Raw genomic sequence first — 144,179 nt, 5'->3', positions numbered from 1 at the left:
TGCAAGCGAAGGCGTATACGCGCTGACATGTCCCTTCACAAAATCTATAACCTATGGCAATATAAAAAATAAAGCATTCTGATTCAAATAAAAATTGTGAAGGGCCGCTGAAATCGTTAAAGAGTTTTAATTATTTTTTATCATGAACAAGTTTTATCTCACCTGTTCTTCAGCATCTTTCTCACCGATTCTACTTTGTGTCACCTTCTCAGACAACCCTAATGTACAAATTGGCATGTAAATTTAGGACTTAATAGTTTTGGTTACTTGAACCAAAAAAGTACATACACGATAGGTGACAATTTTGACCTGTTTACTTATAAAAGGGTTGGAATTGGGTCGTGGTCTATCTCAAAGTAGTCACAGAAAGAAAAGAAGAAAAAAAAGAGCTAAAGGTCAAGTGAACTGGAATTCGTTTGAAGTCTATTTTTAATGTGTTTCGACCCGTTCTTACAGATGACTTGTTTTGACCGGTTACTCAGCCTACTCATATTGCCGCCTCTAACATATATAAATCATATATGTCCTCCCAATACAGTCGTAGTTGATAATTAAATTAAAAATAATGCATGAGCTAATGGCTAGCCTTACCACTTGCTGCACGATGATCTTGGCACCGTTCTCTAACTTTATCCAGAAAATCTTTCGTTTGATGAATTACCAAATCAGGACCCTAAGCAAAAAAGAGCCTATTTTAGTTCCTGTAACACTAACAGATTGCCTGGTACAGTTGGAAGCATAACGAATTTGTGAAAATACTTAAATCGTTCACTGGAGTTGGAAAATGGGCGGTTGGTATGGGTTTGGTAATGTGTCCAAATGGGTTCGTGTCAAAGCATGTAACTTTTTGTATGAATGGGGTAACGTGTTCGAATGGTTTCGGTTCAAAGCATGTAACATATGGTACAGCTGGAGTAACGGGCCCAAATGGTTTCGGGTCAAAGTATGTAGCTTTTGTACAACTGGAGTAACGGGTCCAAATAGTTTCAGGTCAAAGCATGTGCGGGCGGGGTTAGGGGTGAACTAGAAACAACTTTTGTCGAAAACCTTTTATGAATATTAGTGTGCCAAATAGTATCACGAAAGAAATATATTATTTCTGCAGTAAGCCAGTAGTATTCTAATTTATTTAATACAGAGATTTGGAATGTTTTACGCATAACCCGTCTGACTGTTTCCTTTTTAGTTTTTTCGTGTTACCAAAATTAAAAATTAAGGATCAAACATAACCCAAATGGATCCGTTTATAAGTAAACGGGTCAAAATTTCCACATCTATGGCTCACAGTTACGGGTCAAAAAGACAGACAACCCATCACCTTACCTCTACCGATCTCCTTAATTTACCATCTGTAATGACGCAAGCAATCGCCAGTATTCTGTCCACTTCAGCATTCAAACCTGCACAGATGTTATAAAGCATCCATCTTGTATAACAGTAAAACATTCATATCTACTGCAAGAATAAACATCATAAGTAAATGATTACCAGTCAGTTTTAATTTAATCCATGCAAGTGGCAACTTGTAGTATGTCTTGACCATGTGTGCTTTTCTCTAGCAATAAAACTCTGATGTTAACCATCATATAATACAATTTCAACTCAAATTCCAAAATTACTTTTCTTTTGACAGTCTTTATGATAACAGTTGTTTTATCAAAATTTTAATGACTTCTTTTATGTTATAAAAAAGAGCAGTGTTTACAGTTGACATAGAAATAAGCAAATCAAAGTGGCGAGGGTTTATCCGTTCATAAATCACTAGCAAATTTAATGAAGCAGAGAGGAAGAGAGTACCTTCAAACAGGAATTGGGTGGGAAATTAGGAGCTTCCCAACCGTTGATTTTGGGCCAATTTGCTGCAAAATGATCAAATCTTTAATGGCTTGGTTATACAAACAACTGGAAATGGGAAGGTTATTCAAACACCATGACATCGTATAGGAGCGGAGTCAATCATTTTCGGTAAGGAGTAGGAGTGTTAGGTTTTGCTCATTTGAACTGTATAGCCCCGGACTATAGGACTCGTATAAAGTCTGTTTGACTAGTATAGGTGTTTTTTTGATTTTTTTTACTTTAAGATTACTTTAATACTATAAAATATTAAAAATAACAACTGAGTTGGTTATAAAACAGAAACACGTAATTTAAAAATAAATATTTTGCTCCATACATAACAACCTACCAACAACATGAACGTTTCGGGGTAACGGCGTTTTAAATGTGGTCATGCGATCCATTTTGGTTGACACCTATATGAGTTATCTAAGCTTTTGAAATACAATTGCTATAAAAATAATTTCATTGTTGATGTAGATGTTTTGACTCGTGTTAACTCATCTTTTGAAATATAGCCTTTATAAAATTATAATCGTTCAATGTCTTATTTAAAGATTTTATCTTGAGTTTTTTACTATAAATAATGACGCTTGTAAAAGAAAAACTTCTTAAACATAAATAAGGAAAGTTACAATAAATATACGCAATAATCAACTAAACAACCAAACAAACATGTAATCATAAGGACCAAAACATAATATAGAAAACATAAGGTCCACATAAGGTCCAAAGCATAAAGTCCAAAATACATCAACATCTAAACACTCGATAATAAAATAACGACTATTGTGGTGGGGGCTCCTATGCCTCTTGCGACGGTGAACCAAGTATGCCCGACTGTGTTGGAACTATACGACCCTCCTCCCTCGCCCGCGTAATCATCCACTTCATCATCCACGCGACCCTAGCATATGTAAGGCGAGTGGTAGCAACAAGCTCACGTAACGTATCATTCAAACGTATTGGGATCGACGGCACTGGTCTAATCATATGATGGCGTGGCGCCGGGTGCTCGAGCTCTGGCTCTCGCACCGCAATGAAACAAATCTGCCTCCCAACCTTCTTAGTGATCTTCATCATCCCACATGTCCGCTTACCGGTCAGATTCTGCTCGTATTTCTTTGTCATCGAACACTTGATGCGATTCTGAAAACAATCGAGCCCATAGCAAGGGTCGTGAAATAGGCGATGCATGCAATCGAGGACTCCTCCCTAAACTGGTATATGGTAGCAAAGTATGAGGCAATGCAATGCGCTAGGTTGCACCTAGCAGGTGCAAGCAGATAATGCAAGAAGAACATATCAGTCTGCGTGACCCACTTTTGGCCACCCCCTGGCAACCATATACGCAATAACCTTATGGAGATATCGGTACATCGGGCCTTTTAAAGCACTAGCCCTATCCTTATTACCGAAAGCCTTTGAACCATATTCCCCATTACCAATATGATGCCACCAACCTGGCAACTCTTCTTGGGTAGCCTCTGTACGAGCATACAAGAATAAATCAGTCATCGTCTCCTCTTCGGTGTAGAACCCAAGTGTAACCGCAAATCGTGGTAGAGTAAGGTCAAACACTCTACCACACAACTAAAAGTATACAACAACATCGGTATGAATCGACTCGATCGGTGCTGGATTGAAGTTGAAAGTTGATAAGAACTCTAGTGTAATTTCGCGATACCCGATTGTGTTACTGGCATCAAACATGCTCCTCCAAGGAGTGTCTACCCCGATAAGAGCCTCAACATGGTCTCTTTGAGCTACTTCCTCCAAGAAAAGCCACTCAATAGTGCGTAGATCAACAAAAGACATACGAAGAAACCTAAAAGGTCGATCACGTGCTTCGGTGTTATGGGGAACTAGAGAAAACATGACTATCCAGAAAGTCAGGTAGATCTTTCGGGTAATATCACACGTGGCATCATACACTTGTGTAGCATCGACTTAAGCCTCGTTAGCACCCATGTAAAGTTATCCTCCTTCTCTTTCGATATAAAAGACAACGCAATCGTAGTCGTCTTGCCGGTCGAAGTTACACCAGCGATTTGTACAAGCGAAAACTTGTATTCGTTTTAGTTGTACATCGTGTCAATAATCAACATGTGAGGAAAGCACGAAACATCATGTAGGACGTTGGATGCATAAAGAATAAATCCTCCATGGCATTGGTGGATGAATTTTTGCGAAAATCGTGGGTATAACATTTTTCACCCAAAAGTCGTAAAAGAACCTCGATGTTACTTTCGCCTTGGAAGATCTCCTTACGTACCTTATATGTTTCATTATGCACGGTTCGGAGCGAGGACACATTTGTCTCGTCCTCCCCCTGTATAAAATTTAAAATGTCATGCGGCACCAATTTATTTCGATACATGTTTATCACCATAGTTTTCTGATCATCAGTCAACCTCATAGCGTATGGATGACCCTCCATATGTTGAGCGAGTTCATGGTTGTGGTGACCATGGCTCACCCGTAATGTCCAACCGTTGTATTCATTCTGGTATTTGCCAGCTAACTGAAACGGACAATTAGTTTTTCTTGTACCTGAACGTCTAACTTTCGTAGTTGACTTGTATACTCTACCGCGATCACACTTAAGAAATATTTTTATCGCATCCCCCGCGGTTTTGTTCTTTGTTCTTTCGATGACTACGACGACACCGTTCTCCCGACCTATTTTTTGAGCCCAGTTTTTCAATTCATCAAAAGATATAAATATCTATAATGAAAATTATTTGTTATCAAAGGTAGTGTATACGATTGAAAAAATAGTTAGATAATAATACTTTATGATTTTACCTTATCGGTTGAAAAAATGGATATGTTGCTTGAATTTTCACCACCGGTAACTTCATAATTTCACAATCGATAACTCCATAATTTTCGCCACCGGTAGCTTCACAATTTTCATCACCGGCAACTTCATAATTTTCACCACCGGCAACTCCATAATTTCTACTAAAATTACTTTTCTTGATAATTATTGTCAAAGATCGTTGTGAAAAACTCCATTTGTTTAAAACTTACAAAACTAAAACATGATCTAGATAGTATGAGAAAAGAGACTAAGAAAGAACAAGAATGATAAAAATTGAAAAACTTAAAACACGTATTTATATTATTTTCACTAGATTCTTAAATCACACTATTACAATTAGTCAAACAACTTTTTATAGAAAATCATAAATCATCATGCAAATCTATCATGTTTTAGACTTATATCTCACTACTACAATCAGCCAAACAAATTTTGGTATAATCTTACAAAGCAACACACAAACCTTACACGGTTAGAGCAAGAAAAGTTGATACCTGGTCTGTACGGGTCATATACCATCTATATGGCTCGTATAGACCAGAAATTATTCTAAATATCTGGTCTAAGTACAGGCTGACATGCTGTTCATATGAGTCGTATAGACCCTATATGGCTCGTATAGGTCAGACGAGTTAAGCGGGCTATACAAGCTAGAAAATCTATGTGGCGCGTATAGGGTCAATACGGCTCGTATAGACTGCAAAAAGTTGCCACACTGTCAACTCCGTATGCATGTCAATAAATTAGGGCTATACGACTCACATAGGCCCTATACGAGCCGCACATATTTATTTACACACCAGGGGGCTGGTGTTTGAATATAACTACCCATCTTTAATATGGATATATATTTTTTCAAATATATGTTATATAATGATTTTTTATATAAAAATTAAACTTATGTAAGAAAATGTCACACATATAATAAAGTTTTTTTATAAACTAATTTTTTTTAAAAACATTTTTATAACCAAAATTCATGTAAGTATTAGAAAAAAATATCAAATTAGATCACCTTTAATCATTTTATAACCAAATTTACGTAAATTGTTTGTTATATCATTTTAAAATTTTCAGATTTATGTAGAGTTTTAAATCAATTCAATTAAGTAAGTTTACAATTTAACATACTAATGGTTCAGTTTGGTTCGGTCTAAGAGTTCAACGGTTTGATTTTCGTTTACGAAAATCAAAAACCGTTACTAACAGTTTGGTTCTCGGTTTGATTAAAAAATCGCAAAAGCCGGACCGTGAACACCCCTACCCCTAATGGACTCTCCTACTCATGTAACTTTTTCTTTATAATGTATATCAGAAGTTACTTCTATTGACCACTAATACGTGTATTTTGTATGATTGAGACATCGACTTCTTAGATTGAAATAAGACGTCTTACCACCATGATATCATTTTGGGACCTAAGATTAGATTACAGGGGGCTAATCAAGCAACTATAACGTTAAATTTATACTTAATTTCGATTATGTTCTTTACCTGCTAATGTGTCTTTTTATTGATAAGAGTAACCCACATTTATGGTTGTTTCACCTAATTCTCCATTGCATACATGGGTAAATACTACATACCCGCCCTCCAATTTTCTATTATTACTATATATATGTGTAGTAAAACTATCTTTTCGCAATGTCTAATTTCTCACAAAGAGTTCTTTACACACTAAATAGCACTGTATTTAGGATAGATGATCATTAAACGCATTTAATACTGATAAAGACAATAACAAGCAAAAATTAGCCAAAAAAAGGTTTAAAATAGATTTTTGGTTGTGATTCTCTATTTAAAAAAAACCGTATAAGATATTATAATAATGAGTATGCTATACACCTCACATATTCAAAATGAATGTAGAGATTAAAATATAACCCTAGGCCAAACTTGACTTATAAATCCGTCAAGTTCGCCTTACATAAGACTGGCTAACATTGCTAAGTTCGCAAGCTAATATGTTTGCTCAAGCCCATTTCAATCTCAAACCCAAACTAAACGTAAATGACACAAACACAATGTATGAATTTTAGGCCCGATTACAAACAATCAACTATTAAACCATTGTCACTGAGATGCACAACAGTCCCTAACTCTAGTCTTCGTTTACTCGTTGTGGTTTCCGTTTGTTCATTTGAAAAATGCCGTTTCTGTTTTTAGTATGTTGGGCTAGCAGCGAATGGTGAGTTTTTTTTTACCTGAACGAAGTTATCTGAAACTCGTAGGATAATTAATAGGCGAGCCTGTTATTCTAGTCTTCATTTACTAGTTGTGGTTTCCATATGCTTGTTTGAAATGTGTCGCCTCCGTTTTCACCGAAGGGAGCTAATCACAACTAGTGGCATTTTTTTTCACTGAACGGAGCTATCAGGAACTCGTGAGATGATTAAGAAGTTGAGTCACTCATTCTAGTATACTTTTACTCGTTATGGTTTCCATTTGTTTATTTGTCCTTTCATTTGTTCATTTGAATATCGCTTCTATTTTCACTGAACGGAGCGAGCAACAACTGGTGGGCTTTTGTTTTCACTGAACGAGGCTATCAGGGACTCGTGAGATGATTAAAGAGATGAGTCCCTCATTCTAGTATACTTTTACTCGTGGTTTCCTTTTGTTCGTTTGGCCTTCCATTGGTTTGTTTGAAAAGTGTTGCTTCCGTAACCGCTTCACTAAATGGGGATATCCTCGTTCAGTGAAAAAAGAAGCGACAATCTTTAAACGAACAAATGGAAAACCATACCATAGCGAACCGCACCACCCATAACCTAATTTGGCTTAATAATAATATCTAAACGGCTGAGCCGATAGTAAGCCGACTTTTGTTTGCAAGGGTTTTGTAAAGAAAGTGGTACAAGTAGAGGTGCACAAATCGGTTTTTTTAAAAAAACCGGTTCGGTTATTAACCGGACCGGTTTTTTTTTGCCCGGAAAAAAACCGGTTCGGTTAATAACCGGTTTTTGTATGTCAAAACCCTAACCGGTCTAACCGGTTAGAACCGGTTAATAAATCGGTTTTTTTATTAACCGGTTTTTTAATAACCGGTTTTTAGGTTAACCGGTTTTTTTTTTTTTTTTTAAATAACCATTATTTTTTCACAGTATAAACAAACCGGTAACTACAAGGCAAACCGGTAACTACAAGGCAAAACGGACTGACCGAAGCCATTCTTTGCTTTCGTTGTTAGGGTTCTTTGCTTAGAAGATTAAAAACACATAACTTTCATTTATAGTTTTTACATTAAAAATACAAACATTAAATCGTTATCGCATATTCGTAACTCAAAAATACAAACATTAAAGAATGCTTAGACACGATTACATGAACAACTTGCTGTTTCTTACTCATTATTTGCCTCCATGTTTGCTGTTTCTTTAACTAATTTTCTTCGCTACCCGATCCCGAGCTATTCCTTAGGTAATCGTAGTACGCGGCTTCTTCATCGGTCATTGGTTGAGTGTGTCCTTGATTGACCTCGTCTTCATACAAGCCCGCCTCATACTCCATTTCCCCCTCGAGTGAGCGTTGATGTTGTGCCCTATCTAAAGAGTCCAAGTAATCCTTGTAGCAAATCGACATCTCTATAGCTGGTGGAGTGAGTCGAGTCCTCCTAATCGATATAACCCTGCCAGAAACAGAAAAAGCAGACTCCGAAGCTACCGTGGAAGCTTGGACCGTTAGTAAATCTTTGGCCATGGCGGCGAGGATCGGAAACTCATCCTCCTTACATCTCCAACAAGCCAGCAAATCAAGACTTCTAAATTCATCCGGAGTCATGTGTTTCACAAAGTTGGTACCACCATACCTTCCAAGTTCACTGCTTGGGGTGTTTACCTTTTGACGTTTACCGGCGTCTTCCCAAATCATGTAGTACATCCCCATTTCAAGGTCGGTTTGGGATTGGGATTGGGCAACAGCTCTTAACGAGTCATGAATTTGGGAAGACGACCCGTATTTTGTAAGGTAAACATCATACATGTTTGACAAGGTGGTGTTGAAAGCATTCTTTAAAGTTTGGCTATAATAGGGGTTTTGATCGTCGTTTAACTCTAGCTCATCACAAATTTTTTCTATTAAAGCTTCAACACCACCAACATTGATGCAAGGGTTTAACGCAGCAGCACATGTCAAAACAGCGGGTAGTTCTTGAAAATATTTTCTAAATTTTTCTTTCATTTTTACACCCATATCAAAATAAGGTGCACCCCTACAATGAAGTTCACTCAACTTTGTGCACATGACAGCAATTTTTGGTAAAGCAATGGGGCTTGTTGGATAGTAAACCCCGGATAAACTAGTTGTGCAAGATTTAAAAATTTGAAGGACCTCCATAACGATCTCAATCAATAACCAGTTTCTAGGATCGTACGGTGCACATTTACCCCTACTTGACAAAATTTGATGAAACGCAATTAATGATTCTTTTTGTTGGATGGCTTTCTCAAACATATCACAAGTCGAGTTCCATCTTGTTGGACAATCCCAATTTGGCCCCAACCATTGACAATTAGCTTCTACACAAAATTTTTTGTATCTTGAAAATGTTTTATTGTTGCTAAAAACATCTCGTAACATTCTTTTAAAATTGTTTCTTTGCGTTTCGATCACGTTTAACCCATCTTGCACGGCCAAGTTGATAATATGTGCAATGCATCGGCTATGAAAAAACGCTCCATCACAAATAGGTTTATACTTTAATTTTAAATGGCCAACCGCGGCCGTATTGTTGGACGCGTTATCAAACGAAATTGAAAAGATTTTATGTTCAATCTTGTATTGTCGAATGACTTTATCCAAGAGTTTAAAAATATTTCTACCCGTGTGCGGGTAATCAAACAATTGAAACGCAACGGTTCGTTTCATCATTTGCCACGACTCGGGGTCAACCCAATGAGCCGTCACACAAATGTATGAGTCGGGCGAACCATGAGGTACCGACCACACATCCGTTGTTAAGTTTACACCAGTTTGTAAGTTTGAAAAGTATGAAATTAGTTCGGATTTAGCGTTTTTCCATGCTTTAAGACAATCTCTTCTAAGGGTCGAACGACTTACGTGTTGGTAGCGTGGTTGAACATACTTTTGCATCATCTCCGTGAATTGAGGGTTGTCGAAGTGGTTGAAAGGAAGTGTTTGTTGAATCACAAAGTTTGAAAACTTTTGACGTACCGCTTCAAGGTCGTACGTAAACACCGCTCCTTGATTCGTCATCTCCGGCTGCGAACTACTTCCCGATTCGTCCTTCAAGGCCTTGCAAAAGGGCCTTTGTACATGCGCTTTTAAAGTGGAGTTTGCATCTTTGCCATAAAACTTCAAACAATGTTTGCATCGAGCTTTTTGGCTACCGTTAGACATTTCGCATAGGTCGAAATGTTGCCAAACATCTTGGTTTCGTTTCATGGGGATGACCCGAACGACTGTTTCTCCCGTGTTCGAGGCACCCATGTTGACGAATGAAGCAGCACTTTGGGAGGCCATGATAATCGACTATGAAATAAGAGCGTATGGAGTGGTAATGTGGTATAATTGAGCGTGAGATAACAAAATAATCGCGTATGAAATAAACGTTTAGAGCGTTTGGAGTTGTATAATCGAGTGTGATCTAACCAATACCCAACCTAAACTATATATAGATGTTTGTGGGGGTAAAATGGTAAAAAAAAAAAAACGGTCAAAAAAAAAACGGCCATATAGCCGTTATACAACGGTAAAAAACCGGTTTTTAACCGGTTAACCGGTTATGGAAAAATCGGTTAACCGGTTTTTTCACAACGGTCAAAAACCGGTTTATAAAAAAACCGGTTATTAAAAAAAACCGGTTTTTTCATTAACCGGTTTGTTAACCGGTTTTGGCTCTAAAACTTGTAACCGAAATACGAACCGGCGGTTTGTAAACCGGTCAAACCGGTTTTTAAAAAACCGGTTTTCGTAAAAACCGGTTTCCGGTTTAAACCGGCAAACCGGTTCCCCAACCGGTTTTTTTGACCATCTCTAGGTACAAGGAGGCGCCTCATCACAAAACCCTTACATCATCACATCAATAGAATACAAGACAAGACAAGACAACACAACACACAGATTATTAAGCTTTCACTCTTGATTACCATAGCAAGCAATGGCAACACATATTCCTCCACCTGCACCGGCGGCGGCTGAACCTACCAAGACGGAGAAAGTCGATTACATGGACCTCCCGTGCCCTATTCCCTACGAAGAAATCCACCGCGAAGCCATGAGTCAGTATCTCCACTATTTTATTTGATTTTGACCTAATTTTTCACTTGTTTGACTTTGTGGCGGCCTCAATTTCTTAAACCCTAGCTCAAAAATGTTATTATTATTATTATGTTATGTAGTAGTGTTTGCTGTGAATGTGGAGTTTCTATTGCGTGATTCATTTAGGGTTATTGTTAGCCGTTTAATTTGCGTATTCAAGAGCAGATCTTATAAACAGCCAGATTCATAATTTGTATTGGAATATTTCGTTTTTATGTTATAAGTTGTTGTGTTGTGACAATTAAAGGTGAGATATAATTGAGAGTTAAAATATGCAGAAAACATGATATTGTTTTGAAGATATACATAAATTATGAAATGCGTATTAGCATTGTTTTTATTGTTATCAGCTTTGTTGTTGACGGTATGATTTTGATTCTGTACATTAATTACCCGTAAAGTAAAATTATAAATCAATTGTTCTGATATATAGTTTTATCTTAATGTTAATTATCTTATATAATCCAAAGCTATTGACGTGTGACAATTAATGTGATATGCTATTGAGAATTAAATCTGCAGAAAACATGATATTCATTACAGGATTTGAAGATACATATGTATTGGCATTGGTTTTATTGTTGTTGACAGTATGATTTTGAGTTAATTTAGACATTATCACAGGATTTGAAGATACATAAGTGATTAATTGTGTATTAGCATTGTGTTTATTGTTATCAGCTTTGTTGTTGACAGTTTGATTTTGACAATAATCTTATATATTAGCATACGTAACATTTGCAGTGTCCTTGAAACCTGAACATTTTGAGGGTATGCGTGTTGATTTTACCAAGGGTCTAAATCAAAAGTTCTCTCTAAGTCACAGGTACACATTGAACTTGTTTTTGAGTTTGTATGAAAATATAAGTATATCTATTTCTTTAATTTAATGATCATGTGTTTTTTTTTCCATTTACCAGTATTGTTATGGGACCTACTGAAGTTCCTTCTCAATCTGCTGAAACAATTAAAATTCCTACTGCAAACTATGAGTTTGGTGCTAACTTTATCGACCCAAAGGTCTGCCTTTAAATATTTACTACTATTGTAATAATTTTTTAAATACTTTTTTTTACTAAAAACTTTCTTTTGTTTGTCAAAGGTGATGCTTTTTGGAAGAATCTTGACTGATGGGCGGTTAAGTGCTCGAGTGAAATGTGACCTGTCTGAGAATCTTACTATGAAGGCTAATGCTCAGGTTTAGTAGTGAATGATATGTAATTGCTAATTAAGTGTTTGTTTTCAAAGTTAATTATACTAAATCTAGCTTGATATTGTTTTCAGCTTACAAATGAGCCTCAGATGTCACATGGAATGTTCAACTTTGACTATAAGGTGCCTTATTTATCTTATTTGACTTTATTTTCTTTATGGTCTAACTTTTTTCTTGATTTAGGGTTCGGATTACAGGACTCAGTTACAGCTAGGAAATGGTGGTTTGATTGGAGCTAGTTACATTCAGGTAAAAGATTTGTACGTCTGTTGTATAGCAGCAGAAATTTAATTACTATAAACTTCAGGTGCTTATAAGGGTGATATATTGTATTTCCAGAGTGTGACACCTCACCTGTCGTTAGGTGGGGAAGTATTTTGGGCTGGTCAGCATAGGAAATCTGGTCTCGGTTATGCTGCTAGATACAACACTGACAAAATGGTAAATTGTGATTTGATCTCTTTACCGTTTTATATCATATTCTTTTGCTTAATATTAATTGGATTTTTTTTCTTGCAGGTTGCATCTGGACAAGTTGCTAGCACTGGAATGGTGGTTCTTGGATATGTTCAGAAAGTGTCTGAAAAGGTAGCCAACTAACTTTTTAATAATTTATCAACCATTGTTAAGTAGGCTTGTTATTCTAATTTTGTTTATCATAGGTTTCTCTGGCAACCGATATGATGTATAATTACATGTCACGAGATGTAACTGCTAGCTTTGGCTATGATTATATACTCCGTCAGGTAATTCAACAAACTTGCGTTGAAATTTAATTTATTATTTTTAACCTTTTTGTAATAATTTTTTTTGTTAAATTGTTTTTATATTTACAGTGTCGTCTTAGAGGAAAGATCGACTCAAATGGTTGCACATCTGCGTTTCTTGAAGAAAGGTTGAATATGGGTCTAAATTTCATTCTGTCTGCTGAGGTTAGTACGTTTGAAGTTTTATTCTAAATTTCATTTTATAAAAATGAGATACGGTATCTAATAGCTAACAAGAATAACAGCCACAATCTTAAATCTAAACAATTTTTGGGACAATTGAAGTTTTATGACACTTTGTTTTGGAATATGTTATGCAGATTGATCACAAGAAGAAAGACTACAAGTTTGGGTTTGGGTTGACTGTTGGAGAATAGATCAAAAAAATATGAGCTCGGATGCAAGGTTTTAGGATTTGAATTTATTTTTGAGTGGCGGTCTGTCATAGCAACTGTGATCTTTATATTTTGTTTTATGATGAATTGATGGACGGTGTTGGTTTTGTACTCGGTTTGAGCAGCATTATTTGTGGCGGATATTTCAGCTGTGCAAACGGCTAAGAGCATTACATAATAGTTGGTTGTCAAAATTTGCAGCTTGGATTTGTAATTCAGTTTGAATTAACAATATAAGTTCAATGTTGTTGAGCTTATATTGTTATAGTCTGATAAAGTTGACAGGCTGACATGATTTTAACTCAATATCAACCTGGCTGTTTTATAAACAGATGAACAAGTAAATCGAACACAGGTCACGTGTTAGGCTGGCTGAGCCTAAGTTTCTCTACTTTTGTGCCGGTTGTTAGTTTTACAAATTGAAAATCATTGCTTCGACGTTCGTAAGTTTTTGCTCAAAATCGGCTCGTTATTTGTGCTGTCTATTATCCAATGATTTAAGCTTACTCCCATATGTCAGAATAACTTAGGTGGAGAAAATAAGCAAACATTGTCAGTGCCTCATTGTTAACCATGCAAGTGGTGGCATGTCATCGTTTTTAGCTAGGCGATAATCAACATCATGTCACAACCCGTCTAGATTTTAGATTTTTAGTTGAAGTTGTTGCATTCAAAATATTTAAGACTGCGCCACAAGGGGCTGATCCGATCATTTGAATATTCGAACAATCCAAACTCGTAACTTGTGAGCTCCCAGTTGTAATTTCTCTTTTAAGCTAATAAAGCTTACTTTAATTTTACAGTCTTGGGTTTTAGCTATAGTCCTTTCAAATCTAATCATTGCTAACGATGGATTAACGGGCTGACTAAGGAGCATCCATGCCATTTTTATAAAAGGACATAATTTTGTGATCAATATAAAACCACTTTTGTAAACAAATAAATAGGAAAAGACAGTATTGTAAATGAAGTTTATTTTTTTCTTTCAAATGACAATTATCAATATTATCCCCTTAAGGCGGTAATGATTTTCATTGTTTACAAAGTTTAAGATATCTAAATTTACGCACATTCATTTTGGAGCGTGTTTCTGTGGTGTAGTGGTTATCACGTTTGCTTTACTCACAAAAGGTCTCCGGTTCGAACCCGGGCAGAAATATGAGCATTTTAATTTTTTAGCTTTTTATCATGTGTTTAGAAGAAGGAAACGAGGTTGTAAATTTGTTTCTGTCGGGTAGTGTACACACAAAAGTCCTTTTTTTATACTTTTCATATTTTTTCTTACCTGTTTGATAAAAGTAAATAACTATGTTATCTTAGCCTCTAAGAGAAAGCATCAAATAAAAAGTGTTATGTTGATAAGAAATATAAGAAACAATTAAAATTGAGCAAATAAAATTTAATAATTAAATAAAAAAGAACAATATTATAAAATATGATCTATTCAATTCTTATATTCATGCACCATAAGTTGCAACATCAAATGCACACCAATATATCTTAAGTCACAGAAATTACCAGTCCATAGTAACGCTCACCCGACCACTTATAAATTCCACACAACTTAGAAAATATGTTACTAACAAAACATACTTTAAAAACCATGAAGAAGCACTAACAGAACCCAGGGCAGATTATAGATAATCTGGGGGTTAAGTAATGTTTCCCACGAGGATGAGGTCTAGCAGGGAAGGTTGTTCTTCAGGGGACCTGCAAAACAGACACCGTAAGCTCGTCACTGAGAAGGGGGGGTTCCTCCTTGTGACCACCCTCCGGCGTGAGAATCAGACTAGATTGCTCTGAATATAAGTGTATATTAAGAGATTGCTAGATAAGATTGAGATATCAGATGATGTCCTTACCATTCCAAGGTGTTGGAGTATTTATAGCCGAAGGTAGGTTTCCTAGAAGGTACAGCCGGCTGAATAGTATTCCTGTTCCACCAACAGTGGACTACGCACAGGCCATGCTGGTTAGTGGATAGGCTATGGCCAACAGTAAAGGTCGGCTGTATACTGTTCCTTTACTGCCGGCTACGCACTGTTCCACCAACTGTAGGCTGCGCACGTCCCATCGTAAGGGTTGGTGAGTAGGCAGCGGCTAATAGTGACAAACAGTACTAGAGGGTGCTCCTCCTCGTATTGTTGTCGGTGAGCTGTCACCCTGTGATTGGTTCATGGGCTGCTCTGGTCAATTTGTCTGTTCCGCCCATACCTTAGTAGGTATAGTACGAAAGACCTTCCAGAAGCATACGGACTGGCTCATTTAGGCGGGAGTATTCCCGCCTTGCTCATTCCTTCATGTGACTACTGAAGTAGCTAATGCCTTGTGCGTGTAGCCTTGCTGTTAGTGCGGGTAGCCTTCCCTGATGGCTTGTATCCGCAGCTGCGGGAACAGGCGGGGTACTTCACCATTGGGAGGCTTTCCCTGCGGGTACAGCTGGCGTACCGCGCGTAAGGTTCTTTGAGCATGGTGGGTCCTGCTGGAGCAGTTGGTCATTGCGCAGACGTCCCTGTTCAAGGTGAGTCTTGCGGGTCCAACTGGGCTCTGCTGGGACCTACCTCTTCAAGTCCCCCCAGTCCAATGTTCTTCTCATGAATTATTAATAAGTGAGGTGAACTTTTGGACTTAGCAAGGGGTTTTGAAAAGGGTTTAGTTTTTAGGTTTTCCGTGGTGATTCTTCCCGCGGTTTTCCTGATGTCACGCAGAAATTCCCGACTTTTCTGCTTGATCTTTGGGTGTGAAGCGGGTAGGTTTGTAACCTCCTCGCACGTCAGGAGCGTTGAGTCCCACTTGTGTGGATTCTCCATGGGGTCTTGGTAGTTTTCAACATAGTGATCAATTATGCTAAAACCACCAATTCCATCTTGGAGTTTCAAACAATATAGTTCTCGACGTTCCCGTCATGCGGGGATGTTATTCCCGTTTCCGCAAGCATGGCCCAGAAGATCCTTCTTGGTTTGAATTCCCTGCAGAGTGCTAAGTATGTGAAGGGTTTTGCCTTGACACTGTACCCGCACTTGTCTTACGGTTACTTTACTTCCAAGGTATTCCTGGCGTCCATTCCCTGCGGGTGCTAAGTATGTGAAGGGTTTTGCCTTTACACTGTACCCGCACCCGTCTTATGGTTACTTGGTTGCCAAGGTAAGGGGTATTTTCCCGCTTACTTTTGAATCTTTTTGAATTTTGAATTTCGAAATTCGAAGAGTTGGTGGAAAGATAAGAACAGTCCAAACATCTGAAACGTCGTGCGACGGTTTCTTCTGACTGTGTCAGGACGTGCAGGAAGTTATGGTGACGTGACAGTACATGGTCATTCCAGACGCTTTTTCAGGCGCGTGGGCGCGATTTTTCGGGCGCGTGGCCGCGAAATTAATGGTATGCGTCCTGTCAACAGCTGTTGCCAGCTTGCTTTTCGCCACGTGTCATAGTTTCATTGCACCTTCGATTTCTCTCTCCTCCGCATTAAATTCATCGCATTAATTGCGATTAGTATATAAAGGGGGAGAGGGTCCTTTGTAATCCACACTTTCACTCTTCTCTTCATCTTTTAAGCGATTTCCGGCGAATACTCCCCTTTTCAGGCAAGCATTCTCTCGAAATCGCTTTCTTCTTTCCTTTGCAAGATGTCGTCTCGTGATCTTGATTCTACAGCCGATGACAAGAGTACTGCTGGCGAGTGCCAGTGTGCTCTGCCTGGCGATCTGTATCGGTACGTCGTCAGGAAGTTCATGCTCGAGTCTCTCGAGCCTGAGTTTCCTGAACCCCATCAGACGGTGTACGATGCCCCCAGAAGCAAGATCGGGGTTTATGCTGCATTCTTTGTTTATGGGAATCTTAGGTTCCCATTGACAAAGTTTGTTTACCGTGTCCTTGAGAGGCACGGTGTTCATTTAACCGAGTTGCACCCCATGGCGATCGCCAAGATTCGCCACTTTGAGTGGGTGTGCCGGATTTTGGGCATTGAGCCCTATGTTGACCGCCTGATGACCTTCTACACTTGGAGGTGCATCCAGGGGTGGTACACGTTGATAACCCGGGTTAAGGGTTTGAAGATTTGCGCAACCGAGCGCAGTCTTCGCGCGTGGAAGCGGGAGTTCTTCTTTATATCCGCTCGCGCCATCCCCCTTGCCATGAAGTTTAAGAACGTGCAAGCTCTTCCCAGCCTTCACGCCTCCAACTACGAGGAGGCGGAATGGTTTTCGAGGATATCCCGATTCCAATCTCCGGTTTACCGGTTTGCGGAGTCCGGGATGGTGATGCTGGGGATGAGCCGGGTGTGGAAGGCTGCTGATGCGCAAAAGATCCCAATCGTCCTCGAATACGGTTCGAACTCTGTTCCTTACGGTATGCTTTGTTTGTTTTTGTTGATTCTGAATTTCTTCTAACTTTTTTCCTGTTTATTTCAGAGGGGAACGACCTGCAGTCGCTCCTTAACCCGCGGGAGGCTGACGGTCCCGCTCGGATGGGTACTCGTGCTCTAGACGAGAACGAGTTGCCCATCCTAGAACAAACTGCGGATCGGTTCGTGGAGGTCTACCCGCTAGGCCATGAGATCCTGAGCGCCAGGCGGCCAGGTAAGGCGCTATTCAACCCTCGACCCCTCAATGTTGAAACCTCTGCTGGAATTCCTCTAATCGTATGTTCTGATGAGGAATCCGCAGATAGTCCTCCGTTGGTGCGGAAGAAGAAGGCTGCCGGCGGGAAGGAAAAGGAGAAGGTGGCCTCCACTGCCGATCCGGCGCCTCGGTCTGATTCGGAAACCGAGAGCGAAGAGGTGGCGGGGAATCCCGGTGGTGATAAGACCACCGCTCCGGAGGCTGCGACTGTCACCTCCGGAGAGCCCAAGAAGACGACGGTGACCGGCGCAAAGAGGCCGGCTCCATCGGGTTCGTCCCCGCCTGTCCGTACCTTCAGGCTCAAGAAAACCCGTAAGTACAAACTTCGTCTTTTAACTTTATAGCTTTATCATTAACACTTTTCTTCTTTACGCAGGCGTGGATGTTGACGCATTCCAGGGTGGAGCGCAGAGGAGTACCTCTCCGCCAATGACGGTAGGCTTGGTCAGCCTACCTGAGGCGACGACCCAGGCGCCTGCGCCTGCCTCCGCTGGTTCAGTTGCTCACTCCTTTGAGCCGACTATTCCAGCTGAGATGACGTCACCGCCGGCTGTGAGTGCAATTTTTACAGCATCTTTCACCGAGCCGGCGGTTACGCTTGCTGCGGATTCCGCGGCGGCGACCGCGGCGGCTGCTACCATGCCCCCGTCATCGGCAACGACGGTCGATCCATCAGGTACGCATGGGGCTTCTCGCCAATTTCTGCCACCTTCCCATCTGCCTGACCTCTTGGATGGATTTCCCTTGGGTTCAGGTGATGGGTTCGGCGGCTATCGGCCTGTTATTGACCCTACAGGTGCGTAGGGTTCTTTTGGCCCATTTTTTATATATATTATTATTATTATTTTTTTATCATCTTTTCCTAACTGCTTTATGTTTTTTGCAGTGTCGGATTCCAATGAAGTGTATGTTCCACGATGGAACATTCGCCGAGGAACAACCCTTCGCACCCCTGTAGAGTGCGTGGAATGGGCTCGTCACGCTGCTCCCAGTGGTGCGTTGGGGGAAGCCATGGCTAGCTACCAGGAGGGTAGGCTAACCAATGAGCTTTGGGTTCTCCTGGCCCGGATACAGCCGCGCGTCGAGCTGCTTTGTCGTGAAAACGACAAGTTAAAAGCAGCTCGCCTTAAAGAAGTGGCTCAGGCGCGGGCTGTCCGGGAGGAGAACCAAAGGCTTTCCGCAGTGGCTGCGGAAAAGGAGAAGGCCTTCAAGGCCCTCGAGGTTGAAGTTCAGGCTCGACTCGAGGCCCGTTCCAAGGCTGCCCAAGCTGTTAATGAACAGCTTCGGCTGGCTAAGGAGACTGCGAGGAACGCAACCGAGAGGGCCACCAAGGCTGAAGCTGTTGCTGAGCCTCTACGCGTGGAGAATGAAGAGCTTAAAGCCAAATTAGAGGCTCTCCAGCAGGCTCATGATGCCTTGGCGATGGAAGACGCCAAAAAGCTCCAGGAGATCTTGGACCAGAGGGGGGTGCTTGACCATACTGAGCGGAAGCTAAAGGGCGTCGAAGAGGCTGCGGCTAAAGAAGTGTTGATTGCCAACCTCAACAAGAGTGAAGCCGAACGCGCCCGTAACGAAGCTCAAGCTGCCCTCCAAGAAGCTCTGGTTGCCAAGGAATGGCTTCTTCGAGAAGCGTTGTCTCAGGTATGTTTAGCTTTATGTCTTCACGCTTTTCTTTGTAAAATAGAAAAGGTTCTGATACTTGTATTTTTTCTTTGTAGGTTGTGCATCGGGTCTTCTCAGAGACGTCTTATGACGATGCTATGAGCGCAGCCCTCAACGCTTCTCATGAGGATGGGGAAAAGGCCGGCTTCCTGCTTGGTCTAGGGTTCGTTGAGAAAGGCATCCCGCCTTCCAACTTCCCTTTGTTTGATGTGGATACTGAAGCTGTTTATGACCAAGCAGTGAACCAGTATGCCGCCTTCCCGCATCCGGTGGTGGAGAAGGTGAACGAAGTCGCTGCTGCTGATGATGGGCTGGCTATTCTTAAAGCCTTCCTTGAACCACCACGCTCTACTGATGGAGCGGGTCCAAGTGGAGGTGGTCCTGAAGCTTGATTCTGAAGATCCCTTTCCACCATTAGCGTAGATTTTTGCTTTTGTATAGCTTTGTAATATTTGAATTTGATGAAATAAAGATTGTGTTAGTTCTTTGCCTTGTTTATTTTACGCATGTTTTGATCTAACTTAGCAATTTCTTTAGTACTTAGATAAGTTAACTTTTTAACGTGGTAAATTATAAGTTTGTTTCGCTTCCTCTGTCATGATTGTGCGGGTATGACCGTCACTTACACTTAGTAGGATGGCTCAACTTTACTTATATCTGACCTGCGTGGAAGTTTTCCTCATCTTTTCCTTTGAAATTTTCCAAGTGTTCAGAATAAGTTAACCTTTGAACGTGGTAGATGATAGGTTGAAGTTTTGCTTCCTTGTTTGTGATTGTACGGGTAAGACCGTCACTTGCACTTACAAGGATGGCTAAACTTTACTTACATCTGACCTGCGTGTAGGTTTTCCTTAAAACTTGAGATTTTTAGCGTTGTGTTTATGCGGGTTTTGCCGCCTTCCACACGTAACGACTTACTTCTTCCCCCATTTATGCGGTGAATACCGGCACCAGTGTGGGAAGTTCATAAGTATAAAGGTAAGGCTATCAACACATTGTGAAAGGAGAATCATTTCCATTAGAAGTGGCTCTAGGCCTTTTCTTTACAAATTTGGAATTGATCTACATATAACATTTGCGTAATTGAGCTCCATTCCATGTTCTTGGGATGGGAGTGCCATCGAGCCTTTCGAGCCGGTATGCGCCCTTTCCCAGGACTTCTTTGATAATGTATGGCCCTTCCCAGACCGGGGCCAGCTTTCCCGGGCGTTCTTGGTTCGAAGCCTCGTTGTTACGCAGTATGTAGTCTCCTATATTGAAGTTGCAGAGTTTTACCCGCGTGTTGTAGTACTTTTGCATTTGTCGCTTGTAGTTTTCTTCACGCACTGCGGCTAAGTCTCTGCGTTCCTAGGTTAGCATAAGGTCTAACCGTCTTTCCGCATCATTGTCTTCTGGCTGAATCAAGACCCTTGGTGAGGGTAAACCAATTTCGACCGGGACCATGGCTTCAGTGCCATAAGTGAGACTGAACGGGGTTTCTCCCGTACTGGCCTTCTTCAGCGTTCTGTTTGCCCAAAGGACGTGCGGAAGCTCGTCCACCCAGCCGGATCTGTGTTCCAAGAGTCTTTTCTTTATGCCTTCGACGATGCTCTTATTTGCTCTTTCCACCTCACCATTACCTTGCGGGTGTGCCACTAAGGTAAAGGTGTGGGTGATTTGAAGTTCTTTCAGCCACTGTTGTAGCTTCTTGTCAGCAAAGTTGGTGCCGTTATCGCTCACCAAATTCTGTGGAAGTCCAAAACGACAAATAATAAATTCCCAAATAAATTTTTTGATATGTTTTGCGGTTGTTTGGGCTAAGGGTTTTGCTTCTATCCACTTGGTGAAATAGTCGATGGCCACCACTAAGAACTGAACATTTCCTGCTGCTGTAGGAAATGGGCCTGTCCCACGGATGGCGCCAATGAAGAAGCACTAACAGAACCCAGGGCAGATTATAGATAATCTGGGGGTTAAGTAATGTTTCCCACGAGGATGAGGTCTAGCAGTGAAGGTTGTTCTTCAGGGGACCTGCAAAACAGACACCGTAAGCTCGTCACTGAGAAGGGGGGGGGGGGTTCCTCCTTGTGACCACCCTCCGGCGTGAGAATCAGACTAGATTGCTCTGAATATAAGTGTATATTAAGAGATTGCTAGATAAGATTGAGATATCAGATGATGTCCTTACCATTCCAAGGTGTTGGAGTATTTATAGCCGAAGGTAGGTTTCCTAGAAGGTACAGCCGGCTGAATAGTATTCCTGTTCCACCAACAGTGGACTACGCACAGGCCATGCTGGTTAGTGGATAGGCTATGGCCAACAGTAAAGGTCGGCTGTATACTGTTCCTTTACTGCCGGCTACGCACTGTTCCACCAACTGTAGGCTGCGCACGTCCCATCGTAAGGGTTGGTGAGTAGGCAGCGGCTAATAGTGACAAACAGTACTAGAGGGTGCTCCTCCTCGTATTGTTGTCGGTGAGCTGTCACCCTGTGATTGGTTCATGGGCTGCTCTGGTCAATTTGTCTGTTCCGCCCATACCTTAGTAGGTATAGTACGAAAGACCTTCCAGAAGCATACGGACTGGCTCATTTAGGCGGGAGTATTCCCGCCTTGCTCATTCCTTCATGTGACTACTGAAGTAGCTAATGCCTTGTGCGTGTAGCCTTGCTGTTAGTGCGGGTAGCCTTCCCTGATGGCTTGTATCCGCAGCTGCGGGAACAGGCGGGGTACTTCACCATTGGGAGGCTTTCCCTGCGGGTACAGCTGGCGTACTGCGCGTAAGGTTCTTTGAGCATGGTGGGTCCTGCTGGAGCAGTTGGTCATTGCGCAGACGTCCCTGTTCAAGGTGAGTCTTGCGGGTCCAACTGGGCTCTGCTGGGACCTACCTCTTCAAACCAACACATCATAAAAACCAACGGTAGGTTCCTAAATCCTAAAAAATACATACAACCAACACGCCATAACTATTTAATACCAACACCAACATAACAACACACCATAACTATCAAATACCAACACCACTTAACAACACGTTCTTAAACAACCAACAACAGGTTCTTAGATCCTTAAAGAACGCATATGAAACAAACATAATTTTAACACATCTCTTATTAACAACACCACATATATTATTAGGACTAACACCAACACAAATTGCTATATTCGAGGATAGTGACATTGAAACCATCGTCGTTGCGAACACTCAGAAAAAAAAAATTTAACATACGAACTGCTTACTATATTAACATATGAAATTTTTGCAATTCAACTATGATTTTCATTAATAATCCACAAATCCAAGGGGATTTTCACATCCATGGGCACGGATTTCGGATTTAACCGTAAAAGACATGACAACAAAATCAGAGCAAAACACAATTAGGTTTTTTTTACCCACATCATTCTAATTAACACCAATATGAGATACTTACTAGTTGTAATCCCATCCAGAATCTTCAATCGCCTCATCTTTATCTTTAATTTGTTAGTCGGAGTATCGTGGGGAATTTCATCGTTGAAAATGAATGACCGGCCTCATATTAAGCAATTCTCATTATTAAAAAACCCCCAAGTTTACCTTTTTGCACTTTTAGAAACATTTAAACAGTATAAATAAACATTGTATTACTTCACACAATCTAATTCATTAGATCTAAAAATATATGGCCAGAATTGTTTCTTACTATTTCTACACAACACATGATTTCTACCATATCCAAACGCTAGCCTCTAAAGCCACAAATTCGTTCACTTAAAAGAGAGCTTGATTTCGAACTCAATGTCATCTAATGGAAAAAACTTTTGGTTTAAGTTTCACTTGTTTATTATTTATTACTTAATAATTACTTAATTTATATAAATATATAGTTCTTTACTTGCATGGATAAATCAGTGCATATAATTTATAGTTTTTCCCGAATAATTTTTGTAAAAGATTAATAAAGCAAATAAAACTGAAAATCATCCCAATTAGAAGATACTCCATAGAAACCAATATTGCTTCTGCTTCTAATTAGGACCGTTAACGAACCAAGCATTCAGTAAAAATCGTTTGGTGAGAAGTGCGTTTATGTTTGTTTATTTAATAAACGAACGAGCATGAACAAAAAAGTTGTGTTCATTTACTCAAACGCACAAACATGTTTCATTCATTCATTTATGCTTGTTTACATATTAAATTATTAATATGAAATAATTCATTATTCGTATTTTACGAATTGTATCACCCTAATACCTAATATCTAATAAAATGTTATTTGTTCGTTTGTGTTCATTTAAGTTTGTTTATTTTTGCGTGTTTGTGTCCATTTATGTTTGTTCAAATATGATCATGACCTGCTCCTTTAGAGTTTAAACGAACATGAACACATTTATTTTTTAAACCAACGAACACAAAGATAAATACTTGTCTGGTTAACTATTCGTGTTCATGTTAGTTTAAGTTAAATGAACGAACAAGAACATGCTCTTATTTGTGTTCGGTTCGTTTGCAAATCTACTTATAACTATTGTTCAGCATTTCAATCTCGGTTTCAAATTTTGCTTCATGCTATTTCATTTCTTATGATTTATAAAGATTAATTCTGATTTTTGGGATCTTTTATGAAAATTTTCTGTTGATTGTTAATACGAATTTCATATTTACGTTCCGTGTCACGTGAATTTTTCACGCTTCGTAGTCGAGAAGATGTTGTCCTTGAAACACAACCCACAAAACGACAACCCAAATCATCAAGCAATTGACCATCGCAATTCCCACCATGACAAACCAAGATTCATTACTAACCACAACAATACATTCAAACCTCAAAGCTATGCCTAAGTCAAACCCAACATAACTCTTGGATATTAAAACCTAACCCAACAAAGATATTTACACGAGAACTTATCCTTATGTGTAACACGTACCATTCCACCACTGCTACCGCGATGTCGAAGTACTTCAAGCTGTGATAATTTTGGCCACCTCATCAACTCTTGCCAAGAAACTATACGCTACACATTTATTCCCACGAGCGGTTACCCAACCATTCATACAAAACCTTCTTCCTTACCTTATGCTCGTATTTCAAACCTACTATTATTGTAGAAACTCGAGCACACACACAAGACCCTGAAAAACTTAACTTGTTTCCGCTATGCGATAACTTACCCTGCGTTCCTTGTCATCTTAAAAATTTATTCGTTTTCGGCATTAATATTTAATCTTTTCAAATTCATCAACCACGCTTAAATTTTAAATAACTAAATTTCCCACGTTTATTTCTCTTATAAACACCTTTTTACGTAAAATTTCAAATCCTGATTATTTTAAATAGTCAATTAACATATATATATATATATATTCATATATTCATATATTCACACATTATTTCGTTATACGAAGTATAATCAAGTTATTTTTTTATCTAAAGAAATTTCATGAATTATTACCAATATTACTATTATTATTAGTATTATTAACAATATTATTATTATTATTATTATTATTAGTAGTAGTAGTAGTACTATTACTACTATGATTAATATTACTGCCATTTTTGCTACTATTATTCTTATTAATATTACTATTGATATTCTTATTAATATTATTGTTATTCCAAAGAGATCTTTAAAATAAAATAAATCAAGATCTTTCTATTTAAACAAGTTATTTTACTTGACGATCCTTCATGAAGTTTTCATAGGGCGCCGCCCAACAGAAAAGAAAATTTTCTACATTAAAAGTTTTCAAAGTTTTCTAAGCTCTAACGCCAGCTAAGATTTTTTTTATATATGCAAATTATTATTATAACTTTCTTTGAGTTATACAATCAATTTTATAACAAAATTGAACGAATCCCAACAGTCATTCTTTCCCTCATTTTTCAACGCCAATGAGTTTCAACTAAGAAATCATGGCACCGCCTCTATAACAACTTTCATACCGCAATCCATCTCCGAGAAGACAAGCGTTGCAAGATATCTTTTGTTATCCTTTTCTTTTTTACTTTGTGTGTGTGTGTGTATGTATATATATTATCTTGTCTGGACATTTTTATCGATTTCTTTCGAAGATTGTTTACAAAATTAATATTGAGTTTGGTTATTCGTTGATTAGTGAATTATTTTTCATTCAAATTTGCATTTTGAATCAGTTTACTTTGTTATTTCAATCTCACGGTCTATGACCGATTTCCCATGAATGTAATCGTTTGGTGGAAGTTGGGACTATGCACATGTGGTTGTGTACATAACTAAGTTATCTAATAAAAACCGTATTCCTACCTTTGGCTATCTAGTACCGGTTACCTCTAAAGAGATTAGCTTATTTATAACCAGGACTATGATTATAGCTATTGAGTCGAAGTTAAGTGTTCATTTTATATTTACTTTACATGAATTGTTTTGATTATTTAGCTCTATTTTCACTCAATGTTTTATTCGAATTATTTTGTTATTCTTGATTTCAATGTTTCATCAATTTGATCAATATTTTGATCTCGAAGTTTCAATTATTTATTTTATGAGTCTTAATCTCAATGTGCCCTTATTCACATTGATATTTTATTAAAAATTTTTATTTGTTTAACGAGTCAATATTGACTCTAGAGACTTACTCTATTATGTTGTTAAAGTGTCATTTACTATTCTTAAACCCAATGCTTCACCAACTTACGTGTTTATATTTTGTTAACTCAATGCTACATTCACTTGCTATGTTATTCTCAACCTCATTATTTCATTTATGGAGATGCTCATGACTTCAATTATTTTCATTCGTTATTCTAATTATTTGGTGTTACTTAAGAGTTCCTCTCATTTCGTCATAAGTTTGATAACACCGTTTATATCATTTAAAATTTCAACGAAATTAGTTATTTTGACCAAATATTTTCACTTATCGTTGACCTCAAGGATTTGTTATTATCAATTTTGATTCGTATAATTCATCATCCTTGATTTCTAAAGATTTCACGTAAGGACTTAGTGTATTTATTGTGTATGTTTTAAAACCCAAACAACGGGACAGATTACGTGGACCATCCGACGATAAAGATAATTATGGGTCAACACGTAATTATCCAAGTCCTCGCATGGAAGACATAATAAGTCCTGTTGTGTGCAATAACTCAAAACCTGGAATAATTTTGAAAGACAGGACAAATGTAGTATGATAAGGCATGGTGGATACGCCGCTGGTACATCCTATATGTATGTGTCCTTACCATGTTCCCATTTGTGGCGTCTTTCGATTTATTTAAAGATTGATGTTATTGTTTTTATTTAATTATGTATTTGCAAAATTATTAAAACCTTTTAAACAACTCCCTTGTATTAGTTGTTTTCTTTTAATTTTATTTTTATTTTTAATTTCGGGACGAAATTTCTAAAAGTTGTGAATTCTGTAACATTCGTTACTTTTAGAACCCGAAACCCGACATGATATTTTTTTTAGAATTATAAACTTTAATGTAATTAATTATTGAAATCGTTATGCGGTGTAAGAAGTTTATTTATTGAATTGATAGTGGTTTAATAAAATTTGTAACATGTATATATATAGTTTTATGAGTTTGAAAATTGTTGCAAAGTTGTCTAAAGCTTAGGGGGGCTAAGTGTAATATTTTCAAAACACCTTTTACTTCCAGTTCATAATCAAGACTTGACGACTAAAAATCCGGCGACTTCCTTGTTTATTTCTGGCGAACTTTCAGCACCCAAATAACAACCGAAACATTAAATTGATTGCACCGTTGGAATCGTGCCAATAATTATGCAATTAATATTATGTGTTGTACGTAGTCAAAAACCTTCTAATCTGAGTCCCAAATCCCGACCAGAAATCACGGAGCTACCAAATCTCGAGTGCACGCTGTTAATACTTTATAAACCGACCCGCGTACTCATTTACGGACGCACCTTAATCACAAATCTATCTATCCCTTCACCCGAACTGAACCGGTTCCCCTTAATATCTATCCCTTCAGTCAAATCTATCTATCCCTTCAGTCAAAAACCTTAATCACCTTAATAACAAATCTATCTATCCCTTCACCTTAATCACCTTAATCACCGGTTCCCCTTAATATCTTCCAAACCGGTTTTAAAACCGAACCGGCTTGAGGAAAACCGGTTTAAAACTAGTTAAATTGGTTTATAAACCGGACTGAACCGACGTGACCAGGTCGGCCTATCTTGCTTCTAAACCGGTTTATGAACCGAACCGGTTTTGACCAGCCGTTTGACCAAACCGGTTGGGTTTGGGTTTAAAACCGGTTTTGTACACCTCTAATCAATAGATTAAGTTTCCTTATGAATTGGGATTTCTTATTTTACCTCTTTATAATTTTTCATTAAGTTAATAAGTTATAACATTATAAGTTATGAAACTTTTTTTGACAATATAAGCAAATCCCAAACACCCCCTTAGTTTGTTGGCTTAATTCTTATTTTATTTGATAACCAATCAATCAATCCCTTGAGGTGTTTCTTAAAAATCTGTGAAATTTCGTCCGCACCTCATCACAAAACCACCACTCCCTCATCTCCAGTTACAAACAAAGATAACAACCCTAATTTTATATAAAAAAAATTCAACCCGGTGATAGACAGGAGTCGTAGCGTTTATCATGGCTGGAACCACCCAGGGTTGTATCAAACCTACACATCTAATATCGAGCTAAAGCACCTTGAAATGAGTTAGGGCTGAACCATTCAACCAAAATTTTTGGTTTGGTTCGACCAGTATTCTCTCTTTTATGATATTTACCTGTTACTCAATGAGCACCAATAAGGTGAATGAGCTTGCATGTATAAACAAACACATACAACAAACTTATTCATTTAAACAGATATCACATCATTAACATCAACCTTAAAACTCCACAAAACAATCCAAATAAATATCTTCCTTTGCCTTAAGTTACAGCATCCCTTTTCAAACAGAAACACAGTTTCCAATCATAACCGAAAACATTAAAAAAACTTACCTCGGGTTACTCGTTTTCTCCTTCGCCTTTTCAATCAACGGTCTCAACTGCTTCTTCTCCGCCAGAATCTTCAAAAAATTAAACAGAAACGGAATATAATTATGTTTCCTCCTAATATTCTCAGTCCTCCATTTCTTAAACTTCTCTTCCTCCACCAATATCTTCTCTGTCGCGCCTTCAATCCCTGCATTCACTTCACAAAGCGACTTGTTTAAAGCCTCCACATTTCCGCCATCCACCACCTGCTGCGCCTGCAACGCCGCCAGCTGCTGCAACAACCGCTCCCGTCGCCTCTGCAGTTCCTTAAGCTCAGCAGTGTACATCTCCTTCCGGTTCTTGATAACCGCCATGAGATTGAACCGTATCTCACTTTGCGAATACTTCTCGATTCGTTCTTGGATAACGGGCTGGACAACTTTGAGCCAGTCCGTGTCAGTACACGGACCCAAACTAATGGGCCCCTCTTTCAGCCCGTCAAGCTCATATAGAACACCATCTACCGGTATGTAGCTTATGAAATGGTACACATCATCATCTTTTCCAGCTGCTTTTTGCTCATCGGGAATAAACGGTTCTGGCCTCGCGAAACTGTTGTGAGCAGTGCGGATCGCGTCGCTGTTGTTGATGGCTAACCCTTTGAGTTCGGGTGGGAAGTTTTTGGAGAATTCTCTTAGGGCTGATAACTCAGGCCCGATATCAACTTCGGGACAGTTCATGAGGATCGAGAGGATGGCTTGAGTGGCACATGCATTGTTAATGACCTGAAATTTCGACCTGTTTAATAATTAAACCGTTTAAGGCGATTAAATTGTAATTGTATAAACTAACCTGGCTAGCGAAAAACAAATTAGGGTTTGAGTCTTTGATTACAAGGCGGTCGTCTTTTTCACCAGCGCGCCATTTAAATAGAAATATTAACCCGTAAACAGGCCTGTCAATTCAAGAAACAATATTAATATGGCATATTGAAGTAACGTTATTACGCTATGTCATTATGAGCATGAAAGATTAACGATTTACCTAAGATTGTTTAGTGAATCAATATCCAAAGAGTATAACTCCTCAACCTGCATAACCAATTCATGTTAAAAAATTTTCATGTATATATACAGATGGGTTTGGATCAAATACAAATGACTTTCATCGTGAGAAGTGCACAAATAACTAGAGTAATTATGCTAACATTAGAGTAATTATTATTACACTATAATTTTTTAACTAGAGTAATTATTATTACACTATTTTATTTTTTATAACATAATTACTCTAGTTCAAAACTGTAATTACTCTAGTTATTTGTATGTTTAGTATGTTAATTTTATTTGTATCGGAGATCTCACCCCTATACAGATATTCACCATTATCATTAGACATAATATAATCAAGAAACATCCTAACTAACACTTCTGTTTCTCCAAAATCCACAAAAAAGAGAGTGCGTTTTTCATTTATAAGTTACAACTACAAGAAACATTGCAAACAAAAAGTAATCTACAAATATAGAGACATGACATTTAATGTTTGATTTAAAACTCTAGAACAAATTAGGGCCCTTACTAGGCTTGTAAACAAACACAATCAGAGGATGTTCGTGCTTGCTAATTTAGCTTAACCGAACAAATGATCAAACACAAACGATTAAACAAACAGAGTTTTCATGTTTGAGCTCGGTTCATTAAAAAAATGAACATGTTCGTGCCCGTTTGTTAACTGTATAGACAGACGGTTCACAAGCAAACATAACTGAACACAGATGAACGAATATAACTAAGCTAAAAATAGTCAAAAGTAATGTGAAGAACAGCGTGTTGGGCCTAAAAAGTTATTAAAACTATACTAAGTTGTAATGGGCCAAAAAAATTCAAATGACTGTATTAACAAGGGAACTTGGATAACGTAAACCAACAAGCACAAACAAATGTAAACGGGTAAACATAAAGAAATTTAAATAAACAAACGCTCATGAACATAAATGAACAAACGAGACATATGTTCATGTTCGATCATTATAAAATAAACGCACTTCCTGCCAAATGGTTCATAAGTGTTCATTGAATGTTCAATTCGTTTACAGGCCTGTGCCCATTGGTGAGGAATGGAGAGAATATAAAAAAGATAGAACAAGAATATACTTCAAGTAAACAATACCTGCACTCCTTTTACTTGCATTTGTTGTATAAGTTCGGTAAAAACACCTGGAAAATAAGGCGATTGGTTCAGTTAATATCAGCTAATTCAAATTAGATCAATAATATATTTACTAACAATTCTCATGATCTATGTTTGCTCTATTTTATCGCACTCAAAACTATCAAACAATTCAGAACTTAGATTCTCAAACAAGAAAAACATACCGGGATCAGATTCAATGGTGCACCAAGACATGATGACAAGTTAAACTGCTGGAAAAAAAAATCAAATAATCAATTAACTTGCATTTAGTAAAATTTAACCATATATGCATGACCATATTATTTCACTACCATCTAATAGCTGCCATGTTGTACATTCATACATATTGTAATTTTGTAAAAGTAGGCTTACAAGGCCGAGTCCTCGCTACAAGGTATGTTGCCGAGGCGTGTTTCTTTCACTCCGCCTAGTTATTAAGAATCGATCAAGGTGGTCAACCAAAGACAAAATCACATCTAGTTGGTAAACTTGTGCCGATTTTGACTAAATAAAACCTAATTTATATTTCTTTAATATTAAAGAACAAATATCATTTTTTAATTAACGATTAGCAATCTTTAGAATAATTTATTATTTAAAAATGTATTTCTCTTGTTTATATTGATATTCACATATTTTGTTATAAGGTTTATTGGATTTTAAAAATCCCAATTGACTGGTATTGGCCGATAATTATCCCAATTCATTTTATCACCGCTGGCGGTCCCAAATTTTAAAAAGTTGGCCCCCAATGGTCCCCTGTTAAAAATGACTTAACGGCGTTATACTTTTTTTCGAATTTCAAACTACTGTTTTAGGGTTTTTGATCGGAAGGATGATACAAATCGATTGATGTAAAGCTTCGTTCGAAACGGTGCTCCAAAACGAAGAAACAATGCTTCAATTCGGTTGTTTGAACTTACAATTAACAAAAATCAAGTCGTTTGGATAACTGTTTCGAGCTAAGATTTACATCAATCGACTCATATCTTATTTCCGAACAAAAGCCCTAAAACAATAGTTCGAAATTCGGAAAAAAGTATAACTCCGTTAAGTCATTTTTAACGGGGGACCATTGGGAGCCAACTTTTTTAAATTTGGGACCGCCAACGGTGATAAAATGAATAGGGATTATTATAGGCCAATACCAGTTAATAAGGATTATTAAAATCCAACAAACCTTGTTATAAATATTATTAAACTAATATACTTGACATATATATAATATCCAAAAAAATATTTTCATTATATTTACCATGCGCGAGTACCACACCCAACTCCCCAGTTGGCCGCCGGGGCCCACCTAGCGACTTTTGCAACCTTAATATATACACATAAGCAAATCTATATGTGATCACTAACTTTAAGTCATTATTAATGGAAAAAGAGTCTGATACACAACTAAAAATAAATTAGGTACCAAAAAAAAAAACACTTATTTTGCAGTTTTCACATTAATAAGTCAGTAAGTAATAGTAATATGATCCATTTGACCTAGAGTATGCATAAAATATGGAACCCTAAAATAAAAATCAAGCAAGTCACTAAGATACATATAACTAACTACAAATAACAAGCTTCATAACTGTAATGTAACCAAACAATTAATTGGAAATAAATAATATTAGTGTTTTGACATAAATAAAGGCGAGAAGCCCTAGAAATCAAAATGGGATGTATCTGTACGGAGTAAAGGCAGAACGTATTGAGATGAATGGATAATTAATTTGTAAACATAAATATAGAAACCTGTGTTGTGTGTTGTACGGAGGTGTAGACAGACGACAATGGAAGGGAAGATGAGATTAGCAGAACAAGAAAGAGTTAAAAAGGGTGAAGATGGAGGAGGAGATTGGATCCGAATAACATGGGTCGGGTTTTCTTGTAGGATACTCCATTTACAAAACATTTTCTTATTTTTTTTATAAATAATCATTTAAAGTTGATATGCGTCAAATTTAACTCATTAAATAGTTTTCTTTTTTTTTTAATGGTCAACATACTGAGAATTGCCTAAGTGTTTCGTACGTGGTGATCCAATAGTAAAAAGCCACCGTCAGCTGGCCCAACCCAGCTATACGAAGCCCTTAAGCGCCTCCAAGTTATCTCCAGTAAAGACTTACCCGCTCGAAGGCTCACTGGTGGTAAAACCAGAACACCCTCAGGATTGGATCGGAGACCACAAAGATCTAGGTTTTCCGTCATTGAGCCACCTATGCCCTTTCTAAAGTGTTGACTGTGTGAATCGAACCTGGATCTCCATTGAAGAACCCAGGCTTCCTACTGTACAAAATAGACTAGCAACTAGCAAGAGGGTTGATTATAAACAACTTACATTCGACGTTGATTTTAAATTAATAACACTTGTTTTGCTTCTTTAAAGTATAGGGTAAATTTTCCTATCCTTGAGGGACGTAGTGTGGTACTGGTGATAACATGCATCCTCTTTATCATGGAATTCGAAGGTTTAAATCATGAATGTATACGTGGTTTTAAGGAACATGTAGAAGTATGTTGGTTTGTTGTTAAGAAATAATTACATGCATCCTCTGTATCATGGAATTCGAAGGTTTAAATCATGAATGTATACGTGGTTTTAAGGAACATGTAGAAGTATGTTGGTTTGTTGTTAAGAAATAATTACATGAATTGACGAAGATAGAAGCGTGTTCATTAAAAGATTTAGTTTTAGTAATAACTAGTCATTTCTCGTGCGCGTTGCGCCGCGAATTCTGTCGATAAAACATGAAGCGTTGCAGCGAAACGCTAGAGTGAACTATATAAGTGCGAGCTACGTTCTTTACGTTACTGGAACTAAAACTAAAACTAAAACACAAATTCTTCAAATTAATATATTTTAAACAAAAAACCAAAAAAAATGTAGCTGCACTCATATATCTTAATATATAAAAATTTAATAAATTTAAAACAACGATTTTTCAGTTGGTAAACCTGAGCGTTGCAACGGTGACTCGACTTGTATTAAGCCAGCATCGGTTACGTTTTACAGTACTATAACTACAAAACAAAAGATAAGTTCGTCAAATTAACATATAAAATAACTATTAGCATATACATATAGCAGAAATTAAATATATAAAGTCACGTTTATTCGGTCGGTAAAACCCGATTGTTAACCAGAGCGTTGTCAGTGAAACCCGAACGTTGGTAAAACTCGAGCTTTAAAACACGAGCGTTGGTAAAACCAAGCGTTAGACGGTAAAAAGACGCAAATATGGTTGGTATCTTTTACATTTGTTTCGGTATAAGCATACTTTAAAAAAATAAACAAACTAAAAAACATATACATATGTTGAAAAAACCAAAAAATAATAATAAAATAATCAAAAATTCATCTTGTGGCAACATGTCTCATTTACTCTGTATAGAAAATAAAATAATACTTGTATAATTAAGTATAAAAATAAATAAATTAATTAATAGATAATTAAAAAAGATAGCAATAGTTTGTGGTGGCACAACGAAAGTCAAGTGTCAGCCAGCGGTATGGTTTTTTAGGGGAACGTCTAAGCCAAACACTAAAGCCAGCGTGGACCCGATTAAGACAGCATAGTCTGGTCAGAGTGGGACCGACTCCCAAATTAAAGAGTGCGATGACCTAAACACAAAAAAATCATCCTAAAAAAAATAATAAAAACAATAGAAAAGATGCTAAATATAGAGGAACATAAAGTGGAATGACTCAAATCCTAAGCCTCTCCTAACGGTACGCAGGCTAACAAGAATGAGGTGTTTAAGGTAAGATTTCAAAATAAAAGATTAATAGCTACATTTTAACAATTCAGATTTAAAGTCATATCTTTACTATTAAGAAGTTATGAACTATTAAAAGGTTAGCTCTTAATGACCATTAGACTACCAAACAGTCCATAATAACGAGTAAACTCGAGACCTAACGTTTGAGAGTGAGCACACCTAACTAGTTGCGTTGGCTCCTCTAAATAGGAGGTGGTGGCAACAAATTAGTTAAGTGGACATTGTTGACGTTGCTAATTGTAGTATGCACATCCAACTAGTTGTGTCGGCTCCCCTAAACAAGACATGGCGATTACTAATTGGTTAAGTGACATTATAGACATTGCTAATTGTAGTATAACTAGTGGTTGACCCCGCGCGTTACCCCGGGCTTGGATATGTGGTTACGATATAGACAATTAAGTACTATCATTGGTGTTATAATAAGTAGTGTTTAACATACATACTAGTCTTTATAAGCATTACATATTGAGTTCAATAAATTACATGCTTAATATATGTGTACACGTGGTTCTTCTTTGCAAGAGACACCTGCATGCGGTGTGTTCCGCTTCTTTTGTTGGCAAAACGTCACTTGATGTGCTAAAAGTAGTTATAAAATTATTAACTAAAATTATGCTAATCTAGACATTAAGTAATAATTCTAGACTCTTAACTTAACTAAAACTACTAACCGACAAGTGAACCGGTCGACTCTAGTACAGCTAAGTAAGTCCAGATATCGAACCTACGAGACTCTTTAAATTATGTGACTAGCTAAATTAGACTCAACTACAAACACCAATATTTGCTTTATTATTATTTTGAGGGTTTTTTTTACTAAAATACTAATTTTAAAATAATTAAAACTAATTAATAAAACTAAAGACGACTCGACCTAGAACTTAGAATTAATTCAGATGATGATGGAAAAACCACCTAAGCTAGAATTCCCAAAGTTTTAGCTATTAATTAATTGGAAAAGGCTTTGTTATAGAACTGGGATAATAAAATAGTCACTTAAAAAAACCCGAATAGGACCCATGACCCTTCTCAAGAATAGACCTATGGATTTTTCTATTAAGTTTTTACAAACACCAGTTTTAATATTAGACTTGCTTACGGTTATCTAATTAATTATGAATAAGTACCTTTAAAGGAAATCCTACCTTACAGAGCAAAAATCAAAGGTAGTTTAATAAATTCATTTAACATTGATAGACAAAGCTGAAAAATCAAACATAGACGGACTCCTTAGGAAGAACTTACAAATGGAGAAATTAAAAAGGATTGTTCGAACGAAGGATAACTTACAAATATAAATAATTACATAATAATAAGAACGAATAGTAAAGAACTAATATAATAATAATTATAAATACGATAATGATAAATGACGTTAAGACGTAAACTAATAAAGACGGTTCATTAATAAGATTATGACAAGTATATTAAATTAATAGAAACGGTTTAAGAAGGTTATATGTCGGTTCGATTAACTTAAAGGTTAAACCCGTTATTTTTAAAGAGTAAAGATCAAACAAATATAGAGTTTAATACGTGTATGTTATTAACAGTTAGTCGGACGCAGTTGAAGAAGGGAATTACTATTAACGGTGAACATAACAGAATCCAGGTGAGTTCTAGCCCCCTTTCTCTGTGACGTTTTTTTGAGGCTGTGTGCATACTCCCATGTGATAGTTAATACATTTATCCTAAGTGATAAGTGTATGATTATTTATTGAATGTTAATATTGAATGTTGTATGAATGTGCGTATATAAATATAATTATTATATACGCGATTGAAAGATGTGTAGTATGCACGTATGATAGAAAACGTATGAAGTAAACGTATGGACGACTGATGGGACATGTATGGTTGTATGGTTAAACGAGACAAGGGACCAGACCCTAATAATATCTGAGATGGTAGGGATCAGACCCTTGTAATATCTGAGATTGTGATAGAGGGATCAGACCCTAATAATATCTGAGATAGTAGGGATTAGACCCTTATAATATCTGAGATTAGAGGGACCAGACCCTATTAATATATGGGATAGAAGAGACTAGACCCTTGAAAAATATCTGAGATTGAGGGACCAGACCCTAATAATATCCGAGATAGTAGACATAGGATAGTTACGGTATGCCATAGGAAAGTAGAAAGGAAAGTGTGTGAATACGTATGCATGCATGTAAAGTATATATGAATGAGCAATAGCAACTAACGTATGAAATACGTACCTTCGGACGCTTATAAGTATGGACGTGAACGTATTGTATGTTAATTGATTAACTAGAACTCACTCAGCGTAGCTGACTTTTAGTATGCACGCAGGTGAGTAGGATGAGACAGGTGGCTTGAGGGAGACACGTGGCGAATAAAGGAAGACTGGCATTGAAGCAAAGAAGAGTCACGTGTTATTTATATTTAATGTTTAAGACTTATGTTATTTCCGTTTAAGACAGAGTATTTAAGTTATGTAAGAATGGTTGACTTTTATTCCGCGAAATGTTTTAATTAACTCCGATTTTCCAAATTATGTGAATGAGTAAATCCAACCAGCACGAAAATAGGGTTCCCGAGAACGGGGCCCTACAAATAATTCAGCCAAAAAGTAATAGGAATTAGACCTAACACGATTCCAAAAAGAAAAACTTAAAGCATTTCGTTTTATTTGAAAGGGGAAAAAAGAAATATAGGGTTCAAAACCTAAATAAACATCCGAATCGCCCATGAATCTCACTGACCAAGAATTGGCAATTGACGTGGGAACGAACTATTTAATACATGGAATCTTACAGAAAGATTCATCTGTTACATCTACTTATCCCACGATTCCAAATCAACAGACCCCGTTATCGAGATAAGGCAACTCTTTTTGAAAGTCGTAGTAAAAAGAACGGTGTCGTCTAACTTCTTTCACAAAGAAATGGTGTAAGCGGAAGGGAAGGCGTGAACCCTCGATCCTAGCTAGTTTGATCTGTCGAAATAAGGTTTCCGGTTGGCTTTGTATGAAGAAGTCTATCTTTCTAGCCCTAAGTGAGCCATAGATTGTGAGTGAGCTTTCGAGGAGTAGAGAGCGAGCGTAGAATACCAGTGGAAAAATTCTTTCTTTTTTCAATTTTTTGAAAGGGAAGAGACGCTTCTCGCAAGCAGCAACCATCTATATAGTGAGAGAGATTCCTTGTCTTTGTCGCCTACCTATGTATAGAATAGCACGATACAAGCCCTAATTTATAGCAAGAAGATTATGATTTGGGGGGGGGGGGGCTAGCTTATGATGCTATTAAAGGTCAGTAAACAAACGTTCTTGGGACCTAAAATGAGGAAACTAATAATTGATTGCACATAATAATTATTATTGAACGCCGATAATGAATGAAGTGAAGACATGGCCGGAAGGTTAGAATGCATCTAATATACCGGGGTCTCACTGGAAAAATGTTAATTACCATTTTATCCTTCTTTCATGTTTATAGATAATATAGAATATAGAATATAGATATAGATATAAATGAAGGGAGATATTCACGACTGTCACACTCTAGGAATTTCAAATGTGTGAATTAGTTATACCATCTATGAAAAAATACAAGAATCATGATTTTAACGTTATTTATGAACAAACCAAATATGAAACAGAAAGATCAAGCAATGAGTGATACAAAATACCAATTTAAAATAATAATTATAATAGATAAAACCTTTAAAAAATGTTTTCAATGTATATATATACTAAAAAAAAGTACCAATTTAAAATAAAAAATATAATAGATAAAACCTTTAAAAAATGTTTTCAATGTATATATATACTAAAAAAAATAATAAATGATTAGAAAAAGAACTAAGGTAGCGTTTGGTATGCAGAAATAACAGTATGAATGGAATGATTCATTACGTGGGAATGAAAAATGTGTTTTTTGGTTGCTCAATGGAATGGAATCATCCATTACACATGGAATTTCATTTCATCAAAACCATTCCTTCCCACCTCCCTTCTTTTTTTTCATTTCATTCCCCTTTCACCCTACTTTCTCACCACCACCACCACCTAACAACCACCACCACCACTACCATCGACACCACCACCAACTCCGTCGACACCACCGCCACCGCCACCACCATTTTCGTCACCGGAGTTACCACCGTCGCCAATGTAAGTTTTTTTTTGGTTAAAAAGTATTTTGAGATATGAGTGCTTTTATTGTTTCTATTGGATACCAAACAATAAAAATGAATAATTGATTTCATTCCCATAGGTTAACCAAACAAGGAAACGAAATTGTAATTATCCATTTCATTCCTTGTCCATTCCATTCCTCTCTCATTCTATTACCTCCAACCAAACATACCCTAAGAGATAACCGCCTTTACAAATGAGAAAATTTTAGATTATGTCCAAAGTGTTTTAAAAAAAGACATAAGCCTTCATTTGTAAATTATCAGACTATAGTCATAAAATATTAATTTAGTTGACAAGAACATTTAAAACACCATGGAATTAAGATAATAGAGATATTTGGTTCAAGTCTCTCATATAACACAAGCTCATCTTTAAGAAAAAAGGCACGGACTTAAATAAAATAGAATCGCAAATATTAATTTGGATCAAAATAATCAAAAATCTTATTCAAGCTCTTCCACACAATGATTTATTTTGTGAAGCCGATGCCATTTATTCATTTTTTTTCTTTTCAAATTACTAATGATCCACATACAAATCAACCATAAGAGAATAACAACTTATATTGTTGTTTTTTTTATTAAGTTGTTATAAATCTTGTCCAAGTTAAGCAGCAAAGAACAAATTAAGTCATTGTTGAGAGGTTGAAGGAAACAAGATAACTAGAATTCCCTCATGTACAAGGCATGTGTAAATTGTAGTAGTTGTTTTACGGTAAACACGTTAAGGGGGTGTTTGGTACAGAGAAAAAAAATGAGAAGAAATGGAAATGGAAATAGGAGAGAAATGGAATTGGAAAGAAATGGAAATAGGTGGAGAATTGAAAATCATTTCCTTTGTTTGGTAGAATAGAGAAAAGAAGTGAAAATCATTCTCCTTCTCTCAACCTAACTCTTCCAGCTGCCACCAACTCCACCTTCTCCTCTCTCTCTCCGGCGACCGTTCTTCCTCCTCTATCTTCTTCTAATCCACCACGGCCACCAACCACTAAAACCACAGCTGCCGCCAACCACTCCGCCGCGATTTAGGGTTGCTAGTTGCGAACGGACGGACGCCGGTCGGAGTAGGACGCGACGGAGTAGGGTTCCGCCAGTCGGAGTAGGACACGAACGGATGTTTTTGCCTACATCATCGCCGGAGTTGCTAGTTGCAACGCGACGGAGTAGGGTTCCGCCGTGCCGGACATCATCGCCGGTCGGAGCAATGGAAATAATACCATACACACTTTTTGCCTACACCGAGAAGACAGATGAGTAGAGCAGAGAAGCGATGGTGGCTCACAGAGAATTCCATTTCTCTTCAAAATGGAGAGAATTGGATTTCTCAATTTTTTGCCTACACCCAATTCCCAGAGAAATCCAATTCTCCCCCCAATTCTCTACCTAATTCTCCCAAACAATGGAAATCCAATTCTCCACCCTCTTTTCTCTCTACCAAACACCCCCTAATAGTCGTTAAAAAGGTCCAAAAGGAGAGAAGTTCAATCACGTTAAACATAGAAATTAATAATAATAATAATAATAATAATAATAATAATAATTATAACTATTTTTAAAGAAAAGAACCTTTGTTGCAAATTTGCCAAATTAAGTTATCATTGATAGTTTAATACTTAATTATTGTAAAATTAACCATGCACTTAAATAATATCTTAATCTTGAAAGTATAATAATATAAGTTAAGTTATTATATATATTAAGGATGATGATTGATGACAAAATAAAAGAATGAAAACGAAACCCAAATCCAAACGCAAGGGAATGGAATTATGCAAAGGATGATCAAACGTCGCCTACATAATAATAATATTGTTGTCGTTATTCCTATCCCATAATAATAATATCTCCGACTCCAACAAACAAACACCCTTATCCGCCGTTATTCCATCCATAATCTTATTATTATTTCAATCAAGGGGTTCTTGTTTCATCAATTTCCAATATTTTGATTTTGTTTCATAAAATCATATAAAACCCAGTGTATGTAACGTTTTATTATTATTATTATTATTATTATTAGTAGCATAATATTTCGACGTTGAATTTTTGTGTTTCTGATTTTTTTCTTCTTTGTTTTGATTACTGAAGAATCATGGGTTTGGACTATACTATCCTTGGATTGGATATAACTGATTATTATTCTAGTTTAAGTACCCAAACACGATGGTTGGTTTCGGCTTTCGGTGGCATCATCATCCGCAAATTTGTAAGTTTGTGTGTCCGGTTTTGCATTCATGCAGTGAATTTGTGTTTTTTTTGAATAATCATTAAGTTGTCTGACATGTTACATTTTCTTTTTTTGTAGTCTTATGAATTTACAGGAGTAGTTACACCTTTTATCTTCAAAGGCTTTAGCAAACTTAACAAGTAACAGAAACTTGAATGGAAAAACAGGTTATTTACCGTTTTGCCCTTACTGATGATTATTATCTATGTTGTAATGATCAGATGTTAATGCGTGTGATTAACTTAGAGGCTTTTCCACCTTCCATGCACTTTATGTGGCCATTGCTTTTCTTTACTTTTTTCTGATTTCGGATCTTTTTGATGAGAGTGTTCATGACGAGTTGATCGTTTACAGAAAGTCTACCTTGTCAGAGGCCATACTCGGGGTATTTATCCAAGTCATAACTCATAAATGTCCTTTTGAGTCATATGATGTGAACCAATCTATAGTTATGTCAGGTGTTAAATGTGTTATGATAGGGTTAGGCAACATGTCTTGTTGACCAGCCACATGTAGCCTTCCCATTGGTTTCCCAAAAACTGTAAAGTTGATTGCTATTTTGTTTTAAACGTTTTGCGGGTCCCATTTACTTGATGCAGTGGATGCAGAAAATGAAGTAGCAAGAGTCAAGAAAATTAGTATAATCAATTTTTTAAATTCCCTCATGTGACTGTTTCCTAGTTGTACTGAGATTAAAACAATTTTTTTATGTGTTTGTGGTGGTTTATGACCAATCCTGTGAGGATAAAACATTTTTATGTCACTTTAGTGTCTTTTAACATTTGTTGTGTTACAAAATATGCTCCTTAAATATCCACTAACTTGTTTTTATTCATTGTATGATTGCAGATGTCTTCTGGATATTTTTTGTCTGATATGGTCATGATCATCTGGACTTATCCAACTTTAGGGGGTCTTGAATATGTAAGAAACATCTTTTGTCACATAGTTAAATAATTCAGATTTATTTCATATCATTTTTCTTCTCTAAATCTGAATGTTTTTAGCCCTAAAGTTTCCAACTTTTATAATTAAAAAACTGTATTTTAAAAGTCAACTCTTTGCTTTGACCCAAAAAGTCAACACTTTGACCAACTTGTGTTCATTTTTCTTAGGTATTGCACCATGGGCTATCAACTTTTGCAATCATGCAATCCATTTTAACTGGTGAAGCCGAGTATTACATCTTCATGGTTCTTTTCACCGAAAGTACAACACCGTTTGTCAATTTAAGATGGTAACCAAAGTGCTTAAATCTTTTTTTTTTTACATTCATAGGCTGCAAATTTATTAGGCACGTGATTGCAGGTACCTTGATGTTGCTGGTATGAAGTCTTCAGTGTTTTATGTTTGGAACGGTGTTGCAATGTTCTTAGGGTGGCTGGTGCGCGTTACATACATTATTATAAATTATTTTTTCTATGGTTTTTGTAGTAAAATGTTAAAATTGTTGACATGAAATTGAGTGTTTTGTTCAGGTTGCAAGAATTGTGTTGTTTGGCTTCTTTTTTCACCACATGTATTACCACGTTGATCAGGTAAATTGTGTACTATTAGGACTGTTTGGATGTGTGTTTTCCAAATGATTGTTGCAAGTTGCAACTTTAAGAACCAAAATTACATTACCAAATAATTATTTGATTTAAGGTTAAATGGGACAAATCATGTTTTGGACTTTTGGTTGTCATATCTAATGTGTTTAATAAGCAGGTCATGTTCAGGTAATCAGTTTGATCTGTTTAATTAAATAGGCCTTCTTCTGATTGATCTGTTTGACCTATTTAATTAAACATGCCAACTCGCCAATCCGTTTAACCCATTTATTACAACCCACTATCCCATTTAACACATACCGCTTGATTAAAACCTGCCAGCTCGTCAGCCTAATTGACTCGTTTAGATAAATGTGATCAATGGGTCATGTTCAAGTTGGCATGTTTAATTAAATGGCCTTGTTTGGGTTGAGCTATTTAACCCGTTTTAAATCAAGCAGGCCGACCTGCCAACCTGTTTATGATATGTTTAACCCCATTTATTACAATCCACCATTCCTTTTAACCCATTGACTCTTTTAGATAAATGGATTACACGGGCATGTTCAGATGCATCATTTTAAAAATGTCCATGTCAGGGTTGATATCTTTGACACGACTAAACATATGAGCGCGTTTGGTTTGAATAACTCAACCTGTCAACCCGACCCGATTGACACCCTTCTTTTTTGGGGCATGGTTATTTTGACCCAAAAAATAGAAAGCTACAATTTGTCCTTGGTATGGCATTGGATAACTGTTTTTTTTCCCAGGTAAGACAACTTCATATGGTCACCTTTTACACGTTGCATATGATTCCACCGGTGTTGGCGATCATGAATTTGTTGTGGTTCTTTAAAATCACCAGAGGAATGGTAAGAACACTCATGAAAAAGACTCACACCAGCTGATTTCTAACGGAAGGGCAATTATGTAATCATTCTAACGGAAGTAGTGAATGATTCTCATATTTAAGCCAACTTTTTTATTTTGGCTCACAGAGTTGCTATATGTATTAACTTTGTTTATATTTTAAAATTGGAATGTTCATTTCAATGCAAGTATTGTACTTTTTGAAACAATCATTCACTACTTGCGTGTCGTTTCATTGTTGCTTTGCAGCAGATACTTTGAATAACAAAGCAAAACTAAAAATATAATTCAACACATTCAAAGATACAAGTACAGTACGTTAGTTATCGTTCAAAGGTACATCAGGTTATGCATTTTACATTTTCTTTTCTTATTATTTACTTTTTAGAAGCACATAACTTGATTAAGATCCAGTAAAGAGGTAGATACATGCAGGTGATCAAACATGTAAGGTTGAACATTAAGTAACCAAGTGGTGACGGTTCTTGTGCATATTAGAAAGAAAAGAACTTTCTGTATTCTGCCGCTTCTCGAGCCCTTTCCTCCATGCTTCTATCTTTCCTTTCCTTGTCCATATCTACTTTTTCCTTTAATTTCTTCACCTTCTCATCAATCTACAAATATATAATAACAAAGACTAATCAAATCGCGCTTTTCTTAAGAAGCGTTGTGTTTTTTAATGATTATGTTTTACAAAAAGCATCAAGTGTATGAACATTGAACAAACTTACAGCATCATAGATCTCATCATTGTATTCAAAATCACCATCTTTTCGAGGGACAATATGGATGTGAGCATGAGGAACTGTTTGTCCCGCCTGCGGCCCATCCTGCAATATTGCGTGTGATTATATAAGGCATACGAATGAACAAACAAAAAATTGAATTGAAATATGTAGTGAGCTTACTTAGATGGTAAATGTAAGTGAAGAAGCTTTGTGGTAGTTCTCGAGCTGTTTACCGATTTTTTGGGCTGAAATCCACAAGTCAGTAGCCTCCTCAGCGGTCAGGTCAACGAAACGTTTGACTTCACGCTTTGGGACGACAAGCACATGTGGTTCATTGTCAAGTCAACCAAAGAGATAACTTATTAGAAAACAAAAACCAAATAGTGTGATGAACTAAGCGGGTTGGATAATGAGCTGACCCGACCTGACTCACAAATAGTTTTATATTTAGTTGTATGGAGAATGAATGCATAAAATATGGTTAAGAAACTATAATTTACAATGATGTATATTTTGTAATAAAAACTAGCTCATATTGACCTTCATTTGAATACTCAAAATACAGAATTGCAAATAGAAAACAGAAAATGTTAATGTAAAGCAACTTATAAGTTATTTAAACAGTATAAGCTATATGTGTATGCATAAAAGGAATGCACATGAATGCATCATCAGTATTAGCCTATAAGTATAATCACAAGGAAAAAAGATGTATAGAAATATTTCTGATCATAATATTGCAGTAATACACCAAGTGCATGTTATTCAAGGATATGGCCTGCCAAAGAAAATTAAAGCAAATCAAAATCCTACTTTTTGAAATTAATCGTATCACATTAACATGTCTAAAACAGAAACGAAACCATAGAACAATAAACAACAATCCGGATTACTGAATGAATACCAGGAAGAACAGGGCGGAGATTGACAAAAGCATATGAAAGATCAGTAGAGTAAAACGCTTCCTTTTGATAGATCGTATACGGTCCAAACGTATAATGTTCTGGCTCCATCTGCACCCGTCATTTCTCAATGAACGTCAAATTAGTAAGTTGAAATAAAAAGAAAACAGAAAACAAGATAATGAGATGTTAATGGATGCAAGTATGTTAAAAACTACCTGTTTTGATGAAGATGATGCTAGCAGACTTTTTGTTCATGTATTTAAATATATGTAGTGGGAAGGAAACGATTCTAACAAACTTTTGTACGACGTCGTTTCATGCTGCGTATAATATGTTATGACAAATGATTGCATACGAACCATGACAAACCTTGGGCACCTACTATGCCTTTTATTATATGTTTGTTAAGGTATAGACAATTTGTTCATTAGATTTTGACTAGATCACACAGTGGCTGCTGATTCTGACTTGAAAAACCAAGAGTCTCTTTCAATGGTTTTCAAAATTATACAACTTTTAATCAAGTTGAGCTTTTTTACCCTCAGAATGGGTTCTTTAAGATGAAGTGTAAAATCAGATGGAAAGTTGAAAGCCTTAAATTATTTGGATGAAGTTGATATGAGAAATGAGATATGAATCTCCATAGAAATCATGTTTGAAACCTTTAGAACCGATAATTTGTTTTAGTATATTAAGTATAAATCTTATAAATAACTATATCTTAAAATGAAATAAAACTATATTATTCTAACTTTTTAAATAAAACTGTTCAGTACATTTAACTGTATTTACTCGACCCATTCATATTTTATTACCAACTGGTTAGTATAGTCAGGGTGCTTCAGTCGTGTTTTCGACACCGCACTTCGAACTTGTTAGATCTATATGACATCCAAAAAAGATGAATGTCACATGTACAGAATAGTAATGTTGCATAGGCAATTGGTCCTTCATGATTAACTAGTTTCAAAATCTCTACGTAAAATTTGTTGTCGATCAAATAACCAGCTCTCACACTTTAATCTTTTTAAAATGTTAAACAGATTGCTAGATGTTTGTCATTTAAATGGCAACAGAACACGAACTTAGAAGAAAAGCTTTCTGTATTCCGCTGCTTCTTGGGCCATTTCGTCTATGCTTCTATCTGTCCTTTCCTTGTCCAAGTCAAATATTTTCTTCAGTTCCTTCTCCTTCTCATCAATCTACAAATATATAAACATATCATGATTCCATTTTTATGTTATTAATCAATTTAGATAAAGATTATATTTTATCTTCTTTTGGTAACCCGCAAGAACCCATTGACAAAAAGCTCACAAGACCCTTCAATACCAAGTGCTAACCTAACAGATACCAATGCATCACCGACTCACCCAATTGAAAACTTTATAGACTTTATCTTAAGAAAAGTAAAAGGAGTATGAACGAACTTACAGCTTCATAGATCTCGTCATTGTTCTCAAAATCCCTGCCTTTTCGAGGGAGAATATGGATGTGAACATGAGGAACTGTTTGTCCTGCGTGGGGACCGTCCTGTAACAAGATTTACATAAAACTTAAAGCACATGTTAAAGATTATCATGATATAGCATGCCAGTTATACATATATATAGAAGCTCACTTGGATGGTAAATGTAAGTGAAGAAGCTTTGTGGTAGTTCTCAAGCTGTTTCCCGATTTTTTGGGCCGAAATCCACAAGTCGTTAGTCTCCTCGGTTGTAAGGTCAACAAAGCGTTTGACTTCACGCCTCGGGCAAACAAGCACATGTGATTCGTTGTCAAGTACCCCAAAGAAATAAAGTTAGGAAGGTTGGTTATTGGTAATGAGCCTATATCAGCTACGAAGTTAGGTCAAATAGAGCCAACCCACAAAAACTTATTCTTGAGTTCTACAAGTTGTTAGTGTGTTATATATGGTTAAAGAAACTATATACTTACAAAAGATTGAAATGAAACCGTAGATTTTATGCACTGTAAATACACTTTGGCTGAAAATCTATGTGACTGATTCAACTTGTTTTCAAAATGATGTAATCTATTTAGTTCACTCATTTGACAACAGAGCTGTTAGACTTAGAGCCAATGCGTAAGTGTATAACTTTACTCAGGTTGGCATTGACTTGTTTATCCATAACTAGGTCTAATCATTTGCAACCTTTACGAAGGCCATTAACATGTATGTTAGTTAACCAAGATTTATTTACTGTTGTTATAAGATTCCAATCCAATCTATTCTATCAATCATTCAATTGAATACCCGAAACGCAAAACTGGAAATGTAAAACAGTAACGGTTCATGTAAGACAAACCCTTAAAGCCATTTAAGCATTTATAATAATGCAATGCACATCATCATAATCAGTTAATAGCATGCATAAAATATTTAAAAAAAAAATCATAATATTATTGCTGTATATGCATAGGTTGTTCAAGGATATGACCTGCAAAGAAAGAAAAATAAAAACAAGTCATAATCCTATTTTTTAAACAAATTAACCCTATGACATTATTCACATGTTAAACATTAGGTTTAAATTGGTAAGAAATGAAACCCTAGAACAAGCAATTACCAGGAAGAACAGGGCGGAGATTGACCAGGGCATACGAAAGATGAGTAGAGTAAAACACTTCCTTTGGATCGATTTTGTACGCTCCAAATTTGTAATCCATCTATAAACATCGAATTAGTAATCTGAAGGAAGGTTAAAGTAATGAGATGTGAATATGTTACCTGAGTAGATGATGATGATGATGCTGCCTTTGCGATTTGTAACCGGGCGGAGTACGACGGAGGAACAACGGACAGAAGATGACAACGGCCAAAGTAACGACGGCATCCTTTCCATTCTGAAATTTAATAATGCTTTTAGTAAGCACATATACGATACGATGTCGTTTATGTTAGCTAGCCGAGCGACGTTCACAGACTGAGCTGAGCTGATCGGCTCATTTACTAACCGAGCTAAAATCGAACGAGCTTTTCTGAGCTTTGCTTAGCTCGTTTCTAAACCTAGGCAAAATTGAATGAGCATTTTTCTATGAAGCTTTTAGCATTAATTATCTCTTTTTCACTTTATAAATTTATACAAAAAACACGTTTTAATTTGATATATACAATACTAGATTTTATCCCTCGTATTACGGGGGTTGTTGTACATTATTCGTTTTTAATATTTATATATGTATATTTAGATTTTAATTTTATTTATTGTAAGAAAGTTAATAATTAATATACTTGAGGTTTGATGATGAAATTGTTTCACAAATAAATGATATGTTATAATCCGGTTTTAAAGTTATCTGGGTTTGGTGATACCCATTATCTGTTTATTTTCTTTATTATAAAATTGATTCTTAATTATAAATAATATATTTTTTAAATAAAATAGGATATTAATTTTTAGTATATCCCTATTTTATAGGATTTTCATATCAAATATTTGATTAGATTAATTTTTAATATAATGAGATGTTATAACCCGTTTAAGAGCTATCTGGGTTTGGTGAGACCTTTACCTATGAATTCGGGTTAAATGCGTGAAAAGCCTTCATTTACAAATAAAGCAATATGATGGCTTGGGAGAATGGTTATTTTACATTTTTTGTTTTTTAATATTTATTTTTTGGATTTTAATTTTCTTTATTATAAGGAAGTTAATAATATACTTAAGGTTTGATGATGAAAATGTTTCATAAATAAATGATATGTTATAACCCGTTTAAAAGCTATCTGGATTTGGTAACCCATGACCAGCTTATGTTTTTTACTATAAAATTGTTTATTAATTATAAATAATATCTTCTTTTTAAATTGGATATTAAATTTTAATATATCCCTATTTTATAGGATTTTCACGTCAAATAATTGGTAAGATTAATTTTTAATTTAATGAGATGTTATAACCTGTTTAAGAGCTATCTGGTTTTGTTAAGACCCATACCCATGAATTTGGGTTAAATCAATGAGAGGTCTCTATTTAAAAATCAAGCAATCTAGTGGCTTCCATAAAAGAGGGGAGCGACTACTTCGCGACACGTAGGATTTTAGGGTTTTCGTTTATATATATTATAGATAACGTAAAAACAAGTTAGTAACTTTTAGACAAACTTCTATAAATTGTAAATTCTATTAACAACAAGTTTAAAGTTTGATTGAATGCATCTTAAAACAAAGACAAAAGTTTTTACACACATATATAAATAAAATAAATTAAAAAATAATTCAAAACAGCTAAATCGTACATACCTTTGCTCATGCTTAGCTCGTTTACAGATCAAATCAAGCTAATCGGCTCGTTTACAAACCGAGCCAAAATCAAACAAGGATTTTCTGAACAATTTTCGAGCAAGCATCAAGTAGTTTGTACAGTCCCAAGTATGATTACATATAAAGTGTGAATGTATTAAAAGGGCACGTTTCGTTAATGTTATAGCCATAAACAACCACATGGACTTTACTCATGTGTGAATACGTTTCGATTTGTGTATTATTTACACTTTATGAAGAAATTTTTAGGAATAAACTATGTATGCTGCTAGCACTTCAAAGGAACGCTGAAGATATTGAGAATGCAATTGGGATGAATAATTCAACAAAGCTGCAATCACAAAAGTTTAGATCGAGTGTTGTTATCAACTTTTAAAAGTGAAAAAATATTGCACATGAATAGGTTTATATCAACTCAAAAAATCAAGGACAAAAGGACTAGCATCACCATTCGCCAATATTTCGAGTTCAAGTGTTTCAACATGTTGTTAGATATGCATACTGGGATCTGTATAAACGAGTGGTCCTTTAGTCCATACCAAAGTGTAGCAAATAGTGATGCTACCCGTGATGTGCGACAACTAAACGAGGACGTTCATGTTTTAATTGTGAAAAAATGTGACACCCCACACGTTTGATTATCACATATACTCGTTTTGTGATGAAATGCTTGTGTTTACTAGTTGCTTTTATAATTCTTCTGAGCGATGGAAAGTGATAACTTTGAGTCAATACGAAACTTCAAAATTTTCTTATATCTACATGACGTCCAAGAACACTAAGTTATATTCCTCAAACTATTAATTTGTTTCGAAATCTCTATATTAAATTTGTTGCCGCTCAATATTCATAAGGATGTTTTAAAAACAAAATACGAAATTGTAGCACCAAAGTTATAATTGAAAGATATAAATACAATATAAGCATGAAAGTATAATCCAATGCTAGATTTTGTTAGAGATACTACCTGATCGCAGCACATAACAACAATCAGGTTAATATAAATAAAGACTCACAGAGTCACAGTTTCATCTAATAATGTTTATTACATTTTTCCTTTATTACTTATTTACATTTTAAAAGCACATAATTTTATTTAGATTCAGTAAAAGGGTAAGGGTAATTATAAGTGTTCAAATGTGTGAATTTGTAGATTAAGTACCAAGGTGGAGACATTTATTGTGTATTTTAAATGAAAAGCTTTCTGTATTCAGCTGCTTCTTGAGCCATTTCATCCATGTTTCTATCTTTCCTTTGCTTGTCCAAGTCGTGTCGTTTCTTACGTTCTTTCTCCTCCTCATTAATCTACAAATGTTCAATTACGTCAAGTAATCACAATGTTATAAAGCATACCATGAAAAAGCATTGTTTTTAAAAGATTATATTTTAGCAAGTGTATAAAATATAACCACTGACACAATATACAGACAATACTGACATGGATACAGGCTATATGTTTTATACAAGTTGTATGTAGTCAAAGTATACTGAGCGTATGATGTTGTACATGGATAAAAAAATGATTGACTTGACCATTAACAAAGCCGTACGGCCCATAATAAAATTTTCGCCTTGTATGATGTCAACTGTGTCTGTAGCATCACTAGTGCATCTATAGCCTCGTATAAGTAGCAGCCTCAATATTTTAAGGAAAGTAAAAGGTGTACGAACTTACATCATCATTGATCTCATCATTATTCTCAAAACCCTCGCCTTTTCGAGGGGCAATTGTAACATCCCTAAAGTTTAGGTCCAAATTTATGAAGATGGAGGACCAAAATAATTATGAGATAGGTAATGAGAAGAAATAAGATAAAGAAAACAAAAGCATATTATGATAAGGAAATAAGGAAATTCCATCTCACACAGAAAGTGAGAAAGAAATAAAAGCACTTTATAAGGAAGGAGTTTTTCATGGTAATGTTCTTATGTAGCTAACCACTCTCACTAGTCTTAACGGAGGGTGCGAAGCACCCGACGCGCACGGGCACTAGCTCGGGCACGGGCGATGGGCGCAATGTGGCGCTTTGATGGTGCACTTTGCACGCTCGCATCGCCGCGTGTCACACCCGGCTTCATGGGCCTAGGCGTGTGACCATAGTTGGTACCTGTTTTGAAAATACATCAAAGTATATGTTGCGTAGCAGAAGTCTTTTCTTGATTAAAATATTCATTTATAGAAAACCCAGAAATTAAACACCGGTATTGTCTTACAAAACATTAAAAGTGATAAAACGTTAATTTACATCTTTTACATAATTAAAACCAAACTGAGCCATCAGATGCGTCTAATGGCTATATCTTCCATCTTCTACTACACATTTCTACTGATTACCTGTAAAATAGTTTTATAAAATACGTCAGCGACAATTGCTGGTGAACACGCTGACACTAAATCATTTATATAAACCTTTAGCTTCACTCGTAACAACTCAACGGCCCTATAGACCGACGTACCAAATATATCACATAGTCAAGCCCTAACGGCCTTATAGACCGGCTCAATGAGCAGGGACATGATGCTAAGCGTGGCGGGGTATGCCTACCCTCTGACCACATATGAATGGATCCAGACACACGCATATCTAGCCCGAGAGCCAGCAACTACTAAAGTTTTAGGGATCTATAATCCCATGTAAACTGTGACACGTTGAAATGACTCGATTAAAGAGTTTAAAAATAGAGTTGGGAGCGTATTCACCTTTTGATGAGTTGCTCAATTAACAACTTCCCTGTATTTAATGAATGATTACCTCGAACCTATAGTTCGAGAATAATAGTTTAATAGTTTATCTAGATCAAATGATCTAGCTTCAGACCTTTATTCTGGTTAAGTAGCTTTAAACCTTGATTGAATATCTTCTTGTTAAAATATTACTTTATACCTTTAGTCTATAAAATCATACATTTTGATATTGACGTTTCTTCCTATAAAAGAAATCATTTAAATTTCACTTTCTTCCTTTAGAAGAAACTGCGTTTATAAAACTACTATGTTTCCTCTTTTAGAATAAACATTATTTATTCAAAATGATTACTTTGTTTACTTAAAACCATTTTGGTTCGTATGATGTTTTGTGTAGCATGCTTTGGCCTAATAAGTTTGAACACTCTCATCAAGCTCTCCAGGAAAGCAAACAGGTCTCGCGGTTGATTGGATTTAAAAGAATTACTTTCCATAGATAAGAGACTCGACTACCGGTGTTATCACCCTTCCAGTTACTACATGCCCGTCATATTTTTCTGTTTAATTATTTATAAGCATCGTTTATAAAAGAAATTAACGTTTCTTCCTTCAGAAGGACGTTAATTGTTCTTCCTTCAGAAGGACGTTAATTAACAATAACCTTTGTATGCAAAACTTTATGCTTCTTAATAATAAAGAAACGTCTATTTTTGTAAACCTTTATAAATAAAAAGCTTAAATATATCTATAAACTTTCCAAGGTTAAGGCTATACCCTCGACTACGATCTAAGCTATCAGTTGAAATATCTTAAACATAACTCTTACCTTAAAACGGGTATAGCAGTTAAGGAAGAACAAGCAGTACTTTGACTATACGTAGGGTGTCAGGGTGAGCATCGAACTCTAGAGCGGCGTCGGGACTCTAACTCGGTGGCATGAACTTCGAGACATTGGGAGTGGTTTGGTGGTTTGGATGCCACAAATTAGGAGCCCATGCTCACTATTTATAGCCATCCCCGGTCGGACCGTCACCACCATGCGACATGTATCATTCTTGATGATGAGTCATGTCATAAGGTGGTGACATGTGGCATTCAAATTGATTAGTCATTAGCCACGTGTCAATTTGTGAGGGCACGAGTTGTTATGCGTTGACATGTGTCTTTTTGTGTTGCCACTATGTGACATGTGTCATTTCATGGTGATGAGTCATCGGACACGTGTCGCTTTCATATATCTTTAGCTAAATGACTAACTGGTCCCTTAACTTTCTAATTTGTCAAAATTTATATGGAACTTGGTAGGGTGTTACACCGCGAGCCGCATAATAGCCGCTTTAGTATTTTTGAACTGTGGAAGAGAGATCGAGATATGACGAGCTACCATAGACCAGGTATTGAAAATGAAAATTTAGTTCCTTCGCGCGACACAAAGAAAACAGGTAAGGAAACTTCGCGCGACGCGAAGTAGCGATGAAGTAACCTTGCCTGGTTCTGACACGTGTCACCACGTGGCAAGTCTAGTGGGTTGACTCAGCAAACCTATTGGTGTACTTTGCACGATGTGAAAGAATAAATTAATAAGAGTAAAGTGCCAAAATCGTCTCTGAGGTTTGGTCAATACTACGAATTTCGTCCAAAAAATTTATTTTTCGCATATAGGCCATAAAGGTTTAACACATGTTGCCAATTACGTCCAAATCACTAACTCCGTTAGTTTCTAAGCGTTAAGAGTCCTTAAGATAGGAATAAATTTGTCTTTTCAGATTATCTAATATTTTTTTCATTTTTTAATCTTTGAATTTTAACAACAAACAATTAAAAATAGAAAATAAAAAGGAAATATATTTGTTGTGAGTGGTTGTAACGTCCTCGTTTCGTTAAGTAAATAAATAATGTAAGTCGGTATATTTTTAATTACCGTGTCACGAGAAATCATTATAATTAATTAAATAATATGTAGTATATAGTTAATATTAAGAGGGTTTAATGGACTTAAGAGCGATTTGGGCCTAAAAGCCTTTGGGCCTTGCCTATTTAAACCTCTAAACCCTAGAATTCCTATCCTTATCACTCCCTCATCATCTCCCTATCATTCACACATAACCACACACACACAAAAACCTCATGTACAAACATTCTAAATCCAAATCATCCATCCTAGATCTAGCTCAATCACACCAAAAGGTAAACAATTTATATTTATTTCACTTCATTTCTTGTTGAGATTTATAAGAAACGAAACAAAACTTACGAGACCGGCATAAATAAACCCGGTACGTGTAAACAAATAAATATACTCATATATATACAAATTTGAACAAAAGGGTTACATGTATGGCATAAACAACTAAGGTGTAAACCAGAAAACTTGAAACCGAAACCCGCAAAAGTCTAACCCAAATCAGAACAGACGGACTGGGTGGGTTTTGAATCCGAACTGAAGAAACACTAATCGACCCCGGGCAGATTATGGATAATCTGGGGGTTAAGTAATGTTTCCCACGAGGGTTAGGTCCGGCAGAGATGGTTATTCTGATGACCTGCAAAACAGACACCGTAAGCTCGTCACTGAGAGGGGGGGGGGTTCCTCCTTGTGACCACCCTCCGGCGTGAGAATCAGACTAGATTGCTCTGAATATGTGTATATAAAGAGAGATTGCTAGAGAAGATAAGATACAAGATGATGATACCGTTCCAAGGTGTTGGAGTATTTATAGCCGAAGGTAGGTTTCCAAGCAGGTACAGCCAGCTGTATAATATTCTTGTTCTACCAACTATGGGCTACGCACGTGCCATGCTGGTTGGTGGGTAGGTAGCGGCTGATAGTGACAAGGCCGGCTGTGTACTGTTCCCTTTCCACCAACTGCAGGCTATGTGCGGGCCACGACAAGGGTTGGTGAGTAGGCAGCGGCTAATAGTGACAAACAGTACTAGAGCATGCTCCTCCTCGTACTGTTGTCGGTGAGCTGTCACCCTATGATTGGTTCATGGGCTGCTTTGGTCAGATCTTGTCTATTTTGTCCATACCTTGGCAGGTATAGTACAAAAGATCTTCCAGAAGCATACGGACTGGCTCATTTGGGTGGGAGTATTCCCACCTTGCTCATTCCTTCAGGTGACACTGAATTATTGAGTTAGTGCCTTGTGCGTGTAGCCTTGCTATTAGTGCGGGTAGCCTTCCCTGATGGCTTGTATCCGCAGCTGCGGGGACAGGCGGGGTACTTCACCATTGGGAGGCTTTCCCTGCGGGAACAGCTGGCGTACTGCGCGTAAGGTCTTCATCTCTGAGCATGGTGGGTCCTGCGGAACCAGTTGGTCCTTGCGCAGACGTCCATCTTCAAGGTGAGTCTTGCGGGTCCAACTGGGCTCTGCTGGGACCTACCTCTTCAAGTCCCCCCAGTCCAATGTTCTTCTCATGAATTGTTAATAAGTGATGTGAACTTTGGACTTAAGCAAGGGGTTTTGAAAAGGATTTAGTTTTAAGGTTGTCCGTGGGGATTCTTCCCGCGGTTTCCCTAATGTCACGTGCAGAAATTCCCAACTTTTCTGCTTGATCTTTGGGTATGATGCGGGTAGGTGTGTAACCTCCTCGCAAGTCAGGAGCGTTGAGTTTCACTTGTGTAGATTCTCCACGAGGTTTTGGTAGTTTTAAACATAGTGATCAATTATGTTAAAGAACCAATTCCATCATGGAGCTTCAAACAATCTAGTTCTCAACGTTCCCGCTATGCGGGGATGTTATTTCCCTTTCCGCAAGCATGGCCCAGAAGATCCTTCTTGGTTTCAATTCCCTGCGAGTGCTAAGTATGTGAAGGGTTTCGCCTTGACACTGTACCCGCACTCGTCTTATAGTTATCTTACTTCCAAGGTATTCTTGGCGTCCATTCCCTGCGGGTGCTAAGTATGTGAAGGGTTTTGCCTTGACACTGTACTCGCACCTGTCTTATATTTACTTGGTTGCCAAGGTAAGGGGTATAGTCCCGCTTACTTTTGAATCTTTTTGAATCTTTTTGAAATTCGAAGAGTTGGTGAAAGGAAAAGAACAGTCCAAACTGTTAAAACGTCGTCCGACGGTTTCTTCTGACAGTGTCAGGACGTGCAGGAAGTTATGGCGACGTGACAGTATATGGTCATTCCAGACGCTTTTTCAGGCGCGTGGGCGCGATTTTTCGGGCGCGTGGGTGCGGATTTTACGGCGCGCGTCCCGTCAACAGCTGTTGCCAGCTTGCTTTTTCCACGTGTCATAGTTTCATTGCACCAGCTCTTTTCTCTCTCCTCCGCATTAAATTCATCGCATTCATTGCGATGGGTATATAAAGGGGGAGAGGGTTCACGGTAATCCACACTTTCACTTCTTTCTTCTTCTTCTAAGCGATTTCCGGCGAATACTCTAACTTTCTGTCAAGCATTCTCCTGAAATCGTTCTTTACCTCCAAAACATGTCGTCTACTCATGATCCAGAAGCTACCGTCGAGTAGTCTGACTTGTATGTCGAGAACCCGACGTCTACGTCCGATAAGGACGATTAGAGCACTGCTGGCAAATGCCAGTGTGCTCTTCCCATCGAGCTTTACCGGTACATCGTCCGGAAGTTCATGCTCGAGCCGTTCGAGCCTGAGTTTCCGGAGCCACACCAGACGGTGTACGATGCCCCCAAGGGCAAAATAGGGGTATATGCCGCCTTCTTCGTCTATGGGAATCTTAGGTTCCCGTTGACAAAGTTTGTATACTGTGTTCTGGATAGACATGGTGTGCACCTGACGGAGGTACACCCAATGGCGATCGCTAAGATCCACCATTTTGAGTGGGTGTGCCTCATTCTTGGCGTGGATCCCCACGTCGACCGCCTGATGACCTTCTACTCCTGGAGGTGCATCCAAGGCTGGCACACCCTGGTCACCCGGATCAAGGGTTTGAAGATCTGCGCTACCGAGCGCAGTCTTCGGTCTTGGAAGCGGGAGTTCTTTTACATCTCTGCCCGTGTCGTCCCTATTGGGATGACATTTAAGAACCGGAGAGCTCTCCCCAGCCTTCACGCCTCCAACTACCAGGAGGCGGAATGGTTCTCCAAGATTTCCCGGATCCAGACTCCGGTTTACCGCTTTCCGGAGTCCGGGATGGTGATGCTCGGTATGAGCAGGGTGTGGAAGGATGCTGGGGCGGATGCGCCACAGATTCCCATCGTACTTGAATACGGTTTGAACTTTATCCCTTACGGTATGCTCCGTCTTCTTTGTTGATTTAAGGTTTTTTCTAACTGTTTTTCTTTTTATTTCAGAGGGAAATGACTTGCAGTCTCTCCTGCATCCGCGGGAAGCTGATGGTCCCGCTCGGTTGGGTACTCGTGCTCTTGACGAGAACGAGTTGCCCATCCTTGCGCAGACTGCGGATCGGTTTGTGGAGGCCTACCCGCCAGGCCACGAAATACTGAGCGCCACGCGGCCAGGTAAAAGACTATTTAACCCTCGCCCTCTGAATGCTAAAACCTCTGCTGGAATTCCTCTAATCTTGTCATCTTCTGATGAGGAATCCGCAGATGGTCCTTTTCTTGCGCGGAAGAAGAAGGCTGCTGGCGGGAAGGGCAAGGCGAAGGTAGCCTCCACTGCCGACCAGGTGAACCGGTCTGAGTCGGAGACCGAGAGTGAAGAGGCGGCGGGGAACCCAGGTGGTGTTGAGACCACTGCTCTGGAGGTTGAAACGGCTGTCACCTCCGAGCAGCCCAGGACAACGACGGTAACCGGTACGAAGAGGCCGGCTCCATCGGGTTCGTCCCCGCCCGTTCGCACCTTCAAGCTCAAAAGGAACTGTAAGAATACTTCCTTTATCTTAACTGCATAACTTTCCGCCATTATACTTATATATCTTCTTTGTGCAGGCGTGGATGCTACCGCATTCCAGGGTGGAGCGGGGAGGAGCACCTCCGGACCCATGACGGTAGGTTTGGTCAACCTACCTGAGGCGATGACCCAGGCGACTGCGCCTGCTTCAGTTGTTGGTTCAGTTGCTCACCCGGTTGAGCCAACTGTTCCAACTGTGACGACATCCCCGCCGGCTGTTAGTGCCATATTCACTGATTCCTTCACTGAGCCGGCGGTGAGTGTTTCTGTGGATTCTTCCACAGCCGCGGCCGCGGTTGTGAGTTCACCTCCGTTGGTTTCTACCACGGCGGCCTCCGCTATGCCTCCTCCTGCGCCGGCGACTACGGCCGGTCCTTCAGGTATGTCCGGTGTTGGGGCGTCAAGCCAATCTCTGCCTCCTTCCCATCTGCCTGACCTCTTGGATGGATATCCATTAGGTTCGGGTGATGGTTTTGCGGCTACAGGCCTGTCGTCGACCCTACAGGTGCGTAGGGTTATTTTGGCCTTTTATTATTTTATTTTATATTTTTTTTATCATCTTTTCTTAACTGCTTTTTGCTTTTGCAGTGTCGGATTCCAATGAAGTGTATGTTCCACGATGGAACATCCGCCGAGGAACAACCCTTCGGACGCCTGTGGAATGCGTCGAGTGGGCGCGCCACGCCGCCCCAAGTGGGGCGCTGGGGGAAGCAATGTCAAGCTACCAGGAGGGTAGGTTGACAAATGAGCTCCGCATTTTCGTAGCCCGGATGCAGCCGCGCGTCGAGCTGCTTTGTCGTGAAAACGACAAGTTAAAGGCAGCTCGTATCCAAGAAGTAGCTCAGGCGCGGGCTGTCCGGGAGGAGAACAGGAGGCTCTCCGCCGTTGCTGCGGAGAAGTAGAAGGCCTTCAAGGCCCTTGAGGTTGAAGTTCAGGCTCGTCTCGAGGCCCGTTCCAAGGCCGCCCAAGCTGTTAATGAACAGCTTCGGTTGGCTAAGGAAACTGCACGGAACGCAACCGAGAGGGCCACCAAGGCTGAAGCTGCTGCTGAGCCTCTACGCATCGAGAATGAGGAACTTAAAGCCAAATTAGAGAGGCTCCAGCAGGCTCATGATGCCTTGGCCATGGAAGATGCCAAGAAGCTCCAAGAAATCTTGGACCAGAGGGGGGTGCTTGACCACACTGAGCGTAAGCTAAAGGGCGTCGAAGAGGCTGCAGCCAAAGATGTGTTGCTTGCCAACCTTACAAAGAACGAAGCCGAACGCGCCCGTAATGAAGCTCAAGCTGCCCTCTAGGAGGCTCTGGTTACCAAGGAATGGCTTCTCCGAGAAGCGTTGTCTCAGGTATGCGCAGTTTCACAATTTCTTTACGTTTTTCCTTAGAAGAGTCTTTGATATACTTCTGTTTTTTAGGTTGTGCATCGGGTGTTCACGAACACATCATATGACGATGCGATGAGCACAGCTCTCAACGCTTCTCATGAGGATGGGGAAAAGGCTGGCTTCCTGCTTGGTCTAGGGTTTGTTGAACAAGGCATTCCGCCTTCCAACTTCCCTCTTTACAATGTGGATACTGAAGTTGCGTATGACCAAGCAGTGAATCAGTATGCCGCCTTCCCGCATCCGGTGGTGGAGAAGGTAAACGAGATTGCTGCTGCTGATGATGGGCTAGCTATCCTCAAAGCTTTCCTTGAACCGCCACACTCTACTGATGGTGCGGGTCCAAGTGGGAGTGGTCCTGAAGCTTGATACTTTAGATCCCTTTCCACCATTAGAGTAGATTTTTATGTTTGTAGACTTCTAATCTTGTATGCGGGTATGTACCCAGCAATTCTTGTAATGTTTGAATGTTGATGGAATAAAGATTATTTGTTAATGCCTTGCCTTGTTTATTTCGCGCATATTTTGTTTTAACTTAACAATTTCTTGAGTACTTAGATAAGTTAACTTTTCAACGTGGCAGATAATAAGTTAAAGTTTTGCTTCCTCTTTCATGATTGTGCGGATAAGACCGTCACTTTCACTTAGTAGGATGGCTAAACTTTACCTATATCTGACCTGCGTGGAAGTTTCTCATCTTTTCCTTTGAAATTTTCTAAGTGTTTTGAATAAGTTAACCTTTCGACGCGCGGTTGCCAATAGGTTAATGTTCAGTTTCCTCTATCATGATTGTGCGGGTAGGACCGTCACTTTCATTTGTTGGGATGACCAAACTTCACCTATAGCTGACCTGCGTGAAGGTTTTCCTTATCTTTTCCTTAGAAATTTTTACCGTTTTATGTGTTTATGCGGGTTTTGCCGCCTTCCACACGCAACGACTTACTTCTTCCCATATTTATGCGGTGAATACCGGCATATCAGTGTGGGAAGTTCATAAATATAAAGGTAAGGCTATCAACACAATGTGATAAAGGAGAATCATTTCCATTAGAAGTGGCTCTAGGCCTTTTCTTTACAAGTTTGGAATTGATCTACATGTAACATTTGCGTAATTGAGCTCCGTTCCATGTTCTTGGGATAGGAGTGCCATCGAGCCTTTCGAGCCGGTATGCGCCTTTTCCCAAAACTTCTTTGATAATGTACGGTCCTTCCCAGACCGGTGCCAGTTTTCCTGGGCGCTCTTAGTTTGAAGCCTCGTTGTTACGCAATATGTAGTCTCCTACATTGAAGTTGCAGAGTTTTACCCGCGTGTTGTAGTACTTTTGCATTTGTCGCTTGTAGTTTTCTTCACGCGCTGCGGCTAAGTCTCTGTGTTCCTCGGTTAGCATAAGGTCTAACCGTCTTTCCGCATCATTGTCTTCTGGCTGAATCAAGACCCTTGGTGAGGGTAAACCAATTTCGACTGGGACCATGGCTTCAGTGCCATAAGTGAGGCTGAACGGGGTTTCTCCCGTACTGGCCTTTTTCAGCGTTCTGTTTGCCCAAAGGACGTGTGGAACTTCGTCTACCCAGCCGGATCTGTGTTCCAGGAGTCTTTTCTTTATGCCTTCGACGATGCTTTTATTTGCTCTTTCCACCTCACCGTTACCTTGCGGGTGTGCCACTGAGGTAAAGGTGTGGGTGATTTGAAGTTCTTCCAGCCACTTTTGTAGCTTCTTGTCAGCAAAGTTGGTGCCGTTATCACTCACCAAAGTCTGTGGAAGTCCAAAACGACAAATAATAAATTCCCAAATAAATTTTTTAATATGTTTTGCGGTTGTTTGGGCTAAGGGTTTTGCTTCTATCCACTTGGTGAAGTAGTCGATGGCTACCACTAGAAATTGAACGTTTCCTGCTGCTGTGGGAAATGGGCCTGTCACATCGATGGCCCACTTCTGAAATGGCTATGAAGAGGTGACTGGAACAAGTTCATTCTTCGGGCGATGCGTGTTGGGTGCGTAGAGCTGGCAAGACCTACACTTTCGAATGTATGCCAGCGCATCCATATGCATCCCCGGCCAAAAGTATCCCGCGTTGTTTAGCTTAGCTACAACAGCGCGTGGACCTGCGTGTACTCCACAGATGCCTTCGTGTACTTCCCTTAGGAGGTAGTCAGCATCTTGGTTGTCCACGCATCTTAAGAGTGGGCCAAGAAAGTTACGTCTGTAAAGGATGTCATCGATGAGTTGATAGTTTAATGCTTTACAACGTATTTTTCTTGCCTGTGTTTTTGACTCTGGTAGTATACCCGCTGCAAGGTAATTTATTATCGGTGTCATCCACGTTTCTGTGCCGGTTTGGATGACACAAATTTCCTTGTGCGGGACTGATGGTGCTTCAAGGAGTTCAATGCGGATGTCCTTTCCCAAATGGGTGAAGGCTAATGATGCAAGCTTGCTTAACGCATCCGCAGATTTGTTTTCGCTACGCTTGACGTGTATGACTTTACAATCATTAAAATCACGCATAAGGGTTTTTGCTTGTGCGAGGTACATGGCCATTGTGTCATTCACGGCCGTGTACGTCCCGTTTATTTGGTTGGCTACTAACATGGAATCCACGTGGGCTTCCAAGTTTTTCACTCCCATCTTATGCGCAATTCTCAGCCCGGCCAAGAATGCTTCATACTCGGCTTCGTTATTCGTACTTGGAAAATCCAGTCGAATAGCGTAAGTGTATTCTTGGCCTGCTGGGTTGGTTAGTTTCAACCCTGCGCCTGAACCCTCGTTGCTGGCTGCTCCATCAGTGTAGAGTCGCCAGACATCATTGATGTCCTGTGCTAGGGGGGGTTGAGCCTCCTCCTGGCACTCTTTCTCCCGCGAAGCGGGGACTTCTGCAATAAAGTCGGCCAGGACCTGGCCTTTTATAGCTGGTCTTGGCTTGTACTTTATCGCATATTCCCCCAACTCAATTGCCCATTTGGCTAGACGTCCCGATAACTCGGGTTTGCCTAGAACGTTTGCGAGTTTGAAGTTGGTGAGAATGGTGATTGGGTGACCCTGGAAATATCGTCTTAGTCTGCGTGAAGCTTGTACAAGTGCTAAGACTAATTTTTCCAGGGTGGAGTACCGGGTTTCTACGTCTGTTAGGACACGGCTAACATAGTAAATAGGCATCTGGATACCTTTTCGCTCTACTAGCAGGACTGCCCCGGTTGCTCTATCTGTGGCAGAAAGGTATATGATTAATTCCTCCCCCGCTTCTGGTGCTGTGAGCGTTGGGATTTCGATCAAGCGTGACCGAATTTCCTGAAAAGCTGCTTCCGCTTCTGGTGTCCAGCGGAAGTGCGTTTTCTTTAAACAGTTTCTCAATGTTGACACGAATGGGAACGACCTATCCGCATGGTTTGACAAAAAGCGGTTAAGTGCGACTAGGCGTCCATTCAGTGTCTGAGCTTGCTTGATGGTAGTAGGTGATTCCATTTTGATAATGGCTTCGACTTTTTCAGGGTTCGCTCTGAAGCCATCTTTAGTAACAATGACTCCCAAGAACTTCCCTTCTTCCATCCCAAAGGAACACTTGCTCGGGTTGAGCTTCATGTTTATCTTTCTGAGCGTGTTGAAAGTTTCTTCGATGTCTTTCAACATCGCTTCTGGCTCAGGGCTTTTGATGACCAAATCATCCATGTAGACTTCCAAGTTTCTCCCAATTTGGGCATGAAACTCTTTGTCCATCAGGCGTTGGTATGTGGACCCTGCATTCTTAAGTCCGAATGGCATCATTTGATAACAAAATGTGCCATCGGGCGTCCGAAATGCGGTTTTGTCCTGATCATCTACAGCCATGTGGATTTGATGGTACCCCTTATATGCGTCAAGGAAGCATTTTAGGCGAAACGGTGCTAATGAATCCACTTTGAGGTCAATTTCGGGTAACGGGTAACAATCTTTGGGGCATGCTTTGTTTAAATCTTTGAAATCTATGCACATGCGCCATTGTTTGTTAGCCTTCGGTACCATAATGGGATTTGCAACCCATGTTTGATATCTACTAACGCGTACGATGCCCGCGTCAAGGAGTTCCTTGACTTGGGTTCTACACGCGTTAGCTTGTTCCGTCCCCATTACTCTGCGCTTTTGTATGACTGGCGTAAAAGCCGGGTCACACTTGAGCTTATGCTCTGCCTTACTTCGAGGTACACCAGTCATGTCATCTGGTGTCCACGCAAAGATGTCAGCGTTTTTCTGTAGTAAGCGTTTGAGCAAGGTGCGCGTAGGATCAGTGATTGTTGGGCCAATTGTAACAGCCTGGTCAGGGTATTTGCCATTGAGGGCCCATTTTTCTGGTTCGGTGATGGTTGGTTTAGCCATCTTTGGTTTGGGTTTAGATGAGACGGATGCGATGCATACCTGGGGGATACCGGTGATCATCGCTACACCCTCAGCAGTTGGCCATCCCATCATGCCGTGGACTGAAGATACCACGGCGTTGAATCTTGCCATCCCGTCTCTCCCGAAGAGAATGTCGTATGTGTGATGTGGCTTCCTCATTACGACGAAGTCCACGTCTTCTGTGCGGGAGTATTTCCCGTCCGTGAGAATGACGAGGAAAGATAGGATACCCAGGGGGGTGTTTGTGCTGCCGTCGAACCCTTCCATTGAGGCGTAAACCGTTTCCAGGCGTTCTTTGTCTTCGTAGTCTAGCTTGTCGAAGAACTGCCTGTACATAACCGTTGACGAGGCGCCGTTGTCAGCAAGAGTGCGGGAAGTTATGTAATGCCCCAGCTGGCTTTTGATGACGTTAGGGCCTTCCTTGCTGGGTCCTCCTGGCACTCGCGGGAAGCGCACCTCAGCTTCCTTCCATGCGCATGGTTCTGTCGTTCGTCTTTTTCTTCCTCTGATGTTGCCATGAACCATGTGGATGCTGATGTCAACGGGCTTTCGTCCGTTGCCTTTATACCGGTTATCATTCCTTCCTCCATTCTTGATTGATGCCACAAGGTGTGCAAGTCTTCCATCCTTGACGAATGTTTCAACAATATACTTCAAGGATGTACACTCCTCTGTATTGTGACCCTTTGTCCCGTGGAAGTCACAGGATTTGCTCTGATCCGCATTAGGTCGCTGCCGGATCATTGGAGCTTTTGGCCATGGGAGTTTTTCGGTGGCAAATATCTCCGTGACGCTTTTGGTGAGTGGCGTCCACCGGTGTTTTCGGCTTGAAGGGTGCGTGTTATCCCTTCCACCAACAAGAGGGCGAGAGCTGGATGAGGTGTCAAAGTTTTCCCTTGACTGCCAAATACCTAGCTTCCTCTTTTTGTTCTGCCGGGCGATCCGAACATTGTTTTCTCTGGTCCTCTGCGTGTAGAGGTGTGTACTCTGGGGAAGATCCCTACCCAGTTGCTTCTCCGTCTCGGCAAAGCGCTTGGCCGCCGTCATGATGGCATCCCATGTGGATGGCATGCCGTCCTTACCCGTCAACGTGCGGATAAGCTCTGGGTATTCTGCGCCCTGGATGAAAGCGGCGCGAACAAGATCTTCACTTATGTTGCTCAGACTCAGCGTTTTGGAGTTGAAGCGAGTGATGAAGTCTAGTAAAGATTCATCCTCCTCTCTAACGCAGTTGAGGATCGTCCACTGTTCTTCAGTATATTTCCTCTGTTGACTGAAGTGTTGGCTGAACTTGTGCTGAAAGTCCGCCCAATCATAGATGTGGTGGACCGGTAAACGATCGAACCACGCCCTGGCCGCTCCAACCAGCGTCATCTGGAACATATAACACCACGTGGGTTCCGTCCAGTTGCTGACGGTTGCCCCCGCTATGAATCTGTTCAAGTGATCGTCTGGGTCGGATATACCATCATAAGTGCCGATGTTGGACATCTGTTTGGCACTTCTCGGGGCGATTGCTTCCGCAATGTCCCTTGCAAACTTGGACGTTCCCGCATTTGCGGCAGTTGGTCTAAAGGTTTTGGAGAAGTCACGTGGGTTCCCCCCCGCGTTCCTTGGTTTGAAGGTTTCTCCAAAATTCCTTCTTGGTTGGAAGTCCGTTTCCTTACGCTTCCCTTTCGCCCTGTGGCGAGGGTTTGAGTCGGTGTCGGATTCCTCCCGATCATCGTCCGTGTACTCGCACTCACTGTTCATGTTGAGCTGTTGTCGAGTGCTTCCGAATTCTTCAGCCTGTTGGAGTGAACGCAAGCGTTCATCCAACTCAGCTTGGAATTCCTTCTGACGTGCTTCGGCCCACGCCTTAACTTGATCGAGTGTTTGGCGAGGGAGCCTCGTCTGTTTCTCCAAATGGGTATCAGTGAACCCCAGTGAAATATTGTTTACTGCACTTGCCCCGGCTTGGGTAACCGAGGTAGTGTTCGTAAAATTTGTGTAACCGCCGGTGTTCCCCCCAGTAGCTGGGGTTGTTGTTACCGGGGTTTCTTGGTCACTTACTGGCCTTGGGACCGGAGTAACGTTAACCATTTTTTCAGAAGTTTTGAAAAAACTGAGAATTAGTTCTAGCTTTTATGCACGGATGGCGCCAATGAAGAAACACTAATCGACCCCGGGCAGATTATGGATAATCTGGGGGTTAAGTAATGTTTCCCACGAGGGTTAGGTCCGGCAGAGATGGTTATTCTGATGACCTGCAAAACAGACACCGTGAGCTCGTCACTGAGAAGGGGGGGGGGTTCCTCCTTGTGACCACCCTCCGGCGTGAGAATCAGACTAGATTGCTCTGAATATGTGTATATAAAGAGAGATTGCTAGAGAAGATAAGATACAAGATGATGATACCGTTCCAAGGTGTTGGAGTATTTATAGCCGAATGTAGGTTTCCAAGCAGGTACAGCCAGCTGTATAATATTCCTGTTCTACCAACTATGGGCTACGCACGTGCCATGCTGGTTGGTGGGTAGGCAGCGGCTGATAGTGACAAGGCCGGCTGTGTACTGTTCCCTTTCCACCAACTGCAGGCTATGTGCGTGCCACGACAAGGGTTGGTGAGTAGGCAGCGGCTAATAGTGACAAACAGTACTAGAGCATGCTCCTCCTCGTACTGTTGTCGGTGAGCTGTCACCCTGTGATTGGTTCATGGGCTGCTTTGGTCAGATCTTGTCTATTTTGTCCATACCTTGGCAGGTATAGTACAAAAGATCTTCCAGAAGCATACGGACTGGCTCATTTGGGCGGGAGTATTCCCACCTTGCTCATTCCTTCAGGTGACACTGAATTATTGAGTTAGTGCCTTGTGCGTGTAGCCTTGCTATTAGTGCGGGTAGCCTTCCCTGATGGCTTGTATCCGCAGCTGCGGGGACAGGCGGGGTACTTCACCATTGGGAGGCTTTCCCTGCGGGAACAGCTGGCGTACTGCGCGTAAGGTCTTCATCTCTGAGCATGGTGGGTCCTGCGGAACCAGTTGGTCCTTGCGCAGACGTCCCTCTTCAAGGTGAGTCTTGCGGGTCCAACTGGGCTCTGCTGGGACCTATCTCTTCACGAACCTTTCAACCGACTCTTGTAACCTCGAGATCGAAACCCAAGCTCCCTTAACAGAATCCAAAATAAGAACAGACAAACACCAAACTAATCGACAACCAGATCTGGAAATAAGTCGTGCGAATCAGGGATTTCGCATCCCATGCGAATCAGAGATTTTGCATCCCATACGCGAACTTGTATGCGAACTGGTATGCAAAACCCATGCGAAAAACTTGTATGCGAACTGGTATGCGAAACCCATGCGAAAAACCTGGATGCGAAGCTCCGGCCAAGCGAAACCCTTTATGCGAAACTCCTAAGCGAAATTCCTAAACGAAAATCCTTATGCGAACTTCCACATGCGACGAAGCTTGTAACCTCGTGAGACTTGGCCGCCGGCTCACGCCGTCGTACTTGTCGGAGAAGGAACAGGGGGTGGCGGCGGCATCCCGTTGAGAAGCAAAGGAAGAAGACAAAGATTAAGAAAGGGGTAGGGAAGGTCACGGGTTCTAATTGGTAAAGGATAGAGGGGCATTTTGGTAATTTGCCAAGTCCTTTTAATAATAATAATAATAAAAGATAATAATAATAATAATAAATACAATAAAAATACTAGTAATAATAATAATAACAAGACTTTAATAATAGTAAAAGAGTGAGGTGGATGCAAGGATTTAAGCAAGACCCGAATCTGAAACCTGACTCGTCTAACGACCCGTGAACCGCCTCACGTAAAGGAATGAGATTATAAATGAAAGTTAGCTTAAAAAAATGAGAACCTAACCGAGCATGAGTCAAATATGAACCCGACACGACCCGAACTCGCTTAAGGAAACGTAAACTTACAAATGCGTCAAGAACGTGAGTTAATAATAACGAAGTAAACATAATATAAATATAAATATATAATAATAATAAATAAGGATTGTATTATAATAATGTTAATACTTAAATAATAAACCTATAATAATAATAGTATGTTGTTAATAATAATGATAATAATAATGTTAAACGTGAAAGGTAAAAGTAAAGGATACAAGGTAAATGAAACCCGAACCTGAGGCCCTACTCGTTTAGAACCCACAACCCGCCTTATGCCAAACCAATGGTTTATGAAACCCGCCCATAAACAATTAAACTTAAAAGCCCGTTGTAAATGGAGAAATTGAAAGGAACTTAAGTACGAAGGATAACTTGCAAAAATATACAATTACATAATAATAATAAGTACGAATAATAATGAAGTGATATAATAATAAATATAAATACGACAATAATAAATGTCGTTAAGAATAGAAACTAATAATGACGGTTCATTAATAAGATAAGGTTAAGTATATTAAATCAATATGAACAGATAAAGAAGATTACATGTCGGCTCATTTAAGTTAAAAGTTAACCCCGTTGACTTAAGAAATGAATAACAAGAGATTATAGAGGATTAATACGTGTACATTATTAACAGTTAGTCGGACTCAGTTGAAGAAGGGAGTTATTATTAATTCGGTGAGGAATCGTCAACAGGTGAGTTATAGCCCCTTTCTCTGTGACGTTTTTTGGGGATGTATGCATACTCCTATGTGATAGTTGAAACGCTTATCCTAAGTGATACGTGTACGATCATGCATTGATTGCTATTATTATATAATGTTTATATGATAGAATGTGTATATGTATGTATGTATATTATATATTTATGAGACAGGTAAAGTATGCATGTACGATAATTAAAGTATAAAATGAACGTATGGATATATGTATGTATATTGTATATATACATGAGGCAAGTAAAGTATGCACGTATGATAATGAAAGCGTGAATTGAACGTATGGATAGTTGACGGGACATGTATGGTCGTATGGTTAAACGAGACAAAGGGACCAGACCCTAATAATATCTGAGATTGTGATAGAGGGATCAGACCCTAATAATATCTGAGTTAGTATGGATCAGACCCTGGTAATATCTGAGATTAGAGGGACCGGACCCTATTAATATCTGGGATAGAAGGGACCAGACCCTTGAAAATATCTGTGATTGAGGGACCAGACCCTGATAATATCCAAGATAGTAGAAGTAGGATAGTTACGGTATGCCTTAGGAAATTAGGAAAGAAAGTGTGTAAATACATATGCATGTATGTAAAGTATATATGAATGAGTAATAGCAGGTAAAGTACAAAATACGTATCTCCGGACACGTATAAGTATGGACGTGAATGTATTGTATGTTAATTGATTAACTAGAACTCACTCAGCGTATCTGACTTTTAGTATGCACGCAGGTAAGTAGGATGAGACGGGTGGCTTGAGGGAGACACGTGGTGATTAAGGAAGACTGGCATCAAAGAAAAGAAGAGACACATGTTATTTATAATTTATGTTTAAAGACTTATGTTAAGTTATTTTAAGACAAGATGTTTATGCTATGTACGAATGGTTGACTTTTATTCCGTGAAATGTTTTAATTAACTTTGATTTACGAATTATGTGAATGAGTAAGTCCAACCAGCGAGAAAGTAGGGATCCCGGGTCGGGGGCCTTACAGTGGTCCACCGTAAACTCAAATCACCGCAAGCTTCTTCATATTGAGTTTCCCTGCAAGCTGTGCGTGTCGATCCATTTACAACCATCTTCTTTAAAATGAGTTTCCCTATACAAGGTACAATTTAGAAGATCTGGTTGAATCATGAATCGTAGAAGCGGGATCCAATTAAAGGTATAGCAGGTTGAAATAGGGTTTGGAGGAATGAGATCTATAGATGCAGAGGTGATTTACTATTGTGGCGGTGGTGGTTTCTTAGTGTGTTGGTGTGGGTTTTGATAGGTAAGTCGAATAGAGACGAAGGAGATGGTGTGAATGTGACGACAGTATGACCAAGGAGCAGTGTTCGCTGGAGATTAGAGAGGAGTGTAGATCTTTGTCGAGTTTTTTGTTGTGGCCGTCGAAGATTAGTCCATTGCATCAATGGTGGCACTGTGGAGGGATAGCTGTCTGAGATTGGATTGGAGGGTAGCCGAGTAGACCGGGAGAAATAGACGGTTGTGGTTGCAAGTGGCGATTGCAAATGGCAATTGATGTAAAATGGCAGCCAGATTTTTTGGGTGGTTGAAGGCGGCCGCCGGTCGGAGTTGTGGTGGTGTGGTGGCTGGAGTGGCGGCTTATTAGGGTTGGTGGGATGGGGTGTGGCAGTGGTGCACTGATGGAGATGAAGATATGTGATAAAATATTAAAGTAAGTAATAATATATTTAAAAACTGAAAAGACTATTTTGCCTCTGAGTAAATGAATGAAATTAACGGAGTTAGCAATTTGGACGTAATTGGCAACAAACGGGAAACCTCGATGGTCCTTATGCGGAAAAAAATCTTTTTGGACAAAATTCACAATATTGACCAAATCTTAAGGACGATTTTAGCACTTTACTCAAATAATAATGGCAGCTACGTTTGTCCTTCGCGCAACGCGAAGAATCCTTTGCGTGACGCGAAAAAAGTCCTGTTCAGCCTATAAATAGGCATCCATGGGATGAAGTCTCCATCATATCACATATACTTAACCTCGATTTTTGTGCTGAAATCCATATCAATTTAAAATATGTTAGTTGTCTAGAAGTACGTGCAAGTAGAAGTGCTGCCCGCATCAAGTATAAGCATCTCGTATAAACAAGCCCTATAAGGTAGGGGTTCTGCCCGATTATTTTATTATATATGGCTTAGACCCTAGTCGGGGGTATAGTCTGATGCTAGACTGTCGCTATCTAGTCAAAAACTATTAAATCAGTGTCCTAATCACCTAAGCAAGCTAGGGTAAGTAGGGTGTTGAACCACGAGGAGTATGTGGTAAGTGTGCAGTGAAAATGATTCCTAACATTGTGAAGTGATTCAGTTAACAAAGTGCTGATCACACTAGCAAACAGTTTAGTTTTATAAGAAACGAACAATTGCTTAAATATTCAATCAATTAACAAAGCAAATCACACCCGGGAATTCAAGTAAGCAATCAAACAGCAATCTCATGCACATAACAGATAAACTATCTTGTGTCAACTACAGACTGACTAACCGGTTAAACCTTAGGCATCCACACTCGCTAACACACGGCACTGGTTATCAAACGGTCCCTGCCAGTGTGACTCAACTAAGGGAAAACGTATGCTTTCTTGTAATTAATAGGTCATAACAATCCTATGAGCAATTATTATAGCAATCGACAAACTAATCGTTCTGATCGAAATAAACCTAAACCGACTGATTGTACGAACATACTAAACATCAATACTCATAGATTAACACAAAGACAATTAAAATTAGTTGTTCTAGTACATGAGAAATAAACTGAAAGATTACAAACTATACATCCCGGGTATGACTCGAAGGGTCTAGCCGCGTCTCGGCATCTCTAGGGCTTCGATATAGATGATATAGAGCATGTATGAGGCCTTGAGATGATTGGAAGTGATGGAATGCTGCTATTCTCCTTGGAAACTGCTCTGGAAACTCGATAATAGCGTCTAGGGTAATCAAAACGTAATATAATATCAAACCCTAACTTTCCCGTTTGTGCGAACCATCACGTAGCACGATGGTCTCCTCCTCTGGTCCATCACGCTACGCGATGGACCAAAAGTCAACGCAGTATAAAATGAAGGGCATCGAATAGTGCGATGCCCTGCCTTCCACACCCATCGCGCTACGCGATGGGGGGCTTCACTCAGCAAATCCAAATAACTGCCTCGATTTGCGTGCTGGACATCCTAGGTCTTGATTCCGTGCTCGTACAAGTCCAAATTAAGCGCATTAAGTACCTGTGACCTGAAACACAATAAACACATATGAAGTACCAAAGTTCCTAGACTAAACTAATAAAATGCCTAAGTTAACAAGTTAATATATGTACAAATAAACTGAACATCATAGTCTATACCTTGATCAGATAAATAAGTGAAGTATAGCTTTCATAAGATAAGATGATAGATGAAATAATTATTTCTTTATTTTATATAAAGATATTTCTTATGAAAGAAGAAATTCGATATACAAGTTTCTTCATGATGAAGAAACATAGCATATAAATGTCTTATAAGATAAATGAATATCAAGGTAAAGGTTATGCAAATAGACTACAGATCTAAAGCTAGATTGTAGATCTAGTTATTTATAAAATGTTATTCTCATAGGTTCGAGATAGAGATCAAGAATATATCAATGAAGTACATTGATTATATCAAAAGGTGAATATGCTCCATCTTTTTATAGTGTGAATATTTTTACCACGTGAATACGTCTATATACTGTCCTTTTGAAAGATATTTATTCTTGTAAACTATGGACTGTTATCATATGTAAAGAATTATGAACAATATTTACACGAGGATTGGTTCAAACTAAAACTTTTTGATACAAGATAGTACTAAACACACAGACTAAAATACACATGTGTCTGGATCCTTACATATATGTACTGTAGTGGGCACACTACAAACATACTGACCATGAGGCAAGTGACTGTCTCTAGGGCGAGTGAAGTCCAATTATGTGTTTTGTACGTATGTTTAGTCCGATTAGATGGGATTGAGACCCACTGAGTCGTTGAATGCTATTGGTGTTGTGTCATTACGAATTGTGAAAACCTTTTATCGAGTCTGGGTGTTCACCAGCATATAGCTGACGTATTTTAAAACTGTTTTCAGGTAATCAGGAGTAATGTATAGTGGTGGATATGCCAGTGGAGATAGAAGATCACTAGGAATAGAATGCAGTTGGTGGCTCAACTAATTTTGTAATGATGGATATGTAAAAGTTGTTTTTAAACAAGTAATTTTGTAAAACAAACAAGGGTATTTAATTTCCTATGTTATAAAAGTAAATATTTTAAATTAACATTTTCCGCTGCAACCTTTGATAAATTGACATGATTGGAACCAACTGTGAGTCACACGCCTAGGCCCGAAGGCGGGGTGTGACAACAATATGGATATGAAGATGAGGAACTGTTTGTCCTAAGTGAGGACCGTCATGTAACAAGATTTACATAAATTTTAAAGCACGGGTTAAAATTTATCATTAATTATTAACACATATAGAGATGTACCACAAGCATAAAACATGAATGGACAAAAAAAATTAAGTTGATTTATATAACAAGCTTACTTGGATGGCAAATGTAAGTGAAGAAGCTTTGTGGTAGTTCTCAAGCTGTTTCCCAACTTTTTGGCTAAAATCCACAAGTCGTTAGTCTCATCGATTGTAAGGTCAACAAAGCGTTTGACTTCACACCTTGGGATAACAAGCACATGTGATTCATTGTCAAGTTAACCAAATAGATTAAATTCTCAAAAAACAAATGGCGTGATGAACTAAATGTGAATACACTCTGGGTGAATTTTGACACCTTTAATCCACTTAACTTATTGAACCTATTTTTAAATTAGGTTATCTTTTTAAGTTAGCTTATTTGGCCCGTTATAGGCAATGTATAAGTCAGACCTGATTATCCATTACTAAGTCTTAACATTTGCAGACCAAAAGCATAACTACAGAACAAAAACCACATAAAATATTTCTGATCATAATTTTGTAGCATTACACCAAGTGGTGTTGTTCAAGGATATGACCTGCAAATAAAAATTAGAACAAGTCATAATCCTAATTTTCTGAAATAAACCGTATCACATTAACATGTCCGAATCCTATTATTTCCTTTATTACCATTAGGTTGAGATAATGAAAGGAAACTTGAGAGCTATACACTAATTGGTTAGGTTTATAGATAAGGATGCAAATGAACCAAACCACTTGCAAGCTACTCAAGATCGGATAGATAAAAGGCTCAAAACAAACTGAGTTTTTGCAAGCTTGAGCCTTGTGTATTTTTAAGTTTTACCTCTTTTGGACTTCTATGTATTAATTTCGTACCGCACAACCAAGTTGTGGCTCGTTTAAGGTACTATCATACTACATGAGCCGAGCTTAGGCTCGTTTAAGGGTTTTCTCAAATTATTTGTGGGATTTACTGAGTACTACGATGATGAGCCGAGCTTGAAGAAAAAGAAAAAAAAAACTAACAAGCTGCACTTGAGCTCTCGTTAGTCAAAATCAGCTGAGGTCGGGCTCGGCTCATTTACCCCCCTATAAATATAATTATAGAACGCGCATCTAAACTCTTAATTAATACAGTTACAGGAACAGAGATTATATAATTCTTTTGTGATCAGATGCCTAAAACAATAACAAAAGCCAAGAATAATAAAAACAATTACCGGGAAGAGCAGGGCGGAGATTGACCAAAGCATATGACAGATGAGTGGAGTAGAACACTGTTAGGGTTAGAACCTTGTGGAGAAAGAAAACTAGAGGATAGAATGAATTAACCAAATATTCGATTGTTTTCATTCATATGTCAAAAGACTATAAGTACCATAAAGAAGTTACATAGAACCCCCTGAACTAAAAACAAATGACATAATAAACCAAATGTCTAATAATTAAGAAATACCATAACAATACCCCTCCCTTAACCATTTTTGTCTTCAAAAAGTAAACTCAATGAAATCAGGCAAGCGAAGCTTCATGTCATCTAAGTATTCCCACGTTGCTACATTAGCTGTCTGATTGTTCCAACGAACTAGCACTTTGATGGCAACCCTGTTACCACGCTTTACCATCTTTTTCTTAATCACTTCCTCAGGCCGTAGTCGAAACCGTGAATCTACCGGAACGGGCAGAATCTTCTCAGGTGGACCCGGGGCTGGTTGCAGGAGCAACGTATTTGCGCTTCATCGGGGAGGTCCAACCGGTAGGCCACCTTACAAATCCTTTCTAATACCAAAAACGGACCGAAGTACTTTGGAGTGAGTTTCGAATGTTTATGAACCCGCATAGAGTTTTGCATATAGGGCCGTAGTTTAAGATACACCCAAGTACCCACCTCAAGTTCACGTTCCGACCGCTTCTTATCCGCTTGCTGCTTCATTCTGTTTTGGGCCTTCGTAAGGGACTGTTTCAATAATTTGATTGTTTTTTCTTTGTCCGTTAGAAACTCATCCAATTCTCCTTTACCCGCATCCTTCTTAATATAAGGAATATAGAGAGGAGGAGGATACCCATATAATGCTTCAAACGGAGTCATGTTGATCGACGTATGAAATGTAGTGTTGTACCACCACTCGGCTAAAGGAACCCACTTAGCCCAAGTATGCGGTCATTCCATTGTCATGCAACGTAAATAACCCTCTAAACACCAGTTCACCACCTCGGCCTGACCATCCGATTGGGGGTGGTAAGCCGTTGATAAATTCGCCGTGATGCCCTATAATGCTAAAAATTCCTTCCAAAAAACACTCATAAATATCGGGTCCCGGTCAGATACTATCGAGCTAGGACAACCATGGAGCTTGAATATGTTATCGATGAACAGTTGAACCACATCGGCTGCGGCGAAAGGGTGTCGAAGTAGTATAAAGTGACTGTATTTCGTGAGCCGATCGACTACCACCAAGATTGTGTCATTACCTTTCGACTTAGGGAGGCCGCCGATAAAGTCCATAGAGATATCGGTCCACACCGTGTTATGTATGGGTAGCGGTTGCAATAGACCCGGCTATGCCACATTTTCGTGCTTGGCTCGCATGCAAACGTCACAATTTCATATAATTTGTCTAACCATTTTGGTGATCCCTTTCCAATAGAACATACCTTTTACCCACCCTTTGCATGGATGCATGAATTCCCGAGTGGCCCCTGATCGGCGAACCGTGGCAAAGTTTCACAATGTCTTTCCTTAATTGTTTATCACCGCCCACCATAAGTTTACCCTTCCTTGTCAACCATTCCGCATTCCATTTAAAATTTGGTACCACCTCACCACCTTTAAGTTTATTCATTATTCCTTGAAGTTGCTCGTCGTCTTGTTGGCTAGTGATGATTCGTTGCATGAGTATGGGTTCAAAAGAGTTCACTACAGCAGTGAATAATGATACCCCATGCACCCGTGATAATGCATTGGCCGCCATGTTCTCCTTCCCTTTTTTATAGTCAATGGAGTAACTGTAACCCATTAGTTTGGCGAGCCATTTATGTTGGAGAGGCGTTGTCACCTTTTGGGTTAGTAAATGTTTTAGACCCTGTTGATCTGTGAGGATAAGAAAAATGCCCGGTTACAAGATAATAACGCCACTGCTTCACCGCCATTAGGATCGCCAACAACTCCTTTTCATAAACCGATAGGGCCTGTTGTTTGGCAGATAATGCCTTGCTAATAAAGGAAATGGGGTGTTTGTCTTGCATCAATACCGCCCCTATACCATAAGCCGATGCATCAGTCTCGATCACAAACTGCTTAGAGAAGTCTGGTAAGGCGAGAACAGGGGCTGATGACAAGGCCGATTTGAGCTGATCGAAGGCTATTTGAGCACCTTCATGCCATCCAAAAGCATCCTTTTTTAAAAGACCTGTTAATGGTTTTGCAATGACCCCGAAGGATCGTATAAACCGGCGGTAGTAGCCGGCTAAACCTAAGAATCCCCTGAGTTGTTTCTGCGTTTTGGGTGTCGGCCAGTTAGTGATGGCCTCGACCTTGGAAGGGTCGGTGCTAACCCCTTCCCTTGAAATTACGTGTCCCAAGTACTCGAGTGCTTGGCCCCCAAAAACACATTTAGACTGTTTGGCAAACAACTTGTGCTCTCGGATTAGCCGAAGTACTTGTTCAAGATGGGCTAAGTGTTGCTTGTTGTCTTAGCTGTATACTAGAATGTCGTCAAAAAACACTAGCACCCCTTTCCTCAAAAGTGGCTGGAAAACGTGGTTCATAAGTGCCTGAAAGGTCGCCGGGGCATTCGTAAGGCCAAACGGCATTACAAGAAATTCGTAGTGACCTTCGTGCGTGCGAAAGGCTGTTTTGTGGATGTCTTCTGGACACATTCGGACCTGTTGATAACCCGATCGCAAGTCGAGTTTAGAAAATACCGCCGCACCACCAAGCTCGTCTAACAATTCTTCAATAAGGGGAATACGAAACTTATTTTTTTACCGTTGCTTCATTTAACCTCCGATAGTCCATACACATCCGCCACTGACCGTCTTTTTTCTTAACTAAGACAACCGGTGCAGCGAAGTCGCTTTGGCTGCCACGTATAATACCTGCTTCCAAAATTTCCCGGGTCGTTTTCTCGATAACATCTTTTTGTACCACTGGGTACCGGTATGGACGTTGACTAATCGATTTCGTACCCTCCTTTAAACAATCTTATGATCAAATTTACGCTCGAGCGGTAAACTGGTGAGTGTTGGGAACACATCCCTGAACTCGGTAAATAGAGGCTGCCATATGCAGTCGTCCTTCCCTGGTACAATTTTTGAATCAAAGGGCACCTGAGGTTGTGTGAGTTGTATGCTAAATAGTTGAAAAGAATTACTCTTGGCTTGCTTATGTAAGATGGACCCCATTTTTTTTTTAGAAAACACCAGAAACTTGTTATTCTCAATGCCTTTAAGCTCACAAGCCACCCCATCTATCTTAAACTTGTCATTTTTTGAAAGTTCCACAGAATGGCTTCCAGTGGAGATAACCATTGGACACCTAGGATCGTGTCATAGTTTTCTAATGGAATAAGAAGGACCTCGGTTGTGAACCATTTACCCTCCATAGTCCATTGAAACTCGGGGCAAAGCTGCCTACACTGAAGTTGATTGCCATCTGCTACACCCACTTTAATTGAAGGAATATCTTTAACCGGACATTGAAGTTTCTTGGCTAACTTGCTGTCAATAAAATTGTGAGTCGAACCTGAGTCAATTAGGATATGAAGTTGGCGCGTCCCCATCGAACCCATAATCCTCATTGTCAAGTAAGAGGGCAGCCCGGTTAATGCATGAATAGAAATCTAGGGGTCTGATTCGTCCCCTTCAGTAACTTCATCATCATCGTTAACCTCGATAATAAACAATTGATTTTTTGTGCACTTATGACCCGGTACAAACTTTTCGGTGCACCAAAAACACTCACCCTTCGCTCGTTTGCGTTCCAACTCTTTGCTGGTTAGCCAACGTGGGTTGTTGGTAGTATTAAGCTTAGTGGTTGCTCCCTAGTTGTGTTTGAGTATGGGGCCAGCAGTAAAGGCAGTTTAGTGGCGTTTACTGGTGGTGTGATAGGGGTCGTTTCTGAAGTTTTCAAAGGAACACCCTTCCCCGTAATGGTGTTCATTAGGTTCATATTGTTAATATTTTGGATTCTTGCCAACCCGTAAGCCTCATGTAGGGTTCAAGGTTTAAACATCTTAATCGGGCCTTTGATTTTCGATTTCAACCCCTTCACATAGAAACTAATCGCTTGTGACTCACTAATCGTAACCTTATTAAGCAACCTATCAAAAGCTGAGTTATATACTTGTAAGTCATCTCCCTGATTGAGAGATGCCAACTCTTCCATTGCGTCCTCAAACATTGCATTCGAGAAACGAGTAGTGATGGCTAATACATAGTCTCTCCATGATATATCTGTTCCGATTCCGGATGATTCCCGGATCTTCATAAAGGCTGTATGCCACTGGATTGCGTCTCCTTCGAGGTGAATGACCGCGTTCATAAGTCTCATATTCTCTGGTGTCTCGTCAACTGCAAAGAATTGTTCACACCGGTATACCAATCCTTCAACATCTTCGCCATTGAATTTGGGAAATTCAACCTTTCCCACCATTATCGATTGGCTATTTTTGTTCGGGTCTTGGTTCCCAAACGCTCCAGAATAGCTGCCGGAACTAACGTCTTCATTCGAATTCTTCAAGATTTGTTCTTGCTGATGCATCATGTTCGCGAGAGAGGCCTGAAGTTCAGCAATAGCCTTCTGATGCTCATTGGGAGAGTTATCAACATCTTGGTTTCTGGTGTTTTTCATGGTGATGGATGATTCTGATAGGGATCGACCGGAATGCTCTGATACCCTTGTTAGGGTTAGAACCTTGTGGAGAAAGAAAACTAGAAGATAGAATGAATTAACCAAATATTCGATTGTTTTCATTCATACGTCAAAAGACTATAAGTACCATAAAGAAGTTACAGAGAACCCCCTGAACTAAAAACAAATGACATAATAAACCAAATGTCTAATAATTAAGAAATACCATAACAAACACTGCTTATGGATCAATATTATGCGGCCCAAATTTATAATGTTCATTCTCCATCTACGCACATCAAATTAGTAGTAATTTGAATTCAAACGAAAACCGAAAATTAAAACAATGAAACGATCAACAGAAGAGATGACTTACAAATTGATGAATATATTATTATTATTATTATTATTATTATTATATAGCCATAACATTTCAGTACGGACCCTTTACTTTGACTGTGGAGCTCACAACCACCCTTATGTTCCAGTTTAGTCAACTTCAGCACTCAGACTTTGAAAATTTACAATCTAAGCCTCAAACTTGTAAATAATCCAACTTAGATAAAAATTGAACTATAAAATATATTTGGTTTCTAATTGTCACATTTAGACCGTAGAATGTAAAGTGCGAACAAGCTAGGCCATTTGTGAGCTATTGAATACGCATCAGTAAAACTTAAAAGGTCGAATCTAGATGAGTTTAGACAAAGTCTAACTCGAACTTTATGCATTAAGTCTGAGTCTAAGCAGGCCAAGTATTATACTTGTATACGGGAATGTCATTACCCTGTAACTTTTCAATTTTCACTACCCTACACTTTTGCCCTTTCAACATTCACTTTCATCTTGCCCCAATTAATTCCCCAAATTTGTATCATTTCCTTGATTGAGTGAAGTTGTTGGTTTATTAATCTTGGAACGAAGTTGATCTTTAGAGATTCATATGTTCAATTGATGTCATGTTGTAGAAATAAGTTGATGGCCATTGGTTCATATGAGTGAAGTCGGTCTTCACAAGTTTGTGTTTTTACTATGTTTTCCAAACAACTCAACCTTTATTCAAGACAAACGATGATCATTATACCAAAATGAATGATGGATATGAAAATACTCAAAAACACAACAAATGATCTTTGTATTTAATAAGACATATAGTTATAGTGGTAACTTGTGATGGGGTAATCGATAGATAAACAAACAGGAAAATGGTGACTTTTGATGGGGTAAACCTTATAAAAGAGTGGAACGATTTGCAAACTCTCTATGATAGGACTTGGAATGGTTAGAATGCTCCCTAACAATTCAAATAAAAACAACAATGTTAGCGTTAAATGACCATCAAAGTACACAAATCCACACATTCTAGCTAATACTGTTGGGACCAGGATCTTTGATCCTCGAAGATCAATTATCATTGGCAACTGTTACCATGACTAAGGATCCTGAGTAGTCGACTTCGATTATATTTTAATCTATTTTTTGCAGGTATAGCACGTGTTTACTGGAATCCCTATTCTTGCGGATGAGTTATTTTACCTAATCTCCCCTTCTCGTCCAAGCTCTTAAACGGTCAAGTTGAAAAAGTAAAGTGAACGTGGTTGAGATTGTAGCTTAGTTAGGTATTAGCCGTTGTACTTCCTTATATATATATATATCGAATTACAGCTGATCAACACACACAACACTTTAGCATTAAGAACTTATAGCAAACACTTTGTACTCACGATCGGCTATAATTCCACCATTTGTAATCTTTTCAAGTTCAATATAATCGGTGGTGATAGTTTTCACTACCCGAGGTTTTTATGTCGGCGGGATACTAGTTACTAAGGGCTTTTCCTCGTATAAATCTTCGTGTTCATTTTCTAGAATTGTCATTTTCGTTCATATTGTTCATATTAGAACCAATCCTCACAAACTAATTTGGTTACTTGATCCTTAGACCGATTTTTGACCAAAATTATTTGGCGCCCAACGTGGGGCTATTGGTGCTTTAATCACAAAAATTCCTTACCTTTATTCAATCCCTAATTTCAAAGTTATCACTCAATGGCCTCTTAAGGAAAAGCTGTTTCCACAACCGCGGCTTCAAGTGTCCCGGCTCAAGTGACTTTTCCACCGCTACCTATCTCGACGAAGCCACAAAAACCCTTAATCGTTTCTCAGAAGAAGGGGACTGTTGTTTTCTCCGGACCAAAATCCACTTCTGTCTCCCAAACGGTAACTACTAACAATGATGTTTCTGTTTTATGTTCACAGATGAAGAACTATATGGAGCAGCAGAACAAGACCAACTAGAAGATCCTCCATGAGATCTAGGAGATCAAAAAGACTAAGAAGACTGCTAAAGACGCAAGTCCCATCATGCCGAAAATGCTTGACTTTGGCACCCCGGATTTCCCGGGTCAAAGATGTCCAACATCCTCTTATCCTCGACAGGGATCCTCAAACCTCTTTTAGAAAGGATACTCTGACCAATACTCACAAGGATCATCTATCCTTCAACAAGGATCCTTAGGTCAACATTTAAGATCCTCCAACCATCATTCACAAGGATCCTTGGCCTTCCAATCTGGACCCTCAGGCTTCCGTCAAGGATCCTCCAACTACCAACTTCAAGGATCCTACGTTTTCCAACTAGGATCCTTGGGCTTCCAAACAGAATTCATCGTCCATCAGCATCCAGAATCCTATTATCCTTATGGGAAGGAACCACGGTCAAGGCCATTTGAGGTCCATGAAGGTGACTTCATACCCATGCAAACCACTGCTCCCGATGGACTAACTCTTAATGCTGAAAGAGCCTGTATGGATCTAGATCTTATGATGACATCGATTCATTCGTTGATTATGGATACGATTAGGCGAGGATACTTTAACTGTGTATACTGCGTGTATTGAGAGCACAATCGGGCAGAGTAACGACACTTGAGAGAGAGAGAGATAATAAGAACTGTTACATTAAACAAATATCTTACAGGATATATATAGAGGATGACCTCATTCGTTAAGATAACCTTAATGAATGAGTCATTCGTTACATTAAAGACTAACGAATAAATCAACTTATTCGTTATACATTACACATAGCGAATGCCCTACATTCGTTATGTCCCATTCGTTAAACAGGGTTAACGAATAGAACTTACATTATACGAATGTGACACATTCGTTACAAGGTAACGAATGTGCCTTACACGTAAGGGGAATGGGAATATATAATTACCAAAATGCCCTTTACAGTAAATCATAATATAATAATAAAAAAATAAAGACCGAAACGTACAAAACATGTATCAACAGATGCTGAAACCGTGTACCCCAGATGCAGCTATGAAGCGAGATCTTTTGATCACGCAAGAGGTAACACTTACGATAATTTATCTTTTGGCACTAATCATGGTGGTGTGCAAGATACCGGGATTAATCAAACCATAGCCCGTGAGCTACAAAAGCTCAAGGATATGATATCGAGTGTACAAGGAGTTGTAACATTTCGGATTTTCTAAATCGTATTCGTTTACTCATAACCCAAACCCGGGAATGTTTTAGATTATTATTATTAATCAAGAATCAAATATTTAAGTTTCTAATGTTCGTATTTTACCCTCAAACTTTAGATAATGTTTAAACCTTAGTTATTTCATAAAAAGTTCAATAAGTAGCCTAAGATCAAACTTCAAGGACTAAATATGTCAAAAATCAAAACATTTCCTCCCTGCCCCTGGGGAGCCGCGCGACGGGGAAGGCCCCCATGATCGCGAAGCGCGGTGAGAAGTCTGGGCATAATCCAAGTTCAATTTTGTTTATTACCTCATATAAGGTATAAAATCATGTAATTAGGCATGTTTGAGTGAATTAAGGATCAAGTAAACACGATATAACTAAAATACAAATTCCAATTCATTATTTACTGCCTAAGAACGAATATTGATGTTTATAATCCTTGATTCTTTCATTAAAAAATATTTACTTGCTTAAACGGGCCAAAAAGCCATAATTAGTTCGTTTTATCTATTCCTATATAAACACATCATAATTCCCTGGTGGAAACTTTAATCTAACCCTAATACACCTCCTCCAACCGTCACCTACCTCTGGTCATTCCCAAACCCTTCGGATTTTGCGTATTCGTTGAAGATACAAGACTTGTTCGTTGACTTTGCTTGCTTTAAGACCTTTGGCACGTTATATCTCCTTGTTCATTCACTTTCCGGGATCTGATCATTAATCTCGTTTGACACGTATTGGGTGACTCGCTTATCCGTTGACTCGTTTATTCTTAATTATATTCACTTGCCTTCCATCTAAGGTGAGTTTTATCATTCCCCTATTTTACTCGGTTTCCTAAAAAAATTTTGGAAACATATGCGTATATCATACTATATATATACATATATATCAAAAATAGCAAACGTGTAATTTTGCGTGATTAATCAAATCTACTTGTTATGTGCTTATTTACCTTTGTATGAAATCGCTTGACATATGCCCTTGGAGAGGGTTCTCATTGACCACCGCCCGATTCGCTCGGCAACGGTTTTACTCTATTTATTTGCTCATAGTTGATTTACCGGTGCCCGATTCGCTTGGCAATGGTTTAGTCGACAACTTATTTGCTTATGGTTTGATTTCATTACCGTATTTATACGTTTTGTTTATTTATTATATTAACATTATTTTTGGTGTCAAAGATTGGTGATAAACTGACTCAACATGTTTGTTGACAAAAATCCATTCTACGCATATGCAGGAATGCTTGTATTGAAGACTGAAGTTGGACACGTAGACAAGACCTTAGGATATAAAAAAGAAAATCTTATTTGAGTTTACATTCATATACCTATATTGTTTGCTATACTTGGATATGGTGTGTATTTTTAAATAAAATAATTAATTAGATATTATCACCTTTTATATATGATAGTATCTTCGAGCTGTGAGCAATCGGATCACGCTCCGGTATTTCCGCCTTAAGTTGGGGTGTGACAGGAGTCATCAAACCTATTCCAGAGCTACCAGCAGAAAGCCATAACATATCCAGATTCGTTCCACCAATTTATGATGCTGAAATACCAAAGCGCTTCATTGCTCCTAGCATGAAGTTATATGATGGATCCATGGATCCTGAGGAACATGTAGCCTTATACCGTGAGAGAATGGAAATCAACCCAATCCCGGAAAGGTTGAAAGAAGCTTACTTATGTAAAGGCTTTGGCTCAATCCTCTCCGGATCCACTCTCAAATGGCTGCTAAGTCTTCCTCCTTATTCTATTACTTCATTTTCTCATTTATTCAATCTGTTTAATAGTCTATTTTCATGCAGTAGATCCGTCGAAAAATTAACTAGTGATTTGTATAGAGTTGTCCAACCTCATGGGGAACCCCTTAGGCAGTTCCTTACTAGTTTCGGAAGGGAGGCCTTGGAAATTCTAAACTTGGATGTCCCGACAGCTGTTGAGGCATTTAAGATGGGGTTACAAAAGGACTCCCCATTTTATCAAGATCTTGTGATGACCCCTTGCAGGAATTTAGATGAAGTCTGAAACAGAGCTTTAAGATTCAACAGGTTGGAGGAGGATCAAAGAATACAAGATCAACTGAGTACCCCAACAAAAAATGAATCTTTTCAAGACAGGAAATAGGGAGCCTACTTCAAAAACAACAACTCCAAACCATACGCTAAACCGAATGCCCAGAAGATTAATGCTGTGGAAGAGGAAGAAGACGATGAAGATTTCCCAAGAATATCTGATCACTGCTTCTCCGTAGATATGGGAGGAGTAATACTTGCTGTTAGGAACTTGGGTGACAGAGCAAGATGGCCAAGAAAGAATGAGAAGGCACCACCCCCCAAAGACAAATCCAAATGGTGTGCCTCTTACGAAGACTTTGGCCATGTGACGGAAGACTGCATAGCCTTAAGAAAGGAGATATGGTACCTCCTCGGCAAGGGTTATCTCAAGGAATTGTTTGAAAGAAAAAAGTCCATGACCCAGGATCCTAAACCAGTCCCGGAGAAGGCTGCTCCACCTCCCCCAGATGCTCAAGTTATCAACATGATCTTTAGAGGCTCTGATATATGCGGAACTTCATATTCAGGTGCAAAAAAGTACGCCAAAGAGTGCAAACTGGAGAATGGTGAAAGGCCGATCGGGACCTCTACAACAGCCGAGCAAAAAGTTATCTCCTTCGATGAGAATGATCGAGTCAATGTCTAGGATCCTCACCACGAGGGTTTAGTCATTACATTATTTATTTCTAACCATTATGTTCGTAGGATACTCATTGATGGAGGAAGTTCAGTTAGCATCATCCAATTGGAAGTACTCAGAAGGATGAATATCCCAGAATCAGAAATTGTCCCACAATCCTCAGTTCTTATAGGATTCAGTGGGGAAATGAAGAATACATTGGGGGACATCAAACTACCCATATATATAGAGGGCATAAATTCTATTCAAAAATTTTGTGTCATAGATTCCTTGTCTTTTTGCAATGTTATTCTTGGCAGGCCATGGATACACGAAATAAAGGCAGTTCCCTCTACCTACCACCAATGTGTAAAGCTGCCTACCTCATGGGGTATAGCGAAGATCGAGAGCGACCAGCAAGATGCTAAGGACTGCTATATTTCTTCAATGAAGCCTACAAAAAATCAGAGAGAAGCATAGCAATTACAGAAATCAAGAAGAAATATCATGGAGACTGGGGAACAAGATTCTAAGGAAGTGGTCTTGTACTCATAGAATCCTGACGGCAAATTCCTAATAGGAGTTGAAATACAAGAATCCATTGAGAAGGATCTAGTATCCTTCTTACAACGAAGAAATTCAACCTTTGCGTGGAGGCACGAAGATATGACATAACCCATAAACTTGGAATTGATCCTTCTTTCAGGCCTATTCATCAAAAGAGAAGGAAATTTGCTTCGGAAAGAAACACGATCATCCAAGAAGAGGTACAGAAACTACTAAAGGCAACTATGATTAGAGAAGTAAAATATCCAAAATGGTTAGCCAATGTGGTTGTAGTTCAAAAGAAAAACGGAAAATGGAGGGTATGTGTCGATTTTACTGATTTAAATAAGGCATGTCCTAAGGATCCTTTCCTTCTACCCCACATTGACTCTATGGTGGATGCTACCGCAGGGCATGAAATGTTGACCTTTATGGATGCTTCGTCAGTATTTCAACAAATCCAGATGGAACCATCTGATCAAGAGGATACAGTATTTATAACCCCTACTATTTTGGTCAAAAATTAACAAACGTGATTTTACAACCAAATTAGTAAAATGGGACTAGGTGCTTGTAAAGATGATTTGAACATAGAGATTTGTTGCGAGGAAAAAACTCGTTATCCTGAGGATAACAAGAAAAAAATCCCGGGCGGTGAAAATTATCACCACCGGTTTATTAATAACAAAAAGTGGTTACAAGTATGGAGATCAAACTCGATCGTGATTACTGAGAATGCGAGTACTAGTAAGTCTCGTGTGTCTAGTGTGTGTGTTATGATCCGAGTTCGGCTCTATTTATTACAAAAATAAAGCTAACTTTTATATAATTTAGGAAACTATGGACTAAATCCAATTAGCCGTTAATCCCCTTAATGAGCACGTTTCCTTTTCAGCCACGTTCTAATAACAGCAAGTCCGGATCTTTTGTCAATCATGATGACATATCTTGACCAGGTAAATAAGGAAAGGCTGCAAGCAAATTGTTAGTCATATAACATATTTAGGATACCTGTTACCATGGAGGATACCGTGTCTTGAAGTTGTCCTGAACATACTGTTTGCTAAGGACGCCGAAAATCCGATCCCTAACAATTGTCCCCAAAATTAACGGCTATAAAAGGTGGTTAACAACTATTATTTTTTGAATCTCGAATTATGCAGATGGAGTGGATAAGCTGCATGTGTCGATCGTCCATAGAACCGTCAAAACCCCTTTGTCATCTTATGTTTATCTTGGATAAATATTTTAAACCTTCACCCGATCATTATCCAAGTAAATTTCTTTCTCTCTTTGCTCTTTATCTTCAATCACCTTGAGTAAAAAACTTATGCTTTCTGTCATCAAGTCCAGGCTCAGGAGACTAAGGCTGCTGGGTTGGAGACTCCCTTTTGGGATGTGGTCGCTTGGGAGAAGATCGTGGCGGAGAGAAAGTGGAAGAGCCGGGTCCGAGTGAAATGGAGAAGGAAGCTGAAGAGGCTTTGGAGGTGGCGATCAAGGATGCGGTGAAAGCAGCTGGTGATGAGGCGCAACTGGGCAATGAAGGTGGAAAAGACAAGGTCTGAGCCCAGTTTTTTAAGTATGTTTGTTTGTGGTTTGATGTTGGCTTGTAATGGCTGTTTTGTTGAACAATTTACTTTCCCGTCTTTTAACAATAATGCTTAGGATAATAGGATACATGGGTGAAGGGATCTTGACTTTTCAAGATGAAGCCCATGTTATCTTGACTTTTGAACATCTAGCAATGCTTGGGTGGAGGGATCTTCCACTTGTTGAAGGCGAAGCCCTTGCATTGTCTTTTTATCTATCTGCACTTAATGTTAGTAATGATATGATCTTGTGGATTTAGCATTGTGTTTTGTATGTCATTTTAGATAATTTATCCGAATATGTTTTAATTAGAACACGTCTTGTGAAACAATTTTAAGTTTTTGAAATAGACTATATTGAGGATAACATATCCTAAACATATTTCTTAAACTCTTTATACTTTAGAGTAAAATATTCTAAGAATTATATCTAAAAAATATGTTTTTAAGTTCAATCATGCATTGAGATAAAATATTTAAAAGACAATATATCCTTGAATCTAAAGTGTTGACAAATATTTCTAAGAAAAATAAATTTGATATGTTTTTAACATAACACATCCAAAATGGTTTTAAACTTCCTAAAGTAAGATATGTTAAATATATCTATGAAATAAAGTCCCAAAAATTATCATATTAAAAAATAAATATTTGAGGTTGGTGTATTGTGGAGAACATGTCCTTAATATATTTAGAAAAATACTTTAAGGATAACACATCCAGAGTATATATGTTTAAAACCTCAATAATTGAGATTTGACACAATTGAGCCAAAAGATCATATTTCAAACAAAACGTAAAGGAAAGATTATGTATAAAAGTGTACCTCCACAGATGATAATAAATTTGACAAACTTACATACGATGTCCCCAATTGCTGGTCTTTTTATTCACCATTCTTTCGAGATTTTCTAAGTTAAAAAACAACTTAGTAACGTCATATCTTTAGTGACCTAGCTGATCTCAGATCTGTCAAAACAATGTTAGATAATTCTGGCGATAAAGCCCATTTACGGGCGATAGAGCCTGCTTACTGGTGATAAAGCCTATTTTCTAGCGACAAGGCCATTACTTGAGAGACATGAAAATGTCTAAACCTTAGATAAAACTGGGGAAAGTCCCAAACGTGTGGACATGAAAATGCCGAAACTTTAGATAACATGAAAATGTTATAAACCTTAGATAACATGAAAATGTTATAAACCATATGTGTGACACGTCTGCCACTTATCTTAAAGATTCTGTATATAGCCAACAACAAACGGATTATCAGCTGGTCTGGTCCGCCTGCCTCGAACTATATTCGAATCATCGTGCGCTCCAGGCGGCATTAGAAAGGTGAAGACCTTTAAACCTTAGAAGATATCAAGGATATCATATTCGTGCGCTCCAGGCGTTCGTTAGAAAGGTGAAGACCTTTAAACCTTCGAAGATATCAAGGATATCATATTCATGTGGGAGGTGATCAGCCTCTAACTGTTGTCAAGATAACGTATCCTTAGGATAACTGTAAAAAACTAAACTCTTGATGAGGGGTGGGTGTTAGCTAGATGCTTAAGTCAGTAAACTTAATAAAAAGTTTAAATATGTAATAATGTAAAAATATATAAAGGAACATGCCTTTATCCTGAATTGTTGAGGATACGATCATACCAGTCAAGGATACTAGCAAAAATATGCCTTAAGATGGATATCATTCCAAGCTCTTGGTATAGGAACACCTTCCATAGTGGTTAATCTGTAGGCCCCTTTTCCTGCTTCTGAATCAATCAAGTAAGGACCTTCCCACTTGGGGGCCAGCTTTCCGTCTGCTGGATTATTGGTATTCTGAAATTCCTTTCTTAACATTATATCTCCTACTTGGAATCTTCGAATCCTGATATTCTCATTGTGGGACTTGGCTATTCTTTGTTGGTATGTTGCCATTCTGATCTTAGCGAGATCTCTGAGTTCATTAATGGTATTTAGGTCTTTAGTAAGGCTTTGGTTGTTTGACTTAGTATATTGGATGCTGGTTCTTACTGTGGGGATCACCATCTCTGTATGGATAAAAGCTTCGGCCCAAACACCAAAGAGAAAGGTGTTTGTCCCATTGCATTTTTTGAAGTGGTCCTATCAGCTCAAAGAACAAATGGTAGTTCTTCAGCCCATTTTCCCTTATTGGATCCCAATTTCTTCTTCAAATTGTTGATGATGATCTTGTTACTAGATTCTGCTTGACCGTTAGCTTGAGGATGTGCTGGAGTTGAAGTCACCATCTTGATTCCCCAACTTTCAAAAAAGTTGGTTGTTCTACTACTGATGAACTGTGATCCATTGTCACAAACAATCTCTGCCGGGATACCAAATCTTGTCAGGATATTGCGTTTGATGAATGAGATCACATCTTTCTCTTTGACTTGGACAAACGCCTCGGCTTCGATCCACTTGGAGAAGTAATCTATCATGGAAACATAAAGACTTTTCCACCAGGAGTCTTGAGCAGCTTTCCCACAATATCCATTCCCCATTTCATAAATGGCCACGGGGATATGATAGGATGTAGTGGTTCAGCTGGTTGATGCAATATGTTGCTGTGTCTTTGACAAGCATCACATTTCCTGGAGAAGTTCATTGCATCCTTCTTCATTGTCACCCAGAAGTAACCTGTTCTTAGTATCTTTGATACTAAGGCTCTGCCCCTAGTGTGGTTTCCACAATCACCTTCATGTATATCCTTGAGAACTTCTTGCACTTCATGATATTCCAAGCATCTCAAGAATGGACCTGCAAGTGATTTTCTATATAAAATATCATTTAGGATAATATACTGGGTTACCTTCATTCGGAAAGCTCTGGGATTTTCTCCTTCTGGTATCTCGTATTCTGAAGATACCGTATTATGGGACGAGTCCAAGATACTGGATCATCTTCAGGATTCGAAGTCTCCAGGACTTCTTGGTTCTCCTTTGTTGCTAGAGTCAAGATATGTACGATGGGTATCTTGACATCATCTGGTATCTTGAGAGCTGATGCCAAATTTGCTAGGGCATCTGCTTCAGTGTTTTCTACCCTTGGTATCTGTACTATATCGAATGTTTCGAAACACATAGCTAATTGCTGAGGTTTTCTGCATTTACTGCATAAGAGCCATTAAAATGGTTAGCTAATAATAATGAATCAATATAAACTTGAAGATACTTGACCTTCATATCCTTAGCTAGTTGTAAACCAGCAATTAAGGCTTCATACTCAGCCTCATTATTAGTAGTCTAAAATTCACAAGATGTAGATAGAGGTATAATGCTCCGCTGTGGCGATTTTAGTAGGATACCTAGACCTGTTCCTCTTATGTTGGAGGCACCATCAGTAGGCAAGGTCCAGCTCTCCTTGATTTTCAATTGCTGAACTTCTTTTTCTACTTCTACAAGTATATCCTGGCTAAAATCAGCCACAAAGTCGGCAAGTGCCTAAGATTTGATGGCTGTCCTTGGCTCATACAAGATATCGTATGCACTAAGGTTTACAGCCCACTTTGCTATCCTACCTGACATTTCTGGTTTTCTCAAAACAGCCTTAATAGGATAGTTAGTCTTTACATGTATAGCATGAGTTTCAAAGTAATGTCTTAGTTTAGTAGAAGCCATTATAAGTGCTAAACTTAATTTTTCAAGATAAGAATACCTGGATTCAGCATCTAGTAGGCTTTTACTTACATAATATATTGAATGTTGTTGACCTTCATGATCTTTGACTAAGACAGCACTTATTGCACTTCCGGAAACAGCTAAGTACAAGGATAATGGTTCACCATCAACTGGTTTTATCAGGAGTGGTACTGAGGATAAGTATTCCTTCAAGGATACCAATGCCCTTTCTTGCTTTTCTCCCCATTCGAACTTTTGATTCTTCCTCAGGATATCATAGAAGTCTTTACAATTCTCTAAAGATCTTGAGATGAATCTGTTGAGAGCTGCTATTCTGCCTATCAATCTTTATACATCTTTGACATTTCTTGGTGATTTGATATCCAGGATAGCTTTGATTTGCTCAGGGCTTGCTTCTATTCCTCTCTTGGTGACCATGTATCCAAAAAACTTTCCTGCTTTGACACCAAAATGACACTTGGCTAGATTCAGCTTCATGTTATACTCATCCAGGATGTTAAATGCTGTTGCCAAGTCTTTGAGATGATCCTCAGCCTTTCTTGACTTTACCACCATGTCGTCTATGTAGACTTCCATCGTGTCCCCCAGTTAGTCTTTGAACATCATGTTGACTAGCCTCTGGTATGTTGCACCTGCATATTTTAGTTCAAAAGGCATTGCAGTATAACAATATATACCTGTGGGAGTCATGAAGGTTATATCTTCTTGATCCGAAGGCTCCATTTGAATTTGTTGAAATCCTGAGGATGCATCCGTGAAGGTTAGCAGTTCATGGCCAGCAGTTGCATCCACCATTGAGTCAATGTGTGGGAGTGGAAATGGGTCTTTTGGACAAGCCTTATTCAGGTTTGTGAAGTCCGCACACACTCTCCACTTTCCATTCTTCTTCTGGACTACAACTAGATTGGCCAACCATCTAGGATATTGGACCTCTCTTATCATCTTAGTTTTGAGCAGCTTCTGCACTTCTTCTTGTATGATAGCATTTCTCTCAGGAGCAAACTTCCTTCGCTTGTGATGTACCGGCCTGAAAGATTTATCTATACCAAGTTTATAAGTAATTATGGATTTAGAGACACCTGTCATATCTTCATGTTTCCAGGCGAAGGTAGAAGCTCTTTTCTTTGAGAAGGATAACAATCCTCGTTCGATATCCTTAGACATACCCGATCCTATCAAAACTTAGATCTCAGTATCCTGAGGATCCAAGGATACTTCCTTCACATCCTAGTCCCTGGCTTGCAGAACCCCCCTGGTTGTTTCTGTAATTGCTATGCTTGAGTAGGCGTTGTAGTCCATTTCATTGATGAAGCATAACATTCTTTTGCATCTTGCTGATCACTTTCAATCTTGATGACTCCCCAAGGACTTGGGAGTTTCACACATTGATGATAAGTTGAGGGTACTGCCTTCATGCTGTGGATCCAGGGCCTGCCTAATATCACATTACAACAAGATAATGAGTCAATAACACAAAATTTTTGTAGAGAGTTAGTTCCCTCAATATATATTGGAAGTTTGATTTCTCTCAAAGTATTCTTGGTCTTGCTACTGAACCCTACGAGGAGTGAGGATTTTGGGATAATTTCTGTTTCCGGGATATCCATCTTCTTCAAGGCATCCATTTGGATAATATTCACAGAGTTTCCCCCATCGACGAGTATCCTGCGCACAAAACAGTTAGCTATATATAAAGTGATTATCAAACCATCATGGTTAGGATCCACAAGATCGCATCGATCCTCCTCATCGAAGGATATGATCCTTTGAGTTGTTAGAGTGGAAGTGCAGAGAGGTCTTTCTCTGTTGTCCATCTTTGTTTCTTTGGAACGCTTCTTAGCTGCTGAATTCGAGGTCCCGTAGATGTCAGATCCTCCCGAGATAAAGGATACAACCTTGGCTCCGGGTGGTGGAGAAGGTGCCCTTTCAGGTATCTTGACAGGATCCTGATTCTTGTTCTTGTTTCTTCCTAGCAGTTCCTTCAGGTATCCTTTGCTGAGAAGGTATCCTATTTCCTTCCGAAGTGCTATGCAATCTTCAGTGCGATGGCCAAAGTCTTCATGGAATGCACACCATTTGGACTTGTCTTTGCTGGATCCAGGTTTTTCGTTTTTCTTAGGCCATCTAGCCTTGTCACCTAAATCCTGCATGGCACAAATCACACCACCAATATCAAGGTTAAAGCAATATTCGGATATTTTAGGATACTCTTTGTCATCTTCGTCTTCTTCCACAGCGTTTATCCTGGGATTATCCTGCTTGGAATAAGGCTTCGGCCTAGAGAACTTTTGTGGAGAGTCTAATTTCCTGTTGGTAGAATCATATGTGACATTTGAGCCAAAACAAGGTACACCTCAGTACGTATTTATCGATTAAGCAAATAAACGCTTTTTACGTAACGAACGAACGATTAACCTAACGGGTCGGGTTATGACCCAGATATCCTGGGGGGCCATCTATAAGTGATATACATTTAATATAAGCTAAAATATTAGTATTATGGCCTTAGTTCGATAGCAAACAAGTTAAAGGAAAACATGCTCGTTTAACTACCCGCTATAAATTTAAACGCGAAAGATAGTTACAAACCAACCATTGTATCATCTGTTAAGCCAAAAAAGACTTGAAAACAATTATTTGAAATGTTTTAAGCGATCCGTGAAAATATTTTCGATTTTTACAAATGTATGGTATGTTTTTATAAATTTACACAAAAATAGCCGAAAAACACTCGTTTTCGAACTGTTTGACGCACCCGATATATTTTTCGTGCCAAAAACCGAACCCGAAATAAATTTGGACTTGGGATTTCGTTTTTGGCATTTAGATCCAGATTATTGGGCCAAAATGGGCCCAAAACCATTCCTGGTCGCAACATACCCCACCCCCCATATTTTTTATATAACTTACAACCTATGCTTGTTTGTACATCAAATTTAACAAAAACTTCAAGTCCAAGCAGCTGCAAACTCTTTTTCCAGAATTCTTCCAAACCCTAAGGTAAATGACTTAAATAATCAAATCTTATACTTGTTTAACCTTGATTAATACCATATAAACATAGTTTGATTGCCAAAAATCATTCCTAACCATGAAAAAATCCTAAAAATGGTCCATAAACATGTTTTGATCATACACATGGTAAGGAACCTGGTTTGATAGTTTTTTTGGCCATAAACACGGATTAGAGGGTTGAAACGGCATTTTTACGGTTCAAAAGTTTGTTTTTACACCCTAGCCGAAACCCTAAGTTAAAGGGCTATTATGTTGATGAAACTCTATTGGTTTGTGATATAGGAATTGTATCTATCCTGCATAGAAGCACAAGATCTTGAAACCTTGATCAGAAAGGCGAAAATGAGCCAAACCCGCTAAGGTAATACCGAAACACGCGATTACGGGCTGTTTAGGTTAAGGTTGTGATGTGCATATTTTTAGGTCTTGATATATTTCAAGGACATCAGGGACCATATCATTGAGTCCCTGGTCAAATTTGGTAATTTTTCGACCATCCGAGAATATTTGGCGAATTTATTACCGAATTGGTGCGTTTAATTTTAAAAAATAGTTAAAATGCTTAAGAAATTATGAAATTTTGTGGGGAACTCAGATTTGGTATATTTAGATCACATATGAAATTTGGAAGTATTTGGAAAAGTCTAAGTGTGTTTTGTGCATATGCGTTCGTACAAGTTTTTATAGCCGAATTTGGCTCGAAAAGGATATTAAACAAGGTTGTTACATTCTAAAATTGACACAGATGATTTTGGAATATAATTTGAGCATCCAGGAATTTTCGTGGAATTTTTGGAAATCGTTTGGGATAAACGGACGATTTTCAGGCTTAATATAGCTGATAAAATAAGATTTTATAAATTAATAAATCTGTAATTAATTCCAGAAATATTTTTATAAAAATCTACATATTTTATTTAATAATTTAATAAATTTTCATAATTTAATAATTAACGTTTAATTAATTATGCTAATTTGAAGATTAAACAAACTCAATTCTGATAAAAACCGGCAAGTTCGTGATTAACGAATCTGCAGAAAAATCAGAACACCAGAAGTGATCAAAAATCATATTTTTGGATTAATTAAGTAAAAACGAACCTTTTTATGTGAAACCTGGACAATCTGGATAGGTTGTGCGCGTTTCTCCTCAAATCAAACTGAATAAACGGAACAGGCCCTAGAGCGAATCCAGAACCCTAATATGTGTTATTTCTTTATAACTTAATCATTTTATTGACCAACACATTTACCCATGCTTATTTCCCCATAACTATTTTCTGAACGCGTAAACGAACAACTTGGCCCAGCTGGGAAAACGGGGAAACTGAGCCAAGTTCGGTTTTAAGTACTAGACATTGAACAACATCACCACCTAAGTTTATTGACACTTTCTGGGCATTCCAGCTATACCCAGATTAGATATACAGCCCAGTTTAGTATTGAGATTATAATAATATTAATATTATTATAATATTGATTATAGGAACTAGTGATAGCGAATTGAACAAACAGCGAGCTGACACAGTGCTGATTATCTACTAAACAGTGAGTTTCATGACCCCACTCTTTAAACAGTTTTACGAACTTTTAAGGTGAAAAGCAGGTTTGATTACGTATACATATCTGATTGTAATGATGTGAATTATCTAAGTGCTAACATACGAATGTCCCCACGATCACAGTGATTAACTTCGAGCCGGTGACTTGTGAATAGTACTATTGGTTTGACAAACCCAAACGGAATCAGCCTGGTTGCCATGTCACATAGCGCCGTTTGCACATGACCATACTTATATTAACAGGCTATGTAGTGTTAGACATAGCTACCGTGGCATGTTGTGGGCGAAAGGAGAGTCACAGTGGTTGATTGGGCGTGGGAAATGGATGCACGCAGCACAAACAGTCAAGGTTTCACTGTAGCTTAGCATAATTACATCATTTACACACATACATATTTATATCATAATTACAAGTGTTAACTTGTGAATATTCATAACTGTTTTCTTGAAACTCGTGAAACTCACCAATTCCAGTAGTTGACCCATTTTTAAACTGCTTTTCAGGATTACCAAAGTTGGAGTAAAGTGATTTCGTGCTATCTATCGTGAAACGTGCTTGATTCTATGTGAATAAACACAAGGTTATTAGTACGAATAGAATAGTTTAACAAACATATTTTGTTGTAACACCTAGTTTGTAAACAAAGATAGATCAATGTAATATAATGTAAATTAGTTTGTAATGTTTCTTTATAAACAATGTTATTGATACCAGAGGTGTCTATTGCATTCCCGTTTACACTTCCGCATTGTGCTAGTCGGGGTGTGACATCATACTTCGGGATAACCAAGTTTCCATGAGCCTTCTTGTCATCCTCTAGCCGAATGTATCTTAATGCCTTGTTTCTGACTTCATCAAGATTCCTGCATGGAGTCATGACAAGGTCATCATAGAAAGGAGAATCCTTCCTTAGTCCCATCTTGAAGGTTTCGACAGCAGCTGCCATGTCAAGGTTGGGGATTTCCAAAGCTTCCCTGCTAAATCTGGTTATGTAATCCCTTAAGGATTCATTGTTATGCTGAACAATTCTGTATAAATCACCTGTCATTTTCTCAAAAGATCTACTACAAGAAAATTGGTTATTGAACAAGTTAATCAAATGAGTAAATGAAGTAATAGTGTTGGAAGGAATACTTAATAATCATTTGAGGGCTGGTCCCGTCAATGTTGAACCGAATCCCTTGCACAGGCAAGCCTCTTTGATGTCAATGGGGATGGGGTTGATCTCCATCCTTTCTCTATACTGAGCTACATGTTCCTCGGGATATGTGGTGCCGTCGTACAGCTTCATGTTAGGAGTTTGGAACTTATTGGGGATTTTCACGTCAAATATAGGCCAAGTGAACCTGGATAACCTGTGGCTACCTGCGGGGACTTCAGCTATGGGACGTATTATCCCCGGGATACTGGAAATTAGATCCTTCATTTTCTGCAATTCCCTGGCTATCTCGGGAGATATTCCCTTATCCTGCACAGATCCACGATTAGTGTATAAATTCGAATTAAATAAGTTGTTACCGAGATCGTGGCTAGGTCTCTGGTATCCTGAGCCTTGACGATTGGCATTTCCATTAAGGATATCCTCAAGATAAGGTGATGCTTGCATAGGGATATCGTCCCTGATATGCACTTCAGAGAATAGCAGGGGTGATCCTAACGAGAATATGCCGGCTGGTATGGTTGAACGAGGCTGCATGTTGATGGATTCTGGCCTCGTTGATCTGGGCAATTCCGAGGATACCGAAGGGTGAATTCCCCAGTATCCTAACTACTACTGAGATGGAGTCCTTATTGATTGTGTCCCCAAGGATTCAGGATTCTGAAGGATAGATGATCCTGGAGAACCAAAATCAAGAACCCTGGGCATGATTGGAGTAGCCTCCTGCCCTGGGTTCTTTTTGATCCCTTCAATCTCCTTAAATAGCCTTGAGTTGGTCTTTTCTTGCTGCTCCATGTGTGTTTTGACCTGTTTCATCAAAGCAAAAATGTCATTGTTAGAAATAACCGGGTCTACCCGTGTAGAGGATCCCGCGTGTGGTGGAAGTTCTCCTCTGGGTTGAGTGTTCTTCTTCGGCACCGGTGGAGATCCTGGGTTGACATTTGAAACAGCAGTGACCACCGGAGCAATGACTGAACTGGTTTTTGGTTGTGAGGCCATAATGAAGGGAATGAAAGTGATTGAGAATGAAACAAAGGGATTTAAATGATTATAGCACCGTTAGCCCCACGGTGGGCGCCAAATTGTTTTGGTAAAAAATTAACAAACGTGATTTTACAACCAAATTAGTAAATGGGACTAGGTGCTTGTAAAGATAATTTGAACACAGAGATTTGTTGTGAGGAAAAAACTCGTTATCCTGAGGATAACAAGAAAAAAACCTCGGGCGGTGAAAACTATCACCACCGGTTTATTAATAATAAAAAGTGGTTACAAGTGTGGAGCTCAAACTCAATCGTGATTACTGAGGATGCGAGTACTAGTAAGTCTCGTGTGTCAAGTGTGTGTGTGTGTCTTAATCCGAGTTCGGCTCTATTTATAAAAAAAATAAAGCTAACAAACTTTTCTATAATTTAGGAAACTATGGACTAAATCCAATTAGCCGTTAATCCTCTTAATGAGCACGTTTCCTTTTTAGCCACGTTCTAATAACAGCAAGTCCGGATCTTTTAGCAATCATGACGACATCTCTTGACCAGGTAAATAAGGAAATGTTGTGAGCAAATTGTTAGTCATATAACATATTTAGGATACATGTTACCATGGAGGATACTGTGTCTTGAAGTTGTCCTGAACATACTGTTTGCTGAGGATGCCGAAAATTCGAGCCCTAACACCTACGGGCATGTATTGTTATATTGCTATGTCGTTTGGTCTTAGAAATGCAGGTACTACATATCAACGACTAGTCAATATGATGTTCAAAGAACAAATAGGAGATACCATGGAAGTCTACATCGATGACATGGTGGTAAAATCAAAAAAGGCGTAAGATCACCTCAAGGATTTGGAAGTAGCGTTTGACATCCTTGACAAATACAACATGAAGCTGAATTCTACTAAATGTGTATTTGGTGTCAAGGCCGGAAAATTCCTTGGGTATTTGGTAACCAAAAGGAGGATAGAAGCAAGTCCAAAGCAGATTCAGGCTATAATAAATCTCAAGTCCCTAACAAACGTCAAAGAGGTACAAAGATTAACAGAAAGGGTGGCAGCACTTAACAGGTTCATATCAAAATCCTCAGAAAAATGTAAAGATTTCTATGACATCCTGAGGAAAAACAAAAAATTCGAGTGGACGGAGAAACATGAGGCTGCTCTCACTGTTCTAAAGGACTACTTATCCTTGGCCCCTGCTTTGATGAAACCTGTAGATGGAGAACCATTGATTCTTTATCTAGCCGTTTCCCTCACTGCTTTAAGTGCAGTCTTGGTAAAGGATCACGAAGGTAACCAACATCCTATTTACTATGTAAGTAAAAGACTCCTCGATGCCGAGTCGAGGTACTCTCATTTAGAAAAACTTATTCTTGCTCTAATCATGGCTTCAACTAAGTTAAGACACTATTTTGAAACTCATACTATTAATGTAAAAACTAAGTGCGTATGATATTCAATATGAGCCTAGGAATGCAATCAAGTCACAGGCACTAGCAAACTTTGTAGCTGATTTCAGTAGTGACATAGAAGAACAAGCCAACCTTGAAGTTCGACAGCTTGAAGAGACCAAGGATCCTTGGACACTCTTCACTGATGGAGCATCAAACATTAAAGGAACAGGATAGGGAATACTACTAAAATCGCCACAGAGGAACATAATACCCCATTCCATAGCTTGTGAATTCCAAGCCACTAACAATGAAGCAGAATATGAGGCACTTATTGTAGGTATGAAACTAGCCAAAGGTATGATAAACAGGTATCTTTAAATTTTTGTAGATTTATAATTAATTGCTAATCATTTTAATGGCTCATATGCAGTCAAAGGTAAGAAATTAATTAAATATTTAGATATAGTAAAGGATCTTGCAGGATCCTTAGATTATTTTAACATTACGTAGGTACCAAGAGAAGAAAATGCTGAGGCCGATGCCTTAGCAAACCTAGCATCAGCCTTGAAGCTCGCAGAGAACATAAAAATTCCTATCATCCATGTTTTATCCCCCGCAATTGAGGAATACCAATCAATGGAAGTAAATGAGAATCTACATATGGATCCTGAGAATCATCCTCTTGATCATTCATCATGGATCCGTCCAATAGTGAAGTATATCCAAGATGGAGAAATCCCAAAAGAAAAGAACCTCAAAGCTTTTAACGCCAAGGTATCACAATATACTATTGTACATAATATGCTATATAAGAAATCCCTTGCAGGTCCATATTTAAGGTGTATCGAAGGATTCGAGATCCAAGAGGTGTTAAAGGACTTCCACGAAGGATATTGCTGCAACCATACAAGGGGCAGAGCATTATTCTCTAGGATTCTAAGAACTGGATACTTCTGGCCTACTATGAAAAAGGATGCTGTGGAGTACTCCAGGAAGTGCGATGCTTGTCAGAGGCATGGCAACATTCTACATCAACCGGCATAACCCTTATATCCCATCGTCTCCTCGTGGCCATTCATGAAATGGGGAATGGACATAGTGGGCAAGCTTCCTACAGCTCCAAGGGGAAAAGTCTTCATGTTAGCAATGACAGACTATTTCTCTAAATGGATCGAATTTGAGGCTATTCCTCAAGTCAGGGAGAAGGAAGTTATATCCTTTATTAAACATAACATTATTACTAGATTTGGAATCCCTTCTGAAATTATTTGTGATAATGGTTCCCAATTTATTGGGAAAAGAACTGCTAACTTTTTTGACAGCTGGGGAATCAAGATAATCACTTCAACGCCGGTACATCCGCAAGCAAATGGCCAAACAGAATCGAGCAACAAGATTATTATCAACAACTTGAAGAATAAACTCGAAGAAAAAAAGGGCAAATGGGCTGAAGAACTACCCTATGTGCTTTGGGCATATAGGACAACCCCAAAGAACGCCACAGGATAGACGTCGTTCTCATTAGTCTTTGGAGCTGAGGCAGTGATCCCCACCAAAATGATGTATCCAACAGCCAGAACAAGCATCCGTGATCCTCAGACAAATGAAGAAACTCTTTCTCAAGATTTGGATACTGTGGAAGAACTCAGAGATCAAGCAAGGTTCAGGATGGCAGTCTACCAACAGAAGATGGCCGGTGCATACAACAAGAATATCAGAATCAGAAGATTTGAAGTTGGAGATTTAGTTCTTCAAAAAGCTTTCCAAAATACAACTAATCCTTCCGATGCAAAGTTAGCACCTAAATGGGAAAGTCCTTACTTAATCAAAGCGAAGCAGGAAAGGGGGCATATCATCTGATGAATATGGAAGGTGACTTGCTCTCAAGAGCTTGGAATGCAATTCATCTAAAAAAGTATTACTGTTTATCAGGATCTTGGAGCTTAATAAACTCCTTCGGTTCATTACTTGGTAAAATTTTACTTTATGCCTCTATTTATATACATTATGTTTCGTCAAGTATGTCAAGTTGCAGAAATGCCGAGCAATAGGGCCCTCAAGTGGAAAAACGGGTTGGCCAACTCTCTCCTAAGTTTAATCAGCCTTGTCGCCAGGTTTATAAGGTTTTCACCTTATCTCCCGAATTAGGGTTTTGACACCCTTGCCTGGAGCGCACGATTATCCGGGTATGATTGGAGGCTGTGGGACCAGTGCACTATACGTGGCTGACAATTTCATGGCTAAAAAACATATCTTGGATCCTACGAATTAAATGGTAGACGTACCATATACACAAGTTAAGGTCAACGCCAGGTTAGGCTCGTCACCCCGTACAATTGGGCCAACGCCAAGGATCGGCTCATCGCTCGTATTTGTTGGGCTTGTCCCCATGTTTTATTGGGCTTGTCCCACGTATTTATTGGGCCTGTCCCCACGTATTTATTGGGCCTGTCCCCACGTATTTATTGGGCTTGTCCCCACGTTTTATTGGGCTTGTCCCCACGTTTTGATGGGCTTGTTGCGAAGATAGTTGGGTTTAAATCCAACTTTTCTAACTATTGTATATCTTTTGGTGATTTATTCTAACAGGTGAATATCTTAAAGGGAAAATTCTAAGGATTGAGAATCCTCTATTCTAGCAACACAAACGATAAGACAGAAATCAAACGAGTTATATTATTATAAGCAAGAGTTGATCCGGGCTTCACCAGCAAAACGTGGACCATCCACCCGGATCAGGCTACGTCAAAGTTATCATATGTCCTTGCAGAAACAAAAGAAAAGAAAGGCGGTTAAGGCTTCATCCCCAAAACAGAGGATCCCTCCACCCTAACCACCTTTCATAATTGTCTTAAGGATCATCGATCCTGAGTATTACAACTACTATTGTCCACATAAAACCACCAACAAAAAACCATTAAAAATTCATAAAAAATGGGCTCCGGCCTTATCTTCATATCCATCATCGCCCATTGCCTCGCCTACTCCTTAGCCACGCCTCCATCACCTTCACCAGCCTCCTTGACCTCCAACACATCATCATTGGCCCCACTCGTCCCAACATCCTCGATCCTCTTCTCGGCCCCAGCATCCTCGGCGCTCTTTGCCAAATCCAGCCAACGCCTTTTCCCACATAGCCACATTCCAAGTGGACCTATCGAAGCTGAGATCCTCAGCTTCTGCAGCCATCTTGATCCTGGCTGTGAGCACCACCTTACTAGCCACACCTTGGCCTGCTCCGCAACCTCCACCACTTGCTCCTGAGCTCGGATGTCAGCAAGAGCCAACCTATCCTCCAAGGCACCCTTCTTAGTCTGAAGTTCCATGATCAACTTGTCCTTTAGAGATATCCCGGCACGGTACTTGGCTAGCTCCTTCTCTGTGTTGGCCACATTTTCATCATACGGAGCCTTGAAATTGGCTACAGCCTGCAAGAAGTTTACAAGTTAAAGATACAACCAAAACATTTCTGACTGTGGATAAAGGATCCTTACTTCTGAAAGTTGACCAAACACATGTCGGACACTGTGGACCTCCACATCAGGATCCCTTTTTCTCTTCACGGTCGCCTTGGAATGAGTCATCATAGTCTTTGGCGGTGCGAGGCTGGAACTCTTCATGGGCCTCTTCTCAGAGGAGCGAGAGAAGATGAGACTATCAACGTCTTCCAACTGGAATTGACCCAGCAGATTCTTAGAAGGCTTTGATGACGACTTCTGTGCGCCTGCCCAAGAAAAGATAAGTTCCTTATAATCTATTGATTTTCCTTATTTTTACTAAATTTATGATTAAGGAATAAACTCTAACTTACTGGACATGGTTTCTGAAGAACTTGCGGTCTTCTCGGCTGAATCACTCAATTCTTCACCAACAATCTTGAAGGTCCGGTCGAAAGGATCCAGAGATAGGAACACCTGCGCCTTCTTGACGTCGTCTGAATCAGCAGCAAGGTCTGAAAAGTTGAACACTGTATAAAAAACAACAAAATTCTAATCAGTTAGTCAGCAAAGAAAGAATCACATATCCTTTTGATCCACTATCCTACCTTTGAGAATCCATCTTGTTGGTAGCTGATTCCCGTTTGGGATGGAGTCTCTTAGAACGAAGAAGAACTGGTTTTTCCAACTTTGGTCATTATGTGTGGTTTTGGTGATCGGAAGAGGTTGAAAGGGTTTACTATTAAACACAAATCTGCTGGAGCCATGGGTGACTAAAGTATACAGGTAAGATAGGGCCGAGATGTTGAAATCAAGGTTCCTTTCTTCAATCAATCTCTCGAAGGTGTGCAGAGTTCTACATATCATCGGCATGGCCTGAATATAGCTCATGCCGGTAAACGAAAAGAGGGTTTTCGTCAAGTCAAGGAAAGGATAAGAGAAACCGAGTAAGAAAGGAAGTGCTGGAAAACAAACCCAGTCACTAGAGATATAATCACTTCTAACCTGAGGGTCATAGGGCCTGAAAATGGTTCCTTCGGGAAAGCAGGTGGAAATACTCTCAATCTCCTCGTCAGTAAATTTACAGATTTCGGATGCAGAGTCTTTGAGAAGATCTTGAGACCTAATTTCAGGAACTACTTCCCTAGGATTCGAACAATAGGTGGCTTTCAAGTTTTTCTTCGGCATGATTGAAGATATTGGAAAAACGAAAAATAATAAAGGAAAGACTTGAGAGAAGAAAGTGGAATACCTTAGGATTATGGTCACCAGAATATGATATAAGAGAAGTTATAAGGATTGAAGACCTATTTATTAAGGATAATGAAGCAATGGCAGGCGACGGTCGCGCCATATTATCGCTAACGGTCCGATTCAAAAACTCCTCGGGATAAACATGACAGCTTTTGTCCCATTCAACATCTATCATGTTTGGGGGCAATTGTTGGGACCAGGATCTCTGATCCTCAAAGATCAATTATTATTGGCAGCTGTTACCATGACTAAGGATCCTAAGTAGTTGAAGGATCCTCAGCAGTCGACTTCGATTATATTTTAATCTATTTTTGCAGGTATAACACGTGCTTACCGGAATCCATATTCTTGCGGATGAGATATTTTACCTAGTCTCCCCTTCTCGTCCAAGCTCTTAAATGGTCAAGTTGAAAAAGTAAAGTGAACGTGGCCGAGATTGTAGCTTAGTTAGTTATTAGCTGTTGTATTTCCTTGTATATATATCGAATTACAGCTGATCAACACACACAACACTTTAGTGTAATCTTTTCAAATTCAATATAATCGGTGGTGATAGTTTTCACTATCCGAGGTTTTTATGCCGGCGGGATACTAGTTACCAAGGGTTTTTCCTCGTATAAATCTTTGTGTTCATTTTCTAGAATTGTCATTTTCGTTCATATTGTTCATATAAGCACCAATCGTCACAAACTAATTTGGTTACTTGATCCTTAGACCGATTTTTGACCAAAACAAATATCATTTAGTATGTCACAATACAACTGTTTCAAAGTGCCATTTTAGTGCTATGATAGTCGTTGGGTCCTCACCAACACATTAACGATATTTTTGTCACCGACGAACGAAAATAAATTACCGATAATCTTTTGTGGTAGAAATATAATAAACCTTAACTTCAGTGGCCAAAAGCATAAATAGAAATTAGGGGCAGAGAGAGAGATCCAGTTTATCTATCTATCCATCCATTACATGATAACCTTCAGCACCATCTTCTTCAGCATCTCCAACAAAACAGAGTAAAGGCTCCTTCCTTCATCAGGCCATAACAATGGCGAGTGCCACAACCACATGGAGCATGTCGTCTCTGAAGTCATCACTTGCTTCAATTCCCAGCTCTTGTTCAATTCGGTGTTCGTTCCGGCCCCCAAATTCCACTCGATTTAGACCTAATAAGACCAAGCCTGCTTTTGGTTCGTTCCTCGGTCTCGCTCCACTTAATCCTCTTCCGACTCTCACTTCAGGTAAAATGCGTCATATATATATATATACATATATATATATAGATATAGGTCATTTATTCTGAATGAATTATTGTTTGTTGTTTGTGAATAGAATAAAATCTTAATTAGGAACAAATACTTGATTATTGCAAATGTACATAGGTGGAAATTGGAATTCTTGTAATATGGTAGCTCAACACTTGAAAATTAGGAGTGTAAACCAGCCAAAGCCTCAGCTTGGTTTGTTTTGACTTACGAGAGCTCGAGCTCGCGCCCCACTGCCATTTTTCAACGTTGGCCTCGGCTCGATTATTATTTGTTAATTAATTTTTATATATTTTTAATATATTTTGGGAAAAACCTTGAATGAGCCTAAGGTCGGCTCGGGCTTGTATAGTACCTTAAATGAGCCAAAGCTCGGTTCAAACTTGGTTGTGCAGTGTAAAATTAATACATAAAAGTCCAAAAGAGGTAAAACTTAAAATTGCACAAGGCTCGACGTGCCTAAATGAGCTTCCCATACAAGGTTTGAGCTCAGTTCGTCTGCATAGGGCTGTAAACGAACCGAACGAACACGAACAAGGACTTGTTCATGTTCGTTTGTTAAGAAAATAATGTGTTCACGAACGGTTCACGAACACTTACCAAATGAGATTTTATATTCGTGTTCGTTCATTAAGGAAATTAATGTGTTCACGAACGGTTCATGAACACAAAGAAAACCGGCATAGCCTAGATATTGAGACTGATGTATTCATCAATGTGAATAATGAAAGCCTGTAAACGAATCGAATTAACATGAACAAGGGCATGTTTGTGTTCGTTCATTTAACTTTAAAAGAACACGGACTTATTCGAACAAATATTTCTGTTCATTTTCGTTTATTTAAAAATGGACATTTGTGTTCGTTTGTTTAAAATATAAACGAACATAACTGAACAAGATAAACGGATATATATGAACAAATGTAAATGAACACAAATATAAACGAACTTAAATGAACACAAATTAACAAATATAAAACCTTTAAGCAGATGACTTGTCCAAATAATATTTATTTATTTTCTATTAATACATAAACGAACATAAATAAACAGACATAAACGAACGTTCGTGAACATAAATGAACGAACTGAACATGTGTTCATGTTCGTTCGTTTAATTAAACGAACAAAAATTTTGTGTTCGTGTTCGTTCATTTATTAAATAAACGAACATAAACGAACTTCCCGCCAAATGGTTCACAAATAGTTCACCGAACGTTCGGTTCGTTTACAGGCCGGTCTGCACATTGGAATTAGGATTTAGGTAATCATTTGTTGATAAACCTTACTCTAATATTGCCATGGTTTTATTTTTCTGGTTTATATAAACTTGATATCACATTATTATAACAAAATCATAAGGAAATCTTAGACCCTGTGGTTATGATCATGTAATCGCGTCAAAGATATGTGAAATCTGAAATCTGGAAACTTATTTCTCCATGAAAAATCATCTAATGATTATTCATTTTCATGAATATAATACATCATTGTAGTGTACACTTAAGTATATATATTCTTGTCAAATTCTACCAGGAAACAACAGTTATGAGCATAACTTCACCATCATTGACAATGGTGGTCGTGTCTCCGCCATGAGACATGGAAGGCGGGTTCCCAAGCTCAATCGCCCACCTGACCAGCGAAAAGCTCTCCTTCGTGGGCTAACCACTCAACTTCTAAAACACGGTCGGATCAAAACCACCCGAGCCCGGGCTAGTGCTGTGAGAAAGTATGTGGACAAGATGATCACTTTGGCTAAGGAAGGGTCGCTTCATAAAAGGAGACAAGCTCTTGGGTTCATCTACGAGAAGCAAATTGTGCATGCGCTGTTTGCTGAGGTCCCTGAAAGATATGGAGAAAGGAATGGAGGTTACACGAGGATTATTAGAACTTTGCCTAGGAGAGGGGATAATGCTCCCATGGCATACATTGAGCTTGTTTAGTTTGTATGTTATGTCCTGTTTTTATTTATGTTAGTCATATGGTCATTCACATTTGTTTTGATGTTCTATTGGTGTATGATACAATTTTGAGCTGCTGTTTGTATGAAGCCGATGGATGATCTAGGATGTTGTTGTGAGTTGACTATTGTTGACTTGTCAGGTTTGCGTGTTTGATGACCATTTGTCTTGAAAGATTGAGAATGTGATCTCATTTTCAAGAGCAGTTGCTTACATTGGTAAAAGGTGTTATATAAAGAGTAGGATTTTTGGCGCCTAATTTTTTGGTTAGATTGCCTTCTCAGGTCTTGCCGGTGTTGCCTGTAGGGCGCGATGTGCCTTGAGATGGCCATTCCCTAATATTTGCCAAGAGACTCAACCAAACAGGTAAATATGTCTAAATAAAAATTTACATGATGGGGAATGGATGACGAGGTTCAACCACAAGAATACGGAATACAAAATATGACTCGTCTCAGGTATCAAAACGGAACCGTTTTGGCTAACTTAGTTTAGCTTGTTCAAAATCTGTAGTTACATGTTAGTCAGGAATCTCAATCAAACCACACCGTAAACATTAAGATAGATAAACAACACACTTTCAAAAATAAAAATAAAAATAAAATGTGAAATCATGGATGATAGTAATCAAGATTCAGATTGGTGAACCTACCTAAGTTTGAGGTTGCATACATTTTATTTTATTTTATTTTATTTTATTATTATATTAAACAACAAGCCCCCTGAATCCCGCCGCCACAAACCCAACTTGATCCCTACGTTACCTTAATTGAATTAGGGCTTTGCAATCCAACTACTACGTGTTCCAATTGTAGTCAACGACTTGCCAATCCAATGTTTTAAATTGAAATTGAAGCAACATAACATGGCCACAGGCTGCGCTAGGGCTCGTCAACTCATCTTCTTCCGGACCACCACCAGAAACATGATGAAGTCCAGCTATAATAATATTATTGTTGCTCGTTCTATCCAACCTCCAACTACTACTTTCATCCGTGGTTCGCATTGTTTGACCAATCGTGTTTTCACCGGCCGTAATTCGTGGACCGGATCTGGTCGGTTTTTACGGAATTTGAATGCTTTTGTCTCTGATTTTTCCTCTACTCCGCAAAAGCCTGTAAGTTTGAATGTGTGTGCAAAATGTTATATGCTTTAGGCTCTGTATCAAGCAAGTTTTTTTTAAAACACTAAATTAAATTGTCAACAGCCATTGATAACTTTACTAAGCATTATGATATAATAAGAAATATAAAACTGATGAAAAGCAGCGATTACATCGGAAATATTGAAGACACGTGAATAAATATTGATTATGCAACTGCTGGTTCACCCGCATGCCGAAACTTGATTCATACTCTTTTTAACATATCATCATTATGTCAATGCGGATATAAATACCCATTCGTTAATGTTACTGTTAAGATTTGTACGATTTATAATGATTTCGAGTTCCCTTTTGAGTAGGCTGACGATAAAACAGTTGTTAAGAATATTGACATTTCTGATGCATGCTTATACAACTGTAATTACCAGGGCTCTGTCACGAATGGATTTCCTTCGTTAACAACATCAAGTGGAGCACAAGACACAAAGACTAATAAAAAAGATGACAAGAAGCTTGTTACAAAAGTGGAGGAGATTAGTAACACAAAGATTCTTAGTACGCTAGCAAAATATTTGTGGATGAAAGATAACATTGAGTTTAGATTGCGAGTACTCACTGCAGTGGGTTTCTTGGTTGGAGCCAAGGTGAGTATCTGAGCCCATTTAGTATTTCGGGTTGTATTTCATTGCTATTACTAACGGGTCAATTTCGACCCGTACGCCTGAAAACGGGTCAACCAAATCCAGCCCGGTTTGACCCATTGCACAAAGCTCGCATTTTGCCTACTCTATTGGTTCTTTATGGCTAAAGACACTACCTTTTTATTGTGAAACCAGGTACTGAATGTTCAGGTTCCATTCCTGTTCAAGCTAGCCATTGATTGGTTAGCAACAGCAACAGGAAACCCTAGTTCATTAGCCGAGTTTGCAGCCGCTAATTCAACGGCTCTAGCTGTTTTTGTGAGCCCTGCAGCTGTGTTGGTTGGTTATGGTATAGCGCGGTCAGGGGCTTCTGCTTTCAACGGTACTTCATTATGAAGTAATTGCTTGGGCTTGTCTTTATATTTTATACCCGAAAATCAAATCTTGATAGTAAATCAAAAACATGAACTTAAATTATGTCGGGTTGGCGGGTGATAAGTGACTGATAACCAAGTTGAAAACATGTTAATCGAGTTGGTGGGTTGTAAATAAAATGGGTTAAACAGATCATAAAGGGTTTAGTAGGTCGACATGTTTTAATAATCAGGTTGGCGGGTCGACTTGTTTAAGTAAACGGAATTGAAAACTTGGATTATGAAATTGTGAAACAAAAATGATAAAATTGGATCAATATGTCCAATTTGTTTTTGGGTCAAATCACCGGCTCCAATCCTGTCACTTGCAGATGGAAGTCTTCTTTCGTTTCTTGACAGTGAATTAAGACCAAGCTCAGGAGGAATTTAATGACAGGACATGAATTCAAGTCCATACCCGTTTAATTAAATAGGTCAACCTGAACACGACCCGCTTTTAAATGGGCTAAGACATGCCTACCCAAAACCTGATTATTTTCGTGTCGTGTTGGAAGCTGCTACCCGTAGAATTTGTAGACAAAGTGTCTTTGTTGCCCTCCTCAGTTTCACTCTCATTCTTGTTCATATGTATTGTTGCAGAGTTGAGAACTGCAGTGTTTTCAAAGGTCGCGTTGCGGACTATTAGATCAGTTTCAAGGAAGGTAAATGCCACACTGATCTCATATTATGTAGATATATGGGTATATTTATGCAGATATATGGAGTTTATTGTATACTCAGTGTATTACAGGTGTTTGCGCATTTGCATGAGCTTGATCTAAGATACCATCTAAGGTGTGTTTAAAAACAACAGAGTCGATTAATTTGCTAAACTCATATTACAGGATTATAGAATACTAATAATTAACTTATCTATTTACAGTCGAGAAACAGGGGCTTTAAACAGAATTATTGATCGTGGTAGCCGAGCTATTAATTTTATTCTTGGAGCCATGGTGTTTAATGTTGTACCCACAGTATTAGAGGTGATCTCGTTTGTTCTCTATTAATATAGTCATTGTATTAAATGTTGTGCGCACAAATTATTCATATTTATATCATTTTTGTTATTCAAATAATTGGTTGCTTATATGTTTTCATCTTGTGTTTTCAGATTTCATTGGTAGCAAGTATTCTGGCATACAAATTTGGACCAACATTTGCATGGATTACTTCTTTGTCATTTGCTGCATATGTTGCCTTCACATTAACCATAACACAAGTATGCAATAATCTAATTGTTAATGCTCAAACATCCTGCTAATTTTTCATGAAAAGCTCACTTTGTTTCATTGTATAATGTATTAAAATCAGAAATTTGTAAATAATCAAGCATCTGATTGTTTGAATTTTACAACTTGAAACAGTAGAAGCACATAAAAACTTTATTATCTACTGCCTGTGTAACCACTGCTGATTATTCAAGCTCAATTATTCGATATCACTTACTTATATTAATTTATAGCTTCTAATTTTATTTTTTCAGTGGAGGACTAAATTCAGGAAAGTAATGAATAAAGCTGATAACGATGCAAGCACTAGGGCAATCGATTCTCTTATAAATTATGAGGTTAGTGAGTTCCTAATTGAAATATATGTTGTTGCTTTTTGGTGCAATTATAATATGCAACATCATTTTACCTTATGGTTTTTCAACCGAGCTAATAATATTTTGGTCAGACTGTGAAGTATTTTAACAACGAGCATTATGAAGCCAAGGAGTATGATAAATATTTACAGAGTGAGTAGTTTGTCCCCTTATACACGGTTATGATATGTGACATATCATTACATTAAATTAAAATTGTATTTCAGGGTATGAAGATGCTGCATTGAAGACGCAACGAAGTCTTGCATTTTTAAACTTTGGTCAAAGTCTTGTATTCAGTATAGCCCTTTCATCAGCTATGGTATTGGCTTCAAATGGCATATTGAAAGGCCAAATGACTGTTGGTGATCTGGTATACCTTTTTTACAGTCTCATTACAACCTATATTCCTCAAAAGTATAATTTATTGGTAAATAATTGTATATCCTATGTTTGAAAACACACAGGTTATGATAAATGGACTTCTGTTCCAATTGTCTCTTCCTCTCAACTTTCTTGGAAGCGTTTACCGTGAAACCGTTCAGAGCCTTGTTGACATGAAATCCATGTTTCAATTGCTTGAGGTAGAACTCGGTTCTTTCTTGCATGCTTTTGAGTTTTAGATCTTACTAAATACTTTTTTTTTTAGTAAAAGTTTCATCCTTTTTATTTATGCAGGAAAGAGCAGAAGTTGGAGATGCAGATGGTGCAAAGCCTTTAAAGCTAGGTGGAGGAAGTATAGAATTTGAAAATGTTCATTTCAGGTAAATATTTATAGTTGTGTGTAGACATAGCATACAATATAATGGTTTTGTGTATTTAGTTACTGATGTGTAGTTTGTTATCATGTATTTTTAGTTACTTGCCAGAAAGAAAGATTCTTGATGGAATATCGTTTGTGGTGCCATCTGGCAAAAGTGTGGCGATTGTTGGAACTAGTGGCAGTGGTAATATTTCACTTCTGGTCACTTGTTTTATTATGATGTATGTACAACAATTAACAAGTTTAAGCCATGTACAGGTAAATCAACCATTCTTAGAATGATATTCAGATTCTTCGACACCAATTCTGGCTCGGTAACTGATTCTTTAACCCTTTTCTGTTTATTATTATTTTTTTTCATGCTTTTGTGATTTTCTAGTCAGATACATGGAACATGCAGCTCAAGTCCTTATAATATTTGATTATATGACAGGTGAGGGTAGATGGTCAAGATATTAGAAAAGTTACACTCGAAAGTCTTAGAAAATATATTGGTGTGGTCCCACAAGATACGGTATTATTATTATTATTATTATTATTATTATTATTATTGATTTTCACATTTTGGGCTATTAATATAATTCAAACACACTTTGGTTTGAGCAGGTATTATTCAACGATACGATATTTCATAACATTCATTATGGCCGTCTTTCAGCTACGCCTGAAGAGGTTAATGTTGAATTTTTATTTATTTATTATTATTATTTTGTAAATTGCTGTCAATAGTTTAAAATAATAGTAAAATAAAGTTTGTGATTTCAGTGTAACTAACCGATTTACTTCAAACAGGTGTACGATGCTGCTCGAAAAGCAGCAATTCATGATACTATAATGAACTTCCCACAACAATATTCCACTCTAGTCGGGGAACGTGGGCTTAAGGTAAGTTTGTTTTGTTTTTATATATTTAAAGTGAAGCATCTCTAGATTTCACAGAATATACATTAAAAAAATAAAATAACAATTGCATTTGTTTAATCTTGCAGCTTAGTGGCGGTGAGAAACAAAGAGTCGCACTTGCTCGTGCATTCTTGAAAGCTCCTCCTATTTTGTAAGTTTCTTTTTTCATTCATTTCAATAAATAAAATTATTAAACCTCCTTTTGATTGTGTTTGGTTGTTTGTATTAAGGTTGTGTGATGAAGCAACAAGTGCACTTGATAGCACAACTGAAGCAGAGATTCTGACTGCATTGAGGTCACTTGCCAATAACCGAACTGCCGTTTTTGTTGCTCATAGACTTACCACTGCAATGCAGTGTGACGAGGCAAGCTTATTTTTCTTTTTTTTCAAAATTAAATTATTTTGCTATTCATTTACACTCAAATATGTTAATATTTTGGTAAAAATAATATTTTTTGATGATTCAGATTATTGTTTTGGAGAAAGGACGTGTAGTCGAGCAGGGCCCTCATGAAGTTCTATTGTCAAAAGGTGGTAGATATGCACAACTTTGGTCACAGCAAAATAACACAGTTGATGATCTTGATGCATCCATCAAATTAGAAGCCTAAAATAAATCTCTCTCTCTCTCTCTCTCTATATATATATATAGATATATATAATATATATATTAGTCATTGCTTGTGTTATTCATATTCGGGTTGTGTTAGTGGACATTGGTTTCGATTTGTTTGTATAGTTTAGGATATTCAATCCTGATTCTCGTGTGATATAACATTCTGTGTTTAACACTAACCCTTACCCCCATTTCTTGCAAAAGAGTGGTGGAAAACGAAACTGGTCGTGTTTTCCGTTTCACGGTCTGGCATTGACGGCTTATTTTTCCAAAATCATTAGGTTGTATTTAAAATTTTAAGTTTAACTGAACCGTCAAAACCGAACAGTTTGGTTCTTAAACCAGACGAACAGACGGACTTGTAATGACTAAATGAACCAAGCATGGTGGGCCAACTTGCTTTGAGGCCCAGATCCTGATCTCAATATGGTCCAACTTGGATCAACCCTTATAATAACTTTGAAATATTTAGCTGTTATGATTTTAACAAGAATTAACACAAGGTTAGTGTTAAAACTTGAGAATTTTAGAAAATTTAGTAAAGAGAAAAGGTAGTGAAATGTATCATTTATAAATGTGTATGTACGAAGTGCATTTTCTCCTTTACATTGAGTTGGTATTTATACTACAAAAAATTAACTTTTTCTCTAGACAAGATTAACTATTTGATGGTCATGTAGTATGACACATTATCAATAAGTTTGACAAAGTGTTCATCCACTTGCTTGGAAGATCTAGATGGGTAAATCTTGATTGTGAAATAAATATTCATAACACTCCCCCTTGGATGACATTTTGCAAACTTTGGGGTCTTGAAGTACTGCCTCGTTAAAAACCTTGCTAAAGAAAAACCCAATGGGAAAAAACCTTAGCTAAGGTAAAAAAAGTGCAGTTTGTACCTCACCCTCAAGTTGCAATATATAAGGTGTTACATCCTTTGTACAATGCTCATGCCAATGTCATGAACATGTTTCCGGAATGTCGCTGTAGGAAGTGCTTTTGTGAAAAGATCAGCTGAGTTGTTGCTTGATTGGACATATCTCATCTCAACCTGATTGTCTTTAATAAGGTCCCGAGTATACTCAAAGTATACACTTTCCTTCATCTGCGAGACACAAGCTGCATTATCTTTATAGATAGGAGTTAAACTTCGATCTTTCTCTAGTCCACTAGAGGTCAATATGTGTCATGACATAGATCTTAACCATACGCATTCTCTTGAAGCTTTATGCAGTGCAATGACTTTAGCATGATTTGAAGATGTTGCAACAAGTGTTTGCTTCTGTGAACACCATGAAATCGCAGTTTCTCCATTCTTAAATATGTATCCAGTTTGAGATTTTGCTTTATGTGGATCAGACAAATAACCTGCCTCTGCATAACCAACTAACCTTTCTTTTGAATCGTTAGGATAAAACAAGCCTAAATCAACAGTACCTTGAAGATATCGAAAAATGTGTTTAATCCCGTTCCAGTGCCTTTTAGTAGGGGCTGAACTAAATCTTGCTAACAAATTAACTGCAAAAGAAATGTCAGGTCTTGTACAGTTAGTAAGATACATAAGAGCTCCAATTGCACTGAGATATGGTATCTCTGGACCAAGAATCTCTTCATTATCCTCGTAAGGATAAATGGATCATTGTCAACATTGAGTGATCTAACAACCATCGGGGTGCTTAAAGGATTTGCTTTGTCCATATTGAAATGCTTTAAGAGTTTCTCAGTATAAGTTGACTGATGAACAAGTTTGCCATTATGCATATGCTCAATTTGTAAACCAAGACAATATTTTGTTTTTCCAAGGTCTTTCATTTCAAATTCTTTCTTTAAAAGAGCAACTGCTTCATTGATTTCTTTTTGCGTCCCAATTATATTTAGATCATCAACATACACAGCTATAATCGCATATCCTGATGTTGTCTTCTTAATAAAGATGCATGGACAAATAAGATTATTTGTGTATCCTATACTTATCAAATAATCACTCAAACGATTATACCACATCCTTCCAGATTGTTTTAGTCCATATAAGGATCTTTGTAACTTGATGGAATACATTTCCTTAGGCTTTGAGCTTAATGCTTCGGGGAGTTTCCATCAGGAATTTTCATATATATGTCACTATCTAGTGATCTATACAAGTAAGCTGTGACAACGTCCATAAGGCGCATCTCTAAATTTTTAGAGACTGCTAAGTTGATTAAATATCTAAAGGTTATCCCATCCATAACAGAGGAATATATTTCCTCATAATCAATCCCTGGCCTTTGTGAAAAACCTTGAGCTACAAGTCTAGCTTTGTATCTTGTAACTTCATTTTCTCATTTCGTTTTCGTACAAAAACCCATTTGTACCCTACTGGCCTTACAACCTTTGGTGTAATAACAGTAGGTCCAAAAACCTTTCGTTGTTAAATGAATCTAATTCAGCTTGCATAGCGCCTTTCCATTTATCCCAATCATGTCTCTTTTGACAATCATTAACAGATTTTGGCTCAGGATCATCATCTCCGCTCATGATGTCATTTGCAACAGAATAAGAAAATATTTCATCAATATTTTCCATTTCACCTTGATTCCACAAGATATGTGTCTGACCATAGTTTATTGACATTTCTTTATTATTATCAACATCCTCCTCATGGAAGGTTTTAGTATTCAATGTTTCATCAAGATCATTCACTTTGTGATTAACTTCCTTTTCAAGAGATTTTCTTTTTCAAGGATTTTTATCCTTTGAACCGATTGGTCTTCCACGTTTCAAACGTTTCTGAGATTCATGAGCCATTTGTTATCTACTTGATTATTTGGAATCTCAATTCGAGCCGGGGCATTAGCAGCTGGTATGTGAGATTTAGTAACTCTGTTTGTATCAGTAAATGCATCAGGAAATTGATTTGTAATTTCTTGTAGATGCATTATTTTTTGAACCTCTGTATCACATTGTTTAGTCCTTGGATCAAGATGTAACAATGTAGGTACATACCATGAGACATCATTTTCTTGTTTTTTCTTTTCTTCCCCTAATGCAGGGAAAAATGCCTCATTAAAACGGCAATAAGCAAAACGTGCTGTAAATACATCACCCGTTAAAGGTTCAAGATATCTTATGATGGAAGCCGATTCATACCCAACATATATTCCCAACCTTCTTTGAGGACCCATTTTTTTGCGTTGTGGTGGCGCAATGGGAACATGCACTACACATCCAAAAATTTTAATATGGGTATGTCAGGTTGTTGGCCAGAGGCAAGTTGTAGAGGAGAGTATTTATGATTTGCACTTGGTCTCACACGAATTAATGAGCCAGCATGTAAAATTGCATGACCCCAAACAGACACAGGAAGTTTTGTTCTCATTATTAATGGTCTAGCTATTAACTGTAGACGTTTAATCAATGATTCAGCTAAGCCATTTTGTGTGTGTACATGAGCAACGGGGTGTTTGACTATAATTCCCACAGGCATGCAATAATCGTTAAAAGCATGTGATGTGAGTTCACCAGCATTGTCAAGTCTCACCCTTTTAATGGTGTAATCAGGGAAATGCGCTCCTAATTTAATAATTTGTGCAAGAAATTGAGCAAAAGCTATATTACGAGTTGATAGCAAAGAGGCATGAGACCATCTACTTGATGTGTCTATTAAAACCATGAAGTATCTAAATGGTCCACATGCTGGATGAATTGGTCCACATATATCTCCTTGAATTCTTTCAAGAAATACAGGTGATTCCTTTTCAACTTTTACAGGAGAACACCTCGTAATTTATTTTCCAAGAGAACAAGATGTACACATAGTAATTTTATCTGATTGTGGAATCTTTTGATATTTCAATGAATGCCCATGAGTATTTTCAATTATTCTTTTCATCATTATAGATTCTGGATGGCCTAATCTGTCATGCCATAAATTAAATGTCTCAAGATCACAAAAATTTTCTTTGACTGCCATATGTGCTTGCGACACATTAATATGTGTATAGTGTAAGCCAGAATGGAGCATTGGCAGTGTTTCCAATATCTGATCTTTGCTTATGATATGCAAATATTTTTCATTACCAACAGTCCTTGACTGAGTATCATGTCCATTATGATATATGTTTTTGAAACTCAACAAATTTCTTGTTGATTTTGGGGAAATAAAGCATTTTCTATTACGAGCTTTGTACCATTTGATAATGCTAAATTAGCTTTTCCCACTCCTTCTATCAAGTTTATAGGACCTGATATTGTATTCACGATTCCTTTTGTTGGTTTCATTTCATAAAAATACTTTTTAGATCTAAGTATAGTATTCGTGGCTCCACTATCCGCTATACATATATCTTTTTCATTTGTTTGATCTTGTGCTCCACTGATGTTCATTTTAATCTTGAAAGTATTAAGAAAAATAATAAGTGTATAACGAAGACATTAAGATATTTTAATTAGAACTTTATTTCATCGAAAGACAAACAGTATATGAAGGAAAACACAAAATTAAAGATAAAACACACAATTAAAGATAGTACGAAACACACTTAGTTGTTGCATATAATTATTGTGGTCAAGCAACATTTGTTTCAGAGTTCCACATCAAAGTCTGCAGTGTTCAGCTCAACATTGAGATCATCAAAGTTATCCACATGGTTCACTTTCTTCTCGTTTCTTTTGAGAGAGGCTTGGTATAATTCACATAGATGTGGAGTTGTGCGACAAGCCTTTGACCAGTGGTTTGTACTTCCACATCTAAAACAAGAAGTGCCATTGTTTTCGGACTTACCAGCTTCATTCCATTTATTGTGTTGGTTGGAATTGTTATTTTGTGGAGTGTGGTAATTTGTAGTTCTTTGATTTCGACCACGGCCACGTCCACGTCCACGGCCATGAAAATTGCCTCGGTAATTATTATTACCTTTGAAAAGACGGTTTCGACCATTAAAATGGCTCCCACTTTTTCCTAGAGTCTTTAGTATCATTATTAGTAACAACATTTGCTTCTGGGATTGCTAGTGATCCGGTAGGACGAGATTGATCATTTGTCATTAAAAGCTCGTTATTCTTTTCTACTACGAGGAGAAATGAATTTAGATCGGAATACCTTTTAAAATTTTGCAACCTATATTGTTGTTGCAAATTTATATTTGATGCATGAAATGTGGAGAAAGTTTTCTCCAACATATCCTCCTTAGTAACAATTTTGCCCACAAAATCGGAGCGTTGAGCATATTCTGAACAAAGCAGAGGTGTACTCATTTACTTTTTTGAAATCTTGGAACCTGAGATTGTTCCATTCATCTCTAGTAGTGGGAAGTAGAACTTCCCTTTGATGGTCAAATCTGTTTTTTAAATCTTTCCACAAAACGTATGGATCCCCACAGTTTGAATACTCAAATTGTAACATCTCGTCAATGTGTTTGTGGAGGAAGACATCGGCTTTTGCCTTGTCTTGTTCTTCGCAATTATTTCCCTCCATTATCGTTTTCAAAACACCCATTGATTTGAGATGCCATTTAACATGTGCCGTCTACGGCATATAATTATCTCCGGTGATGTTAAGAGCCGGAAATTCAAGTTTTTCGATGTTTGCCATTTTATTACTAAACACAAATAAGATAAACGTTAGGATTACATACTTATTAAAATTGAAAGAAATACAAAGGTAGAGCTAGAAATAGATAAAGGAAAATGAAAAAATCAAACTCCTTAGGTGGGAGATTACAAATTAAGAACAATAAGATTATCAGCATTATGGTGGTTAACACCAAAACCGGATGGATCATTTCTTGAAAATTATCTTGAATAATCTTGAGTTGAAGAGTGTTTATGGTGAAAGAAATGAGATTGAAAATTGGAAATTTATAGGGTAATTTTATACCCGTTTAATAACGGTTATATTACCGTTATAGCCGTTACATAACGTTATATACACACACACACACACACACACACACACACACACACACACACACACATAATATTAATTATTTTAAAGTAAGATAATAAATAAGATATTAAATGAAGTTTATTTTATAAAGTATATAATTAGTACGCACAATAATAAGAATAAAAATATTAGTAAACATAAATAAATGTAAGCTCTAACTGAAATATTAGCGTGTATATATAAATAAAAGTTAGTTGCGATGAAAGTAAAAGTTAGATACATAATGAAAAGTTAGATGCGTAAATAAAAGTTATTAAAGTTAAATGCTTAATTAAATGTTAGATGCATAAATAAAAGTTAGATTGTTAGTAGTCTCATTGTTGTCAAATTTTAATACTATTCTTTATACTTACTTATCATTGTATTACTTTATATATGTACTAGTTTTAGAGCCCGTGTCACACACGGGATAATTCAAATTATAAAATTATAAGTAAAACAAATAATTATATAGCGTATATGAAAAAAATGTATTACATCTATGCTTGTATCTATACAATGTGTACATAAATTGATTTTATTTATATCACAAAATGATTTTTTTAAATGAACTTAATAAAAAAAATGTTCGTGCAAAATCATACCCGAGAATGCTTCTTTCTATTGAAAAATTCATTATCGGTGTCATATATGTATAATTGAAAGAATTTTGGTTATGAACCAATTTCAAAAATAAGACTTCTCATACGATAGTAGTTCTAACCACTCAGCCTAAATACAAAAGGAGGCGTTACCTTTATTGATATATTTATCAATTTACCACCCATCAAAGGAAAGTAGGATATTAAATTGTAGCAATGAATGTTCTTCAAAAACTATATTTTTCTGAGTTACACCATAAAAAAAAGATATTAATAAGTTTCAGAGGGCTTCTTGACTTTGTCATAATGACAACATAAAAATAGCATGTTAACCCATTCAATTTTGTGAATATTTTGCTTCATTTGGGCATAGTTTTGCATGACACGCTTCCCATACAACGTTCTGATCACCATTAAAGGAAAAATTAATGTTGACATAAATATTTCAAATTTGATAAAAGTTTGAAGCATTGATAGGCATGGGGGTGGCATGTCGAAAGTTTTCGCAATCTTTTCTTAAATTTTAATAGTTGAGGGAAAAATAGTCAATTTGCCAAATCCCGAACCTTTTGATTATTTCAAAAAATGCCCTTAAAAATAAACTTGAAACCCGAATCATGTTTAAAATTCTAACTTTCATACTTTTGACATTTTAAAGTCAACACTTTGAACCCATAACAAATTTGACGATAAATCTATTTTGCATTCTCAAACTTTTAAAAATACTCAAAATTTTCATTTTTGACCCGTAACAAATTTTGACCTAAATGTAGTTAACTTGTACCAAACAATCTATTTACCAACTTTTGACTCATAAAATCAAATTTAACTTCCACAAAAATAAAACCGAAACAATTTTCATTTGAGAAACATGATTTGTTGTTGATTTTTGGAATTCACCAAGTATTTTGAAATATGTAGTAAAACAATATGTTAATATTTATATTTATAAAAATATATAGATATTATATAAATATAGTGTAAAAGGAAAGTGAATAATTATTGATTTATTACATATATTAGGGTATATTAGTTTTGGAGGGAAAAAAATTATGAGAATTAACCAAACCATGACAAGTGTTCACATTTATTTTACTTTATTATAATAGGTAGATGTGTGTGTGTATTTAACTAGATTTTATCCCTTGAATTACGGAGGTTATTTTACATTATTTGTTTTTAATATTTACATATGTATATTTGGATTTTAATTTTATTTATTGTAAGAAAGTTCTGATGGCTTAAAATAATGGTTGTTTTATATTTTTTGTTTTTTAATATTTATTTTTTGGATTAAAGTTTTCTTTATTGTAAGAAAGTTAATAATATACGTAGGGTTTAATGATAAAAGGGTTTCATAAATAAATAATATGTTATAACCCGTTTAAAACCTATTTGGATTTGGTGACCCATGACCCGCTCATGTTTTTTTACTATAAAATTGTTTATTAATTATAAATAATATCCTTTTCTTTTTAAATTGAATATTAAATTTTAGTATATCCCTATTTTATAGGATTTTCATATCAAATAATTGGTAAGATTATTTTTTAATTTAATGAGATGCTATAACCCGTTTAAGAGCTATCTGGTTTTGGTAAGACCCATTCCCATGAATTTGGGTTAAATCAATGAGAGAACTCCATTTAAAAATCAAACAATCTGGTGGCTTCCATAAAAGGGGGAGCGACCACATCGCGACACGGAGGATTTTAGTGTCTTTGTTTATATATATTATAGATGTGTAAAATTAAAGAAGTGTTTATGATGTTTATGTGGATACCTTTGTACCTAAAACCTTTCTTGATTAGGATATAAGCGGCTCATACTGATAACGTGTTATGATTTTAACAAGAATTAACACAAGATTAGTGTTAAAACTTGAGAACTTTAGAAAATTTAGCAAAGAGAGAAAGTAGTGAAATGAATCACTTATGAATGTGTATGTATGAAATACATTTTCTCCTTTACATTGAGCGAGTATTTATACTATAAAAGATTAACTTTTTCTCTAGACAAGATTAACTATTTGATGGTTATGTAACACATTATCAATAAGTTTAACAAAGTGCTCATCCACTTGCTTGGAAGATCTAGATGGATAAATCTTGATTGTGAAATAGATATTCAATTTTTAATATTGTATCAATAAGATAATATATAATACTAGAACCATTTACACAGTCTCAATGTGATCTTTCTCGTAATTTGCTAAAATAGTTGGTATTTTTATATTAAATATTAAAATATAAATTATATAAACGAAAGATAACAAAATGCAATTTTAATTAGATAACTTTTATCTCATTACGTGATGATGAAAGACTAGATGAGTAGGTGGTTTTCACTAGTTGGATCCTTGAACTGAATGGGGTTTTATCTCATCGCATTTTCGTGCCTTCAGGCAAGTGTTCGTGGGCGTTGGCCTTAGGTGAGGGTTTTTCCCGGATCGAAAGACGAGTGTATCCCGATGTGGTGAATTTAACCAGTAATCCATTTGAAGAACCGGTTGGCCATTCAAAAAAAACAATAAAAAAATTAGAAAACTTTTTACCTTAACACTAGTTTTGGTAAAAATGGCTTAAAAGTCTTTTAATCATGTCTGCTATTCTATTTAGTCTGCACACTTAGAAAGAGAAAGTATTAAAAACGGATTTTCTAGGGACATCATCTCAATGGCTAAAACACCAACTCATACGCCGCGTATAGACCTATACGCGGCGTATGAGTTGGTGTTTCTAGAAAATCCAACCAATTTTGTCTTATTATGTTTTTTTTTATTGTTTTTCTTTGTTATTTTGTTATTATTATTATTATCATTATATATTAATTATTTATTTATTTATTATTTAATATCCTTTCGATGAAAAACAGTTAACACATATATATACATAAAATCATTGTTAAATCTGTACAAATAAAAGAAAATACGACAACTAGAACATAAAATCTACATGAAGTCCCCCATGTCCATGCCCATGTCGTCGTTGTGGCCCACGAGCCCACCTAACGCGTCGCCAATGTCGGCGTCGTCCTCTCCCCTACGCCTCGGCCCCGAACCGTCCGGGGCATCCACGTCGTCGCCCCGTCCGCGTCTCACGCCAGACGTGCTCGCCTCATGGTCAAAACCGAGGGGTGGTGGCAGTGGCGGTGGCACGGTGTACTGCTGTCCAGACAGCTCCGCTACCCGAATGCCAACAAGCCAGTCGATCTGGCGCGACATCTGCCTCATCCGCCAGTCAATTTGGCGCGACATCCGCCTCATCTCCAACTCTAAGGCCTCCAACCTAGCGTCGGTGGCGGAACCCAGACGCGCCGCGCGATATGTGCGTGGAACGTGCTGCGTCGGCCCCTAACAACAAAACCACAGAAATACGTTTAATACGAAGTCGAATTAAAAGAAACAATGAAACATTAATATATTAAAACGTACCTGAGATGCGCCCGGATCCTCACGTCCGGCACCACCGTCGTCCGAATCCCAGCCGGCCCCCTCCCCCGCGTCGACAGGCTCCTGAACAAGCTCCACCTCCGGTGTCGCGAGCAGGGGAGGCCCGACTAAAGGCACCGGGACGTAAGGCGCACGTGCCCCCGCCCCGGCCACCAGTCGGTCCTGCGGGCCGTTGGGCCCGGGGAACGAACGCACAATGTGCATGCCGCCGCAACGGAGGCGGTCCAGCGGGCTGGGAGGGGTCGGAGTGATACGCAGGCCGTCCACCAGGGCTCCATGGACCAGAGATATCGCAAGCTGGGTGACGTACCCGCCACCCATCAAGGACCCTCGTCCCTGCCTGAACTGGTAGCCGATAAAATAGTCTGCAAACCCCCTAGCGAGGTTGCAGTGCCTGTGAGTCAGCAGACACCTCAAAAAAAACAGGTCGCGCATGCTGCAGTGCTCCGCGCCCTGATTGCGACCCGCGATGGACATCGCAATCAGCCTGTGAAGGTACCTATGTAATATAAAATAATATAATTTATTAACAATAATAATAATATAATATAATATAATATAATATAATATAATATAATATAATATTATATTATATTATATTATATTATATTATATTATATTATATTATATTATATTATATTATATTATATTATATTATATTATATTATATTATATTATATTATACTAAACAATAGAATACATTTTAAGAACGTACCTGTGCAGCGGGTCCCTAATAGCCGAGACCTTGGAACTGGTGTCCAAGGTCCTATCCCTGAAGTCGTGATCGCTGATGGCCCGCCACCATACCCGCAGCTCGTCCTCCGGCATCTGGTGGATGCTCTCCGTGTATATCGGGTTGCGTACCTCCTGCGCGGTGTATAAGCCTAGAGAAACTGCGAACTCCTCCATCGAGAGATGGACGTCATGCCCGAACATACAGAAGTAAACCTCCGACTGTGTAGTATCGGCGCCTGGCACCCTCATCTGAATCTCTGGCGTACCAGGCGTGCGAGGCCTGCAATAATATAATATAATATAATATAATATAATATAATATAATATAATATAATATAATATAATATAATATAATATAGTATAGTATAATATAATATAATATAATATAATATAATATAATATAATATAACAATGTGGAGTAAACTTATGTAACGCGTATCGTGCAGTAAACCTCCAGTGTCAACTCCTGGTGGGCTGATAGTGGCATACTGAAGCATCGGCTGCAGGGCGTATCCTGTCCAATGTACTCAGCCGCCCGCTGGTGCGCGTCACAAGACTCCAAAAACGACCAGGATATAATCGTGCTGGGAAACGGGTGCATCTGGCGTAGGCGAATGTATCGTGTGTGGGCGGGAGAACCCTCATCAAACTACACATGAGGGTAGGTGAGCAACACGTCGTTGCCCTCGGGGGTCCGCGGCCCTGGCCCCGGCCCCGGCCACGGACATAGCCCTGGCCCTGCCCCACCTGCTCGAGCTCAGCCTCAATCTCGTCTTACACAAACTATAATAATAACAAATAATAATAATAATTATAACAATAATAACAATAACAATATTAATAATAATAATAATAAATACTAAAAATAAATATTAATAATAATATTTATAATAATAATAATAATTTTTATAATAATATTAATAATAATAGTAATAATAATAATATTAATAATAATATTTATAATAAAACAGAAAATAAAAAAATTTATATCAGACGCCGCGTCTGATAGTCCCTGTAAACCAACGGCCGGACTCCGGCCATTTTACGGCCGGACTCCGACCGATAGTTTTATCCATCCAAACAACAGGATCATCATCATCACATCATCATCAACAATACATCATCATCATTATGTTAACATAATCATCATCGTCAACATAATATTAAAAAATTACCTCCATGTCGTGTCGGTGTCGGGTGAAATCTTGTCGGCTTATTTGGTATTCCGGTCCGTGTTCGTCCGATATAAGCTCGTGTGTGGATGCTTAGCTGCTCGGTTGATCGGGCGGGAGTTTGAAATTTGAAAGTATGTGGCTGTTGAGCAGCCGGCGACTGATATAAGGGGGTCAATACGTCGCGTATAGGCCTATATGCGGCGTATTAGGCCTTTTTTTATTTAATTTTCATTATTTATTAGTTATTAATATTAATAATAATTTGTTATTTAGTTATTATTATTTTTATTATTTATTATTATTAATATTTTTATTTTATATTATTTAGTTATTAATGTTAATATTAATTTGTTATTTAATTATGTTATTTAATTATTGTTATTTATTATTATTATTTATTATTTGTTATTTAATATTTATTATTATTATTATAGACTTTTTGTCCATTGATACAATGTCTTCTATAAGCTGTCTAGATCTACGTTAGAGGATTCCCTTCGCCAACCCTGGCGTATGTCTTCGTACTCCTTCAAACGCTGTCCGAACCGTGTTTTCCATTCGAGCGCCGCCGGTACGACGCTTCTTTCCTAATTAGGGTTTGGCGTAGGCATTGGGAAATCCCATACCAGGTTGATATATATCCAGTGATCACCTCCCCAGTTAGCGATGCCTATAACGTGTGGATCCGGAACCAAGTCAGGACCGATTCTCAATGGGAAGTAAGATTCGGTCTGATTGCCAGCTAGGTTGACTAACACACACGCGTATGTCTGAGCAGCCACGTGCCCGTGACTAGGTAAGCTGAACCAACGACTCGGCGGCGCCGGTTTGACCGTGTTGGAGTACGAAATGCTGGAATGAACCCAGCCGTACAATCTGTCATCCTCTTTGTTGAACATCGCCCTCCACCACCCTTCATTCGTTTCCAGCTCGTTCTGCATCGCCCCCCTAATATCCGGCCAAACTTTCTCATGTATCCCCAAACCCACTGCGATTGATCGAAAACCACAGTTACCGTCTGGGCGTACGTTTTTGATGTCTGCGACGAACGGCTAGGCCCAGCTAGGAATGACGCTCCTAAACGTTTCTATCGTCGGTACTTGCGCTGGAGAAACCATCAAAGGAAACCCGAGGTGAGCTCCCGTAGGTTTCGATGTCTTAGGTCGTCCACGAGGAGTTTTAAACCGCGACGCTGACTGGGACAACGAACGAGTCAGCGAGGATGGGTGGGGGTTTCTTGGCTGGGCCCCTGTGACGAGGATGGGTTGTAGGAGCTGTGTCTAGGGAGATCTGGAGCGGGGGTGTATGCGCTGTGCCTCGGGGGATCTGGTTTTTGGGACGCCCACGAGGATCCTCTCTTTTTTCTGGCTCCTTCTTTTTAGATCTCCCTGGAATAGCAGACTAGAGCTTGGCGAAAAAACTTTTCTTTTGATTAGGGTCATCTATGGACGATAGCGTATCTGTGATATCCCGTAGACCTGCTGCGTAGTTTGGCTCTTCTTTCGGCGGACAGGCTGGATCAAAATTTAGCCTCCTCCAGAACGAGTCAACATCCTCTATTGGGATACACGGGTCATTAACTATGTATCCCTCAATCCAACAAGCACATGGCAGCCCCGAAGAAGAATACAAATGGTGGTCGCATGAAGCGCCGCCGTCACGCATCTTGTGTATCAACCCATACTCGTTCACAAGTAGACCCAGAGAGTGAATCGACACCCTGTTATTAGCTTCTTCAACCAGATGTGCTGTCGATGTCCTTCCATGACCTTTGAACGGGAGGCTTCAAAAGATTTACTGATTTCTTTTATCTGTGAGTTGACCATTTTAAAGATTTGCCTGGCAATTGTGTCGAGCGAGTTGTTGCTTCCATTGAGGTGCCTTTTCAGATTTGCGTGCTGGCTCTCAACTCGGTTTGTCGTAGTTTTGCCGTTGTTTCGGCGTTCGTCGATCCAGCATGCTACAAACTTGTGTTTGTATGGATCCAGCCAGCTCTTGCGAATGTATTGCCAGACCTCTGAAAAATAAAAAGAAACGTTATTAAGACGTATGTTTAGGCTATTAAAAACTGTCAGGTGATACGAAGGACTCACCGGCTCTATCGTCCCGTATCAAATGACGCTCCATGTTGAGGCAACGGTGGTCGTACTCCTGCACCGTCAGCGACTGATACAGGACCTTCCACCAGTACGCAAAGTCCGTCCCCATTTCTGTGCTATATAGGCCCTTAAATTTTCTCCTTATATTCTTGGATATGTGCCACCTGCATAAATTTTTGGTGGCATTAGGGAAGACCGCGTCGCATGCGTTCATGAGGGCCTGGTCCGCGTCAATCAGGATCACGCGTAGCTCCATGCAGTCGTCGAGCATTTGTTTAAGTTTCTCCAGAGCCCAGCTGAAGTTCCTCTGCCGTTCCCTGATCACAAACGCGGCGGCGATACAAAACGACTGTGATGTCGAGGTCACACCGATAAACTGAACCAACGGTCAGTCGTACATGTTGGTGTTGTACGTCGTGTCAATCATCAGCACCTCGGGGAACGCACTCCACATCTTATGCAACTTACTATGACCGAAGAAAATTTCCTCCGTCCTGTCGTTGGTATCACTCTCCCGGGTATAGAACGTGAAACCGTTGCCTGCGAGAAAGTTTTCCAGCGCCTGCATTGGATGAAATAAAACTTTGGTAAATATTACAAGCACGACAAGTACACATTAAAACTACAAGTGTTTTGAACTACATTCATAAGGGTGTCGCCTGGTAGCCCATCCCTCCTAATCTTGGCGGTGTGCTTGTATATATCTTTTATTACAGGTTGCACACCGGGAAACTTTTCTCGGAGGGCTGTTTCGATTTCTTGTGGCTTCACGCCGGCCCTGTGTAAACTCTCAACCATATCCAGCTGGTCGGTGTTCATTTTTCTAAAAGACGCACACCCCTCCTCGAATTCAACGGGATCGTGGTTGTGAGTCTCGTTTACCACTTGAACCCTCCAGCATGCACCCTTCAAGTCGTACCTGCCCAAGATCTTAAACGGATAGCATTTTCTGATGCTGCCGGTACGTCTCACCGTCTCCTTTATTTTGGGTTCGCCTCCACGTTTGCATGCAAGGTCCATGGCGTTTTTCCTTGACCACTGGACCACAACAACAAACCCATGCTCCCGTCCTCTAATTTTTACCCATTTCTCCAGCTCCTCGCGGCTCTCAAAAATCTGAAACATTTTACGCTAATTCTTAAGCCGTTTATTAAATAACATACAAACAAACAATATTAACTTAAACAAAACACACGGTGTCTTACAACATCTGTTTTATACGAAACCTTCACCTCGCGTATATAGTCGTCATCGTACCCATCTTCGTTATTTGGGTTTGACCCGGCTTGATCATTTCGCCTGTGGTGCGATGAAGACTCGGTTCCATAAAACGGATCATTTGCTACCGGTGGCTGGTACGATGACGTTGGGTGACCTCCATAATCCGACCAGGCGACAGATGACGAGTACGACAGCTAACTACCGTAATCCGACACGAAGTACTCCTACCATACATAAATTAGAAATTCAAACAACAGTGCTAGTGATAATAATAATACCTATAAAAAAATAAAATAAAATATTTTAATAATAAATAAGAATATTAAAATAATAATAACATAACCATATATTTACAATAAGACTATATAACGAATCCTGGTTCAAGTTTGGCAAGCCCGGCGAGCCAGTGTTACCATAAAACTGTTCGGGCTGACAGTAAGGTTGTTGGGGCTGGGTATCATACCTGACATACTCCTAACAAAACGTAATGCAGCATGTGTTAGTTAAAAAAAACTACCAAATTCATACTAAATAAATATATAACGAAACCTGGTTCAAGTTGGGTAACCACGACGTGCCAGGCACGTTAGCAGCGTAACCCGGCTCCTTCTCTGGAAATAAATGGTTAAACCAAGACATTCTGAGTATATATAGTACAAATGTTGTGTTGTTTTTTTGTTGATAAATAAAATATTATTTTATTTATGAATATTATTTTGTTGATAAATAAAATAAATGGTTAAATCAATATTAATAATATTTATGAATATTATTAATATTATTTTATTTATGAATAATATATAAAATAACGTTGAGAGATACAACGTCTCCATTTATGATAAAGAAAGGAAAGGAGGAAAGGGAGGGGAGCCGGGCTCCAATAATTCAGCAAAAGCAATACGCCGCGTTTAGGCCTATACGCGGCGTATAAGGTATGAGTTGACAACCTTGCCCAGCTTTTACAGGGCAGGTTGGAATCAAACTAATATGCCGCGTATAGGCCTATACGCGGCGTATAGGGGAGCTTTTATAGAAAAACCAACCAGCTTGTCATGTTATGTTTTTTGTTTTTTTTTCTTTTCTTTTTTTTTTGTTATTTATTGTTATTTATAATTATTATTATTAATATTATTTTATTTATGAATAATATATTATTATTCACAATTTGGCAAAGCGTGTTCGGTAGCAGGGCTTCTATGGGAAAATTGACATTACAAAACGACCCTTCAATTTGTTGGCTGATATCGTTATGGACATCTTGAATCAGTTACGGTGATTACCTTGGGAAAAACTGTCAGTGCCAAACGAACCCTTTCTTGGATGCTCTCGGTATCGGCATCTCAAATTCGTCTCTTCGATATCTTCAAACTCCAACGGTCTTGACCTTTGGCCACCACCGGCAACCGTAGTTGTGCTCACTCAAACACATATCAGTCATCACTAAGCTTAAGCTTAGGCTTGTTATTAGTTTTATTTTTAGTTGTGGGTATTCTAAGTTGGTCATGTTGCGTATATTAAAGAATTATCGGCGTATATATATACGTATACATATATAGTAGATGTGTGGTATAAGAATTCATTGCGCCTACATAACCAGCAGCAGATTGAGACACTAGTTTGATGAGTTTGAGCCTCTTGGATCCGTGGTATCCGTTAACGGCAGCGAGAACGTGAGCCCATACTTTGGACAGATAAGTGGAAATTCGGTCATTGCTCCAGCTTAATGAGCACCAGACTGAGATATTAGCATGGGCTTACCTGAACCGGTTGACACGTATGCTGACGTGGATTTAGGCTCGGTGTTGACGCTGATATTAACACGTTTGCATAATACACAATGAAAGCACAAACTCAAACAACAATCCATACAATAGCAATTCTCTTCAACGACTAGTCAAACAAGAAGAAGAGAAAAATAACGAAGACAATTGCTATTGTATGGATTGTTGTGTGAGTTTGTGCTTTCATTGTGTATTATGCAAACCTGTCAACCAATGCTGTAAACAACCGTGTTAATATCCGCGTCAACACCGAACCCTAAATCCACGTCTGCATACATGTCAACCGGTTCAGCTAAATCCGAACTAATATCTCAATCTGGTGCTTGTTATGTTGGAGCAATGACCGAATTTCCACCTATCTCTCCAAAGTAGGGGTTCCCATTCTCGCTGCCGTTAGCGAATACCGCGGATCCGAGAGATTCAAACTCATCAAACTAGTATCTCGATCTGCTGCTGGTTATGTCGGCGTAATGAATTTTTATACCGCACATCTACTATATATATATATATATATAAGCTGATAATTCTCTTAATATACGCAAGATGATCAACTTAGAATATCCCCAACTAAAAATAAAACTAATAACAAGCCTAAAATTAAGCTTAGTGACGACTCATATGTGTTTGAGTGAACACAACTACGGATGTCGGTGGTGACCGACGGTCAAGATCGTTGGAGTTCGAAGAAATCGAAGAGCTAGATTTGAGATGTCGATAACGAAAGCGGCCAAGAAATTGAAAGTTCGTTTGGAAATGCTAGTTTTCCCAGGTAAGCTACTGTAACTGATTCAAGATGCCCATAACGGAACCAGCCAATAAATTAAAAGTTCGTCTCGCACAGTCAATTTTCTCAAATAAGTCCTGCTACTAAACGCCCGTTATCGAATTTCGAATAATAATATGTTATTGATAAGTAAATAATATTAATAATAATAATCATCATAAATAACATTAAAAATAACAAAAGAAATAAAAAGAAATAAAAAAAAGGAAAAAAACCATAATAAGACAACACTGGTGGACTTTTCTAGAAAAACTCACTAAAATAAATATAACATAATACAATATAACATAATATAATATAATAATATAATAATATTATTATATTATATTATATTATATTATATTATACAATACGCTATACAAACGTACCTCCGAAAGTCTTGCGTCGCCGCCTAACCCCGGCATCTGACTCTCTAGCGTACATCAGGTACCTAATAATAATAATATTTTAGTACTAATAATAATAGAAAAATTAATGCTTTAATACTAATAATTATATTTTTAGAATAAATATAATAATAATATAATAATTAATATTTTAATAGTATTTTACTATAATTATTTTAATAATATTTTAATAATAATAATAAAAATATAATAATTTATATTTAAATAGTATTTAAATATTATTATTTTAATAATAATAATACTATTTTAATAAATACAATAATAGTATTTTATTTTACTAACAATAATATTTTCATAACAACAATATCTTAAATATTAATACAAATAATATAATAAAAATTTTAGCGCTAACGGTAACAATACGGGAAATCTATTTTAAGTTTAGGAGGCCCGGCGAACTAGGGTTGCCGTCAAACAGTCGGTGCCTAGACAAATTTCTGTGCCTAGACAAATTTCTAAAGTAAACCATTCACCAAATCTCTGTTCTAACATCTACAACTATGTCCTAACATGTAAAAAATAAAGATAAAACGAAACTTGGTTTAACTCCGACTGACCGTTAGCGCCGTCCGGCATCTCCTCGTCCGACTCCGGAAACATACATGGTTTAACTCCGACTGACCGTTAGCCGTCCGGCATCTCCTCGTCCGACTCCGGAAACATATATGGTTGTTGGTGTTGGTTGAATGAAGAGGGTGACAGTTAAGAAAAAAAATAAAGGAAAAAAGAAATGATGGAGAGGGAGGGGAGGGAGCCGGGCTCCAATAATATACAAAAGTCAATACGCCACGTATAGGGCTATACACGGCGTATAGCCCGTACGATCCAACAACCCTATGACAGAGCCAGGCTAGGACGTCAAATCATACCCTAACACGCCACGTATAGCCCTATACGCGGCGTATAGGGTGGTGTGGTGGAGTGTTCCTAGCAGGACCCTTATTTATTACCACTAAGGCAAAAAGTCAATTTAGTAATCTATTCTCGCGAAGAAACACAAAATTTGAGTTTTTTCTATAGAAAAAATGAAAAATTCAATTTGCTTTTATTTAGTCTTTTGAATCTGATAAATTAAAACTGTATAGTTTATGGATGTAAAAAGTAATATTCTAATATGTATAAAAATTTCTTTTTAAACGAATTTAGTTTCTAACTATATTTGATGTAAATCGATTAATAATATTTTTGCAATTTAACCTTTTATCAATTTCTTTTTAGTTGATTATATAATTATTGAACGACTTATAGTCTACCGGTGCTAAGGTGTATGAAAATAGAACTTACCAAGTTATCAACACACACTAAACATTGATTTCATAACCAATAAAAAAGAAACATGTATTATTGGGAAAAATTTCATGATAAACCTTCAAATGATGTATAAGTTATGATTTATTTGATCTTGTTAGTTAGCATGATATTAATGTGACATAATAATTCATAAGTCTTTCAATAATGGGTTCTTACACTTACGAAAAGTCATGACATATGTACTTGTCGGAGATTCCCGCGCACGATGAACCTTGATTAGAAACCAATTTTGCTTAATTAGAATGCTAATTAATAGTTAAGGTACGTGTGTGTACTGGAATTGGTTCCTACCCGCGGGTATGACCTGGTACTAGGTTTCATCCTGGACATGTACTCGATCCGAACCCGCTGGAACCAGTTCCAATTTTACTGAGTCAAAACCCGACATGACCTTATTTGAAACCCAAAAAAAATCATGTCAAGTTGACCATTTGTTAACTATAACCGGTTCTGATTTCTAAAAATGCCATTTATGCATCTCTACATCTCTAAGTGTGTAATTACAAGAATCTTAATTTTTCATATGCTTGTTATTTTATTTATTTTCGTATTGTCCAGATTTTACAGATTTTATTATGGCTAAACAATCTAGAATAGTAATAAATGCCTTCAATTATTTTAATTTATTTACGATACTGATAAAATTACCTTTTTCATATGTCCTAAAAATTTCAAATTTGAACACAAAACAGTGAAACACCAATACATTTCGTGTGTTGTACTTAACTGACCCGAACGCGTTTCAAGTACATAACCCGAACCCGCAACACTTATTAGTTATTCATTCAAAAGGTTGACCATTTGAAAGAAAGAAAGCTTATTACAGCGGGAGTGTCGGTGCCGGAAAAATACCACAGCCGGAGTTAGTTGCTGACCTAATTTTAAATCTCCGATCGCCGTCGACTTTTGCGGTGGTGTAATAATAATGGCGTATAGAAGACGTCAAGGTTTTGCAACGTCTGTTGAACAATTTGGAAACCCTAACCCTAGCGGTTATCCGACGGAGACACCGTCGCTTGCTGCTAAAGCCATCAGAGCGTCGTCGGCGGCCAACCGTGATTCTGCTCTCTCGTCGGCGTATGGTCAGCCGGCGATTTCGCCCAGGAATGTGAAGTCGAATTCGCTTCGGTCTTCGCAGTCGTCTGCTCCTAAGGTTTGCTGTTGTTGTTCTGCTTGATATCTGTTCGATTATTATTATAGTTGTATTTGTGTTATATTGATGTTATTGATTTAAGCAGGATTAGTGTAGGTGTTTGCTTAATGTTCCTAGAACAATAGATCATTTCGGATATGCTATTCTGTTAGAATGTTAGAAGATTACATGGATGAACATAATATAAATATTATAGGTTTAGAGCATCTGGCATAACAAATGGTCCCTTGGTTAATCTTTTTTAATGTGCTCTTGGTTTTATAAAACGCGCACAGAAACAACACAAGACGATAACCTTGTTGCTTTTGCCTACACTAGGCGACCAAAGTTCAATAATGGTTTAAGGATGATGTGTTATATAACTTATATTTATAAAACAGAAGGATCCAATTACAGTAGAGAGGCATGTAAGCGGGCAACAAGCTGCGCCGTCACCCCCTTTTGATTGGCCAGACCCTACTGAAAACAGGTGCGATATATAAAAAAAAAAAAAAAAAACTGAGGCGCGCACCTTTTGTTTGTAGGTTGTAAAATGTAGGTGATTTTTATAATAAATTTTATATGATAAAGTTTATTTATAAAGTTGGGCAGGCGATGCTAAAAACCTATGAAATATATAAAAAAGGTATATAAGAACCTTGCGCCTCGCATACGAAAATTGGTGCACTTTTGCGCTTTACGCTTCAGTTTTGGACCATGTCGCTTTTGTACCCTTCTCGCTTTTTAAACCCAAGGATGAGCTAACAAGTGTCTATGCTGTTATAGGATGACTCTGTGAAATATGATTACACATCAATGAAGAATTTGGAAAAACCAAAGCGTGGATTTTGGGGCGTTTTGGCTAGAAAAGCCAGATCCATTATTGAAGATGATGATGTGGCACAACAGTATGAAACACCAGAAAGAAGGAGGCAGCAGATATCTGATGCAGAAACAAGAAGTCAGGTAATAGTTATACACGAACGTGCTTGTGACGGTTTTACATAATCCATGCATTAATGCATGATTCTTATTATTACCTGTCTTCTTTAGTATTCTAGTGTGCATCAGAAGTCAGAAGTTTACCAAAAGCCAGAAAGTCCTGGATTGCAGAAGGGTTTAGGAGTGATTCAATCGTCTCTTAATTACATCGGTAATGCTCTTGAGGTATGAAAAGGCTATAAAGATTCAACCTTTTTTTACTTTTCGTGTCATATTTTTCATAAACTATCATATTGATATTATATATATGGTGTTCAATGTTCATATCCGTAGAACAATGTTCATATTTTTCATAAACTATCCTGTTAGATCCATAGAAAACATTACTATAGAGGGGAGGAGGGGTAGAGGACGACCGAAATTGACTTGGGATGAGAGGATTAGGCATGATTTGATAGACCTAAACCTCTCCGAGGACATGGTTGAGGATAGGAATTCGTGGAGAAGTAGAATTAAAGTTAAGGATTTTTAGAGAGAATTGAATACCTTAGGGCTTAGACTTAACTTATTTAGGCCTCATACCATAATGGTATTTCCCTTACATATATTATTATTATTATAATTATTATTAGCTTTTATGTAGCTGTTAAACTGTGATCTTATTATTAATATTATTATAATTAGTAGTAGTTTTTATATAACTGTTAAACTTTGATTTCCTTTATTTTGCTTTATATTCCTTTATTTTGCTTCATACACATGTACTTAGAGCCGAGGGTCTCTCTGGAAGCCACCTCTTTATTCCTTTGGATAGAGGTACGGTGTGCCTACATCCCACCCTCCCCAGACCCTACTTATAGCTTTGCTGTCGGTGGGATTTTACTGGGCATGATTGATTGATTGATTGATTGAATGTTCATATCATTCATGTTTATTGTTTACTCTTAACAGGAAGGCAAGACAATTGTGGAGAGCAGAACAGCCGACATAATTCAAGAAACACGCAAACTACATATAAAGAAAAAAAGTGGCGTACCTGAGACTCAGATCACATCTTCTAATGTTGGGATTAATAAGCAATTTCAGCAGTTGCGCATTCAAACTCAACCCCAAACAGAAACAGATATAGAAATTCAATTGAAGGCATCTAGAGACGTAAGGTTTCAACCATGCATCATTGGTTTACATTCAAACCCTCTTGTGTAGGTGGCAATTTCCATCCATTTACATAAAAATGGATCAAACCAACATAATTAGCCAAAAAGGAAATATGTTGAAAGTGTCTTGCCGAACTGTACATTGTGACCGTGTAGTTATAGGTAGCAATCATGACCCATTGTTAAAATAATAGGTTAACTTGGGAAAAATTAAGTTGTATATGGGTATATTAGTCGACGGGTCAAAATGGGCATATCTTAAATTAGTCAACGGGTCAAAATGGATCACCTTAAGTTTTCCAATGGGTCAAAACAGGTAACTGTTAAAAAGGTCTAAATGAGTTGGCACCACCCATGACCATTTTCTGTCATCGCCCCAGCCACCATTGACATTCCAGCTCCGTCACTGCTGCCACTGGCACACGCACCACTGCCATTGCCACCTTGACGGCTTGACCCCCCACCGCCGCCACCACAATCGCGGTAGGGGTGGATGGGTACTGTTTTTCTAAAACTATTTATTTTACCTGATGCCACTTGTCAAGCCCGTTTACCCGAATTTATTTTGCTTATAACTTCTTTTGATCCAAACTATTTTTCTTAGAACTTGTTCTGACCTGTAGCCTGAACCGACCCGCCCAATTAGTGACGTCTAGTATATATGTATATCTTAGAACGTCGGTCATGATGCATTTGGGAACATGATTTTTATATTCAAAATAAGTTACATCTTTTTGCTTAATATATGTAGCATGCGTGATATATTTTTCGGTTTTCACTACAGGTTTCCATGGCAATGGCTGCGAAAGCAAAGCTTCTACTTCGGGAGCTGAAAACCGTGAAGGCGGATCTTGCTTTTGCAAAGGAACGTTGTGCACAGTTAGAAGAGGAAAATAAAAGCCTCAGGGAGAAGACAGGTGGAGATGGAGACAACCCTGAAGATGATAATCTGGTATGTTTGATTTTCTTAAGCATTATCTGAGGGTGTGCATTGGGCTTAAACCGGATTGGACCTAGGCTAAAAACAAAATGAATAAAAATTAGTTGTTTTTGGTCTGTTACGGTGTACCTGGCCAAACTGAGAACCTAGTAATCGATGATATTTAGAAAATATTGAACCAAGAACTGAACGAAATTGTTTGTAAAAAATTAAAAATCTAGGACTGAGAACAAAATGAACATAGCTGGTTCCTGGTTCCCAACTGTTTTGGTCGGGTCCTGATACAGTTTTGTCGGTCCAGGCCGAGTTTCGGACGCCCATACTCTCAAAACAGATGGAGATATTATTTTAGTGTTCTTTCACAGTAATATGTTAATAGTTGCCCTGACATGATTTGTCACCGTACATAAATGTTTTGAAAATTACCCCACAAGTGATGGATTCTGCATCTCCACCTCATATGAAAATGACATCATCATCCTCAGCACATGTGACCTTGATTTTATATTATAGCATCAAACCACTGCTTTCCTGTCCCAAGAAAATTACATGTTACCACTAGATACAATTTACAGAGTATTCTATTTTTAGACACATAAGATACAATAATATATATAACAATGTTCTATTTGACCAGTTCCTTTTTGAATAACATCGTGTTTCCTATTTGACCCGTTAAATATAAAACATAACTCAAATGGACATATTCTATTATTAAACACTTTCATTTATGTTGCAGATACGGCTCCAACTGGAGTCACTTTTAGCAGAGAAAGCGCGATTAGCTCAGGAGAATTCAGTTTGCGCGAGAGAAAACAGGTTTTTAAGAGAAATAGTTGAATACCATCAACTTACAATGCAAGATGATGTTTACATAGATGAAAATAATGAAGAGGTGAGCCAAGTATACCCCATTAATAATTTATCAACACATAATCTACAATCCATTGTAATTCCAACTATACCCCCTTCATTGTCACCAACACCTTCACATACTTTAAACACAAACATACAGGCTCAACCCAATAGTCCTGTTATGTAAATAGTTTGTTTGTCTCTGTTTGTTTAAACGAGAACGATTAAATAATTAGTAATTAAGTTGCTTGTTTTTATTTATTTTGTTGCAAAGATTTGGTGTTTGGAGATGTTTAGATGGTCAAATCTTCAACTCTTATCATCTTGTGTCAAATGAGAAGGTATAATATATGATACAATGGTGAATGACTGAATGGTAACTTGTTTATATGATCAAATAATAATTATTATAAGCAAATTAGTCATACTCTTTTTCTAAAGTTTTATTATTGCCTTTTATTTTGAACGGCTAATATGTTGTTTTGGTACTTCTATTTTACTTTGTCTCAAGTGAGACTTATTAACCCACATCTTTTTGGTCGAATGTCAAACAATTTTGTCAATAAACCAAGTTAGTGATTGTTTCGAATGAATTTTTCGTATGCATTTAAATTGAACAATATTTGTGACACAATTATAAAAGTTGGTTATAAACCATATTCATATTTGTTAATTTAAGCCAATTAATTTTGAAATAATTAATACTTATAAAGTGTTTTACAATATTGAAATAGTATTTAATATTTGGTGGTTTTGTGAGTTTTGTTGGTGGATTATTTATATTGAAGTAGTATTAATATTTGGCGGTTTTATGAGCAAGTTTGGTCGATGATTCACGTTCTATTTATAATGTAAATTTGTCCGTTGGACGATTAATGCGTGTTAATGAATTTTCAATAAAATATTCGGCCGTTGGGTCTTAATTAGGCCGTTATAAGACGTTAATACTCGTTAATAAGGTCGATAGCAGTTAGTCGTTGATGGAGAATGGTTTTACTATCATTTAATTGAGTTGAAAATAGTGTTTTAGATGTTGTTTAGGGTCGCCGGAAAACCCATGGCTCGCCGCCGGCAGGCTCACCGGGACACCGGGGAAGGGGATAGGTTAGGTTTGTATAATAATAACTAGGTGAGAGCTCGTGTTCTACACGGGTGAAAAATATAATAAAAATAAAAAATTATTACATGTAATACGTAAATTCAATTGTTTCATATAATAATTTTTATTTATGACTTTTTTATTAAGTTTTTGATATATTATGCACTATATTCAACCAAATCTTGATGTTTGATTTATTTTAAATAAAACATTCATACCGATATTTAGAGCCGGCTCGGGCATAGGGCAACGCTTGATTCATACCAGTATCGTTTGATATGGCATATAATAATACCGATATTTAGCACGGAGAATACACGCACTATAAAAGAAAAAGCGTCTGGCAGGTGGTGATGATGATGATTCATATTTTGATGTGGATAGTGATGATGAAAGTTCAGATGCTGAACAGTATTGCTTGATTCGGCATCCTAAAACGCTTCGAATTGGTGAGGGTTCAAGTTCTGTTCCTATTACTATTGTGCCTCAGTCAGTGGTAAGTGTGTTTGTTGCTCATGTGTCAGTTGGGTTGGTTACGGGTGGTATTTCTACGGTGGCTTCGGATACACTCATTATTGTTTCTCTACCACAGGTTTCTTTGACACCTATTGAGGTGGTGTCGTTATTTGTTGATTCGACTGTGATGTCTACATATGGTATACCTGTGTCTTTACCGCAAACCTCTACATCTTTACGGATTCCGTCTACGAGTGTTGATTTCCCACCACCTTATATTCAAGATGTACCACATGTTCAAGTTACTTTTGATTCTACGCGTTCCGATCGTGAAAGAATTGCTGAGTTAGAACGGGTTGCTGAGCAGTCTCATATCAATCTACTTCAGAATCAAGTGATTATCTCTGAGAATCAGCTCTAGACATCTCTCCTCGTTGCTCAAGGTAAGATTATTGATGCTCTTAAGAAGTTTTTAGCATCTCAGAGGAGAGTAGCTGCAGAGAAGATGTGTTGAGAAGTATTGAGACTGGATGACAATGACGATGATCCACTGCATCAAAAGGTGTAGGTGGTGAGATGCCAAGCACTTCACAAGTTCTTGGTATTCAAGCTACAACTCAGGAGGAGTCAAGTCAACAGGAAGCTGGCACTGGTGGTGATAAGACTGTGGTAGTTGATGAGGAGATTGGTGCTTTTCAAGGTTTAGATGATTATGACGTAATGTCAAATGATGGTGAGGAGTTGGAAGAATGAGAGATAAGAGAGATAGGTGAGAAGATTGTGATTGATGACACTTTAGAAGAAGGTGAGATCGTTGAGGAGAGGGTAGAGAATGTTATACCGTCTCCTGTTTGTGAGCAAGTTTGGGTAAATACTGATGGTGTTGAATCAGTGGACGTGAACAAGGTTTGTAGACTTGTTGATTAGGAATTTGATGAATCTGAATGGGAAGATCAACCAAATTGGAAGGAAGGGTGTGCTAACTAGTTTATGAGATAAAAGAAACCAGCTATACGCCTATACCACCCTCGTTCAAGAAGAGTTACAATATCAAGGGGTTGAGTGAGTTGAAGAATGGTATTATTTGTTGATTGTATGATGAGAGTTTGAAGCTTTTTGTGCTGAAGAGATTTGATGGGATTCGGTACATTTATAAGTACTTGAAATCGTTTAACACTTTACCTGAATGTGAGGTAAAGGATTTGGCGAAATTGAAACTGATCAATAGAAGCAAGGATAACTTTACTGACTGGGCTAGCAGGATTATGTGGAAAGAGGTGAAGGATAAAAGGTTTACCTTGTTGAAGCCTCAAAAAGGTAAATTTGTTGAAAATACTGAGAGGGGTGTTAGATCTAACAGGAGACCATGGATGATGGTAAAATACAAACCCGTTAGATGTCTGAAGAAAGTGCCAATGAAGTCGATGCCACATAATGTCTTGAAAACTATGAAGTTGTGGTGTGTTGATAGTGAGATGGCTGAGGCAGTGATGGAAGATGAGGATGAGCAGGAATTGTTAAGAGTGTATGATCCGATGCACTTGGTGAATTTTTTGAAATCTGATTTGCAGGTACTCAATGAAATCAAGATCTTTTATATCCCTGCATGGAAATCAGAAAGAAAGAATTACCATAATATGGTGCCAGTCTGTGTGAGACATGGACTGCATGCTGGAAGCTTCGCTTGAAGATGGCGTTTGTTTGCAGACCGTAAAAAACAAGAAACAAATGGAGCTACTGCCAATGGGGAGTCTGTTGGTGCATTTTGGTGTGCTAGCAGTCCATAGGTTTAGTGTTTGTCTTGTCTATAATAAACAACAATGTTATGTTTATGTTTTATGTTTAATCGGGTTTGTCATAACCGAAGTTATGCTTTAGGCGAAGTTATGCCTAATTTCCCATAGTCTGTTATAGGCGAAGATATGTAGTATATAAACATATCTTCGGCCTACGGTTTTGAGAGAGATTCCAGCCGTGAACTTGTGAAGTACTTTTACCTTGTATTGAAAGATATTGTACTATTATTCAATACAAGTAATCCTTTGGTTTAATCTTTGTTTCGTGTGGTTTGTGTTTGTGTTAATACTCGTTAACAAATACTAAGGGGATTCCGCACCCTTAGTGTTCGTGATTGTAACACCGTGAAAATATCCCATATAATTTTGGGCTAAAAATATAAATTCAGAAAGTTAGAGGGTTGAAAATGAAAATTCTGAAATTTGAGACACATCGCGCTACGCGATGATATATGAATAACACCATCACGCTACGCGACAGAGTTTCACACTAATCGAGAAAAAGGGGGGCGCCGCGCTACGCAACGACCAACCTAAATGGTCCTTCGCGCTACGCGATGACCACGTTAAGTAATCAGATCCACGTGTCCAACCACGTGTCAACACGTGGCATAATCTTATTAATTGCGGCGTCGCGCTACGCGATGGATACCAGAAAGGACCATCGAGCTACGCGATGGGTTGCAAAACTCGACTATATAAGGGCAGCTACGGGTTCAAGCCCAAACCATCCCATTTTCACTTCACTATCACATAGTTAACCTAGGAGTGTGCGCCAAGGTGTTCCGAGGTTCTGTGGGCTTATTTTCACGAAGACGAGATGCCGAGACGCTGCTAACAACCCGTTGTTCTATTTAATGAAGCACTGATCGACGAGCTGCTGATTTTCTTAGTTCATAGTTTCGGCTAGCTGGTTAAGGTAGGATTATACTTTAGTTATTTTATTGTATAGCTATTTAGAACCTAGTTAAAGGTATAATTGTTAAACATAACTGATTTTCCAAATAATGTTTTATTATATATAATAATGTTACTTCCACAAGAAGTAATGTTATCAAAACTATATTTTGACGGGCATGTAGTAACTAGAAGGGGGATATCATCAGCAGACTCTTCTTGCCTAAGGTAAGTAATTCATACAAATCCCAATCAACCGCGGGACCCGTTTACTTACGCGGAGAAGTTTGCCAATGTGATAGACTCTATTAGGCGAAAGCATGCCATACAAAACGTCATATGTAAATACAAAGTATATTTTCATAAAACGACTATAAACAATACTAAGGTTAGGTCAGACTTAAAGTCTGCTGATCAGACCAAGAGTCTGTTGAACTGAATCAGACTTAAAGTCTGTTGATCAGACCAAGAGTCTGCGGAACTGAAACTGACTTAAAAGTTTGCTGATTAATCAAGACATACCATCTAGGTACTGATACATACCTATTACAAATATAGGCTAATAGCATACTGAGAGAAAGGGTTCTCAATATCACCGAACTGACAACAGCAGGTGAACACGTTAAACCTTTTACTGTCTGAACTGATTTTACTCTTGTAGTAAACAGGTTGTTTAATACAAAGATTCTGATAAATGTTTGTATGAGATTATTTGTCTATATAATTGTTACAATACAAAATAGATAATAAAAAGCAACTCAGACCAACTACACATGTGTTTGGATCCATACATAACTGATAATTGGCATATGAAACCAAGTCAGTCCTAACCAGCTCTCCAACAGGGTTACATAGCCTAGGGGAATGCTGTCTCCGATGTAACATCCTAAAATTTTAAGGTTGAATAAAGAAAGTTGTGTTTAGTGATTTCGCGTTATTGATTATTTAATATCGAGTAAGGAGCGGATCATGGACTTAGATTAATTGAGATGGGTTAAATGAGAACGGGCCTTAGGTCCATGGGCTTAAGGGATATAAATATCCCCTAAACCCTAAAACATCACTCATTCCATCTTATTCTCTAACACTCCAAAACACACCCACACCACACACACCGCCGGCGGCCGAGGGAGAGGAACGAGCGAGATCCGAGAGAGAGTGAGCGATTAGTTGTGATTAAACAAGTTAAACGAGATCCAAACAAGCACAAAAAGGTATGATTCTTGATCTTTGAAGTTTAAAGATCCAAGCTTTATAGTGTTTATGCGACCGAAAACGGTTGGGTAGCGTAATGGGTGATGTCGAACCATAACAAGGGTGTTAAAATCGTCAAAAATGCTTGATAGAAACCAAACAGCGGCTGAACTGGGCAACTTCGCCTTCAAAGCGATAACTTCGCCTTCAAAGCGATAACTTCGCCTGAGGCCAAGTTCGCCTAATTGATAACTTCGCTTACGGCCAAGTTCGCCTAACTGGTAACTTCGCCTGAGGCCAAGTTCGCCTAATTGACAACTTCGCCTAAAGCTAAGTTCGCCTAAGGTTAACTTCGCCTAAAGCTAAGTTCGCCTGATAACAACTTCGCCTAAAGCTAAGTTCGCCTAAGGTTAACTTCGCCTAAAGCTAAGTTCGCCTAAGGTTTAACTTCGCCTAAAGTCAAGTTCGATTAGAAAATAAATTAAAAACCTAATGAAAAATGTGTTAAGACAGTTAATGGAAATAAAATTTTTCCAAGCTGACCTGGCAGCTCGACCCCAGCCAGGGGCTCTGCCCCTTGGACCCTGCTAGGGGCTGCCGCCCCTAGACCCCGCTGCCAGGGGCGCTGCCCCCGGACCCCCGTTCGTTGTGGGTCATATAAAGATAGAAATGCAATATGAGAAGTGATAGTTAATTGATACGTATACTTGTTATACAGTCAGCCGTGCACAACTGAAGAAAGGGATTACGATTAACGGTGAACGTAACCGTGTTCAGGTGAGTTTCTAGCCCCATTCCTTGTTATATTTTCGGGGCTGTGTGCATACTCGATGTGTTGTTAATACATTTATCCTAAGTGATAAGTGTATGCCATATGTGATATATGTGATATGTATGAATGATTGCTTGATGGTACGTGAACGATCTTCGGATATTGCACGTACCGTCAGGTTGTAACGCTATGTATAAGGTAAGTATGATATGTATGCTTATGTGTATGAATGTAATAAAGTTAATAAAAGATGGAAAAGATGGTTGTATGGTTGTATGGTTACGAAAAGGGTACCGAGCCCTAATAATACTCGAGGTATGATGTATGGTTGTATGGTAACGAAGAGGGAATCGAATTACTAATATTCGAGAACTAGGGACCAGACCCTTATAATATCTGTGATGTTAGGGACCAGACCCTTATAATATTTGTGATGTTAGGGACCAGACCCTTATAATATCTGTGATGTTAGGGACCAGACCCTTATAATATCTGTGATGTTAGGGACCAGACCCTTATAATATCTGTGATGACAGGGACCAGACCCTTATAATATCTGTGAGGTTATAGGGCGAAAGGCTCTTTAAAACGTATGATTATGTATGTAAAGAAAGTACGAAGGTAAGAATGAAAGTATATGCACTTAGGTGTGTATGAAAGAAAGTTAAGAGGTTAAGTATGAAATGTAAGAATGTATTGTATGATTATGTGATTAACTAGAACTCACTCAGCGTAGCTGACTTTTAGTATGCACGCAGGTGAGTAGGATGAGGCAGCTCGCTTGAGGAGACACGTGGCACTGAATAAGAGGCTGGCATCGAAAGACTCAAGACGTTTAAGTTTAATGTTTCATTTATTTTGAAAGACAAAATGATGTTTTAAGACAAGACGTGTTTTGTTATGAAATGTTTTATGAATGTTTTTAAATTCCGCGAATGTTTTAATTAACTCTGATATTTAGAACTG

At 38.3% G+C, this 144,179-nt stretch overlaps 7 protein-coding genes, 1 long non-coding RNA gene and 2 pseudogenes across 9 annotated transcripts in view; 5 read left to right on the top strand and 5 right to left on the bottom strand.

Annotated features, from left to right (window-relative positions):
• LOC143533720 (oligoribonuclease-like) overlaps positions 1-4,485 on the bottom strand; it is a 4,981-nt gene extending 496 nt beyond the window's left edge. Inside the window, exons 1-6 of the mRNA XM_077028404.1 lie at positions 4,469-4,485; positions 1,489-1,553; positions 1,324-1,400; positions 592-673; positions 163-218; positions 1-51 (exon numbers count right to left, since the gene is read on the bottom strand). The exon at positions 1-51 is cut by the window's left edge and continues 36 nt beyond it. Coding sequence (XP_076884519.1) covers positions 1-51; positions 163-218; positions 592-673; positions 1,324-1,400; positions 1,489-1,543 — 321 coding nt within the window. The 5' untranslated portion in view covers positions 1,544-1,553; positions 4,469-4,485. The remainder of the gene's footprint in view (positions 52-162; positions 219-591; positions 674-1,323; positions 1,401-1,488; positions 1,554-4,468) is intronic.
• Positions 4,486-10,781: 6,296 nt separating this feature from the next.
• On the top strand, positions 10,782-13,511 carry LOC143533719 (mitochondrial import receptor subunit TOM40-1-like). Its single transcript, XM_077028403.1, has 11 exons — positions 10,782-10,902; positions 11,687-11,768; positions 11,863-11,962; positions 12,045-12,140; positions 12,227-12,277; positions 12,339-12,404; positions 12,495-12,596; positions 12,675-12,743; positions 12,818-12,901; positions 12,992-13,087; positions 13,243-13,511. Exons 1-11 carry the CDS (start codon positions 10,782-10,784, stop codon positions 13,297-13,299), a joined length of 924 nt encoding a protein of 307 aa, XP_076884518.1. The 3' UTR covers positions 13,300-13,511.
• A 14,911-nt stretch (positions 13,512-28,422) lies between these two features.
• Positions 28,423-30,990, bottom strand: LOC143533718 (ubiquitin carboxyl-terminal hydrolase 2-like). The gene is made up of 5 exons (XM_077028402.1): positions 30,906-30,990; positions 30,700-30,746; positions 29,572-29,618; positions 29,380-29,482; positions 28,423-29,312 (listed from the first exon to the last, which is right to left on the bottom strand). Exons 1-5 carry the CDS (start codon positions 30,934-30,936, stop codon positions 28,548-28,550), a joined length of 993 nt encoding a protein of 330 aa, XP_076884517.1. The 5' UTR covers positions 30,937-30,990; the 3' UTR covers positions 28,423-28,547.
• A 9,772-nt stretch (positions 30,991-40,762) lies between these two features.
• On the top strand, positions 40,763-43,349 carry LOC143533717 (uncharacterized; annotated as a pseudogene). The gene is made up of 8 exons (XR_013135408.1): positions 40,763-40,876; positions 40,976-41,064; positions 41,144-41,282; positions 41,747-41,821; positions 42,013-42,134; positions 42,206-42,281; positions 42,376-42,435; positions 43,203-43,349. The product of XR_013135408.1 is annotated as an uncharacterized LOC143533717 (transcript).
• A 475-nt stretch (positions 43,350-43,824) lies between these two features.
• On the bottom strand, positions 43,825-44,397 carry LOC143533716 (uncharacterized). The gene is made up of 3 exons (XR_013135407.1): positions 44,211-44,397; positions 44,034-44,132; positions 43,825-43,916 (listed from the first exon to the last, which is right to left on the bottom strand). It is a non-coding gene; the product is annotated as an uncharacterized LOC143533716 (long non-coding RNA).
• Positions 44,398-46,005: 1,608 nt separating this feature from the next.
• On the bottom strand, positions 46,006-49,191 carry LOC143533732 (bifunctional bis(5'-adenosyl)-triphosphatase/adenylylsulfatase FHIT-like). The gene is made up of 6 exons (XM_077028413.1): positions 49,182-49,191; positions 47,667-47,782; positions 47,504-47,605; positions 46,557-46,703; positions 46,370-46,468; positions 46,006-46,137 (listed from the first exon to the last, which is right to left on the bottom strand). The coding sequence occupies exons 1-6, from the start codon at positions 49,189-49,191 to the stop codon at positions 46,021-46,023; spliced, it is 591 nt and encodes a 196-aa protein (XP_076884528.1). The 3' UTR covers positions 46,006-46,020.
• Positions 49,192-50,340: 1,149 nt separating this feature from the next.
• Positions 50,341-78,737, bottom strand: LOC143533715 (bifunctional bis(5'-adenosyl)-triphosphatase/adenylylsulfatase FHIT-like; annotated as a pseudogene).
• A 25,541-nt stretch (positions 78,738-104,278) lies between these two features.
• LOC143533714 (large ribosomal subunit protein bL17c) lies at positions 104,279-106,533 on the top strand. Its single transcript, XM_077028401.1, has 2 exons — positions 104,279-104,483; positions 106,044-106,533. The coding sequence occupies exons 1-2, from the start codon at positions 104,291-104,293 to the stop codon at positions 106,451-106,453; spliced, it is 603 nt and encodes a 200-aa protein (XP_076884516.1). The 5' UTR covers positions 104,279-104,290; the 3' UTR covers positions 106,454-106,533.
• An 803-nt stretch (positions 106,534-107,336) lies between these two features.
• On the top strand, positions 107,337-112,502 carry LOC143533731 (ABC transporter B family member 25, mitochondrial-like). The gene is made up of 20 exons (XM_077028412.1): positions 107,337-107,588; positions 107,936-108,220; positions 108,413-108,599; positions 109,231-109,292; positions 109,382-109,425; positions 109,514-109,616; positions 109,745-109,852; positions 110,117-110,200; positions 110,311-110,371; positions 110,446-110,591; positions 110,686-110,802; positions 110,897-110,982; positions 111,077-111,165; positions 111,240-111,295; positions 111,415-111,495; positions 111,588-111,653; positions 111,774-111,866; positions 111,971-112,035; positions 112,115-112,250; positions 112,354-112,502. Exons 1-20 carry the CDS (start codon positions 107,337-107,339, stop codon positions 112,495-112,497), a joined length of 2,265 nt encoding a protein of 754 aa, XP_076884527.1. The 3' UTR covers positions 112,498-112,502.
• A 20,475-nt stretch (positions 112,503-132,977) lies between these two features.
• On the top strand, positions 132,978-137,256 carry LOC143533713 (uncharacterized). Its single transcript, XM_077028400.1, has 6 exons — positions 132,978-133,126; positions 133,892-134,071; positions 134,159-134,272; positions 134,999-135,202; positions 135,989-136,156; positions 136,884-137,256. Exons 2-6 carry the CDS (start codon positions 133,922-133,924, stop codon positions 137,184-137,186), a joined length of 939 nt encoding a protein of 312 aa, XP_076884515.1. The 5' UTR covers positions 132,978-133,126; positions 133,892-133,921; the 3' UTR covers positions 137,187-137,256.
• Positions 137,257-144,179: the final 6,923 nt, after the last annotated feature.

This window comes from Bidens hawaiensis, unplaced genomic scaffold, assembly GCF_021521415.1.
Source record: "Bidens hawaiensis isolate Kalapana, Puna unplaced genomic scaffold, B.hawaiensis_p1.1 tig00009843_1, whole genome shotgun sequence".
In the NCBI taxonomy this organism is placed as follows: domain Eukaryota; kingdom Viridiplantae; phylum Streptophyta; class Magnoliopsida; order Asterales; family Asteraceae; genus Bidens; species Bidens hawaiensis.
Note: the sequence above shows the minus strand (reverse complement) of the source record. Positions and strands in the feature narration are given on the sequence as shown.

Excerpts from the sequence above, each read along its gene's own strand:
- LOC143533714 (XM_077028401.1), top strand. The coding sequence starts at position 104,291 with ATGGCGAGTGCCACAACCACATGGAGCATGTCGTCTCTGAAGTCATCA. Across the intron at positions 104,484-106,043 it reads TCTTCCGACTCTCACTTCAG|GAAACAACAGTTATGAGCAT; the intron begins GTAAAATGCGTC and ends AAATTCTACCAG.
- LOC143533732 (XM_077028413.1), bottom strand. Across the intron at positions 46,704-47,503 it reads TCCGCCCTGTTCTTCCTGGT|CATGTGCTTGTTTGCCCGAG; the intron begins AATTGCTTGTTC and ends GACAACGAATCA. Across the intron at positions 46,138-46,369 it reads ATGACGAGATCTATGAAGCT|ATTGATGAGAAGGAGAAGGA; the intron begins GTAAGTTCGTTC and ends ATATATTTGTAG.
- LOC143533731 (XM_077028412.1), top strand. The coding sequence starts at position 107,337 with ATGGCCACAGGCTGCGCTAGGGCTCGTCAACTCATCTTCTTCCGGACC. Across the intron at positions 108,221-108,412 it reads GTTTCTTGGTTGGAGCCAAG|GTACTGAATGTTCAGGTTCC; the intron begins GTGAGTATCTGA and ends TTGTGAAACCAG. Across the intron at positions 110,592-110,685 it reads AAATGACTGTTGGTGATCTG|GTTATGATAAATGGACTTCT; the intron begins GTATACCTTTTT and ends GAAAACACACAG.
- LOC143533719 (XM_077028403.1), top strand. The coding sequence starts at position 10,782 with ATGGCAACACATATTCCTCCACCTGCACCGGCGGCGGCTGAACCTACC. Across the intron at positions 12,597-12,674 it reads GATACAACACTGACAAAATG|GTTGCATCTGGACAAGTTGC; the intron begins GTAAATTGTGAT and ends TTTTTCTTGCAG. Across the intron at positions 13,088-13,242 it reads ATTTCATTCTGTCTGCTGAG|ATTGATCACAAGAAGAAAGA; the intron begins GTTAGTACGTTT and ends TATGTTATGCAG.
- LOC143533718 (XM_077028402.1), bottom strand. The coding sequence starts at position 30,936 with ATGTCTTGGTGCACCATTGAATCTGATCCCG. Across the intron at positions 29,619-30,699 it reads TGCAAGTAAAAGGAGTGCAG|GTTGAGGAGTTATACTCTTT; the intron begins GTATTGTTTACT and ends TTGGTTATGCAG. Across the intron at positions 29,313-29,379 it reads ATTTGTTTTTCGCTAGCCAG|GTCATTAACAATGCATGTGC; the intron begins GTTAGTTTATAC and ends TCGAAATTTCAG.
- LOC143533713 (XM_077028400.1), top strand. The coding sequence starts at position 133,922 with ATGAAGAATTTGGAAAAACCAAAGCGTGGATTTTGGGGCGTTTTGGCT. Across the intron at positions 134,072-134,158 it reads ATGCAGAAACAAGAAGTCAG|TATTCTAGTGTGCATCAGAA; the intron begins GTAATAGTTATA and ends TGTCTTCTTTAG. Across the intron at positions 134,273-134,998 it reads ACATCGGTAATGCTCTTGAG|GAAGGCAAGACAATTGTGGA; the intron begins GTATGAAAAGGC and ends TACTCTTAACAG.